The sequence below is a fragment of the Lactuca virosa genome, chromosome 3, assembly GCF_052849685.1.
Source record: "Lactuca virosa cultivar CGN04683 chromosome 3, Lactuca_virosa_CGN04683_v6, whole genome shotgun sequence".
Taxonomy (NCBI): domain Eukaryota; kingdom Viridiplantae; phylum Streptophyta; class Magnoliopsida; order Asterales; family Asteraceae; genus Lactuca; species Lactuca virosa.
The window spans coordinates 296282661-296426839 of record NC_136428.1 but is presented as its reverse complement, the minus strand read 5'-3'; the positions used below and the strand labels follow the sequence as shown (position 1 = coordinate 296426839).

The following is a 144179-nucleotide window of genomic DNA, read 5'->3' as shown; positions in this document are numbered from 1 at the left end:
CCTTTCGTGTTATAGGCATATCAAAATATGAGTCCCTCGTATTCTCACAATCAAACGAAGTTACAGGTTCCAGCCAGTACACGCTTGGAAACTCTATCGCTTCTTTGATGAGTGTTTTCCTAGTCCAAGGAGGAAACAAATGCCTTTTTGCAATTTAAGGCATCTTGCTCTTCCTTGTTCTTTCGCTCCCTCTCTTCTGCTTCCTTTTCAACTCGAAGGGTTTCATCTAAGTCCTTATCCCCTTTCTTCCGTTTCAGGGCATCAACAATAGTTTCTTCATCACTATCATCAGCAAGTCCTTTCTTCTTTTCTTGATTCCCAGAACCCGAAGCTTCATTACCATTCGGTTCTGTTTTGACAGTGACCTTCGGTTGAGTTTTCTGAGCACCTTCTCCCCCTTGTTTTGGAGGCACGAATCGCTCCGAAACACCCATCATCTCATGTAGAAGTTCAAGGGCAGGAACAAGCTTGGAGGTCAGGTGAGTCCGGATGGTCAGCGTAAGAATCGGATCATGAGCACTAAGAACATTGTTTAGCATTTTCTGAACATCACCAGCACAACTCCGAAAAACAGCACGCTCAGTTTTCAACAAGGAAATCTCCCGCTCAGCTTGAGCCAATTGAACCTTCTGAACTTCAATGGTAGAGGTTTCTCGTGCAAGATCCTCCCTTAATGCGCTCTCCTTTGCTAAATCAGCATGGAGTGTTTCAAGGCGAGAATTCACTAAGCTAAGAAGAGAAGTGTTCTTAGCTTGAATTGAAGAACGAACAGTCTCGAATTTGGCTTGCTCCTCTTGAAGGGACTTTGATAGAGAGTCAACTGAAGCGTTCACTTTAGCTGCATTCGAATCAGCATGACCCTTGAGGGATTCAAGAAAAATCTTGGAACTGTGAATAAGTTCTGCAACTTCAGTTGTAGCCTTTTGGCAAGGATGTTGATGCTTCCACTGCCTTCGTTGATTGTCAATGGCCCCTGTATACTGCTCAAAAGCGGTGTCCAGAAAAGCCTTGAGCACAACATCATTATACGTCGTAGTAGAGGCGAGCAATTGATCAAGCTTTTCATCAAGACTTTGCACTTGTTGTGTGGTGACGGGAGCCTCTTCATCTTCATCAGTGGGAAGTCGATAAGGACTGTAATAGTTTGAGTCAAACTCAAGATTGTCACCACCGAGAGTATCACCAGAATCAGTTGAGGGTGAGGGTGAAAGGGGTTTGAATGTAACAGGAGGTCCGGTTGTAGTGGTGGTTGTTGTTTGTGAAAAGATTGGAGGTGGTAAAGGAGTGGTAGAGATTGGTATGGTACTAACTGGTGGTGGTGGTGGAATTGGAGCAATCGAAACTGGAACAGTAGTCTTCGGTGGAGATAGAGGAGGAGTTGGAATTTCGTCATTGAGTGGTTCAGTGGGATTTGGAGAACGAGGAGGTGTATTACCTCTTGGTGAACCGTGATGCTGAACCTCTTCTTCCCCATCAGCCGATTTCTCCTCAGCATGATCTGAACTTGAAGGAGAAGGACTCTTTGATTTTCTAGCCATCTTCTTAACTTTCTTTGGAGCTGAAGAATCAGCCTTTTCAGCCTTTCGCTTTTTGGACTTGACATGCTTAGAAGAAGGACCTTCGGTTTCCACCTTTTTGGGATCTGGCCTCTTCCCTTGCTTTGCTGGCTTTTCCACAACATCTAAAGCAGCTTGCTGTTCAGGAGTCAGTTCTCTTGGTCCTTTGGGAGTAAGCTTTTGGTAGTCAGCCATCACTTTACTTTTGCTTGACACACACATGTACATCGTTTCAGGTATTGAACCATTGTGAGAGAACTTGGTGGCATCTAAGAAGATGATCTTTTTCGTATGAAAAGTAACCACAGAGGAGACCAATGCATCCTTCATGACTGGAGTCTGTAAGGTGTCAATGGCCCGTCGGGTGACGATGGTCCAGAAACGACTATAGGAAATCTCTGAATATATAGTGGAGGTGTTGAGACTTTGCACTAGTTGCAACCAAATAATCGAGCCATAATCCAGATTGATACCATTGTAGAGACCATAGAAATTGGTCAGAAAACCATTACTCGTACCATCTGACTCAGCTACTCGTTCTGCTAAACCTTTGTTGATAAGAGTAAGTAACCCATTCCATTGTGGCGGCAAACACGACTTCTTAAACTTCGTCACTGTGGTAAGAACATCAGTATACCCCATCTCATAAAGCATTGTAAACAGCTGGGTTGTGGTGATGAAATCAGGAGGGATAACAGAAGCATCGACGACAAGCTTTAACAGGGAACAAATTCGCCCTTTCGAAATTGATGCCTTGTGAGAGAAGATTTGAAAATAGATCCTCTCCTTGTTCTTGTCATAGGATGCAGTAGAATAGACTTGGGATAGTATAGACATTGGAACAGATTCCATCTGCGTGAGTGTGATAACCAGAGGAGAGTACTTGAGACATTCAACAACGTGGAGCATGTACGAATCATACAAAAAGGGGTTCAGTTGAATGATCAAGTTCTGATTAGGTTTGATCACAAGCAATGATGATGAAGCAGTTTGATCTTGAACAGATGATGATTCCGCCATTGTTGATATAAGGAAGAAGATGAACAGTTACAGATCGCCTTGTGTATTTAAGAGAGTTTGAAGAAGGTAAGAAGGTACAATTGGTGCGAGAAACCCTTTATATACCGTTGCCAGGAGAGAGAAAGTATCTTCGTGATGATGATACGATCAATGAAACGTCGCCTGAAAAAGCGTGATTTGACAGCTTGGTTTCCCCAGATAGACGTCATCAAGCGTGGGTTTAGGAGCCGTTTCAAATTCACGCGCCCAAAATGAATGATTATCCGATGACGTGATGCAAAATCTTATCCTCATATCGTCTTTTCAAATTCACTTTCACTCCATATGTCAAAATAACCACTCTCGCTCCAAAAAAAACTTTAAAAGGGCCATAAAGAACATCAACCAGAATTTTGGAAAATCACAAAGAATTTTCGTGTAAGGGTGTGCCAAAAAATAAAGAAATAAAGCAAAATATGTATAGGATGTGAGTGATGTTTGTAATAAGACATGAAGCAGATGATTCCGGGCAAGAATCTCTTCCTTCAAAGTCAAGAGAGACTTGAAGTGTTTGTGTGGTTCCCCGAGAAAATACGATTGAGTGTTTGTAAAGAAAAACTGAAAGGATTCATTTTAAATAATAGGTTTAAAGGGTGGCTTATCTTCAACCGAACATCGATACTTAACATAAGACCGAAAGTTGGATGAAGTACTTGTGAGACCTATGTGGTATGTTGAACAAGTAGGTAGGATATAATTTGTTGTGACTAATGATGTTATAAAAATCTCAAAAACAAAAAACAAACTGGATCTTTTTGGGAAGAAATGCCTTGGTGTTAGACAATTTCATAAAAGACCACTCAAAAAATAAAATGAGATTTCGTTAGGTAACAAGTGAGATCTTGAATATTAAAATTCACCGTCAATTCATTATTGGTGTTGAATTTTGGGTCTCACTTAGCACATGGTGTATGCATCTAAGATCATCAACGCAGATTTTGTGTAACCATAAATCTCAGTGGTAATATCTGAGAGTCTCAAGGGTTACCTTGGTGAACCGAAAGTTGATGGAGAAGGTAGAGGAGATGGCTAATGAACCGAAAGTACCCCTGCTATATATAAAATTGACAAAGCAGAAAACTCTTAACTCATTTGAGAAGAGTAAGGTAGCTCATGACTTGAGTGAATTTAGCAGCCTGATTGGGAAGAAACGATAGGTATAGATCGAATCATTAAGGCCTTACCCATAGTCTTAGAGGCTTCGGTCTACATGTAGCAGCATGCTTCTAGGGACACTTAACTAGTTCAAAGTAAAAATGGTCGTACCTTCCCCAGCTTCAATGTATGTAACAACGATGTACTTGGTACCTAGTAAAGAGAATGAGCAAGCAAACAAACCACACAAACAAAACAAACAAAAAAGATAATTAAGAGAAAAATAAAAGATAAAATCTTTTGAAAATTTGAATTTTCTGAAAAATAAAAATAAAAAAAAAACAAAATATTTTTGGATTTTTGATGTTTTCTTAAAAATAATAAAAACAGAAATAATATTTTTGAATTTTGAAGTTTTCTGAAAAAATAATAAAAACAACAAAAGAAACAAGAATAAACGAAATTAATGTTTAATAAAACTCTAGGAATAAAGATAAAACATAGCAAGAAAAAGATTTAAAAGAGAGTTTACAAAGTATACAACCGAAATCAAACCTTAAAAGGAATGAAGCGAAATAAGTCGAGCGATCGGTTCATTTCGGTTCCTAAAATTCCAGAGCCGAAATAGACCGAGCGTTCGGTTCATTTCGGTTCCCGAATATTATGGAGCCGAAATAGACCGAGCATTTGGTTCATTTCGATTCCCGAAAAATCCGGAACCGAAATAGACCGAGCGTTCGCTCTATTTCGCTTGTCTAATTTTTAGAAAGAGGTTTGAGGGTTCGGTACCGACTCTGCTTCCATCATTCCCAAACCTTGTAGAATTTTATTGAAGCTTGCTTCTGGTAAGGCTTTAGTGAAGATGTCAGCCAGTTGATCAGAGGACCGAACGAAATGTACTTCCATGTTTCCATCTTCAACATGGTCCTTGATGAAATGGTATCTTAGTGCAATATGCTTTGTCTTTGAGTGTTGCACTGGATTGTGACATATTCTTATCACGCTTTCAGAGTCACAGTATAGAGGTATTTTCTTCATACTCAGTCCGTAGTCTCTTAGTTGGCTTTGTATCCATATCACTTGTGAGGTACAGGATGTTGCAGCTATATACTCGGCTTCGGCTGTTAAAAGAGACACACAGGTTTGCTTCTTGGACTGCCAGCTAACAAGTTTACCGTCAAGGAATTAGCATTCTCCAGTTGTGCTCTTTCGGTCCAGACTGCATCCTCCAAGATCAGCGTCAGAAAAGGCTTGAACAAAGAATCTGGATCTAGCAGGGTACCAAAGACCGAGAGAAGAGGTTCGCTTCAGATAACGGAAAATATTTTTCACTACCACCATGTGAGGTTCTCTTGGATTTGCTTGAAACCTGGCACAATAACAAACAGAAAACATAATGTCTGGTCTACTAGTTGTTAGATACATAAGAGACCTATCATTTGACGATAGAGTGTTACGTCAACGGCAGGTTTTTCCAGAGATGGTGTTAACTTTGTGCCAAACGCCATGGGAACCTTCACCTTCGAATCTCCCGTCATACCGAATTTCGCCAGCAAGTTCTTCGTGTAGGCCTCCTGGTTGATAAAAATTCCTTCTGGACCCTGTCTTATATTCAAACCAAGGAAAAAATTAATCGGACCCATTGCGCTCATTTCAAATTTAGTCTCCATCAACTTCCTGAATTCAGCCGTTAAGCTACGATTCGTGGAGCCGAAGATGATATCATCGACATAAATCTGAACTATCATTAGATGTTCGCCTTCCTTCTTTCGGAAGAAGGTTGGGTCAACCAAACCTTGCTTGAATTTCGAAATTTTAAGAAAGTGAATTAAAGTTTCAAACCAGGCCCTTGGTGCTTGCTTCAGACCATATACAACTTTATCCAACACATAGCAGTGATCAGGGTATTTCTCGTTCACGAACCCAGGTGGTTGCTCAACATACACCGTTTCTTCTAGTTCTCCATTTAAGAAAGCACATTTCACGTCCATTTGGAAAGCTTCAAAGTTTTTATGAGCAACATATGCCAGAAAGATTCTAACTGATTCCAACCTTGCTACAGGAGCGAAGGTTTCCTCATAGTCTATCCCCTCTTCTTGGCAATATCCCTTCACCACCAGCCGAGCCTTATTGTGAATGACGTTGCCCTCTTTATCCAACTTATTCTCGAAGACCCATTTTAAGCCAACCACAGAAGCATCCTTTGGAGTGGGAATCAGTCTCCAAATTCGATTACGTTCAAACTCATGGAGTTCATCTTGCATTGCTTGTACCCAATCAGCGTGATCAAGTGCAGCATTCACCGTCTTCGGTTCGATTTTCGAGACAAACGAATTAAACATGCAGAATTCAACATGAGAGAATAAGGCAGTTTGTTTCTCTTTCAATTGAGAACGTGTGAAAACTCGCTCGGATGATTCACCAATTATTTGTGTTTTGGGATGATCCTTGGTCCATTTCATTAGAGGAGGGTAATTTGGGTCAAAGACAAGATCGAACTCTACATTTACCTCTTCTTCAAATTCTGATTGATCGCCTTCGTCATTTGTATTTTCATTCTCCCCCTCAAATGGCGAAGCGTATCCTATCTTAGGTTCAGGATTTTCACCATCGGTTGGAGTTGGATTCTCCCCCTCGATTGGACTATTATGGGTTGGGGTTGGAGTTGGATTCTCCCCCTCGCAAGACAAATCGGTTGTTTTGGGTACTGATGAACCCTCCCCCTTGAACGTTGAGCTGTTGTTTGGAGGGTCAGTTGAGGGTTGACCACCAGTCGGTTTAGGATGAGCACTTTCCATATCTTTTGCAGCTTCACGATGATCTTTTTCAGATTGTCAATTTTGTTGTCTGTCGCTTTCGCTTCTGAGTGTATGGCCTTTTCTGGTTCATCAAATAGCCTTATATACTCTTCAAACAAGTTGGAAATGGGAACCGAGACTTGTCCTGATTCAGGAAATATTTCCTCCAAGGCACTTTCGCTTCTTTGAACTTTCTTCATGTAGCTGTCATCAAAGGTTACATAGTATGTTTCTTCAATACGTTTGGAGCGTTTGTTCAAAACTCTGTATGCCTTTGAAGTGAGTGAATAACCAAGAAAAATTTCCTCATCAGCTTTGACGTCGAACATGTTTCGGTTCTCTTTAGAATTGAAGATGAAGCATCTTGAACCAAACACGTGGAAGAACTTAACGTTGGGCTTTCCATTGTTCAGAATCTCATACGGAGTGATGGAGAATCGTTTGTTAAGTAAGGATTGGTTCTGAGTATAGCACGCGGTTACAACTGCATCGGCCCAAAAGTATAGCGGAAGATAAGCAAAACTTAGCATGGTTCGGGATGCCTCACATAAGGAACGGTTTCGTCTCTCAACAATTCCATTTGTTGTGGTGTATAGGGGGCCGAGAAGTTGTGAGATATCCCCTTTTCAGCCAGAAAATCTTGAAAATCTTTATTCTTGAATTCAAGCCCATTGTCGCTTCTAATATTCCTCACCAGCTTTCGCAGCTGCAGTTCCACTTGCTTGATAAACACCTTCAACTTGGGAGTTGCTTCTGATTTCTGTTTAAGAAACAAAACCCAGGTGAAGCGTCAAAAATCATCTACTATGACAAGAATGAACATACTACCACCGATGTTTTCGATAGCCGAAGGTCCACATAAGTCAATATGCAAAAGTTCAAGAGCTTCAACAATCTTTGTATTGATATGTGTAGGATGGCTCTTTCTACTTTGTTTGCCCATCTCGCACGCTGCACATAGGTGTTCCTTATCAAACTTGAGAAGAGGAAGGCCTCGAACATGATCACCAAGCACCAACTTATTAATGTCTTTGAAGTTCAAGTGTCATAGGCGTCGATGCCATAACCAGCTTTCATCAGTGTTCGCCTTTGACACCAGGCATATTGCTAGTTTTCCTCGAATTGGGTTGAGATTTAAAGGATACATCTCTCCCTTGCATTCAGACTTCAACAGAACTCTTTTGGATTGCTTCTCAATTATTTCTGATCCCTCATCATCGAATGAAACCTTCAAACCAGTTCCGACAATCAATTGAGATACACTGATGAGGTTGTGCTGCAACCCTTCCACGTAAGCCACTTTTCGAATCGTGAAGTCTCGTTGGTTATCATTCCATATCCTTTGATTGTGCCAAATGATTTATTTCCATACTTCACACATCCACCATCCTTAAGGGACCGAAACTCCCTCAGCTCTTCCCTCCTTCCTGTCATCTGACGAGAGCAGCCACTGTCAATGTACCATTCGTCATCGAACTGCTCGTCACTTATAACCTGCAAATTCAAGCAGATTTACGAACCCAAAGTCTCTTGGGCCCTGGTGAGTCTTTCACAGAAACATGAATAACAACAGAAAGATCAACCAAATAAGTTCTTTTTATTAGAGTGGTTTCGTCTTTTCTTTTGATGGTATACACCTTGATTTTGTTTTTATCTTGTTTAAATTGTGGTGTATCAGATGATGCGTTGTTAGATGGTTTTGTAATCTTCTTTTGAATCCTAGGGTTAGCTGACTTTTTCTTATTATTGATATCAAAATTCGAATCAAGCTTTCCCTTTCCTTTGATGTCCTTCATTAAATTCGGCTTTTGTTGGTAGCAGGAAGGACCGAAACTGGATGTTCGGTTCTGAGATCTGGTATTGTAACCGAAACTGGTGTTGGAACCGAAACTGGATGTTCTATTCTGAGCTTTGGTGTTGGAACCGAAACTGGATGTTCGGTTCTGAGCTTTGGAATAATAGGAGCTTGGACTAAAACTTTCCTTTCGGTTTGGCTTATCATTTTCTTTGACGTTTAACTCTTTCTTGGAAGGAACGTAGTTAGGGTTTTGAGACTGCCAAAACCATTTTCACTCATTCAGATTCTTCATGTATCTCTGATTTCTTTGGCGTTTCTGTTCAGCCAGCTGTTTTTGAGATTTATGAATATTGAAGCTTGATTTTGGCTTCTCCTTTTGAGTTTCGGTTGTCTTGGAAGATACATTGGATACTTTCTTTAGTTCTTTTGGTATCTCTTTTTTTCACTCGTGCTTGGTTTATCAAAACTTGAGGGCTTGTTGATGGGTTCAGCAACGTATCTACCTTTTACCCTCCACGAGGTTCGCTCCGATATGCCGATGGTTTCTTCTGCATTATCGATAAGGGCAGACCAGAAGTAATCGTCGCATCCTTCAGCATTGTCTGTGTCGACCAAGATTTTCAATTCTGCTGTTTGTTTATTAGTGACCCCAATAACAGTATATACTTGATTTGGCACTGTTTGAACTTTATGATAGACCATTGCTTTCTCTTTAAGTTTCAGCGGGTTGTCCTTTGACAGACGAGCATATTCAACCGTGTTCTCAGATATGAGTGGTTTTCATTCTCGGTTTCGCTCTTCATAAATTCAGAGCAATCAACTACATCTTCCACGGAGATTTCGCTCATCTCACTTTCCTCATCAAATTCAGACGTGTTTTCTATGTTCATTTTATGTTCTGAAATTAATTTGGCGTTAGATGAGTCAAATGTTTGAATGGTCTCGAACTTAATTTTCAACCTATCATTTTCATCTAAAAGATTTTTGAGCATACATTTACGTTCCTTAGAGTCAATAAAGGTCTCTATCTTGTCCAGTCCGATTTTATAAGTAATGGAAGTCTCTTCTGAGGATATTATGGACTCACACTCAGCGATGACCTCATCCTCCTTAAATTCAAGGAACGGTAAGGTCATCTTATGAATCTTTTTCCCTATTTCACAATTTAAGTGCAAATGAGAAATATTTGTATATAAGCGTTTAGCAATCAAGCAAAAAACATTCCGTTGTTTTAAAAACTTTAAATTGTCTCGTTGCAAATAAATAATCTCATCCCTAGCCCTATTTAACTCCGTCTCCTTCAGCTCAATCCACATCCTTCTCTCCTCACTCTTCGAAGACACCCTGCTGAGTTGGTCAGTTAGCTTAGAGTTCGCTAAGCGAGTTTTCATGAGACTACCACTTAAGTTAGAGAATTTAAATTTTAGTTCATTTAATTCTTCTTCATAATTTGTTACAGGAACTTTAAGTGATTCAAGGATGGATTGTACCTTTTTGATCAGCCGATCACAGTCGTTGATCTTCTCACTCACGGGCTTGGCTGCAAAGCACTTGTCCTCAGTCAGGTTCGGCTCCTTAAGCTCACCTTCAGTTGGTTTTCCAGCAGTAACCATCAAACATTTTCCAGCCAAACCAGTATCTCTCGCCACGTAAGCTCTTCCATGTGTGGATTTTCTCACTTCTTCATCCTCAGAATCGGTTGACCAGACTTCAACGCCACCGAACTCATCTTCATCCATATTTTCCTGCACAATCAAGGCATTCATTGAACTATTAGTTGCATTCTTTTTCTTTATTTCTTCCAACTTTCGCATGTAATACGCCTCATCATCTTCACCGTCCCTTTTCTCAGACATCTTCCTCAACATGCAATATTTGGCAAAGTGGTTCTTGCCATGACAGTAATTGCAGTCGAATCCAGAGTCTCCCGCAAGCTTGCTTTCTTTCTTGTCGTCATCCTTTTGAGAGGTGTTCTTCGTTTCTTCTTTCACCTTCTCAGAGCTGTAACTTCCTTGCCAGTTTCTGTTCTTATTGACAGGGAACTTCTTTCGTGCAAAATTCTTTGGGTTGGTGACCATCGTTGCATATTCTTCGCCTGTAAGGTCACACTCAGACATATCTGAATCCTCCTCTTCTTCTGCAACAATTTTGCCTTTTGAGACAAGGGCCAGCGATCCCACACCTGAAACTATCTTTGCCTCCTTGGTTACCACGCTTTCATGGGATTTAAGAATACCCACCAGTTTCGCTAACGAGTATGATTTAAATTGTTCATGAGCTTTCACTGTTGAAACTACTGCCATCCATTCTGGTCTTAAACCATTCATGAAGGTCACCTTCTGCTCAATCAATTTTCTTTCAATACCATGCTTGATCATCTTGCTAAGGAGATGATTGAAGCGATCAAAGGTTTGTATCAGTTTCTCTTCAGGTTTTTGTTCGAAAACTCCAAATTCTGAGAGCAACAAGGTTTGGATCGAGTGTTCTAGATCTTCATCGGTTGAGTACAGTTCTTTTAACCTATCCCAGATTTCTTTAGCCGTCATGCATGAACCGACTAAACGAAAAGTGTCAGATTGCAATGCGAATCTGATCATTTTCATGGCTTTCACATTACATAGCACCTTGTCCTTTTCATCCTGTGGCATCTTATCTACCTCCGCCACAAGCTGATTATATTCTTTTTGAGTCTTCACTGTCCTGTTCGTACCAGAGTGAACAAACGGCCCAATCGTGATAGCTTCCCAGATGAGATAACCATTATCTTCAGATCCAACTACGTAATCTTCAAAGTGATGCGCCCACACTTCATAATCTTGAGTGTAAAGAATGGGAACCCTTGTAGTGGATCCAATGCTGTTGGAGATGTTGATGGGATTAGTTTGTGAATCGTCGAAGGGAAGAAGACGGCTTCTTTATATTCGATAAAAGCGGAAACCCTTAAGAATTCTTTAAACAGAAGGAATGTGTGTTGATTACACAGTCTCCTGCTCTGATACCAATTGTTAGAACAATGTTCTAGTAGGATCGATTGATTCGAAACAGAAAAGCAATAAAATACGTAATAAAGAACACATGGATGGTTTAACTCATGTCGGATGATTAAGCTTTAACACCTCAGAAGAGCTCGATTAAGAACTTCGACTGTAGAGGTGTTTAGGGTTACAAAGCAATAATGATAATAATCACGACAGTATCTAAGGCATACATGCATGCACTATTTATAGCTTAACCCTAATAAATAATCACGGATGGACATGCCCAATCCGGATATACAAAACTAAGCCCATGACGCAACATAAAATATCCAACAACATCACTAAGGTCCTTGCTGGTTGAACCGAATATGATGTTGTCGACGTAGATTTGCATAAAGATCAGATGGTTGTTGTGGATTTTCTTAAAGAGAGTGGGATCAATAGAACATCTTTGAAATTTGGAATCTTCCAAGAACTTGGATAATGTTCTATACCATGCTCTTGTAGCTTGCTTCAATCCATAGACAACCTTTAGAACCTTATAACAATGGTTAGAGAACTTTGGATCTTTGAATTCAGGAGGTTGTTGAACATAGATATCCCTATCGATTTCGCCATTCAAGAATGCACACTGCACATCCATTTGGTAAACCCTAAACTTCTTGTGTGCAACAAACGCCAAGAAAATTCTAATGGCTTCTATTTTTGCAACAGGTGCAAAGGTTTCATTGTAGTTTATGCCTTCTTGTTGCGAGTAGCCTTTGACAACCAGTCTGGCATTGTTTCTGATGATGACTCCATCTTCATCACTTTTGTTCCTATATACCCATCTTGAACTAACAACTGATACTCCTTCTGGTGTTGGCACTAAGTCCCAGACGTTGTTCCGTTTAAATTCAGCTAACTCTTGTTGCATTGTTTTTACCCAATATGCATCTTCTAGAGCCTCTTTGATTCCTTTGGGCTCTATCATGGATAGAAATCTTGCGTATATACATTCATTCTTTGGCTCTATCACCTATGATTTGTTCAGCTGGATGATCCTTTGTCCATTTTGTGAGACGAGTTTCCTTAAGATTTTTAGGAGTGCAAACTGTCTCATATTGTTCTTTTAGAGGAGGTGGGTAGTCAGAAGTGAATGTTCCTTCAAAAAGATTGTCTTGAAAGAGTCTGAAACTACCTGAAATAGGTGGTTCCCACTCAACTGTTGCATGCTTGAATTCAACAGATGGAGAGGATGTGAAGGAACTTGAAGGACTGGAACTAGTCGAGTGGGGTTCCCCATGAAACCATGGACTGGATGGTTGGGAGGACAGAAAGGTACCTTTAAGATTGGAACCATCCAAAGGTGGTTCCCCCTCAAACGATGCAGCGAATGGTGTTATGACTGGTCCAGACTAATGATAGGAGGTTGGGGTAAATGGTTCAGAAGATTCTAAAGGGCTTTTAGGAATGGAATCATTCATAGATGCTTCCCCTTCAACCTGAGCTTTGTTGGAATTGGAGTCCTTTGATGGTTGATGAGGTTGAGAGACATCAGGAGATGTTGTTTTTTGTAAGCTTTTCCGATTCTAGGGCATAGGGTTGAGTTGGAAAGAGGAATTCAAAATCTACTTCAATAGCATAGACAAGAGTAGAAGCATTAGCAGGTGATGGCTAGTTCATTTTATCAAAAGGTACTACCATTTGAGCACCAAAGTGGTTTCGATCCAGAACCCTCACATAGCTTTCGTCCAATGTGACATCACTGCTTTCCTCTATCACCCTGGTTCACTTATTTAGAACTCTATAGACTGCAACATGAAGGCAATATCCAAGAAAGATACCTTCATCAGCCTTGGGTATGAATTTCCCTAGTTGATCCCTATTGTTCTTGATGTATCAACTATAACCAAATATGTGAAAGAATTTGAAGTTGGGCTTCCTTTTGTTCATTGCTTCATAAGGAGTGACTTCAAGCATGTAGTTCATTAGGGATCTATTTTAAGTAAAACAGGCAGCTGTAGTGGCTTCGGCCTAGAAGTATTGCGGTAGGTTTGCGAAGATCAACATGGATCGAGCAGCTTCACATATTGTCCTGTTTTTTCTTTCAACTACAACATTATGTTGTGGAGTGTAGGGTGCAGAAAAGTTATGCTTGATGCCTTTGGATACTTGAAAGCTATCTTAGGCATTGTTCTTGAATTCGACACCATTGTTACTTCTCAGCCTTCTAGGTGGCTTGCCTACCCTTACTTATATGTAGCAAATGAAGTTAATTAGCTCATTGGTGGTCTCAGATTTGTTTCGCAGAAAGTACACCCAAGTGAATTTGGTATGGTCATCCACAATAACAAGAATGTATTTCTGACCACTTAACCTAGGAACTATAGTGGGACCAGACATGTCGATATGTATAAGCTGAAGAGGTTCAGATACATTGTGTTCTGTTATACTTTTGTGTGGAGATTTGGAAAATTTTCCTTTCTTATAGGCAACACAAAGTATATCATTGTTACGTTTTAACAATGGTTGTCCTCTCACAAGATCCTTTCCAATGAGTTTGTTGATATAACCAAAGTTGAGGTGAGAGAGTCTTCTATGCCACAACCAATTGATGTTAGAAGCAGCTTTAGAATGAAGATAAATAGCTAGGGTTCCCTCAATTAGTTCAATATCAAAAGGATACATGTTCCCATTTCGTGGGGAATCAACAAGGATGTGCTTATTGGTAGCCATAATCAAACTCTTGGTTTTGGTGAACAAAACCTCATGATCATTGTCACTCATTTGTGCAAAACTGATAAGGTTATGTTTAAGACCATCTACATATGCTACACGATTAATGGTAAAATTCTCGGTTGATATGTTTCCATGTCCCATAACTTCTCCCTTCATGTTGTTTCCGAAAGTAACATACTAACCTGGCATTGTGATTTTGAAATCTCTGAGGTAACCTTTGTGCCCGGTCATGTGCCTGGAGCATCCACTGTTAATGTACCATGTATCGTCGTGTGGTACCCCGGCACAAAAAGCATGCATTTAGAGAGAAGGTTTAGGTACCCAATTTTGTTTGGTTCCTTGGGTGTTATCTTTCTTCGGGCTTGTTGGAGTTGGCACAGTCTTTTCTTGTTTTGCATCAACCACTTTGGGTTTTGCTTGGTTTTTAGACACCTTGTGTTTGGCTTTCTTAGTGGTCTTCTTTTGAGGTTTCGTCTGTGGGAAAGATGGAGAGTTGGTGAACTGAGTAGGAATTCCTAGAGAGGGAAATCCAAAGTTCATAGGCATTCCAAACTTATCAAACATGGGAAACAGGGTATTTCCCAAAAACTAATTGATCACTGGAAACCCAGAGTTTCCCCCAAACATGTGGTTCCCTCCCATGGATGGATTAAAACCAAAATATGCACCAAGAATAGAATTTATAGGGTAATTACTATTCTGATACATGAATGGGTTGGTTAGAACAGGTCTTGGTCTCATCATTTCAGACAAATATGGAAAATTGTTAAGTCCAAAACTATTATCATAGTTGATTCCAGTGTGGTTTGGAAATCTAGAATTTGATAAACCATGTTTTGAAGGAGAGGTTCTTTGGATTTTTGAAGTTTTGGGAGGACTGGTTTGTCTGGTCTTCCCTTGGCTTGGCTTAGCCTTTGGTACTCTATTGGCCTTTCTATCCTTGTCATTATTTGTAGTCTTAACCACTTTAGGTTTTGAAGGATGGACTATTGTTGGACCTTTTTTATTAGAGACATAAATTTTCTCTTTTCCCTTATCATTAGAGACATTAGTTGGATTTACAATTGTCTCTTGTTTTTTAGGACTTGGTGAAGTAATTTTTATTGGAACGAAAGGTCTCTTGAGTATTTCAACAACATTTTTCTCATTACTCACAGTCTTCAAGGTTTCATCCTTGCTGACTTGAATTGGAGACTTCCCAGTCTGATGTTTCTTAGAATATTTACATCCTAAGTCCTTTGTTCCAGAGAATGAAGCATTAGGAGATGGAAATGTTTCTTGACTGAGGAATTCAATGGGTTTAGTAATGGAATATCCTACCGGATTATATGATTTGGGTTGTTTATCACTATATTTTGAGCCACAGATATTTGATTTTTCAGAAGTGGCATCTTCAAGATAAAATTCAACTAGAGAGTCAGACTTAATGTCCAAGTCTGGAAGATCATTGGATGATGTCTAAGTCTGTGACTATATTTGGTATGTACTTGACCCGACCCGGCATGGTCCATTTGGGTTGCACTTCACTGAAACAATTTGGATGGATAATCTTTTGAGAATGGTATATTTATCATTTATTAATATATTATAGGTCATAATATATTAATATGAAATCATATTATTTAATTAGTATTCATCAAGAATTAATTTGGAATTAATTTAGTGATCAAAAAGAGACTAATTAAATATGGACTCTTATATATATATATATATATATATATATATATATATATATATATATATATATATATATATATATATATATATAGAATGGGCCACCGTTCATTTAGGATGGGCTAAGCTTGCATGGGTAGTCCATGGAGTTTTTAACCCATGCATCCTATGGAAACGAAAGGTCATGGGTATTAGGGTTTACATGGATGTAACCCTAATCCACCATACTATATAAAGAGGTCTTTGGCACATGTAACGGCACTAGTGTGTGAGTGAACAAGAGTGGGCCGATTTCTCTAGTGCATACAATTCTCTCAAACTTTCCATGTTGGTTTGGTGATTTGTAATTCCACTTGAGGCATCCATATTATTGGTGCTAAGCTCTCAAGACTCCAAGCAATCAACTACAAGAAAATGTATGTTATTCTACTAAGGTTTTTATATTACAAGTACCCTATTACATGCTAGTTAGGTTGAGAACTTTGGAAAATCAAATTTACATGTATAATAGAGAAAACATAGATCCAAGGTTTCTAGGGTAGCATGTACACCATAGGAGTGTTAGAATGCTCAAAACCCATCAGTGGTATCAGAGCCTAGGCTTGTTTTCATTATACTTGATGAAAAATGCTTGAAAAAGTCGAAAAAATGTTTACTGTTCAGTGGACTCGCCGAGTCCATGGGAGGACTCGACGAGTCCAAGTGTAAACTCATCCTACTCGTCGAGTAGGTTCTTGCACTCGGTGAGTAGGAGGCCCTGTGTGCAGATTTTTGAGTTTTTCTGCTGGAAATGGACTAGAATCATTACCCTAAACTTTTTTGGACTTATAAAACCTATTTTTGGTGTGGTCATGATTATGCTAATCCATTTTCAATGGTTATTATCAAATTTTTCAGTTTTATATATGTTTATATGATTCTTGAAATTGTTGATATGAATGTTCACACTTATGTGTTTTAGTAGATCATAGGAATTATTTGCAAATTGTTTGTTAGTGTAATTCTTGATCTAAATGCCAATTAATGGACTCCATAACTTGTCCTCAAGTTATGGAATTCCAAAGGTTTTTATTTAAAACCATTAAAACTCATAAGTTATAGAAATGAAAAGTTTTTTAAAAGTTTCAAAACTTGCCCTCAAGTTTTGGAATTTGTAAAGTCTCACACACACTTTAATTCCAAACCCTAGAGTTTTAAAAGTTAAAATTCAACCCTTATACTTTATAGTATTATAAGTTAATAATATATATATATATATATATATATATATATATATATATATATATATATATATATGTATAAGAGCAAGTCAATCTTACCGTTAGTAGGCCTCATTCACGAAGCCGGTCCATAAGGGGGGTATAAGGGTGTTGCCTATAAAATGGCAGCTTAATGGGTGTCCACTCTCACCCACCGCTTCCTTGACTGGTGGAGGGTCGTTAGCCGAACGGGTAGGACAAGGACTATAATTCTCATTAAAAGTATAATGTTAAATATAACGTAACTAAACCTTTTATAAATTCCCAATGTTAGTTACTTTAGTAAAATGTGAAATTAGTGCTAACCCATGAAATTAGATTTTGTACCATACCAAGTTGTTGGTGGAGCGTGTGTGGGTAACCGACACACTAACATGGACTAGTAAGAGTGGAAAAGGGTGACTTAATGTTTAGCATAGATCGGTGGAGCGCGTGTGGCTAACCGGCACATTGATTAGGTGATAAAGATTAAGGGTACCAAGTTAATTTGCAGGGTTATTCACACCTTGTTTGTGATCCTCGGCATCCCAGTCACAAACTTGAGAGGGAACAATCGAGATTTAAACATGCCATTGAAAAGTTCAATGAATCTCAGAAGATCTAGGAGTTTCAATCAAATAATTTATTTCGTTTTTCATGGTGAAAATTAGTGAATCGTCATTCACCTACCTTCAAATATTTTATAGCTTGGATTACGGCATCCCTCTTCCAAGTTATAAAGTATTGTGTTGGGTCCTAGCCTTAATATTACATTTGGATGTCTTATTAACGATTCTATATCTGATCTAAACTTGTCTTTCTTCTTTTCAGATGTCTTCCAACAATGCTGCTTCTGGATCAAACCCAACAGGCTCCTTCTCTCTCATGAACCTTTGTGGGAGAGTCATCTTTGATGGTTCAAACTTTAATGATTGGATCAGGAACACCAGGATGGTCACGCGTTACGAGGATAAGGAATATGTCCTTGGAAAGGAGCTGAAAGAAATTGATGAGTCAACTGCTACTCCACATGAGATCGCTGACATTAGGAGTTATGAGAGAGATGCCACCAAGGTGGCATGTATCATGTCGGCCACAATGACAGCTGAACTTCAGAAGTCCTATGAGGACTTTTACCCTTTTGAGATGCACATGGACCTCATGGACAGATACCATCAGAGTGCTCGTCAAGAGAGGTATGAAATCATCTCTTCCATGATAACAACCCGACTGAAGGATGGCGAACCCATCACTGGCCAAATGCAGAAAATGCAAAGGTTTGTGGACCGTTTGCTGAGGTTAAATGTGAACTTCCCCGAGGAGTTGGCTATTAATATCATACTGCACTCCTTACCTACTTGTTATGATCAGTTCCGAATGACCTATCACGAGAACAAGGAGGAGGTCACACTCAGCAAGCTTCAAGGACTTTTGAAGACCGCCGAAAGGGGTCTCAAAGGTAAATCGGTTGTTACTACTCCTACTCTTAACACCGCCCCTGTTCTGGCAATCGGGCAAAGTAGAGGGAGGAAGAGGAAGACCCCTTCGAAGGGTACCAAGGGAAAGTCGCTTCATGGCTCGTCTTCGAGTGGAACCAAAGGTGGTTCTGTCACTCCTTCCTCCAACCGAAAGGAAGTTGAATGCTTCTATTGTCATGATATGGGGCACTAGAAATGAAACAGCCCCAAGTACTTGCAAGACGTTAAGGATGGGAAGGTGAAACCTACCCATGCAGGTATTTACACTATATTGTCTAATAACTCACCGCATACTAATTCTTGGGTCCTTTATATAGGTTTTGGTATTCATATATCTTCTGATTTGCAGGGCCTAAGAAGAAGTAAGGATGTGGAGCACGGAAGGATAAACTTGATCATGGAGAATAGACTAGCTTCACATGTCACCAAGATTGGAGTTTATTCTTTGTTGCTAAGTAGTGGGTTAGTGTTAGATTTGAATAAGTGTTCTTACTCGTCTGAAATGGCGAGAAATATTATTTCTTTTCACGGTTCGTACAAACAAGGATTTACTTTTTCATTTGATAATGAATGTGGTGGTATTAATGCTTTTTATAATAATGTTCTTTATTTTAAAGCATTACCTTATGATGGTGTATATGAAACTGTTTCAGTTGTAGACAACTTAGGAAATAATGTGTTACATATCGATTCTTCCACTAGTTTGGACAAATCATCCTTGTGGCATTGTCATCCTGTACATGTCAACAAGAAGCGCATAGGCAAACTCCAAAAGGCTGGAGTCTTGGAGAAATTTGACTTAAAGTCGGATGATAATTGCGAGTCTTGTTTACTTGGAAAAATGACAAAGTCACCCTTCACTGGTACTTGTGCTAGGGGTGAAGGTTTGTTGGACCTAATACACACAGATGTGTGTGGACCCTTCAGAACCTCCACAAGGGATGCTAACCGCTTCTATGTGACTTTTAGTGATGATTACAGTAGATATGGTTATGTCGACTTCATCAAGCATAAGTCGGAAACCTTTGAAAAGTTCAAGGAGTTTAAACAGGAAGTGGAGAATCAGTTGGGCAGGAAAATTAAGATGCTTCGATCCGATCGAGGAGGAGAGTATCTTAGTACAGAGTTCCATGACTATCTTAAGGAATGTGGAATTGTTTCACAATTGACTCCTCCCAGAACACCACAGCTTAATGGTGTGGCTGAGAGGCGCAATCGAACCTTGTTGGACATGGTTCGTTCCATGACGAGTCGAACTTCGTTACCAATCTCATTCTGGGGGTATGCCTTAGAGACTGCCGCCCATATCCTTAATCTAGTCCCTACCAAGAAGGTTGCTAAAACACCTCACGAGATGTGGACTGGGAAAGTTCCCAATTTAGACAACATCAAGATTTGGGGTTGTGAGGCTTTCGTGAGACGTGAGACTCAGGACAAGCTCGAACCTCGTAGTGAGCGGTGTATTTTCATCAGCTACCCACAGAAATCCTTTGGTTACCTTTTCTACAGACCCAATGAGAATGTGGTCTTTGTGGCAAGGAGAGGGGTCTTTCAAGAGAGAGAATTTATAAGCCAAGGAAATAGTGGGAGGCAAATTGACCTTGAAGAGCTTCAAGAGTTATGTGGTGAAGGAACCTCAAACCCTAGCAATCAACCTGAGGATGAAACTCCTGTTGAACCAACTGACGAGTCTGTACCTCTGAGGCGTTCCACTAGAGTTAGGAATCCACCTGAGCATTACTATGGTTTCCATATTACTGCGGAAGGTGACACATTTATCAGTGATAGTACACTGGTAATTTTGGATGAACCTAACAGCTATAGGGAAGCCATGGCAGGCCCTGAGTCTGCTAAATGGAAAGAGGCTATGGACAGCGAGATTCAGTCCATGTATGACAATCAAGTTTGGAACTTGGTTGACAATGTACCTGGTCGTAAGACGGTTGGGTGCAAATGGATCTTCAAGAAGAAGGCTGACATGGATGGGAAAGTGCATACCTATAAGGCACGATTGGTTGCGCAGGGCTTCACTCAAACTCAGGGAGTTGACTATGATGAAACCTTCTCACCAGTAGCGAAAATTAAGTCTATTAGGGTTATGCTAGCCATTGTTGCATTTCATGATTATGAAATATGGAAAATGGATGTCAAAACCACTTTCCTTAATGGAAAGTTGGCTGAAGATGTTTACATGAGTTAGCCAGAGGGTTTTGTCAATACAGAGTACCCTGATAGAGTGTGCAAGCTTGAGAAATCCATTTATGGATTGAAACAAGCATCTCGCAGCTGGAATCTTTGTTTTGACGAGAAAGTCAAAGAGTTTGGTTTTTCGAGAAACAAAGATGAGTCCTGTATATATGTCAGAGCTAGTGGGAGTATAGTTAGCTTTTTGGTATTGTATATGGATGACATACTACTCATAGGAAATGACATCCCAACTTTGAAGGAGGTTAAGTCCTGGCTTGGGAAGTGTTTTGCTATAGAGGACCTTGGAGATGCTGCCTATATCCTAGGGATAACGATATTGAGAGAAATGAGTAAAAGACTAATTGGACTTAGTCAGAGCACCTATGTGGACAAAGTGTTGAAAAGGTTCAACATGCATAATTCCAAGAAAGGTGACTTACCGATCCAGCATAACGCCCGACTGAGCAAGGCTTAGTGTCCGCGTATAGAGGCTAAGATAGCTGAGATTAGTCGATTACCATATGATTCCGCTATTGGCTCGATCATATATGTTATGACTTGTACCCACCCTGATGTGGCCTTTACTTTGAGCATGGTCAGCAGATATCAGGGGAATCCTCGCAAGGCTCACTGGACTGCGGTGAAGAACATTCTCAAGTACCTGCGGAGGACTAAGGACTGGGTCCTTACCCTTGATGGGAGTGATGACTTAAGAGTAGTGGGGTATAGTGATGCTAGCTTTCAGACTGATAGGGATAATTTCTGCTCTCAGTCGGGCTGGGTCTGTACCATGAATGAGAGAGCAATTACGTGGAAAAGTTCCAAGCAGGAGACGGTAGCTGATTCGGCATGTGAATCAGAGTACATAGTAGCGAGTGAAGCGGCGAAGGAGGCGATATGGCTGAGGAACTTCATCGGAGACCTTGGAGTTGTTCCAGCTATAAAGGAGCCTATGGAGATTTTTTGTGACAAAAATAGTGCGGTTGCCTTAGCCAAGGAACCGAGAGATCATGGCAAATCCCGACACATTGACAGAAAATATCACTTCATAAGACATACGATAGAAGAATGACTCCTCGTGGAAAAGAGGGTATCGTCAGAAGAAAACCCAGCAGATCCCCTTACGAAGGGACTGACCAGGGTTAAGCATTTGCAGCATGCGAGGCGCATCGGGCTGAAGGACGATATTAGTTTTACAGATTAGATAGCTATTTCAGAAACATGTAAATTGTAATTGACATTTGATGATTAAATAAAAGTAGTTGTTTATTTATAAGTAAGGTGTTGCTATCTTGTATCAATCCTTTACTATTGTTTCAACTTTGCATGTTTTGACTTCCAGAATAATTACTTTATTCAAACTCTCCACAGTTAGTTATATGTTGGAAGTAGGTATGAATCAAGATTGTCATGAATTTGGCTTGTAGATGTCTAATGTGTTGGACATAGCAAAGAGTTGCTACAACATTCATGAGAGCTCATAAGTTCTGAGTATTGGATTAAACCCACGCTCACTTGTATCACTTCATGGAATTTATCTCGAGTGATCGTGAGACAGTAATATCATATAAGTCCTCAAACCTAGAGATATGAGTTCTTTCCTATTAGTTGGTTGTGCATTGATTGTACGAAAACACATCATTAACTTGATGTCATAAAACATGATTTTGTGTATGATTCAACAAGTATTAGAACAAGCATATGAGTCGAAGTTTATCTGTTCCTTTCATTCCTTGGAGGATTAAACGTGATATCTGGGCCCCTCGATGATTTTGTTTTGACCTATGTGTCGGGCCCAGTCAGAACCAAATTGATGTGTTTAGTTTAGTTCAATGTCAAACAAATCAGAAATCGGGAAACAAACTGTTGGACAATAAGTACGACATTGTTCCATGTTTTTGTCTGGCTGATATCTAGAACGGAGGATTATATGATCACTTATCTAAAATGGTACTTCATAGTTCAACAGAGTTTTAAGAGCTATGATTGTTGGTCGGTTCCTGAAGTCATATTTGCAACTATAGTTATCAGACTTATCCAAGTGGGAGACTGTTGGATAAGGTGTCTATTTTGTATGTACTTGACCCGACCCGGCATGGTCCATTTGGGTTCCACTTCACCGAAACAATTTGGATGGATAATCTTTTGAGAATGGTATATTTATGATTTACTAATATATTATAAGTCCTAATATATTAATATGAAATCATATTATTTAATTAGTATTGATCCAAAATTAATTTGGAATTAATTTAGTGATCAAAAAGAGACTAATTAAATATGGACTCTTATATATATATAGAATGGGCCAATGTTCATTTAGGATGGGATAAGCTTGCATGGATAGTCCATGGAGTTTTTAACCCATGGATCCTATGGAAATGAAAGGTCATGGGTATTAGGGTTTACATGGATGTAACCCTAATCCACCATACTATATAAAGAGGTCTTTGGCACATGAAATGGCACTAGTGTGTGAGTGAACAAGAGTGGGCCGATTTCTCTAGTGCATACTATTCTCTCAAGCTTTCCAAGTTGGTTTGGTGTTTTTTGATTCCACTTGAGGCATCCACATTATTGGTGCTAAGCTCCCAAGACTCCAAGCAATCAACTATAAGAAAAGGTATGTTATTCTACTAAGGTTTTTATATTACAAGTACCCTATAAGATGCTAGTTAGATTGAGAACCTAGGAAAATCAAATTTGTATGTATAATAGAGAAAACATAGATCCAAGGTTTCTAGGGTTGAATGTACACCATAGGAGTGTTAGAATGCTCAAACCCATCATATGTGACTTCCAATGGGATGCTTGAGGATGAAGTGGTAATTACATCGACAGTGCAAGTTACCACCTCTTCTTGATCCTCATTATCTCCAGTGAAGAAACTTGGATCATATGGTAACAACTCTGGTTTAGTATTGGGACCCATGATTTGCTTGTTCATTTCATGATAACCAAGACCATATTTGATCCATGATGGTTTTGGTCCATTGAGAATTGCATGTGAGTTTTGTTCAAGAAGGGTTTTAAATGCCTTATAACTATGTTGATTTGGGTGTACATCTCACGATTGTCTTTTGTAATAATGTGATGTTGATTCAATACAATTTCATATTGTTCAACTGACGTAAGATGTGCATCGGCTTTAATTGCAAGGTCATTCTCTAACTTAGCCATATCACATCTCAATTCTTCAAATCTGAACTGAGTGGTGGTCGGTTCTTCTTTGTAGTGACTGACATGATATTCAACATTGGTGACATATTCTTTGATTATTTCAGAAATGTAGGCAATGTCATCTAGAAAAGGATCAACAGTTAAATTATTATCACGAAGCATGAAGTGTACCTTGTCAACAACTTGTTGATGGAGAGGAGAAGTCTCTTTGTCATCATCAGCTATGAACCAGAAGTAGTTTTTGTAGGCTTCCGTTTATTCTGCTTGATCCACTTCGTCATCTGTTTCCCATACTTCCACATTTGGAGTTTTGACAACCATGAAAGCTTTGTCTTTTTACTACTTCTTGATATGCTCTGCCTTTTGAAGGTAGTATGCTTCATCTTTAACCTTCTTGTTCTTCATTTTACAATCCTTGGCAAATTGATTTTCACCTTGACAACTATGGCACCTTATTACTTCATTATCATCATAGGACTTCGACTTGTTATCTTGAACCCTTGTGTTTGTCCTCTAAGATTTGTAACTTTTAGAATTTGAATTCTGAGAGTTGAAGCTTTGTTGATTGTTGTTTCCTCCTTGGAAGTTTCCAGAGTTCTGATGATAGTGTTGGGGTTGCTGATAAATTTGTGCTCTGAAGTTCCCACTTGGCTTGTTCACAAACTTCTTGAAGTTTGGATTTAACTTGGTCAGGAGTGCCATGCATTCTTCATACTCATTTTCCTCATTGATTTGAGGATATTCCATTGTGGTTCCAATGAAAGCTTGATGATTTTCCATGTACCCATTTTTTATTGGAAGAGTTTGTAGAGTTGGCATGTAAGGATTCTGATTGTACTGTTGAGCCATACTCGAACTTTGATAAGGATAAGCTCCATATCCTTGGTTGGCAAACTGATCAACAAAGTGGTTTAGGATTGGGTTATGATGGGCAATCAAGTTTCGAGAATGATTTGCCATAAGTGCTGAATTTCCCAAGGCAAGTCCTTGATTATCAAAGGGATTTACTTGAGCTAGCTTGTTGACTTTTGGCTCATGTTGTTGCAGTTCAGCATACAAAGCAAACAAAGACATGGTGTTTAAATTGGTTGTAGTTTTCAGTATGATCATATGCACTATATCCCATTTAGGAGATAAAATGTTCAAAAATTTCAGATTGAAATCCTCTTGGGATCTTTCACATTTGAGCTTCTTCACCCTATTGACAACAATGTTGTACCTAGAGCATGCATCAAAGAGAGTTTGATGAGGAAACATTTTGAAGTTGTCCATATCTATCAATGCGGCTTTCTTCCTATTTGCAAGAATCTTGCTAGTTCCCTCGAATTGTTTCTTGAGTGCATTCCAGACGTTGAAGGGTGAACTCTTATCTTCATCAGGAAGTTGCTCACAGATGTCATGAAGAATTCCAGATAAGAGCTTTTTAATTTCCTTAGCCTCAAACTTCTTGATTTTCCTCTCACGAACTTGAGCAGCAGTAGAAACAGATCCATAAATAACTTTGGAGGTTTCAGGAGAGACATCGGCTTCAGGAACTTTGATATCCTTCAGAAATTCTGCAGTATGTTTCCCCGTGGAAATGAAGGTCCAGATGTCAGAGTCATGACCTTCCAGGTAGTACTTGATGCGATATGCGCATGAAGTTTATTCACTTGGTACAAGGATAGGTGCACGATTTTCTGCTCCAAGACTGTTTGCAACTGAAACTGAATAGAGAACATTTTGGTTTTGATTCACACTTGCCATTGAGAACAAGTGATACTCGTTTTAAACTTTTAAAAAAAATTATGAAAAAAAAATTCTAAGTCTCAAAGTCGATCACACGAGCTCTGATACCAATTGATGAAATGATAAAATTCAGTGAACTTAGACTTGAAGAGTCTAAGTGTTGAAAATAGTGAAACAGAGTTTCAGAATCGTCAAGTGGCAAGTAATGCAAAAAGTAAAGAGTTGTGAGTCAACCAAGTTAATGATAAAAACTTTTTTAATGCCTAGGATCAATGATTCAAAAGTGTCTCATATTCATTCGTATTCAGTTACAAGCGTTTGAATGGTAAACACACTAAAACACTCAAATGGCTCTCTGAAAACTAGTCTAAACAACAATTGAGCAGAATGAGCAGGGAATAAGTAGAATGATCAGAATTGAGAAACTTTATAATGGAGGCCAAGGGGCCTATTTTTAGGCATTGGAGAAGCTCATGAAATGGCTTGACCAATCAGGTGTTGACACGTCATGATGACTTAGTCATCAGTTGACACCTTTGCTCTACTTAACGGAGAAGAGATGGAATATTCCAATTAGGGTTCCATCCAAGTTATGAGCCTTCATATTTCTTGAGCCTTCTTGATCAACATTAAATGTGTGATGAATAACATGAGCATCATGTTGCTCCGTTGTCTTCTAAGATGTCATCAACTTCCAGAAGCGTCATTGATCAAGTTGAGTGGTCTCTTGAATGTTGGAATGTGTGTTGAACTTGAAGATGTACAACCACGTGTTCAAGATGGATCATGGACTAAATTCATGTGCCATTGAGTATTTGGACGTGTCATCATTGTACACGATGTGACATGAGCAATCTTGTTGAGTCATCGATGTTATCATGCCGATCCATTGACTTGAGTTGAGCCACCAAGTATTCATGTTGATCCATCAACGTCTTGATGTTCCACATATGATCTAGATGTGCCATCTGATATCATGATGGTCCAAATTGCGTTCTTCATGTTCTCCATGTTCAGTAAGTGCTCCATGTCAACAATAAGTGCTCCATGTTCAACAAGTGATCCATGTTCAGCAAGTGCTCCATGTCAACAGCAAGTGCTCCATGTTCATTTCAAGTGCTCCACCATATGATTCTTCAAACACTTGTTGAATCTTCAGGATCTTTCCAACCTGAAACATTCTGATAATGTTTGTTAGAGAGATATAGATATAGACTCAACTTATTTCAAGTGACAATCACATACAAATATTTTCCAACACCATCCTTGCCACGTCGTGGTCTTCAAACGACAAGACAGTCGCGATATCCCCCAGACGCCATGTTGTGGCGACCTAATGATCCATAAAAGTTGCAAGTCCTAGATCCAAAAGGCTAAAAATGGAAATGACTCAACCATTAAGCACTTAATCCCAAAAGTCCTTAGCCCATTTTTTCCAGAATGTTTCTAAGACTCCTAATGATCCATAAAAACCTAACTTTATGGACATGCATGACCCACACATGTCCTTCTTCAAACTAGGTCAAAAGTGAACAAAATGACCCAAAATCCATGCACGGTTCCCATCTTTCTACAAAAGTCCAGATATATGAGATATGATATTCAAGGGACATAGAGAAACCATAAAGTTGCAAACTTTATATCTTAATATCATCCAAACCATTTCAAAAAGGACCAATATGTAGGTTTGTATCGACCAGATACACTTCAAGTATAAAGACTAAAAAGAAACTTAAACAACGAAAATAAAGAATATAATTTAAAAGACACAAAGAGTTCTCCAAATTGTTTCTTTCACCAAGAAAGAGGTTTTTCATCACCAAGAAGACGGGTTTGTCACAAATACGATTGACACAAAGCCATGATCATGACATTACGGTTTGCCCTAATGTTGTATATATACTAATCTATTCATGTATATCCCATGATTCAAGGGATTGCATCTAATCTATACTAAGAAACGATCTTATCACAAAGATACCAGATCTATGATCTATTCTATATTATCTATATCATTACCTAATATACAAAAGATTACAATCGGATAATTGTACTATAAGCTGACATTGATAAGCTTGATACGCTAGCGTTGTAGATGTAATAGACCCTGAATCTGGTCTATCAGTGTGTCGTGTGTTTGACTCATCAGATCATAAAAGGTGTGACCTTACACAATCATGCTCCAAAACCTTGATCTATGAAGTATAATACAAAAATGTAGAAGCTTGAGTAGATACAAGGAGTCCAGAATATGCACACCTATGAAGGAAAGGATCACTTGAAGAACCAAGCACTAATTCTTCTTCTCCTTCCTTTAAAACCACCACAAATTCACTAAAATGAGCACAAGAGCACCAAAGTTAGGGTTAGCGTTTCTAGGTTTGAGAGTGATGGAGGCTGAAGATGGGCAACCCAAGCCTCCCCACTTCCCTTTAAATACCCAAAAACTAGGGTTATCACGACACAGGGTCTCTACGACGTGGCCAAGGGATGCCCCGTCGTGGTGACCATTAAATGATTCGTGAATCTTCCACTATTGCCACGTCGTGGGATGCCTTCACCACGACGTGGTCACTTCCAAAATATATATTAAAATTAAAATTAAATACCTCTAGGAATACGGATGTTACATTTACTTTCCTTATCAACCAAAGAGACTTTGAGAAGCCCTAGAAAGGGACTCCATAACCGTCCCTTCCTAAGGAGGTTCTAGAATGCTTCCTTGTTCAACTTTTGAACAATTTCACTTTAAGCCTTATACCCATTAATTAATTCTAATTAATCAATAACAATTAAATAAATTAACGCTGATTAGTTATTAGTTAATCATTTCCAATTCTTATTATTATATTAATTCTATAATACACTAATAAATTATATATCTCTCTCAATATCAATCTAGGCCATTTCATTGTTATGAGGGCAACCCAAAAATAAGCTTACTATTATTCACAAAACATACTAATTTAGTTAAAACATTCGACACCCTAATCCAACATGGCTATCATCTCTTACTGTTGTTTTAGGATGATTCGCAGGAAAGGTGACAGGATTCAAACCTACACTCTTCATCTCAAGAACCTGATTAGTTGATTAATTCCTCTACCCGCTTCTTTTTTGTAAGAAAAACTAAACTTAAATGTGTTAAGCAAATAGTTTAAGTAGAAATATTTCCCTTATTAGCACACTAAAATTAATACATATAGGCATGCCAATCACATATATCTGAGATTAGTCGATTACCATATGCTTCCGCTATTGGCTCGATCATGTATGTTATGACTTATACCCGCCCTGATGTGGCCTTTACTTTGAGCATGGTCAGCAGATATAAGGGGAATCCTGGCAAGGCTCACTGGACTGCGGTTAAGAACATTCTCAAGTACCTGCGGAGGACTAAGGACTGGGTCCTTACCCTTGATGGGAGTGATGACTTGAGAGTAGTAGGGTATAGTGATGCTAGCTTTCAGACTGATAGGGATAATTTCTGCTCTCGGTAGGGGTGGGTCTTTACCATGAATGGAGGAGCAATTACGTGGAAAAGTTCCAAGCAGGAGACGGTAGCTGATTCGACATGTGAATCAGAGTACATAGTATCGAGTGAAGCGGCGAAGGAGGCGATATGGCTGAGGAACTTCATCGGAGACCTTGGAGTTGTTCCAGCTATAAAGGATCCTATGGAGATTTTTTGTGACAAAAATAGTGCGGTTGCCTTAGCTAAGGAACCGAGAGATCATGGCAAATCCAGACACATTGACAGAAAATATCACTTCATAAGACATACGATAGAAGAAGGACTCCTCGTGGAAAAGAAGGTATCGTCAGAAGAAAACCCAACAGATCCCCTTACGAAGGGACTGACCAGGGTTAAGCATTTGCAGCATGCGAGGCGCATCGGGCTGAAGGACGATATTAGTTTTACAGATTAGATAGCTATTTCAGAAACTTGTAAATTGTAATTGACATTTGATGATTAAATAAAAGTAGTTGTTTATTTATAAGTAAGGTGTTGCTATCTTGTGTCAATCGTTTACTATTGTTTCAACTTTGCATGTTTTGACTTCCAGAATAATTACTTTATTCAAACTCTCCATAGTTAGTTATATGTTGGAAGTAGGTATGAATCAAGATTGTCATGAATTTGGCTTGTAGATGTCCAATGTGTTGGACATAGCAAAGAGTTGCTACAACATTCATGAGAGCTCATAAGTTCTGAGTATTGGATTAAACCCACGCTCACTTGTATCACTTCATGGAATTTATCTCGAGTGATCGTGAGACGGTAATATCATATAAGTCTTCAAACCTAGAGATATGAGTTCTTGCCTATTAGTTGGTTGTGCATTGAATGTACGAAAACGCATCAGTAACTTGATGTCATAAAACGTGCTTTTGTGTATGATTCAACAAGTATTAGAACAAGCATATGAGTCGAAGTTTATTTGTTCCTTTCAGTCCTTGGAGGATTAAACGTGATATCTGGGCCCCTCGATGATTTTATTTTGACCTATGTGTCGGGCCCAGTCAGAACCAAATTGATGTGTTTAGTTTAGTTCTTTGTCAAACAAATCAGAAATCGGGAAACAAACTGTTGGACAATAAGTACGACATTGTTCCATGTTTTTGTCTGGCTGATATCTAGAACAGATGATTATATGATCCCTTATCTAAAATGGCACTTCATAGTTCAACAAAGTTTTAAGAGCTATGATTGTTGGTCGGTTCCTGAAGTCATACTTGCAACTATAGTTATCAGACTTATCCAAGTGGGAGACTGTTGGATAAGGTGTCTAAGTCCGTAACTATATTTTGTATGTACTTGACCCGACCCGGCATGGTCCATTTGGGTTACACTTCACCGAAACAATTTGGATGGATAATCTTTTGAGAATGGTATATTTATGATTTACTAATATATTATAAGTCCTAATATATTAATATGAAATCATATTATTTAATTAGTATTGATCAAGAATTAATTTGGAATTAATTTAGTGATCAAAAAGAGACTAATTAAATACGGACTCTTATATATATAGAATGGGCCAATGTTCATTTAGGATGGGCTAAGCTTGCATGGATAGTCCATGGAGTTTTTAACCCATGGATCCTATGGAAATGAAAGGTCATGGGTATTAGGGTTTACATGGATGTAACCCTAATCCACCATACTATATAAAGAGGTCTTTGGCACATGAAATGCCACTAGTGTGTGAGTGAACAAGAGTGGGCCGATTTCTCTAGTGCATACTATTCTCTCAAGCTTTCCAAGTTGGTTTGGTGATTTTTGATTCCACTTGAGGCATCCACATTATTGGTGCTAAGCTCCCAAGACTCCAAGCAATCAACTATAAGAAAAGGTATGTTATTCTACTAAGGTTTTTATATTACAAGTACCCTATAAGATGCTAGTTAGATTGAGAACCTAGGAAAATCAAATTTGTATGTATAATAGAGAAAACATAGATCCAAGGTTTCTAGGGTTGAATGTACACCATAGGAGTGTTAGAATGCTCAAACCCATCATATGTGACTTCCAATGGGATGCTTGAGGATGAAGTGGTAATTACATCAACAGTGCAAGTTACCACCTCTTCTTGATCCTCATTATCTCCAGTGAAGAAACTTGGATCATATGGTAACAACTCTGGTTTAGTATTGGGACCCATGATTTGCTTGTTCATTTCATGATAACCAAGACCATATTTGATCCATGATGGTTTTGGTCCATTGAGAATTGCATGTGAGTTCTGTTCAAGAAGGGTTTTAAATGCCTTATAACTATGTTGATTTGGGTGTACATCTCACGATTGTCTTTTGTAATAATGTGATGTTGATTCAATACAATTTCATATTGTTCAACTGACGTAAGATGTGCATCGGCTTTAATTGCAAGGTCATTCTCTAACTTAGCCATATCACATCTCAATTCTTCAAATCTGAACTGAGTGGTGGTCGGTTCTTCTTTGTAGTGACTGACATGATATTCAACATTGGTGACATATTCTTTGATTATTTCAGAAATGTAGGCAATGTCATCTAGAAAAGGATCAACAGTTAAATTATTATCACGAAGCATGAAGTGTACCTTGTCAACAACTTGTTGATGGAGAGGAGAAGTCTCTTTGTCATCATCAGCTATGAACCAGAAGTAGTTTTTGTAGGCTTCCGTTTATTCTGCTTGATCCACTTCGTCATCTGTTTCCCATACTTCCACATTTGGAGTTTTGACAACCATGAAAGCTTTGTCTTTTGACTGCTTCTTGATATGCTCCGCCTTTTGAAGGTAGTATGCTTCATCTTTAACCTTCTTGGTCTTCATTTTACAATCCTTGGCAAATTGATTTTCACCTTGACAACTGTGGCACCTTATTACTTCATTATCATCATAGGACTTCGACTTGTTATCTTGAACCCTTGTGTTTGTCCTCTAAGAGTTGTAACTTTTAGAATTTGAATTCTGAGAGTTGAAGCTTTGTTGATTGTTGTTTCCTCCTTGGAAGTTTCCAGAGTTCTGATGATAGTGTTGGGGTTGCTGATAAATTTGTGCTCTGAAGTTCCCACTTGGCTTGTTCACAAACTTCTTGAAGTTTGGATTTAACTTGGTCAGGAGTGCCATGCATTCTTCATACTCATTTTCCTCATTGATTTGAGGATATTCCATTGTGGTTCCAATGAAAGCTTGATGATTTTCCATGTACCCATTTTCTATTTGAATAGTTTGTAGAGTTGGCATGTAAGGATTCTGATTGTACTGTTGAGCCATACTCGAACTTTGATAAGGATACGCTCCATATCCTTGGTTGGCAAACTGATCAACAAAGTGGTTTAGGATTGGGTTATTATGGGCAATCAAGTTTTGAGAATGATTTGCCGTAAGTGCTGAATTTCCCAAGGCAAGTCCTTGATTATCAAAGGGAGTTACTTGAGCTAGCTTGTTAACTTTTGGCTCATGTTGTTGCAGTTCAGCATACAATGCAAACAAATACATGGTGTTTAAATTGGTTGTAGTTTTCAGTATGATCATATGCACTATATCCCATTTAGGAGATAAAGTGTTCAAAAATTTCAGATTGAAATCCTCTTGGGATCTTTCACATTTGAGCTTCTTCACCCTATTGACAACAATGTTGTACCTAGAGCATGCATCAAAGAGAGTTTGATGAGGAAACATTTTGAAGTTGTCCATATCTATCAATGCGGCTTTCTTCCTATTTGCAAGAATCTTGCTAGTTCCCTCGAATTGTTTTTTAAGTGCATTCCAGACGTTGAAGGGTGACCTCTTATCTTCATCAGGAAGTTGCTCACAGATGTCATGAAGAATTCCATATAAGAGCTTTTTAATTTCCTTAGCCTCAAACTTCTTGATTTTCCTCTCACGAACTTGAGCAGCAGTAGAAACAGATCCATAAATAACTTTGGAGGTTTCAGGAGAGACATCGGCTTCAGGAACTTTGATATCCTTCAGAAATTATGCAGTATGTTTCCCCGTGGAAATGAAGGTCCAGATGTCAGAGTCATGACCTTCCAGGTAGTACTTGATGCGATATGCGCATGAAGTTTATTCACTTGGTACAAGGATAGGTGCACGATTTTCTGCTCCAAGACTGTTTGCAACTGAAACTGAATAGAGAACATTTTGGTTTTGATTCACACTTGCCATTGAGAACAAGTGATACTCGTTTTAAACTTTTAAAAAAAATTATGAAAAAAAAATTCTAAGTGTCAAAGTCGATCACACGAGCTCTGATACCAATTGATGAAATGATAAAATTCAGTGAACTTAGACTTGAAGAGTCTAAGTGTTGAAAATAGTGAAACAAAGTTTCAGAATCGTCAAGTGGCAAGTAATGCAAAAAGTAAAGAGTTGTAAGTCAACCAAGTTAATGATAAAAACTTTTTTAATGCCTAGGATCAATGATTCAAAAGTGTCTCATATTCATTCGTATTCAGTTACAAGCGTTTGAATAGTAAACACACTAAAACACTCAAATGGCTCTCTGAAAACTAGTCTAAACAACAATTGAGCAGAATGAGCAGGGAATAAGTAGAATGATCAGAATTGAGCAACTTTATAATGGAGGCCAAGGGGCCTATTTTTAGGCATTGGAGAAGCTCATGAAATGGCTTGACCAATCAGGTGTTGACACGTCATGATGACTTAGTCATCAGTTGACACCTTTGCTCTACTTAACGGAGAAGAGATGGAATATTCCAATTAGGGTTCCATCCAAGTTATGAGCCTTCATATTTCTTGAGCCTTCTTGATCAACATTAAATGTGTGATGAATAACATGAGCATCATGTTGCTCCGTTGTCTTCTAAGATGTCATCAACTTCCAGAAGCGTCATTGATCAAGTTGAGTTGTCTCTTGAATGTTGGAATGTGTGTTGAACTTGAAGATGTACAACCACATGTTCAAGATGGATCATGGACTAAATTCATGTGCCATTGAGTATTTGGACGTGTCATCATTGTACACGATGTGACATGAGCAATCTTGTTGAGTCATCGATGTGATCATGCCGATCCATTGACTTGAGTTGAGCCACCAAGTATTCATGTTGATCCATCAACGTCTTGATGTTCCACATATGATCTAGATGTGCCATTTGATATCATGATGGTCCAAATTGCTTTCTTCATGTTCTCCATGTTCAGTAAGTGCTCCATGTCAACAATAAGTGCTCCATGTTCAGCAAGTGATCCATGTTCAGCAAGTGCTCCATGTCAACAGCAAGTGCTCCATGTTCATTTCAAGTGCTCCACCATATGATTCTTCAAACACTTGTTGAATCTTCAGGATCTTTCCAACCTGAAACATTCTGATAATGTTTGTTAGAGAGATATAGATATAGACTCAACTTATTTCAAGTGACAATCACTACAAATATTTTCCAACACCATCCTTGCCACGTCGTGGTCTTCAAACGACAAGACAGTTGCGATATCCCCCAGACGCCATGTTGTGGCGACCTAATGATCCATAAAAGTTGCAAGTCCTAGATCCAAAAGGCTAAAAATGGAAATGACTCAACCATTAAGCACTTAATCCCAAAATTCCTTAGCCCATTTTTTCCAGAATGTTTCTAAGACTCCTAATGATCCATAAAAATCCTAACTTTATGGACATGCATGACCCACACATGTCCTTCTTCAAACTAGGTCAAAAGTGAACAAAATGACCCAAAATCCATGCACGGTTCCCATCTTTCTACAAAAGTCCAGATATATGAGATATGATATTCAAGGGACATAGAGAAACCATAAAGTTGCAAACTTTATATCTTAATATCATCCAAACCATTTCAAAAAGGACCAATATGTAGGTTTGTATCGACCAGATACACTTCAAGTATAAAGACTAAAAAGAAACTTAAACAACGAAAATAAAGAATATAATTTAAAAGACACAAAGAGTTCTCCAAATTGTTTCTTTCACCAAGAAAGAGGTTTTTTCATCACCAAGAAGACGGGTTTGTCACAAATACGATTGACACAAAGCCACGATCATGACATTACGGTTTGCCCTAATGTTGTATATATACTAATCTATACATGTATATCCCATGATTCAAGGGATTGCATCTAATCTATACTAAGAAACGATCTTATCACAAAGATACGAGATCTGTGATCGATTCTATATTATCTATATCATTACCTAATATACAAAAGATTACAATCGGATAATTGTACTATAAGCTGACATTGATAAGCTTGATACGCTAGCGTTGTAGATGTAATAGACCCTGAATCTGGTCTATCAGTGTGTCGTGTGTTTGACTCATCAGATCATAAAAGGTGTGACCTTACACAATCATGCTCCAAAACCTTGATCTATGAAGCATAATACAAAAATGTAGAAGCTTGAGTAGATACAAGGAGTCCAGAATATGCACACCTATGAAGGAAAGGATCACTTGAAGAACCAAGCACTAATTCTTCTTCTCCTTCCTTTAAAACCACCACAAATTCACTAAAATGAGCACAAGAGCACCAAAGTTAGGGTTAGCGTTTCTAGGTTTGAGAGTGATGGAGGCTGAAGATGGGCAACCCAAGCCTCCCCACTTCCCTTTAAATACCCAAAAATTAGGGTTATCATGACACAAGGTCTCTATGACGTGGCCAAGGGATGCCCCGTCATGGTGACCATTAAATGATTCGTGAATCTTCCAGTATTGCCACGTCGTGGGATGCCTTCACCGCGACGTAGTCACTTCCAAAATATATATTAAAATTATAATTAAATACCTCTAGGAATCCAGATGTTACATGCACTTTCCTTATCGACCAAAGAGACTTTGAGAAGCCCTAGAAAGGGACTCCATAACCGTCCCTTCCTAAGGAGGTTCTAGAATGCTTCCTTGTTCAACTTTTGAACAATTTCACTTTAAGACTTATACCCATTAATTAATTCTAATTAATCAAGAACAATTAAATAAATTAACGCTGATTAATTATTAGTTAATCATTTCCAATTCTTATTATTATATTAATCCTATAATACACTAATAAATTATATATCTCTCTCAATATCAATCTAGGACATTTCATTGTTATGAGGGCAACCCAAAAATGAGCTTACTATTATTCACAAAACATACTAATTTAGTTAAAACATTTAACACCCTAATCCAACATGGCTATCATCTCTTACTGTTGTTTTAGGATGATTCGCAGGAAAGGTGACAGGATTCAAACCTACACTCTTCATCTCATGAACCTGATTAGTTGATTAATTCCTCTACCTGCTTCTTTTTTGTAAGAAAAACTAAACTTAAATGTGTTAAGCAAATAGTTTAAGTAGAAATATTTCCCTTATTAGCACGCTAAAATTAATACATATAGGCATGCCAATCACATATATCAATTGTAAGTTGTAGAAAGTTGCAAGATTGCATTAAAAAAAAACTATATACTCACAAAGGCTATTGAAGTAGCTTTTAATTTAGAAGGTTTTTTGTTTAAAATAAAAAGTAAAAGATTATACCGTTGAACGAATTGTTTTTTAATTTAATTTTTTTTTCTTAAGCTAAAAGTTAGTTGTCAGATAGACCTTATAATATTTCCATCAAAACATAACATCATGCGAGCGAATGAGTTGAAACTTATATATATATATATATATATATATATATATATATATATATATATATATATATATATATATATATATATATATATATATATAATAAAATAAAAAATAAAAAAACCATACACTACCGGGCCATAAAAAATTGGTTTGCATGTTTACAAATGCATTAAAACAATTTTGTAGAAAAAGGATGAAAACATGTGGTTTTCACTTAAAAGAGATCATGATCAAATCCATTCTTTGATAGAAAGTAAACATAAAATCCCTATGAATTTTATGCATACCAAAAACAATATAAAAACATGTTATTTTGTCGTATCATTGTAATAAATAAAACATAAAATCTCCAAAGATAACTTTTCCTTACGGAAGAATTAGAACTTAAGAAAGGCTAATGGCAAGAAAGTCACGTCGGAAAAATATTTACGTTTCACATGTTTTTATAAAAAAACATCTAGATAGAAAAAACAAACTTTTACAAAAAAGTAAATTGAGATTTTTAAGTTTTTTCCAATAAATTTTAACAAATTTAACCATCTAATATATATATATATATATATATATATATATATATATATATATATATATATATATATATATATATATATATATATATATATATATATATATGATAAATGATAAAAACGACTTTTATTTTAGGTTTTATGTCACACCCCAAAACCGGAACGGTGGAAACGTTCTGGGATGGAGGACGTCATGTACAGTATCATAACAATGCATAATAATAAAGACAAGGAACAACATCCATTGCATTAATATAATAATTGTAATACAAGCGTGTTCTGTATAGTTTGTAAGACACCAAAATGTATAATCAAAATAAAGATGAGTCTTGTATGTGCTCCATCTTCTCAAAAGCTTCATCTGTACCTGTCTACTGATGACCTGATAATACAAGTTATTTTGAAAGAGTTTATCAGCATAAAACTAGTGAGTTCATAAGTATTTAGTGTCATTGCTTGTATAAAAATGTTTGTAACAACTTAAGGTAGTAACTGATTTCAAATGTTTGTAAATAGTATACTCCCTAGAAAAATCCTATATTTTCCAGTAAAAATGTAGTCTTCTACCAAGACCCGATTGTTTGTGTATTTGTTCCTTAGAGTAAGAGTTTTTCCTTAGTGAAACTATCATTATAAAAATATAGTTTATTTAAACGTGTATGTGACAAAATCACAGTGTAATGAAATACAGTCTCCAGGTAGTACTAAATGTACAGTACACCTCGGGGAGTCTAAAGTAGTAACATGTAGACTCCAGGTGGTATTAAATGAACAATACGCCTCGAAAAGTCTATTTTTGCCTTTAATTCTTAATTGGTTAATTAAAGGTTTGAATGTGAACTCGTATGTAACCATGTTGATCGACGGCTGAATAACTGATGACCCTCCAGGTCATATGTAGTGAAGTAACATTTTGTCATCCCTTGGCCTTTCGGCTGGGACTGTAGCTAGCAGTCGGGATGTGGGAGTGTCTGTCCCGTATAGATCTATACACATAATGCCCGCTCTCCCTCCAGGAGACTCTGGTTACAAGGTGATAGCACAATAAAGTGTCCTATCGAGAAGTAGTATGTCACATTCTGTATATAGTATTCAAATGTTTATGTAGTATGTCATAGTGTAGTAATGTTTTCTCTATACTAGTGTATAGTATTTTCTCTTATATAGTGTATAGCGTGTAGTGACTCATAACTGTACTGGCTCTTGTAGATGTCGTTGTAATAGTAGTAGTGAGTAGTAAAACCTTAACTATACCTATTATAGTTAAATAGTAAGGTTGTAGGTATGCCTTTGCTACACAAAGGTACTGAACTGAAGTGAAAGCTTTTATATCCAACACACACACACACACACACACATATATATATATATATATATATATATATATATATATATATATATATATATATATATATATGATATATAACTAAGAATTCAATGACATTCGGACAAATAACAGGATACCCTAAGTCCACAACCAAACAAGGAACAGGAAATAAGGTGAGCTATCAGTCCTAAGTCCTTCAAGTCTTACTTATATAAATATATTAGTGTAAATATGAGTTTGAAAACAACGCAAGTTTAAAAGAGTTTGGAAACAGTTTTAGTATCTAAAAGTTTAATAAAAGGTTTTGAAACGCTTGAAAACCATAATTTTGATAGTAACTTGAAAGTAGTAGTAAATCTTTCTGGTTGTTCTAGTCATTAATCACATGTGATTAAAGCAATAACTAGAATATTTCAACTTGTATTCCCCCCCCCATAAAAGCATTTAAAATCATTTCAAAGGTTGATTAAGGGGGTATGAACTCACCTGCAGTGAGTAAGTCGTATGAAAGGTTGATATAGGATCACGGGGTGTCAATTGATGTCTTGAGCACAAACGAATCCTATTTTCATGTAATAACACATATATGAATACATTAATGTATATAACCACTCATGGTGATAGGGACATGCCTTAAGGACATAAAAACACTTAAAATTAAGTGTTACCAACTCATATGGTTGCATATAAGGGGTGTATGGCCCTATATTGGAGTGTAAGGCCACAAAAGCATGGGTTTTGTGTGTGTGCGGCCAGAGTGTGCGGCCGTACACTCACTATGAAGTGTGTCAAAAACGTGTTTCCAAGCCTTAGGAATGTTCTAGTGAAGGTGTTTTGACCATTTCTTAGCCGGAATGGGAGTTTGTTGCCAGTTTGGACCCTTAAAAGGGTGTGTGCCGTTGCACATTGTGTGTGCGGCCAGGGGTGTGCGACCAGGCCTGTGTGCGGCCGTACACTCCCATAGAAATGTGTCCAAATCGATTTTCCAAGGTTTTGTCACGATCCTAAGAAGGTGTATTGGCCGATGCTATGCTTAGATGAGTGTTTAAGTCCATTGTAGGGCCAAAAGATGTGTGTGCGGTCACACATGATGTGTGTGCGGCCGTACACTCATGAAGATCATCTAGAACGATGATTTCATGGATCAAACTCGAGGAAAAGGCTTTCTAATGTGTTGTAGTAATGATCTAAGGATGTTTACTTACTTGTATTGCCGATTGGAGAAGAAAACTTGAAGGACCCTTAAGAGAAAATGTTCCAGCTTTGAAGGAGTGGGAAAAGGGTGTAAGGTTGACTTAAGGTCCTTTATATAGGTTGGAGTGTGAGGCTAGGAGGGTGTGCGGTCGGCAGTGTGCGGCTGGCTGGCCGCACACTCGGGTGTGCGGCCGCACACACCTTGCTGGGTGTGTTTGGCCCGATTTAGTGATGCTATACACATTCTCACCCTTCCTATGACTCATATCAAGGTTATATTAAGCCTAAAACATCCATAAAGACCCAAAACTTCATTACAAAATAGAAAAAACGAGGCTAACTTTGATAAAAATGAAGAATGTACAAGTTAGAAATTTCGGGTTGTCACATCATCCCCCTGTTAGAGGGAATTTCGTCCTGAAATTAGAGTTCAAGCAACTAAGTTATTACAAATAACTAAGTAAAAAGATGAGGATATTTAAGCTTCATTTGATCCTCGCGCACCCAAGTGAATTCCGGTCCTCACTTGGCGTTCCAGCGAACCTTCACGATCGGGATACGACTTTGTTTGGTTCGTTTGACCTCTCGGTCCATGATCTCTACTGGTTCTTCCACGAGGTTGAGGCTCTCGTTGATCTCGATCTCATCGAGTGGGATCACAAGAGTCTCATCGGATAAGCACTTTTTCAAGTTCGAAACGCGGAAGGTTGGATGTACGTTACTAAGCTCATGGGGAAGGTTGAGTTTGTAAGCTACAGGGCCGATTCTGGCGAGAATCTCGAAAGGCCCTATGTATCTTGGATTTAGCTTTTCACGATTCCCGAAGCGTATCAAGCCCTTCCAGGGTGAGACTTTCAAAAGGACTCGGTCTCCCACCTGGAATTCCAAAGGTTTCCTTCGTTTGTCAGCGTAGCTTTTCTGTCGGTCTCTAGAGGCTTTCAATCGTTCACAAATCTGAACGATCTTCTCTGTCGTTTCCCGAATGATCTCCGGACATGTGAGAGTGATGTCAGGTACTCGTCCTCTAGCTAACTGGGTGTCACCCACCTCGGCCCAGCACAGAGGGGATCTGCATTTCCGGCCATAGAGGGCTTCAAAGGGAGCAGCCATTATGCTCGTGTGATAACTGTTGTTGTAGGAAAACTCGACAAGGGGTAAATGAGCATCCCATGCCTTTCCAAAGTCGATCACACAGGCTCGCAACATGTCCTCCAAGGTTTCGATAGTTCTCTCACTTTGTCCGTCGGTCTATGGATGGTAGGCTGTGCTCATATCCAGCCTCGTTCCTATGGAGTCTTGTAGTGACTGGCAGAACCTTGAAGTGAATCTACTATCTCTGTCGGAGATAATGGATATAGGGACACCATGCAGTCGTACTATTTCCCTAATGTATATTCTTGTGAGCTTCTCCATCTTATCGGTCTCTTTGATGCGTAGGAAGTGTGCGGACTTGGTCAATCTGTCGACGATGACCCAAATGGTATCAAGCCCACCCGTTGTCTTGGGTAGCTTGGTTATGAAGTCCATAACGATCCGCTCCCACTTCCACTCAGGTATCTCCGGTTGCTGAAGTAAACCTGATGGTTTCTGGTATTCGACCTTGACCTTGGCACAAGTAAGGCATTTACTTACGAAGGTAGCGATCTCCGCTTTCATGTTAGGCCACCAGTATAACTTTTTAAGATCCAGATACATCTTATCTGAACCTGGGTGGACTGAATATCGAGTGTTGTGTGCTTCCTTCATGACCAAGTCTCTGAAGCCACCATGTCTCGGTGTCCAGATCCGGTCCATGAGATATAAGGCTCCGTCTTCCTTGACTTCCAAGTTCTTATCCATTCCACGCAGGGATTCTCCCGCCACATTTTCAGGTTTTAAGGCTTCGAGCTGAGCCTCCTTAATCTGTGCGGAAAGATACGAATGGATAGTCATAGTTAATGATTTGACTCTTCGACCAGAATATTCTTTCCGACTTAGGGCGTCTGCTACTACGTTGGCTTTACCCGGATGATAACGAATTTCGCATTCGTAGTCATTAAGTAGTTCGACCCACCGTCGTTGTCTCATATTGAGCTCCTTCTGGTTGAATATGTGTTGTAGGCTTTTGTAGTCTGTGAAGATAGTGCTCTTCGTACCATACAGGTAGTGTCTCCAGATCTTCAGGGCGAACACAACTGCTCCTAATTCGAGATCGTGTGTGGTGTAGTTGACCTCGTGTGTTTTCAGCTGTCTTGAGGCGTAGGCGATGACCTTACCTCGTTGCATCATAACACAGCCGAGCCCCTGGTTGGATGCATCGCAGTATACCACGGAGTCTTCTATCCCTTCGGGGAGGGATAGTATCGGTGCGGTGCATAAGGCTCGCTTCAGCGTTTGAAACGCCTTCTCTTGTTTCTCTTCCCAGTCAAAGGCCACGCCTTTCTGGGTCAATGTAGTAAGGGGTTACGTAATTTGAGAGAAGTTCTGAATGAACTTGCGGTAGTAGCGAGCGAGGCCTAGAAATTGACGAATTTTCGTAGGCGTCTTCAGTGCTGACCAGTTCTCGATGGCTTTAATTTTGGAAGGGTCCACGTGGATTCCTTCTTCGCTGACTACGTGCCCTAAGAATTCGACTCTTCGGATCCAAAATTCGCATTTAGAGAACTTCGCATAGAGCTTTTCCGATCGTAGGGTTCCCAGGACTTGTCGCAGATGATCACTATGCTCTTCCTCACTTCGAGAGTAGATAAGTATATCATCGATAAAGACGATGACGAACTGATCCAAGTAACGACGGCATACCCTATTCATCAAGTCCATGAATACTGCGGGGGCATTGGTCAACCCGAATGGCATTACTACGAACTCGTAGTGTCCGTAACGAGTTCTAAAAGCTGTTTTCAGAACATCCTCCTCAAGCACCCGTAAGTGGTAATACCCGGATCTCAGGTCAATCTTGGAGAAGTAGCTCGCCCCTTGCAGCTGGTCGAATAAATCGTCTATGCGAGGTATGGGGTAACGATTCTTGACTGTAAGCTCGTTGAGTTCCCTATAGTCGATGCACATACGGAACGATCCGTCTTTCTTCTTGACGAACAGGACCGGAGCTCCCCAGGGTGAGAAGCTTGGTCTTATGAAGCCCTTGCTGAGCAATTCGTTAACATGACCAGATAGTTCCTGCATCTCGGCTGGTGCTAGACGATAGGGCGCCTTGGCTACGGGGGTAGCTCATGGCACTAAGTCGATTCTGAACTCGACCTGACACTGCGGGGGTAATCCTGGTAGTTGTTCCGGAAAGATGTCTGGAAATTCGCGCACTACGGGGAGGTCTTTCAGGTCGTCGGTTTTCTGGCTCGCATCGACTACGTGTGCAAGGAACGCACGATATTCCTTACACAAGTACTTTTGGGCTTGAATACTTGAGATGATACGAAGGCTCGTACTGGGTTTGTCTCCGTAGATCAATAAATTTCGTTATTCGGCAGGTTCAGGCGGACTGCTTTTTCGAAGCACGGAATATCGGCACGATGGAGACTTAACCAGTCCATGCCCACAATGACATCGAAACTCTTGATCGATACGGGTATGAGGTCGATCGGGAATGAATAGTTATCTAGCGTAAGGGTACAACCTATGTAAATCTCGTTAGAACTCTCTGTATTGCCGTTAGCCATTTCTACGACGAAGGTTTCTTTTAGTGTTTGCGGTGATTGTTTAAGTAAGTCTTTAAATTTTTGGTTTACGAAGCTCCTTTCTGCCCCACTATCGAATAGGATACAAGCATAAGACTTATCGAGAAGGAACGTACCCGTGACTACTGTGGGGTCTGCCACAGCTTCATTGTGGCCAATAGCAAGTAGTCTTCCTGCTCCTCCCGCATTCCCAGCTTTTGGACAGTTTCTTTTGAAGTACCTTGTCTCGCCGCACCCGTAGCAGGCCTGGCTTACTCCTGCACCGGGAACCTGGGTGATGGGTTTGGGTGGTGTTCTACAAAACCGAGCGGTATGGCCCTTCCGGTCGCAATTAACACGGTGCATTTCCTGGCAGGGGCCGTTATGTTGGAAATTGCACTTGGTGCACTTGGGTAGGCTCCCTGCATAAGGTTTGGCTGGTACAGGGGCAGTAGGAGTAGTGGCAGCATGGACAGCCACCGTCTATTGGTTCTTGGAAGAGGGTTGAGCTGACTTGCCCTTCTTTCGGTCCCAACGCTTGCTCTTGTTGTCAGCTGTTTTGGTTGATGCGGGGGCAGTCGTTGTAGTTGTTGTTGGAGTAGAAGGAACCTCATGATCGATGAGCCTTTGGGCCAATTCCTTGGCACTATCAAAGGTCGCAGGGTGTGATGCTAGAACGTTCCCTCGATATGGGGGTACCAGATCCCAGATGTATCTTTCAATTTTCTTGCTTTCGGTGGGGACCATGTTGGGACATAGGGTCACCAGGTCGCAGAACCTGGCTGTATAAGCCACTATGTCGGAACCCTTCATTTTGAGGTTCCACAGTTCCTCCTCGAGCTTCTGAATTTCGCCCCTCGGGCAGTACTCCCTTGTCATAAGGTCCTTCAGTGTATCCCAGCCCATGGCGTTAGCTGCTACCAATGAGAGTGATTTGACATGGCCATTCCACCATGTCAGGGCCCTTTCGGTGAAGGTGCAAGCCGTGAACTTTATCTTGCTTCCTTCAGGGCATGAGCACATCTCGAAGATTGCTTCTGTTCTCTCGATCCATTGGGACAGTGCAATGATCCCTCCGGTTCCATTGAAGTATGTAGGTTTACAGCTGATGAAGTCTTTATAGGTGCAATCCCGTGCACGTGGATGGATTTCACCATGGCTGGAGTTTGTGCCAGTCCCCGTTCCACTAACACCACCAGAGTTTACTTTGGCCATGGCGGCGGTCACCGCTACGGTCACAGCTGCCTGAAACATCACCGCATCGAACTGCGGAGGGGGTGGTGGTGGTGGAGTTTGATTTGCAGGTCTGCCCCTGGTCGGACGAGGACGAGGAGGCATCTTTTACTGAATGTGGATGGAGATGATGATAATAGTAATAATCAATTGTAAGTATGATGAGAGTGTTTCATAGACTAAATCACCATATTCTAACTATCAGATAGAGGCATAACAATAGAGTAGGGAATCCCAAAGGTAAAGACTTTCCCATAGATTAGATAACTGCCAATATTACTGGTGTTAATGATGTAAAGTGAGTTCGGGGAAAAAAATTACCTAACAGTAGGTCTTACATCAAACCATAAAGGAAAATGTTGGCAGCTTAGAAATCTAGTTGGAGTACTTTCAAAGTTAGAAATGTTTACAGACAAGTGCACCATAGAGCACAGAGAAGAAAGGCTATTCCTTAACCAAAAGAGAAAGATGAGTCGACATCTTCTACCGGTGACGGGTATCCCTCGGGCGAATCCTCAAATCTGCCAGTTGACGTACAACTTCCTGAAGATGTCGCTCATGCGCCCTCTGACGCACTCGGAGCTCCATGACTTCGGCTCGGGATGCAGCTAACTGTTGCTGCAGAGTCTCATTGGTTCTCCTGGTCCTATCCATAGCCTCTTCGAGTTGGCGAATGCGGACTGTTTTAAGGCCAGAGTTTGCGTCAACTTCCATTACTCGGTCGATGGCTGCATGATCTTGCTCGACATTCTGAGCAATCCTGCGGACCACAATGGGCAGGACTCGGTCAGCTGGGCCTCCTTCACTTATGTTGTAAAAGCTTCGGTCTCCGTTGAAAGGTAAGGGATGACCCTGATCATCACTCCATCGGTTCAAGGTTGTTGCCCACAAGCGAGTGGGACCTTGAAATGTCGGACGGGGGTTAAGGTTTGGGATTGGGACTTCTTGGGGCAAGTTGATGACCTCCGGTTCGGAGTCAGAGCCATCCGAATAAGCCTTCTGCGAGGTGATCATCCATAGGGATTGGGTGATCATCTTCTGGTTCATCATCAAGCCATCCACCAATGCCTTGGTTGGGATAATACGGATAGCCGGGGAGATGGAAGCCAGCCATGTTATCTACGCGAGAATGGGGAAAAGAATAGTTAACAGGCGTACTAATGAAGATCCTTTTTAGTTGGCACATAGGTAATTATAGTGACACAAAGTACTCCTATAGTATTTTAGGTTTAAGTTATGTTCTAATGTTCTTGTTGTAGTACTGTTGGTAAGTTTTTAGACTTGTTGCAACACCACAATCATTCTTAGGCACATGCTAGTCATTCCTCGGAAAATATAGTTGATCAGGCTATATCCCCCCAGATTTGACTATATGTCTCTAAGCCTAATCGTGTTGTTCAACAATCATAATACTTTTGTCCTGTTCTAGTATGATACTGACCCTGGCATGAATAGATGTATATATACTTAGTTAAATATTTTATTATTTAAAAGTATATATTCTTGGTCAGAGTATTCTAATCCCGTTGTGTTTATAGTTTGTATATCTTTTATGGGTTGATATACTCGATTCACTATAAACAATGCTCTGATACCAATCTGTCACACCCCAAAACCTGAATGGCGGAAACGTTCTGGGGTGGAGGACGTCATGTACAGTATCATAACAATGCATAATAGTAAAGACAAGCAACAACATCCACTGCATTAATATAATAATTGTAATACAAGAGTGTTCTGTATAGTTTGTAAGACACCAAAATGTATAATCAAAATAAAGATGAGTCTTGTATGTGCTCCATCTTCTCAAAAGCTTCATCTGTACCTGTCTACTGATGACCTGAGAATACAAGTTATTTTGAAAGAGTTTATCAGCATAAAGCTGGTGAGTTCATAAGTATTTAGTGTCATTGCTTGTATAAAAATGTTTGTAACAACTTAAGGTAGTAACTGATTTCAAATGTTTGTAAATAGTATACTCCCTAGAAAATCCTATATTTTCCAGTAAAAATGTAGTCTTCTACCAAGACCCGATTGTTTGTGTATTTGTTCCTTATGTAGAGTAAGAGTTTTTCCTCAGTGAAACTATCATTATAAAAATATAGTTTATTTAAACGTGTATGTGACAAAATCACATTGTAATGAAATACAGTCTCCAGGTAGTACTAAATGTACAGTACACCTCGGGGAGTCTAAAGTAGTAACATGTAGACTCCAGGTGGTATTAAATGAACAATATGCCTCGAAAAGTCTATTTTTGCCTTTAATTCTTAATTGGTTAATTAAAGGTTTGAATGTGAACTCGTATGTAACCATGCTGATCGACGGCTGAATAACTGATGACCCTCCAGGTCATATGTAGTGAAGTAACATTTTGTCGTCCCTTGGCCATTCGGCTGGGACTGTAGCAAGCAGTCGGGATGTGGGAGTGTCTGTCTCGTATAGATCTATACACATAATGCCCGCTCTCCCTCCAGGAGACTCTGGTTACAAGGTTATAGCACAATAAAGTGTCGTATCGAGAACTAGTATGTCACATTCTGTTTATAGTATTCAAATGTTTATGTAGTATGTCATAGTGTAGTACTGTTTTCTCTGTACTAGTGTATAGTATGTTCTCTTGTATAGTGTATAGTGTGTATTGACTCATAACTGTACTGGCTCTTGTAGATGCCGTTGTAATAGTAGTAGTGAGTAGTAAAACCTTAACTATACCTATTATAGTTAAATAGTAAGGTTGTAGGTATGCCTTTGCTACACAAAGGTACTGAACTGAAGTGAAAGCTTTTATATCCAACACACACACACACACACACACATATATATATATATATATATATATATATATATATATATATATATATATATATATGATATATAACTAAGAATTCAACTACATTCGGACAAATAACAGGATACCCTAAGTCTACAACCAAACAAGGAACAGGAAATAAGGTCAGCTATCAGTCCTAAGTCCTTCAAGTCTTACTTATATAAATATATTAGTGTAGATATGAGTGTGAAAACAACGCAAGTTTAAAAGAGTTTGGAAACAGTTTTAGTATCTTAAAGTTTAATAAAAGGTTTTGAAATGCTTGAAAACCATAATTTTGATAGTAACTTGAAAGTAGTAGTAAATCTTTACGTTTGTTCTAGTCATTAATCACATGTGATTAAAGCAATAACTAGAATATTTCAACTTGTATTCCCCCCCCCCCATAAAAGCATTTAAAATCATTTCAAAGGTTGATTAAGGGGGTATGAACTCACCTGCAGTGAGTAACTCGTATGAAAGGTCGATATAGAATCACCGGGTGTCAATTGATGTCTTGAGCACAAACGAATCCTATTTTCATGTAAGAACACATATATGAATACATTAATGTATATAACCACTAATGATGATAGGGACATGCCTTAAGGACATAAAAACACTTAAAATTAAGTGTTACCAACTCATATGCTTGCACAAAAGGGGTGTATGGCCCTATATCGGAGTGTAAGGCCACAAAAGCATGGGTTTTGTGTGTGTGCGGCCAGAGTGTGCGGCCAAGCCTGTGTGCGGCCGTACACTCACTATGAAGTGTGTCAAAAACGTGTTTCCAAGCCTTAGGAATGTTCTAGTGAAGGTGTTTTCACCATTTCTTAGCCGGAATGGGAGTTTGTTGCCAGTTTGGACCCTTAAAAGGGTGTGTGAGGTTGCACATTGTGTGTGTGGCCAGGGGTGTGCGGCCAGGACTGTGTGCGGCCGTACACTCCCATAGAAATGTGTCCAAATCGATTTTCCAAGGTTTTGTGACGATCCTAAGAAGGTGTTTTGGCCGATGTTATGCTTAGATGAGTGTTTAAGTCCATTTTAGGGCCAAAAGATGTGTGTACAGTCACACATGATGTGTGTGCGGCCGTACACACATGAAGATCATCTAGAACGATGATTTCATGGATCAAACTCGAGGAAAAGGCTTTCTAATGTGTTGTAGTAATGATCTAAGGATGTTTACTTACTTGTATTGCCGATTGGAAAAGAAAACTTGAAGGACCCTTAAGAGAAAATGTTCCAGCTTTGAAGGAGTTGGAAAAGGGTGTAAGGTTGACTTAGGGTCCTTTATATAGGCTGGAGTGTGAGTCTAGGAGGGTGTGCGGTCGGCTGTGTGCGGCTGGCTGGCCGCACACTCGGGTGTGCGGCCGCACACACCTTGATGGGTGTGTTTGGCCCGATTTAGTGATGCTACACACATTCTCACCCTTCCTATGACTCATATCAAGGTTATATTAAGCCTAAAACATCCATAAAGACCCAAAACTTCATTACAAAATAGCAAAAACGAGGCTAACTTTGATAAAAATGAAGAATGTACAAGTTAGAAATTTCGGGTTGTCACATTTTATTACATAAAAATAAAATGGCTGAGTATTAGACTACATAAAATACTTAGGATAAATAATAAAATAACTCTTATGTTTTAGGCCTAGTGATACAAGTGTTTTGGTCAAAAATCAACTAAGTAGAATCTAACCAAACTGTATGAGAGGTTGTGATGTTCGTGGTAAATCACGTAAGGAATGTTAATCAAAGTGACACAAATGAGTTACTAGGAAAGCCCTTGATCCATGATTGGATCTCCGACATAAAACATTGGGAGGTGATAAGGATCACCTACCTTGATGATTTTATTAATGTAAAATGTTGAATACAGAGATGAATGTGTAAATGCAAGTATAAGTATCGTGCATGAGCTTAAGTATGTCCCTGGTGTGCTAGTTACATGTGTTATTTATAATCTAATTCTAATAACAAGAAGTCCGATAATTTCGGGATCCTCCAGAATCAGCATATGAACGTTATTTGACTTGGTATTCTGGGTCTTTTGCCTGCTTGAGATGACTCTCCGTTGAGAATGGGTCTTGCGTTGACTCGTTCTGCACATGTGAGAAACATAAAGAGTACATAGCTGTTAGAAGTGTTAGAAATATTAGTGGTAATAGTCAGGATCCCGAAATATGTTTAAGGATTCTGAGGCTTCAGAAATATTTGAGGATCCTGAATATGAGTCAATGATCCTACCCCTAACAATTGCCCCCAAATTATACCTGTGAAATATCGGGGTTAGGTTTCCGTATTATGTCACACCCCAAAACCGGAACGGCGGAAACGTTCGGGGGTGGAGGACGTCATGTTCAATATCACAACAATGCAAAGTAGTAAACAAGCAACAACATCATCCATTTCATTAATAATATAATTTCATACAAGTGTGTTATGTCAAGTTATATAGACACCAAAAATATACATCAAAATAAAAGATGGGTCTTGAACGAGCTCCATCTTCTCAAAACCTGGCACCGGTACCTGTCTACTGGTGACCTGAGAATACAAGTTATTTTGAAAGAGTTTATCAGCTTTAAAGCTGGTGAGATCATAAGTATATTAATGTCTATGTTTGTATGAAAGTGTTTGTAAGTCTGTAATGTATAAGTTTTGTAAAAGTTTGTAATTGTTTGAACTCTCCTAGAAAACCCTATGTTTCCTACTAAAAGTAGCCTTCTACTAAGGCATCTAGTATCTTTGTGTGTGTCTCTTGTAAGAGTGTGTATTTTCCCAAATCTGACTATCATTAACCAAAAATATAGTTTTTACATTATTGTTTATTGTGTGAATATCACAAAGTAAATGTAAAGGGAAAATGAAATAGTACTGTAGTGTTGTATTAAGTAACTACTACTGTACTAATTACTTTAAACTATTTGTTATTTAAAGTACCATGTGATCGGCCTGTATCCTGCTACCGACTCTATAGTAAAACGACGATGTAAGACGTCGTAAGAAATGACATTTGGCACCCGTAGACTTGCAAGTCCCACTGTAGCGAGCAGCAAGGTGTAGGATAGTCAATCCAGTATAGATCTATACACAAACTCATACGCTCTCCACTTAAGGAGATTCTGGATACAAAACGGGTCATGACAGGTAGTGCCATGCCCCCGTTAAGTGGCTCACATAACTGTATGTAATGTATATGTATATGTATATGTATATGTATGTGCTAGCTGTATTGTGTGTTCTTTCTCTGTCTAGCATGTATGTTTTGTTTCTCATCACTGTGTATTATGTTTGTTTCTCATCACTATGTATTATGTTTGTTTCTCATCACTATGTATTATGTTTGTTTCTCATCACTATGTATTATGTTTGTTTCTCATCACTATGTATTACTCATGAATGAACTGACTCATTGTATGTTTCATTGTTCTAGTAATAGTATCTTCCTAAACTATACCTATTATAGTTTACTAGTAATGTTGTTTGTGTATATGAACATGTTTGTATACCTTTGCTACCCAAAGGCATTGAACTGAACGAAAGAAGTAACCTTTTATATCTACACACATATACATGATATATAACTAGGATTCAAACGACCTTCGGAGAAATAACCTGAATACCCTAAGTCCACAACCAAACAAGGAACAGGAAGTAAGGTGAGCTATCAGTCCTAAGTCCTTTCAATCCTACTTATATAACTATATCTATATAGATACACAGAATATAAGTTAAAAGAGTTTAAGTAAAAGTAATTAATCATGTAAAAGAGTTTGATAAAAGCATTTGGTATGTAAAAGAGTTTGTAAGACAGTTTGAAGTAAAACAGTTTAGTAACACAGTTTGAAAAGTAAGAAATCCACTTGTTTGGTAGTTATTAATCACATGTGATTGATATAATAACTATAATTTTTCAACTTGTACCCCCCCCCATAAAAGCATTTAAAAACATTTAAAAGGTTAATTAAGGGGTATGAACTCACTTGTAGTGAGTGGTTTGGATGAACTGATGATATAGGATTCCTAGGTGTCAAGTGAATACTGATGATATACGGGGGTAGCTCATGGCACTAAATCGATTCGGAACTCGACTTGACGCTGCTGGGGTAATCCTGTTAGTTGTTCCGGAAAGATGTCTGTAAATTCGCGCACTACGGGGAGGTCTTTCAGGTCGTCGGTTTTCGGGCTCGCATCGACTACGTGTGCAAGGAACGCACGATATTCCTTACACAAGTACTTTTGGGCTTGACTACTTGAGATGATACGAAGGCTCGTACTGGGTTTGTCTCTGTAGATTAACAAGGTTTCGTTATTCCGCAGGTTCAGGCGGACTGCTTTTTCGAAGCACAGAATATCGGCATGATGGAGACTTAACCAGTCCATGCCCACAATGACATCGAAACTCTTGATCGATACGGGTATGAGGTCGATCGGGAATGAATAGTTATCTAGCGTAAGGGTACAACCTATGTAAATCTCGTTAGAACTCTCTGTATTGCCGTTAGCCATTTCTACGACGAAGGTTTCTTTTAGTGTTTGCGGTGATTGTTTAAGTAAGTGTTTAAATTTTTGGTTTACGAAGCTCCTTTCTGCCCCACTATGGAATAGGATACAAGAATAAGAGTTATCGAGAAGGAACGTACCCGTGACTACTGTGGGGTCTGCCACAGCTTCATTTTGGCCAATAGCAAGTAGTCTTCCTGCTCCTCCCGCATTCCCAGCTTTTGGACAGTTTCTTTTGAAGTACCCTGTCTCGCCGCACCCGTAGCAGGCCTGGCTTACTCCTGCACCGGGAACCTGGGTGATGGGTTTGGGTGGTGTTCTACAAAACCGAGCGGTATGGCCCTTCCGGTCGCAATTAACACGGTGGATTTCCCTGTAGGGGCCGTTATGATGGAAATTGCACTTGGTGCACTTGGGTAGGCTCCCTGCATAAGGTTTGGCTGGTACAGGGGCAGTAGGAGTAGTGGCAGCATGGACAGCCACCGTCTGTTGGTTCTTGGAAGAGTGTTGAGCTGACTTGCCCTTCTTTCGGTCCCAACGCTTCCTCTTGTTATCAGCTGTTTTGGTTGATGCGGGGGCAGTCGTTGTAGTTGTTGTTGGAGTAGAAGGAACCTCATGATCGATGAGCCTTTGGGCCAATTCCTTGGCACTATCAAAGGTCGCAGGGTGTGATGCTAGAACGTTCCCTCGATATGGGGGTACCAGATCCCAGATGTATCTTTCAATTTTCTTGCTTTCGGTGGGGACCATGTTGGGACATAGGGTCACCAGGTCGCATAACCTGGCTGTATAAGCCACTATGTCGGAACCCTTCATTTTGAGGTTCCACAGTTCCTCCTCGAGCTTCTGAATTTCGCCCCTCGGGCAGTACTCCCTTGTCATAAGGTCCTTCAGTGTATCCCAGCCCATGGCGTTAGCTGCTACCAATGAGAGTGATTTGACATGGCCATTCCACCATGTCAGGGCCCTTTCGGTGAAGGTGCAAGCCGTGAACTTTATCTTGCTTCCTTCAGGGCATGAGCACATCTCGAAGATTGCTTCTGTTCTCTCGATCCATTGGGACAGTGCAATGATCCCTCCGGTTCCATTGAAGTATGTAGGTTTACAGCTGATGAAGTCTTTATAGGTGCAATCCCGTGCACGTGGATGGATTTCACCATGGCTGGAGTTTGTGCCAGTCCCCGTTCCACTAACACCACCAGAGTTTACTTGGGCCATGGCGGCGGTCACCGCTGCGGTCACAGCTGCCTGAAACATCACCACATCGAACTGCGGAGGTGGTGGTGGTGGTGGAGTTTGATTTGCAGGTCTGCCCCTAGTCGGACGAGGACGAGGCGGCATCTTTTACTGAATGTGGATGTAGATGATGATAATAGTAATAATCAATTGTAAGTATGATGAGAGTGTTTCATAGACTAAATCACCATAGTCTAACTATCAGATAGAGGCATAACAATAGAGTAGGGAATCACAAAGGTAAAGACTTTCCCATAGATTAGATAAGTGCCAATACTACTGGTGTTAATGATGTAAAGTGAGTTCGGGGAAAAAAATGACCTAACAGTAGGTCTTACATCAAACCATAAAGGAAAATGTTGGCAGCTTAGAAATCTAGTTGGAGTACTTTCAAAGTTAGAAATGTTTACAGACAAGTGCACCATAGAGCACAGAGAAGAAAGGCTATTCCTTAACCAAAAGAGAAAGATGAGTCGACATCTTCTACCGGTGACGGGTATCCCTCGGGCAAATCCTCAAATCTGCCAGTTGACGTACAACTTCCTGAAGATGTCGCTCATACGCCCTCTGACGCACTCGGAGCTCCATGACTTCGGCTCGGGATGCAGCTAACTGTTGCTGCAGAGTCTCATTGGTTCTCCTTGTCCTATCCATAGCCTCTTCGAGTTGGAGAATGCTGACTGTGTTAAGGCCAGAGTTTGCGTCAACTTCCATTACTCGGTCGATGGCTGCATGACTTTGCTCGACATTCCGAGCAATCCTACGGACCACAATAGGCAGGACTCGGTCAGCTGGGCCTCCCTCACTTATGTTGTAAAAGCTTCGGTCTTCGTTGAAAGGTAAGGGATGACCCTGCTCATCACTCCATCGGTTCAAGGTGGTTGCCCACAAGGGAGTGGGACCTTGAAATGTCGGACGGGGGTTAAGGTTTGGGATTGGGACTTCTGGGGCAAGTTGTTGACCTCTGGTTCGGAGTCAGAGCCATCCGAAAAGCCTTCTGCGAGGTGATCATCCAAAGGGATTGGGTGATCATCTTCTGGTTCATCATCAAGCCATCCACCAATGCCTTGGTTGGGATAACACGGATTGCCGGGGAGATGGAAGCCAACCATGTTATCTACGCGAGAATGGGGAAAAGAAGAGTTAACAGACGTACTAATGAAGATCCTTTTTAGTTGGCACATAGGTAATTATAGTAACACAAAGTACTCCTATAGTATTTTAGGTTTAAGTTCTGTTCTAATGTTCTTGTTGTAGTACTGTTGGTAAGTTTTTAGACTTGTTGCAACACCACAATCATTCTTAGGCACATGCTAGTCATTCCTCGGAAAATATAGTTGATCAGGCTATATCCCCCCAGATTTGACTATATGTCTCTAAGCCTAATCGTGTTGTTCAACAATCATAATACTTTTGTCCTGTTCTAGTATGATACTGACCCTGGCATGAATAGATGTATATATACTTAGTTAAATATTTTATTATTTAAAAGTATATATTCTTGGTCAGAGTATTCTAATCCCGTTGTGTTTATAGTTTGTATATCTTTTATGGGTTGATATACTCGATTCACTATAAACAATGCTCTGATACCAATCTGTCACACCCCAAAACCTGAATGGCGGAAACGTTCTGGGGTGGAGGACGTCATGTACAGTATCATAACAATGCATAATAGTAAAGACAAGCAACAACATCCATTGCATTAATATAATAATTGTAATACAAGAGTGTTCTGTATAGTTTGTAAGACACCAAAATGTATAATCAAAATAAAGATGAGTCTTGTATGTGCTCCATCTTCTCAAAAGCTTCATCTGTACCTGTCTACTGATGACCTGAGAATACAAGTTATTTTGAAAGAGTTTATCAGCATAAAGCTGGTGAGTTCATAAGTATTTAGTGTCATTGCTTGTATAAAAATGTTTGTAACAACTTAAGGTAGTAACTGATTTCAAATGTTTGTAACTAGTATACTCCCTAGAAAATCCTATATTTTCCAGTAAAAATGTAGTCTTCTACCAAGACCCGATTGTTTGTGTATTTGTTCCTTATGTAGAGTAAGAGTTTTTCCTCAGTGAAACTATCATTATAAAAATATAGTTTATTTAAACGTGTATGTGACAAAATCACAGTGTAATGAAATACAGTCTCCAGGTAGTACTAAATGTACAGTACACCTCGGGGAGTCTAAAGTAGTAACATGTAGACTCCAGGTGGTATTAAATGAACAATACGCCTCGAAAAGTCTATTTTTGCCTTTAATTCTTAATTGGTTAATTAAAGGTTTGAATGTGAACTCGTATGTAACCATGCTGATCGACGACTGAATAACTGATGACCCTCCAGGTCATATGTAGTGAAGTAACATTTCGTCATCCCTTGGCCATTCGGCGGGGACTGTAGCTAGCAGTCGGGATGTGGGAGTGTCTGTCCCGTATAGATCTATACACATAATGCCCGCTCTCCCTCCAGGAGACTCTGGTTACAAGGTGATAGCACAATAAAGTGTCGTATCGAGAACTAGTATGTCACATTCTGTTTATAGTATTCAAATGTTTATGTAGTATGTCATAGTGTAGTAATGTTTTCTCCGTACTAGTGTATAGTATGTTCTCTTGTATAGTGTATAGCGTGTATTGACTCATAACTGTACTGGCTCTTGTAGATGCCGTTGTAATAGTAGTAGTGAGTAGTAAAACCTTAACTATACCTATTATAGTTAAATAGGAAGGTTGTAGGTATGCCTTTGCTACACAAAGGTACTGAACTGAAGTGAAAGCTTTTATATCCAACACACACACACACACACACACACACACACACATATATATATATATATATATATATATATATATATATATATATATATATATATATATAACTAAGAATTCAACTACATTCGGACAAATAACAGGATACCCTAACTCTACAACCAAACAAGGAACAGGAAATAAGGTGAGCTATCAGTCCTAACTCCTTCAAGTCTTACTTATATAAATATATTAGTGTAGATATGAGTTTGTAAACAACGCAAGTTTAAAAGAGTTTGAAAACAGTTTTAGTATCTAAAAGTTTAATAAAAGGTTTTGAAACGCTTGAAAACCATAATTTTGATAGTAACTTGAAAGTAGTAGTAAATCTTTCTGTTTGTTCTAGTCATTAATCACATGTGATTAAAGCAATAACTAGAATATTTCAACTTGTATTCCCCCCCCCCCATAAAAGCATTTAAAATCATTTCAAAGGATGATTAAAGGGGTATGAACTCACCTGCAGTGAGTAACTCGTATGAAAGGTCGATATAGAATCACCGGGTGTCAATTGATGTCTTGAGCACAAACGAATCCTATTTTCATGTAAGAACACATATATGAATACATTAATGTATATAACCACTAATGATGATAGGGACATGACTTAAGGACATAAAAACACTTAAAATTAATTGTTACCAACTCATATGCTTGCACATAAGGGGTGTATGGCCCTATATTGGAGTGTAAGACCACAAAAGCATGGGTTTTGTGTGTGTGCCGCCAGAGTGTGCGGCCAAGTCTGTGTGCGGCCGTACACTCACTATGAAGTGTGTCAAAAACATGTTTCCAAGCCTTAGGAATGTTCTAGTGAAGGTGTTTTCACCATTTCTTAGCCGGAATGGGAGTTTGTTGCCAGTTTGGACCCTTAAAAGGGTGTGTGCGGTTGCACATTGTGTGTGCAGCCAGGGGTGTGCGGCCAGGCCTGTGTGCGGCCATACACTCCCATAGAAATGTGTCCAAATCGATTTTCTAAGGTTTGTATATATATATATATATCTGTATAGTTTGTAAGACACCAAAATGTATAATCAAAATAAAGATGAGTCTTGTATGTGCTCCATCTTCTCAAAAGCTTCATCTGTACCTGTCTACTGATGACCTGAGAATACAAGTTATTTTGAAAGAGTTTATCAGCATAAAGCTGGTGAGTTCATAAGTATTTAGTGTCATTGCTTGTATAAAAATGTTTGTAACAACTTAAGGTAGTAACTGATTTCAAATGTTTGTAACTAGTATACTCCCTAGAAAATCCTATATTTTCCAGTAAAAATGTAGTCTTCTACCAAGACCCGATTGTTTGTGTATTTGTTCCTTATGTAGAGTAAGAGTTTTTCCTCAGTGAAACTATCATTATAAAAATATAGTTTATTTAAACGTGTATGTGACAAAATCACAGTGTAATGAAATACAGTCTCCAGGTAGTACTAAATGTACAGTACACCTCGGGGAGTCTAAAGTAGTAACATGTAGACTCCAGGTGGTATTAAATGAACAATACGCCTCGAAAAGTCTATTTTTGCCTTTAATTCTTAATTGGTTAATTAAAGGTTTGAATGTGAACTCGTATGTAACCATGCTGATCGACGACTGAATAACTGATGACCCTCCAGGTCATATGTAGTGAAGTAACATTTCGTCATCCCTTGGCCATTCGGCGGGGACTGTAGCTAGCAGTCGGGATGTGGGAGTGTCTGTCCCGTATAGATCTATACACATAATGCCCGCTCTCCCTCCAGGAGACTCTGGTTACAAGGTGATAGCACAATAAAGTGTCGTATCGAGAACTAGTATGTCACATTCTGTTTATAGTATTCAAATGTTTATGTAGTATGTCATAGTGTAGTAATGTTTTCTCCGTACTAGTGTATAGTATGTTCTCTTGTATAGTGTATAGCGTGTATTGACTCATAACTGTACTGGCTCTTGTAGATGCCGTTGTAATAGTAGTAGTGAGTAGTAAAACCTTAACTATACCTATTATAGTTAAATAGGAAGGTTGTAGGTATGCCTTTGCTACACAAAGGTACTGAACTGAAGTGAAAGCTTTTATATCCAACACACACACACACACACACACACACACACACACACATATATATATATATATATATATATATATATATATATATATATATATATATATATATATATATAACTAAGAATTCAACTACATTCGGACAAATAACAGGATACCCTAACTCTACAACCAAACAAGGAACAGGAAATAAGGTGAGCTATCAGTCCTAACTCCTTCAAGTCTTACTTATATAAATATATTAGTGTAGATATGAGTTTGTAAACAACGCAAGTTTAAAAGAGTTTGAAAACAGTTTTAGTATCTAAAAGTTTAATAAAAGGTTTTGAAACGCTTGAAAACCATAATTTTGATAGTAACTTGAAAGTAGTAGTAAATCTTTCTGTTTGTTCTAGTCATTAATCACATGTGATTAAAGCAATAACTAGAATATTTCAACTTGTATTCCCCCCCCCCCATAAAAGCATTTAAAATCATTTCAAAGGATGATTAAGGGGGTATGAACTCACCTGCAGTGAGTAACTCGTATGAAAGGTCGATATAGAATCACCGGGTGTCAATTGATGTCTTGAGCACAAACGAATCCTATTTTCATGTAAGAACACATATATGAATACATTAATGTATATAACCACTAATGATGATAGGGACATGACTTAAGGACATAAAAACACTTAAAATTAATTGTTACCAACTCATATGCTTGCACATAAGGGGTGTATGGCCCTATATTGGAGTGTAAGACCACAAAAGCATGGGTTTTGTGTGTGTGCCGCCAGAGTGTGCAGCCAAGTCTGTGTGCGGCCGTACACTCACTATGAAGTGTGTCAAAAACATGTTTCCAAGCCTTAGGAATGTTCTAGTGAAGGTGTTTTCACCATTTCTTAGCCGGAATGGGAGTTTGTTGCCAGTTTGGACCCTTAAAAGGGTGTGTGCGGTTGCACATTGTGTGTGCAGCCAGGGGTGTGCGGCCAGGCCTGTGTGCGGCCATACACTCCCATAGAAATGTGTCCAAATCGATTTTCTAAGGTTTTGTGAAGATCCTAAGAAGGTGTTTTGGCCGATGCAATGCTTAGATGAGTGTTTAAGTCCATTTTAGGGCCAAAAGATGTGTGTGCAGTCACACATGATGTGTGTGCGGCCATACACACATGAAGATCATCTAGAACGATGATTTCATGGATCAAACTCGAGGAAAAGGCTTTCTAATGTGTTGTAGTAATGATTTAAGGATGTTTACTTACTTGTATTGCCGATTGGAGAAGAAAACTTGAAGGACCCTTAAGAGAAAATGTTCCAGCTTTGAAGGAGTGGGAAAAGGGTGTAAGGTTGACTTAAGGTCCTTTATATAGGCTGGAGTGTGAGGCTAGGAGGGTGTGCGGTCGGCTGTGTGCGGCTGGCTGGCCGCACACTCGGGTGTGCGGCCGCACACACCTTGCTGGGTGTGTTTGGCCCGATTTAGTGATGCTACACACATTCTCACCCTTCCTATGACTCATATCAAGGTTATATTAAGCCTAAAACATCCATAAAGACCCAAAACTTCATTACAAAATAGCAAAAACGAGGCTAACTTTGATAAAAATGAAGAATGTACAAGTTAGAAATTTCGGGTTGTCACATTTTATTACATAAAAATAAAATGGCTGAGTATTAAACTACATAAAATACTTAGGATAAATAATAAAATAACTCTTATGTTTTAGGCCTAGTGATACAAGTGTTTTGGTCAAAAATCAACTAAGTAGAATCTAACCAAACTGTATGAGAGGTTGTGATGTTCGTGGTAAATCACGTAAGGAATGTTAATCAAAGTGACACAAATGAGTTACTAGGAAAGCCCTTGATCCATGATTGGATCTCCGACATAAAACATTGGGAGGTGATAAGGATCACCTACCTTGATGATTTTATTAATGTAAAATGTTGAATACATAGATGAATGTGTAAATGCAAGTATAAGTATCGTGCATGAGCTTAAGTATGTCCCTAGTGTGCTAGTTACATGTGTTATTTATAATCTAATTCTAATAACAAGAAGTCCGATAATTTCGGGATCCTCCAGAATCAGCATATGAACGTTATTTGACTTGGTATTCTGGGTCTTTTGCCTGCTTGAGATGACTCTCCGTTGAGAATGGGTCTTGCGTTGACTCGTTCTGCACATGTGAGAAACATAAAGAGTACATAGCTGTTAGAAGTGTTAGAAATATTAGTGGTAATAGTCAGGATCCCGAAATATGTTTAAGGATTCTGAGGCTTCAGAAATATTTGAGGATCCTGAATATGAGTCAATGATCCTACCCCTAACAATTGCCCCCAAATTATACCTGTGAAATATCGGGGTTAGGTTTCCGTATTATGTCACACCCTAAAACCGGAACGGCGGAAACGTTCCGGGGTGCAGGACGTCATGTTCAGTATCACAACAATGCAAAGTAGTAAACAAGCAACAACATCATCCATTGCATTAATAATATAATTTCATACAAGTGTGTTCTGTCAAGTTACATAGACACCAAAAATATACATCAAAATAAAAGATGGGTCTTGAACGAGCTCCATTTTCTCAAAACCTGGCATCGGTACCTGTCTACTGGTGACCTGAGAATACAAGTTATTTTGAAAGAGTTTATCAGCTTTAAAGCTGGTGAGATCATAAGTATATTAATGTCTATGTTTGTATGAAAGTGTTTGTAAGTCTGTAATGTATAAGTTTTGTAAAAGTTTGTAATTGTTTGAACTCTCCTAGAAAACCCTATGTTTCCTACTAAAAGTAGTCTTCTACCAAGGCATCTAGTATCTTTGTGCGTGTCTCTTGTAAGAGTGTGTATTTTCCCAAATCTGACTATCATTAACCAAAAATATAGTTTTTACATTATTGTTTATTGTGTGAATATCACAAAGTAAATGTAAAGGGAAAATGAAATAGTACTGTAGTGTTGTATTAAGTAACTACTGCTGTACTAATTACTTTAAACTATTTGTTATTTAAAGTACCATGTGATCGGCCTGTATCCTGCTACCGACTCTATAGTAAAACGACGATGTAAGACGTCGTAAGAAATGACGTTTGGCACCCGTAGACTTGCAAGTCCCACTGTAGCGAGCAGCAAGGTGTAGGATAGTCAATCCAGTATAGATCTATACACAAACTCATACGCTCTCCACTTAAGGAGATTCTGGATACAAAACGGGTCATGACAGGTAGTGCCATGCCCCCGTTAAGTGGCTCACATAACTGTATGTAATGTATATGTATATGTATATGTATGTGCTAGCTGTATTGTGTGTTCTTTCTCTGTCTAGCCTGTATGTTTTGTTTCTCATCACTGTGTATTATGTTTGTTTCTCATCACTATGTATTATGTTTGTTTCTCATCACTATGTATTATGTTTGTTTCTCATCACTATGTATTACTCATGAATGAACTGACTCATTGTATGTTTCATTGTTCTAGTAATAGTATCTTCCTAAACTATACCTATTATAGTTTACTAGTAATGTTGTTTGTGTATATGAACATGTTTGTATACCTTTGCTACCCAAAGGCATTGAACTAAACGAAAGAAGTAACATTTTATATCTACACACATATACATGAAATATAACTAGGATTCAAACGACCTTCGGACAAATAACCTGAATACCCTAAGTCCACAACCAAACAAGGAACATGAAGTAAGGTGAGCTATCAGTCCTAAGTCCTTTCAATCCTACTTATATAACTATATCTATATAGATACACAGAATATAAGTTAAAAGAGTTTAAGTAAAAGTAATTAATCATGTAAAAGAGTTTGATAAAAGCATTTGGTATGTAAAAGAGTTTGTAAGACAGTTTGAAGTAAAACAGTTTAGTAACACAGTTTGAAAAGTAAGAAATCCACTTGTTTGGTAGTTATTAATCACATGTGATTGATATAATAACTATAATTGTTCAACTTGTACCCCCCCCCCCCCCCCATAAAAGCATTTATAAACATTTAAAAGGTTAATTAAGGGGTATGAACTCACCTGTAGTGAGTGGTTTGGATGAACTAATGATATAGGATTGCTAGGTGTCAAGTGAAGACTTGTACACACACAAATCCTAGTTAACATATAATAACACATATATGTATCCAATTAGTCTTTAAACAACTAATTAACAAAATTAAGACATCCTAGGACATTTAAAACACCTTATATAAGTGCTATAAGTCCTAAGGATTGCATCTAAGTGTTGTAGGACATTGCTATTGAGTTTAGGGTTCAAGGGGACCCTTCATTTGAGTTTACGGTTTTGTGACCATAACTCATTGAGTTTACGGTCGTAAACCCATGAGTTTACGGCCGTAAAGTCATGTTTCTTTGACCATCTTGTGTTTTGAAGCCTTAAAGATCACAAGAAGCATTCCTACTTCATATATAAGCCTTAGGAAGAGGTTACGGCACCATTTCACTCCTTTTAGGAGTTTACGGTCCTTGGACCATTTCCCTTTAGGTTTACGGCCGTAAACCCAAATGGTTTATGGTTTTATGATGTTTTCAAGTACTAAGCACATCAAGGAAGGGATCTAGGCTAGTTTCCAAGGCTTAGAAGGGACTAGGGCACACTTTGGCACCCTTTTTAGGGTTTACGGTCCAAGAACATCTTGGACCATAAACACCTTTGATCCTTGGTTTCTTGGGTGTTTTCTTGATGTTTAGAAGTGTAACAAGCTCTATAATACTCTAGGATAGAAGTACTTACTGGGTAGAAGCTTGAAAAATTTGCTAAAAGTCCAAGTACACTAGTGTGTGTTCTTGGTGTTCTTGGTGAAACTTGAAGATCTACACTTTTGGAATGATTTCACGGATGGAATCATGTTAGATCACTAGATTAAGTAAGATATCAACTTTTTAGGGCTAGAAACACTTACAATGTTGAAGATCAAGAAGAAAAGTCGATGATACTTAAGAGAGAATTGAGATTTGGATCTTGAAAATGTGAAAAGTGATAAATAATGACTAAGTGTCATATTTATACCCTCTTTTAGGGTTTACGGCCGTAAACACCTTTCTTTAGGTCGTAAACTCCAAACTCTTGGAGTTTTGGAATAATATTGTTGCACAATAAACCCTAGGGCATCCTCTCTCCTGATATCTCCTGAAGTACTAACTTAAAAACACTAAAACTTATTCCAAAAAGCTTGAAAGTTAGCAGAAACTGTTTTGACTCCTATTGAAGTGAATGGTTGTACAGAATAGAAATTTCGGGTTGTCACATATTAAAGTTATAATTTATAAATAATAAACGAAAGAGATAAAATATTTTGAATTTTAAACCTTAATCGGATAGAGTTTATCTGCCCAAGGTCAATCATCACGCGGTCAAATTGTACCCTCTTTCTTCTGCCATTGGGTTAAATAGGGTAATCCTCTTAACTCTTTTTACCTTTCCCAATACGTCTCCAGCTACCTTCTCAGGTAATTTCTTCCCCTTATTCTTGTTGGATTTAGTGTCTAAGGCCATAACTATAACTGGGATGTACTTGACCCGATTATAGCATGGTCCTTTTGGGTTGCCTTCATCGGTGCAATTTGATACGATGGACTTTTGAGAATAAGGTTATTTATGATTTATTAATATATTACAAGTATAATATATTAATATGATATCATATTATTTAATTAGTATTGATCCAGAATTAATTTATTAATTTTGTGATCAAAAAAGACTAATTAAAGTTATGGGGATTGATTGTGTAAATTAATTATTCTAATACTGTGGGCTAATGATCCATGATTATTTAGGATGGGCAAAACAAATGAGATAATCCATGGATAGTCCATGGAGGTTAACCCATGGAGCCTAAGTATATGAAAGGTCATTAGGGTTTACGAAGTGCAACCCTAGCATTTTCCACACTATAAAAGAAACACCTCATGGCCAAAATCGGTTTCAACACTGTGCCCCATCATTCCAAGAGAGTGATACATGATTTTGAGCTTGCTAACCTATTCTCTCAAGCCTCCACTTTCAAATGGTGTTTTTGAACCATTAGAGGCATCACACTTTAGGTGTTCAAGCTTTCAAAGGTCAAGAACTACAAGTCCTTCTAGAAGGTAAGTCGTCTAACTAGTTGTATTGTTCATTTGACAATTTGTATGCTAGTTAGGACAATGCTTTGGAAAAATGAATATATGCATGTATAATTAGAGAAAACATAGATCCAAAGCATTTAGGGTTGCATGTGCACCATAGGAGTGTTATAGTGCTCAAAACCCAACAGTGGTATCAGAGCCTAGGATTGTTTTCTATTATATTTGATGCTTACAAGTTTTTCAAAGCTGAAAAATTCAAAATTTTGGCCTCTGACTGGTGAACTCGCCGAGTCCATGAACAGACTCGACGAGTACACTCAGTAACAGAAGCAACTCGGTGAGTCAGTTCATGCACTCGACGAGTTGAAGGCTCTGTTTGCAGAATTTTGAGTTTTTTGGCCTGGATTGGATTAGGAACACTACCGTAAACTGTTTTGGATCATTGGAAATTTTTTTATGATGTGGTAGTGCTTGTACTCATCCAACCACAAGATAATTGTCCAAGTTTTAAAATAATTGTTGTTTTATATGATAAACAAAATTGCTTGTAAATTGTTGACTTGAAATTATCTTGTTTATGAATTTAGTTAGATCATGAATTATGTGATAATTTTAGTTGTTAGAAAATTGATCTAAATGAATTTTAATGACCACCATAACTTGTCCTCAAGTTATGGAAAATGAAAAGTCTCATACATTAAATGGCATTAAACTCATATGTTATGAAAATGGAAGGACAATTGTCAAATATTAAGATAATAGGTTAATTATTTGTATTATTTGATATGAATAGCCTTGCTACATGAGTTAGATTAGACCAATAGAATATTATATGATAATTTTTCCTTGTTAGAATTGATCTAAATATTCTTTAATGAGTTCCATAACTTGTCCTCAAGTTATGGAACATGAAAAATCTTTTCATAAATGTTTTTAATGAACTCCATAACTTGTCCTCAAGTTATGGATTATCAAGAGTCTTTACATAAAACACACATTAAACTCATAAGTTATGGATATGAAGAGTTTTGACAAGCTTCAAAACTTGCCCTCAAGTTTTGGAATTTGTAAAGTCTCACTTTTGAAACATTAAAATTCCAAACCTTAGAATTTTAAAAGTTTAAAGTTCAACCCTTATACTTTATAATATTAAAAGTTAATACTTATATATATGTATAAGACAAGTCAGTTTTACCGTTAGTAGGCCTCATTCACGAAGCCGGTCTATAAGGGGGGTATACGGTTACTGCCTATAAAATGGCAGTTTAATGGGTGTCCACTCTCACCCACCGTTTCCTTGACTGGTGGTGGGTCGTTACCCGAACGGGTAGGATAGGACATTAATTCTCCCTCATTAAAAGTATAATGATAAATATAAAATAACTAAACTTTTATTAAATTCCTAATCTTAGTTACTTTAGGAAAATGTGAAAATGGTGCTAATCCATGAAATTGCACTTTGCACCCTGTTAAGTGGTTAGCGTGTGTAGTTAACCGACACACTAATCTGGGACTGACAGTGCGTGGCAAAGGGTAGCTTGATGTTAATCATAGATCAATGGAGCGTGTGTGGTTAACTGGCACATTGATTAGGTGATTTGTAACATTGGGTGTACCAAGCTAATTTGCATAGTTATTCACACCTTGTTTGTGATCCTCGGCATCCCAGTCACAAACTTAAAGGGCACAATCGAGATTTAAACATGCCTTTGAAAAGTTCAATGAATCTCAAAGATCCTGGAATTTCAAACCAATTAAAACTTAATAATTGATTTCGTTTTTCATGGTGGAAATTGGTAAATCGTCATTTACCCACCTTCAAATATTTTACAACTGGATTACGGCATCCCTCTTCGCAATTGTAAAAAATATTGTGTTGGGTCCTAGCCTTAATATTTCGTTTTGGGTGTTATATTAAGGACTTAAATCAACTAACTTGAATTTCTCCCTTGTAGATGTCTAGTTCAGACAACTATGGTCTTCCCAAATCTTTTGGAAAAAGCTTTCCACATGAAGATGATATTCCACAATATCATACTTCACTTCCTCCACCTCCTCCTATAATTCTCCCTGACCCACATGTTCGAAGACTTGAAAAGTTCAAGGTCACTCAAGCCATATTGGCTAGCAAACACCAAGATGGAAGGTTTGTGTGTGCACATGTCTTGGAGATGAAGTCACACATTGACAGGCTGGGAATGTTAGGAGTCGTTGTGTCGAGGAAGTTGGCTATTGACTTGGTTCTTCATTCACTTCCCGAGTCGTATAGTAAGTTTGTTAAAGACTACTATTTGACAGACCGCGACATGACCCTTATCGATCTTACATATTTGCTAATTACTGCTGAATCAGCAGTGATTTGGCGTACTGGTAATGCAAATTTGATTGGAAGATCTACTTCCCAAACTTCCATAGACATTGACAATGCAAACATTGGAAGTCCAGAAATGATTTATGTTTCCGAGAGAAAGGGAAAGGCTAAGTATGAGATTGTCCCGTGTACCATTCCCAAATAGTCCATTTGTTTCTATTGCCAAGAGAAGGGACATTGGTTGCGAAGCTGCCGTATCTACTTGAAGGACCATAAGGATGGTAAATTCAAAAAGTTTGACCCTGCTTCAGGTAAGTCCACTATCTAACTCTATTAAGTTCCTATTTGGAGATTCTTAATACATGATTTGACAGGGTCGCATTTTGATGTATTGTAGGATCAAAGAAAATAAAGGAAGCTTAAAAGAAGAGTGAGCTGAATCTTATCGTGAAAAGATGGATTTTGGTCCCCTGATTCGATGATCGGATTTTTGAGCTATTGCTTAGGAGTTATGATATATTTCTTGGAAATTTGTAATAGCATAGTTTTCATATGTAATTGCATTGTAAGGAAAAGTTTTTCCACACCTTTTATAAATAAATAAAATTTTGACTTTTATCTTATTTGTATTTCCTTGCAATGGCATTTTTGAAAATTGATGCTTGTATGTTTCTATTTTAGCAATATGGATTTGATTCTTTCGTTTGTGGTAGTGTCTAAATTTACCAAATAAGGAAGCATTCTCATCACCCAAGTTTCAGTTGGATAGAAACTTGGAATCATGCAACTTGTATTGTATGATGAATGAGAACCTTCATATTTTGGAAATTGAGACTAATTCCTTGTTCGCATGTATATGTGAGTCAAGTAAAGGACTAGGAGATCAGGAACACTTGGTTGTGCATTGGTCAGGTCCACCACAAGGAACGATAAGACTATTCATCATGATTTACTAATGTTTAGTAAATATGGTTATGCTTAAAAGTTTAAGTATAATTCTGAATCATTGAAAAACTTTAAATGTATAGGAGGACGAATAAGAAGACTCAAATTAGGCAGAAAGATATAACTTTCTCCAATCTGAAAGGATGGGAGAGTACTTGAGTATCGTGTTTTATGATCATCTTTATGATTATGAAACCATATCACAATTGATCCTCTAAGGACATCTTAGTATATTTGTATGGCTAAGAAGAGGAATCGGAAATTGTTTAAATGGTTAAATCAATTAAGATGAATCATACTTCGTTCAAAAATAAGTCTTAGAGTTATACTCCAAGATTGTATATTGAGTGATATATCAGAAAATGTAGAGTAAAATGTAATCTATTCTTGTACATTTGAAATTGGTAAGTTGTAATGTTTTGAATAAAACAAAGACCAACTAAGAGCAATTGTGTGAAGTGTTTGTCTTGATAAGAAATCGCACTAACTCTTGAATATTTGTTTGTCAAGTAATGTTTCTTGACAAAGAGAGTCTTATATGTCAAGAGGTGAGTGGAAGTCTTAGAGATCTTGAGAATCTTCAAGAACTAATCAAGAATATACCTATTGTTCATCACTAGCGCACGACTTGAGGTTTGTAACCTATCATGTTGACATATTCTTGTTTCTGTGCCCATTCCAGTTAAAGTTGACTATGCATGTGAGTTCTATAAGTTCTCAATTGTTTGCATAACAACTTGGAAGACATGGTAGGCCCTTGTGCTACCGATTGCCAAGGAATTAATATTAGATAGGTTCAGTCCATATGATTTTGGATTTGTCACTAACCTTGTCTTAAGATTTTGGTTATGACAAATTCACACGGATAGGAACACATACACCATAAAAAATCTAAGTGTCATAAGGTTTCTCTCCAATTCATGAAAATGATTGTGAGGAAATGCTTTCACTAAATAAACTTTCAAGGAGATAACATTTGTGATATTTGCATTCTCAAATTCGATTATGATTACGACATCCCTCTTCATAGTTCGAATTGTGAGAAATGGAAAAAGGTCTAAACATTTGAGACTTATTGTTGTAAGTTCTAAAATTGTTTAAGACATACATGTGAGCTATCTAAGGAAAGGTGTGTGAGTTTGAGAAGCTTAGATAAAGGCTTATGGAAGCATCTCATGACCGAAATATGAACTTTGGTAAGGAAGTCAATAAAGTATTGATTTCTAGAAGTCCACCTGATTTTGGATACATGTCAAAGCTAGTGGGAGCATAAGTGTTATGTCAGTAAGATAATAATTATTATGCTAGTGCGAGCATAATTATTATGGTAAGTGTTGCAATTAGCAATGTTATCTATAGAAAACAAAGTTTTCAATTTGCAAAGTTGCAGGGTTGAAAAGTTGTTTTGCTATAATTAAGGGAGAGGAACTTATACTTCATTTCAATTCTAAAAGTTTAGATTGAGATTTTAATCAAATTTAGTCAAAGACATATATGAATGTTATGTTGAAAAGATTCGACATAAGGAAATTCTATATATGGAAATGTTAATTGCATTCTTAAATTACGATTATGATTACGGCATCCCTCTTCATAGTTCGAATTGCGAGAACATGGCAAATAGAAGTATTATAGCAAAAGACTGATCAAGTATCATGTCTTTATGTAAGACATTATGAATCGTGTCCTATATGCTTCAGATATAGGGTCGATTGCATATGCTATAATATTCATGTGTACTAATTTTCCAAATGCCTAGGGCATTAAGAGGGTAAAAGGACTAGAACTAAATATGACTAAAGTGGTTAAACAACTGTCAAGGACAATCTAAGATTCACTAAGGATTGGTTGCTTATGGATAGTTGGAAGTATAGTAATGAATGGACCATATTGATATAATTCTGAATAGATAGGATCCCGTTAAGAATGGATATTCATATGGCAATTATGGAAAAGTTTCCATAATGGGAGTTGGATATCAAGAATATATGAGTAAGTTAGAAACTTTTATGCAAAGAAGGATGTTCAAAGGAATGTACTTTGAATTTGAGACTTCATCTCCATGGAATTGTCTTGTAACAATCTCCAAAGGAATACTTTGTAATATCGTTGGTCAAGTCTCTGTGACTTTTGGTACCTAGACATTACAAAGGGAATCTTTACATAATAGATTAGAACTAACACATTCTAATGGTGGCAAGAATTTGGTATTCTTACACTTAAGTATTTGGAATTGTGAAATGGGTTTAATTGGAAATCAAATTGATTTATTTCACAAAGTAAGGACCATAGGTAAACATAGTGTGCATGCTTGAAGCATGGGATAACTATTGTTTTAATTCAAGTATTAAGTTGATCAATCGAAACATTATACAATGAATAATGAGTAATCAATATGGTGATTAAATAAAATGTGTTTTATTTACGCTCAAAAGTTTTGTGGCCATATAGGACTAGTATTATTCTTGTGTTTCACTTTGTATGTTTTGACTTCCAGAATAATAAGATTTATTCAAACTATCCACAGTCGATCATACGTTGGAAGTAAGTATGAAAGAAGACTGTCATGAAGTGGCTTGTAGATTGTATAAGGCGTTAGACATAGTAAGAGTTTGCTACACCATTCATGACTGCTCTTGAAATAAGATTCGAATATTGGATTCAACCTACGCTCACTTGAATCACTTCATGGAATTTATCATGAGTGATCATGAGACGATAATATCATATAGTCTTCAAACTAAGATATATGAGTTGTTGACTACGATTTGGTTGTGCATTGATGATACGAAAACGCATCAGTAACTTGATGTGATAAAACGTATCGTTGTGCATGATTTAATGAGTAATTAGTACAAGCATATAATGTTGAAGTTTATCTGTTCCTTTTATCCTAAGAGGATTAAAAGCGATATCTTGAGCCCCTCGATGATTTTGTTTTGACTTATGTGCCGAGCCCGGTCAGAACTAAATTGATGTGTTCAGTTAAGTTCTATGTCAAAGAAATCGGAAATCGCGAAACAAACTGTTAGACAATAAGTATGACATTGTTCCATGTAATTCTCCGGCTGATATCTTGAGAATAGAGGAATATATATTCCCTTATCTAAAGGACGAGTCACTGACTAGGTCAGAGTTCGACAGCAGCTTTTGAAAGCTTACGATTGCTAAGTCGGATCCTAGAGTTACATTAGCAGTTATAGTTATTAGACTTATCCAAGTGGGAGACTGTTGGATTTAGTGTCTAAGCCCATAACTATAACTGGGATGTACTTGACCCGATTGTAGCATGGTCCTTTTGGTTTGCCTTCATCAGTGCAATTTGATAGGATGGACTTTTGAGAATAAGGTTATTTATGATTTATTAATATATTACAAGTATAATATATTAATATGAAATCATATTACTTAATTAGTATTGATCAAGAATTAATTTATTAATTTTGTGATCAAAAGAGACTAATTAAATATATGGGGATTGATTGTGTAAATCAATGATTCTAACAGTTTGGACTAATGATCCATGATTATTTAGGATGGGCTAAACCAATGAGATAATCCATGGAGGTTAACCCATGGATCCTAAGTATATGAAAGGTCATTAGGGTTTACGAAGTGTAACCCTACCATTTTCCACACTATAAAAGAAACCCCTCGTGGCCAAAATTGGTTACAACATTGTGCCCCATCATTCCAAGAGAGTGATACACGATTTTGAGCTTGCTAACCTATTCTCTCAAGCCTCATCTTGCATATGGTGTTTGTGAACCATTAGAGGCATCACACTTGAGCTGCTCAAGCTTTCAAAGGTCAAGAACTACAAGTCCTTTTTAAAGGTAAGTCATCTAACTAGTTGTATTGTTCATTTGACAATTTGTATGCTAGTTAGGACAATGCTTTGGAAAAATGAATATATTCATGTATAATTAGAGAAAACATAGATCCAAAGCATTTAGGGTTGCATGTGCACCATAGGAGTGTTAAAGTGCTCAAAACCCAACAATTCTTCCTTTCTGCGATCATGGGCAAGAAGATAGACAGTTCTCGTGCTAGCATTACTGCTCCTCCAAAGAATGACTTTGTCGATCAGGGGCTTTTGGCCCATGATGAGGTTTGCTCTTTCAATGATGAGGACATGCAGTTCCTTATGGCCAATGGAGCTTTTCCCTCTGATTCAATCTTCAGGTACGTTGATCCTTCTATTTAGCTTGATTTCGTTTCTCCTTCTTGGATATGGTTTCCTAAATATCCCTTTTTCTCTAGGCCTCAAATATCCTTTTCCGGGTATTATTTTTTATTTCTTTCAAGCCACCAAGCTTTCCTATGTCCAAGCAATGCCAATTATCTGGAGGATTTTGTACTGGATTGAGCGAGTGAATCATTCCCACAATCTAGACATTGGTCTTACTGAGTTAGCTTCCGTTTATGATCTTTCTACTTTTGGGAGTTCTTGTTTTCTGTTTAGGGTTAAAAGAAATAAATCTCCTATTGTCTTCAAAACCAAACATAACGATGGAGCCTTGAAGGAAAAGTTCTTTTTTGTGAGGCGAGATTCTATTGATGGTGGGGATCTTTTGCCTAAAGATTGGCTTGAAAAGGGTAGGATCTTATTTATCAATCTTGAGGATCCAAGGTTTTATGTTTCTTATTTTGTTCATTTTGATGTAGGTTACAAGTTTGGTGAAGCTTTTTCTGCTACTGAGGATACTGAAGACAAGGTGAGGCATTTTCTTGCATTACCTCTAGATATCAGATCATTCAAACTCGAGTCTCCTAGTCTTCAATAGGGTTCTTCTACCACAGCTTCGATGGCCACTGGTAAGGATCCTTCTAGGTGTTTTTATCTATTTTATCATAAGAATCCTGAACTTATGGGGATCCTTCTCAACGTGTAGGATCCAAAAACACACTCTAGTGCCCGATTTGTATTGTCTGAACTTGAAGACGACATGTCTAGTGGTTTGCTCATGATAAAGAAGGAAAAGATCCCTCCTTTGCTTGCTCCCAAGAAGATTCATCTCGAGCTCACTGTAAAGACCCTGGCATCTCGCAAGAGAAAACCATCTGATGCTTGGGATATTGAGAACATCGGGACAGAGGAGGCGTTAAAAAAGTTGATCTCCTTCTCCCAATCTGTGAGCATTCCAGTGTTCTTTTTCTTTCAGTTTCATTATCTATTTACCGTAGTTCCTCTTAGGTTGTTCATCACGTCTCTCGCTCCAGTGAGGATCTCAAAGCCAAACTCCTTCAAACAGAGCATGCTTTGAAGGAGCAGGAGGGATTCAATAAGGAGCTCCAATAGAGAGTGGAGAAGCTTTCCAAGGAGAATGCAAAAAAGGAAAAGGAACATGTGGCTGAGATGGACGACGTGATTGCTGAAGTGAGGATGAGTGCGGTTGTTGCTGTCTAGGAAGCAAAGATCAAGCTTGCGGAGGATCTCGAGAACGCGGGATCCTGGAATGTAGCAGGATGGCGTGAAGCTTTAGCAAAACTAACTGGTAAGCCTATTAGTACCAATCAGGATCCTAAAGGGCAACAGAAGGCGGGTAATGGGGAGAACATTCCAGGCGATGATAACCAATCCATGGTTTTGCCCTGTTTAGATAAACATATTTTAAATGCTTTTCGCTTGAAAATGTAAGACAATTAAGAACTTTTGTTTTTGTAGGGTTGGTGTACAGTCCTTTTAATGATATGGTTGTTTTATATTTCTATCTGCGTGGTTGACTTATATGCTGGTTATGATTGTAGATCTTCTGAGGATCCTTACGTAATAGGATCCTAAAGAGTAAGAACTCTTAAGATCTGAATACCCTAAAATGGTTCATAATCAACTTGGGATCTTAAAATAGTTAAGATCTTAATCATTATGTAGGAAAAAACAATTTTAAAGGATAGATAGAATCTGACTATCCTTAGGCTTTGTGACCTTTAGACTTAGGAGAAGTCCTTTAGTATGATACGGGAAGATCCTTGATTTAATAGTTCTTCTGGGAGGATCCTTGATTGACCCTAACTTAGTGAACTTGGGAAGGATCCCTCCTTAGGAATCAATTGGAAATAACTTCAACTTAGAAAATACCTAATAAAAACTCTTGTCTTGCAATGTGATAATGTTGTAAACCTTGCATATTTTTTGGGGAACTTCCTAACTTTAGACAACACGTTGGTGTCATAACTTCTTAGAAAATCTAAGTAGAAAATCCCAAACTGAGATAACACGTCAGTGTTACAATCTTTAGTAAATTTTTCGGGAAATCCCAATTCAAGGTAACACGTTAATGTTAAAAATCTCGATAAATTACGAGGGAAAATCCCAGTTTATATGATAACATGTCAATGTTATAAACCATAGGAAATTTTCTGGGGGAGATCCCAACTTGAGATAATATTTCAATCTTATAAACCTTAGGAAATTTTTTGGGGGAGATCCCAACTTGAGATAACATGTAAATGTTAGAAACCTTACATGTTTTCTGGGGAAGATCCCAACTTGAGATAACATGTCAATGTTATTAACCTTAGATTCAAACCTTAGGATCTTAACTAATGTTAAGAAATAATAGGGTTGCCAAAGTCACTGCAGCGTGAAATGATCCCCTTATTCACATCTCATAGTTAGATATTATGCATCCAAGCAAGGTGTAGAAACCTTAACTTGTATGAAAGAGGTAATTAACTCTTTCAACCTTAGATGGGATTGAGTACCCTTATTCGTAGGAGAGATGATCAGTCTATATTCGTAGTTACTATGTCATTCGCGTATTGTAATGGTGAAGATCTTAGAATTTTTTAACCATTGGGATCCTTGAATGTTAGGATCCTTGGATTCCTTCACGTAGCAAACATTTGCTTGGGGTGGGAGTTAGTCTTGCTAACGCCCCTCCGATGCTTAAGTTAGTAATGGTTTTTGGGAGAGTAAATAATGAAAATAAAGGGTAAAAGGTAAATAGTATGTGTACCTTAAGTTTATTGTAAAATGACTAATCTCATTTACATGAAATAAGCTTTAAGATGTATATCATTCCAGGATCTTGGCAAGACAATACCAATGAGGGTAGCTAGCAATATCCCCCTTTCCTGCTTTAGACAACACGTTGGTGTCATAACTTCTTAGAAAATCTAAGGAGAAAATCCCAAACTGAGATAACACGTCAGTGTTACAATCTTTAGTAAATTTTTGGGGAAATCCCAATTCAAGGTAACACGTTAATGTTAAAAATCTCGATAAATTACGGGGGAAAATCCCAGTTTATATGATAACATGTCAATGTTATAAACCATAGGAAATTTTCTGGGGGAGATCCCAACTTGAGATAATATTTCAATCTTATAAACCTTAGGAAATTTTTTGGGGGAGATCCCAACTTGAGATAACATGTCAATGTTAGAAACCTTACGTGTTTTCTGGGGAAGATCCCAACTTGAGATAACATGTCAATGTTATTAACCTTAGATTCAAACCTTAGGATCTTAACTAATGTTAAGAAATAATAGGGTTGCCAAAGTCACTGCAGCGTGAAATGATCCCCTTATTCACATCTCATAGTTAGGTATTGTGCGTCCAAGCAAGGTGTAGAAACCTTAACTTGTATGAAAGAGGTAATTAACTCTTTCAACCTTAGATGGGATTGAGTACTCTTATTCGTAGGAGATATGATCAGTCTATATTCGTAGTTACTATGTCATTCGCATATTGTAATGGTGAAGATCTTAGAATTTTTTAACCATTGGGATCCTTGAATGTTAGGATCCTTGGATTCCTACACGCAGCAAACATTTGCTTGGGGTGGGAGTTAGTCTTGTTAACGCCCCTCCAATGCTTAAGTTAGTAATGGTTTTTGGGAGAGTAAATAATGAAAATAAAGGGTAAAAGGTAAATAGTATGTGTACCTTAAGTTTATTGTAAAATGACTAATCTCATTTACATGAAATAAGCTTTAAGATGTATATCATTCCAGGATCTTGGCAAGACAATACCAATGAGGGTAGCTAGCAATATCCCCCTTTCCTGCTTTAACATCTATGAGATACGGTCCTTCCCATTTAGCCGCCAATTTTCCTGCACTAGGATCCTTAGTATTTTGGAATGCTTTCCTTAAGACCAAGTCTCCTGTATGGAATCTTCTGACTTTGATATTCTTGTTGTATGCTTTGGTGATCCTTTCTTGATGGGCAGCGATGCAGATCTTGGCAAGATCCCTGAGTTCATCGATAGTATCAAGATCCTGGGCTAGGATCTTATCGTTGTTCTCTTGATCCTGAGATAGATATCTTGTCGTTAGTATCACCACTTTAGTGGGGATCATCGCTTCTGCTCCGAACACCAAAGAGTACGGAATTTGGCTTACGGCTACTTTGGAAGTGGTCATATCTACCCATAAGACGAAAGGAAGTTCTTCTGCCCATCTTCCTTTCTTTTCATCTAGCTTTTTCTTTAAGTTGTTGACTATGATTTTATTCTTAGATTGTGCTTCACCGTTGGCTTGAACGTGAACAGGGGTGGACATTATCATTTTGATTCCCCAACTTGTGTAAAAGTCTCTAGTCCTCTTGCTTATGTATTGGGATCCATTGTCACATATAATTTCGGCAGGGATCCCGAACCTGGTCAGGATATTACGTTTGATAAACAACACCACCTCCTTATGTCTTACTTGAACAAAAGCCTCAGCCTCGATCCACTTTGAGAAACAGTCTGTCATTACTAGCATGAAGACTTTTCCTCCTGGTGCCTTAGGTCATTTTCCTACTATATCCATCCCCCACTTCATGAACGGAAAAAGGGAGATGGTAGGATGTAAAGGTCCCGTTGGTCGGTATAGGATGTTGCTATGTCTTTGACAAGCATCACATATTTGAGCATACAAGAAGGAATCTTTCTTCCTGTTGGCCAGTAGTATCTCGTCCTCAACACCTTGGAGCACAAGGATATACCCCCAGTGTGGTTACCATAATACCCTTCATATATGTCTTTTAGAACTTTTGCAGCCTCGTGGTCTTCTATGCATCTAAGGTATGGACCTGCCATGGATTTCCTATATAGCTTACCTTGTATCATCACAAAATGAGAGACCCTCGTTTTGAATAACTTGTTACTCTTTTCTTCTTTCGAGATGGTACCATTTTGGAGATATTCAACAATGGGTTGAATCCAGGATCTTGAGGTTGAGTAAGGATCCTTGATCCTAGGATCCTGATGAGGAAGTTGAGGATTAGGATCTTCAATTGTTGCGATGTTGGTTGTTACCTCGTCATCGTCAGGATCCTTCAGTCTTTTGGAAGGATCCTCGATTGTTGGGATCATCATGTGGGTTATTGGGATCCTCGTTTCTGGTGGGATCCTAAGAGAAGATCCTAGATTGGCTAAAGCATCCGCTTCAGCATTTTCTTCTCTAGGAACTTGGTTTAGGCAGAATGCTTCGAATTCATAGGCTAAATTGTTCAGGATCTGGAGATATAGTGTTAGTCTTTCTCCTTTTACTGCATAGGATCCATTAAAATGGTTAGTTATTAATAAGGATTCGACATATACCTGAAGATCCTTGGCTAGATGTATTCCCATGATTAGTGCCTCATATTCAGCTTTGTTATTGGTTGCATCGAACTCACAACTGATTGCATGGTGTAGAATGTCCCCCTGTTGCGACATTAGTATGATCCTTAGTCCAGTTCCTATTTGGTTTGATGCTCCATCTATGAATAGTGTCATCTTCCTATGTTTTCTTCTTCTAGGAATTGTTTAGTTTCTATCTCTACTTCATCTTGTAGATCATTATTGAAGTCGGCCACAAAGTTCGCCAGTGCTTGGGATTTTATCAGGGATCTTGGCTCATATTTGATGTCATATGTGCTTAGCTTCACGAACCACATTGTCATCCTTTCTGAAATTTCTGGTTTTATCATAACATTCTTAATGGGATAATTAGTTCTTACATTTATAGGATGTGTTTCAAAGTAGTGTCTTAATTTCCTGGAAGCAGTTACTAGTGCAAGTATAAGTTTTTCAAGGTGAGAGTACCTGGTCTCAGGATCCAAGAGACTTTTACTTACATAGTAGATGGGATGTTGGTCCCCATTAAGATCCTTACCTATGACTTCCCTCAACGCGTTTGAGGACACTGAAAGGTAGAGAAGAAGTGGTTCCCCATCTAATGGTTTTACCAATAGGGTGTTGAACTTAGGTATCTTTTAAGTTCCCGGAAAGCATCTTTGTGCTCCTTAGTCCACTCGAACCTTTTTATTTTTCTCCAGGATGTCGTAGAAAAGTTTGTATCTTTCTGAGGATCTTGATATGAATCTGTTTAAGGTTGTCACTCTTCATGTTAGTCATTGAATATCCTTTGCCGAGGATGGGGATCGTAGATCAATAGGACTTGCTTCAATTCCTCTTATGGTCACCATGTACCCAAGGAACTTGCCTGATCTCATTCCAAAGTGACACGTGGAGGGATTCAGCTTCATGTTATACTGGTCCAGTATGTCGAAGGCTTCTTCAAGATCCTTTAGATGGTCTTCAGCTTTCTTTGACTTGACCACCATATCATCAATGTAAAGTTCCATGGTGTTCCCCAGTTTCTGTTTGAACATCTTGTTGAATAGCCTTTTATATGCTGCACCTGCATTTTTAAGACCAAATGGCATGGCAGTATAACAATATATACTTGTTAGGGTTATGAATGTTGTATACTCTTTGTCAGATACTTCCATTTGGATTTCTTGGAATCCTGTTGATGCATCCATGAATCTTAGTAACTCATGACTAGATGTGACGTCTATCATGGAGTCTATGTGTGGTAGAGGGAAAGGATCATTGGGACAAGCCTTGTTGAGATCCGTATAATCCACACATACTCTCCATTTTCCATTCTTCTTTTGTACTACGATGTCACAACTGGGAAGTTTTAGACCCAGCAAAGTCTAAACCCTAACCTAGTACAAGTGGAACCACATCGCAATCCTTGATGCATTGTATCATCCATAGCCATTAGAACATGCTTATAAGCTTGAGACTAAGCATAGACTTAAACCTAAGTTAATTTAGGGTAGCATAAATCAACACTTGACAAAAGGTTAAGGTTTAAATCATAAAGTAATACTTAGATTTCGGTCCTAGGATTCTAGAACAAAGTGATTTCGGCCAAGAGAATCTTAAGCAAAAGTGTTTACGGTCTGGGAACCTTACCAATGTGGAGTTTTCGGCCAATGTCTCAAGCAGAAAAGAGTTTTCGGTCTTGTGTGACCGAAAACACAACCAAAAGTCCACTAAGGGACCGAAAACCCAAGGCGTAAGGCCTATTATGAACCATAAACTACTCCTATATATTTAGTTTCAACCATGAACCCAATTCATTTCTCAGTTTCTCAACCGTGAACACTTACCATTTTGCTCTCAGTATCATCCATAAACAACATATATTCATAAGATTCTAGCCCAGATCTTCTTATTTTCACCATGAACACCAAGAACAATCTTCAAATCTTCAGGCATCCACTGAAAACTCCAACCGAAAACACTCAACACATCGAAAACATCTAGAATAATTCCAAATAATTTTTTTAAGTATTCCTTACATAATTGAAGTGTTGTCTAACACTTTAATTATTATTTAAATCATTATTTAAATCATTATTTAAAACATTATTTAAATTAATGTCTTATTAATTTAAATACGACGTCGGATATAATTATTTTTAGGATAACGTTATTCGCATGTACGCTAGCCCGAGGATCGTCTCTACAGTTTTGCTATCTGAACGCGAACACGCACTAGAGGTGAGTTCAAACCCCCATATTTTTCCAATCTTTTTCCAATGTTTTAAGGGGGGATACAAGTAAAACACAATAAATCTTGTGTTAAGCTTTTTAATTATTTCAAACTGCTTCAAACTATTTCAAGCTATTTTAAATTATTTTTGTTCTTGTTTATCTTAAAAATATATGTTTATATATATATATATATATATATATATATATATATATATATATATATATATATATATATAATTAAGATTCAATAGGCTTAGAACTGGTGTTTCTGCCTTAACTCCTGTTCCTTGTCTGGTTGTGGGCTTAAGGAAGAATCACTTGTTCGACTGCCTTTTTAATCTAACTTATATTTGATCTAATATATATATATATATATATATATATATATATATATATATATAAGTTTAAAACTCGTTTTAATAAAACTGTAGCCCTTTTGTAACATGCCGAGCAAAAGGGGTATCTTTCTTAAATATTCTACTACTGTCATATAAACTATAATAGGTATAGTTTAGGGAACTTATATACCATTTTTACTAAGCTGGATAACAATACCAAAACAAACATATAAATTATAATAGTTATAATTTATGAGTCTTTTCACCATATTTAACATGCCGAGCAAAAGGGGTATCTTTCTTAAATATTCTACTACTGTCATATAAACTATAATAGGTATAGTTTAGGGAACTTATATACCATTTTTACTAAGCTGGATAACAATACCAAAACAAACATATAAATTATAATAGGTATAATTTATGAGTCTTTTCACCATATTTGTCATCGTAGACCTTTGTAGGGAAAAGTTACATGTTATTTACTAAAAGGTTTTTCACTGTATTAATCGTAAATTCGTTGAAGCAATTTGTGAGACACCTTCATGTACTTACCTAAGTACCAACCAAGTCTTGACTTAATAACCAGAGTCTCCTGGAGGGAGAACGTGAGTTTGTGTATAGATCTATACGGGACTGACAATCCCGCGCCCTGACTCTTAGCTACAGTTGGAACGGAATTTCTGTGGTGACAAAAGTCATTAACGATTCCGACGCCTAAAGAACGTCGTATCAGGCCATCCGTCATATTAGTATGGTTATAAGAACTCACATGGAGAAAACAACGACACACCTACGTAGTAATATAATTTTTAAACAGTCTTAAGGGGTAGTAACTCAGTGATCACTTAACACATACATCAGGGTTATATAAAATTAATGTATGGTAGACAGTGGAATGTGTTATTTCCGCCTTATCTCATGTTCCTTGTTTGGTTGTGGGCTCAGAGCAGATTTACCCATTCGACTATCTGTTTGATCTCGATTATATACGACTCGTATGTACTAAGTATTCATAGGACGGTATTAACATCACATCTAGTTTACAGGGCAAACTCATCTTCAGCTAGTTTTACTTATAAATAAAACTAGGTATCATCAAACTAAGTATGGAAACTATACTTGTACTTTTCAGTCTTGGAACATTTAGACTACAATTCGGTTTTATGTAAAATATAGGATTTTCCAGGTTAAACATAACTAATTTACAAGCAAATAGTTTACAATTCAATTTTCTATAAACAAATATGATTACTTACTGAAAACAATACTTTACAGTAGAGCGTGTGGAACTAGGAATACATTTACAAAAGGTTCAACACTTATTTACAAACTAGCATAATATAAAGGACCCCTAATTGTTAAGTCTATGGTTCCTTATTTTATACATCAGAGTTATATGTAAATAATATCCGATAGGCAGTGGAATGTGTGATTTCCGCCTTACTTCCTGTTCCTTGTTTGGTTGTGGGCTTAGGGCAGATCCACACATTCAACTGTCCGTTCAATATTAGTTTATATATAGCTAGTATAATCTAAGTGATCATAGAAGGAACTGTTATGGTCACATTTGTTACTAAGAAAATATAGGATTTTCTGGTGGAACACACGAACATTTTCAAAGAACAAAGAATATACTTTCTATAAGAAAAATGCTTATGAACTCACCAACTTAAATGTTGATACACTTTCAAAATCACTTGTATTCTCAAGAAACTAGTAGACAGGTACACGTACAGGTTTCGAGAATACAGAGCATGGTAGCTTCAAGTCTTTGTTTTGTTATTTAATTTTGGAATCAATCATATGTGATTCGAATACAACGTAAACACTATATTATTAATACAATTGTTGTTGTTTCTTTGATTTCTTCTATACAATTGTTGTGATACTGTACATGACGTCATCCACCCCTGAACGTTTCCTTCGTCTCGATTTTGGGGGTGTGACATACGAACATGTTGGCTATCCACATTAGAAACATCACTTCCTTGATCATTACTGTTTTAAGAAGTTTTTCTACTTCTTCTAGTATGATTTGGTTTCTCTCTGGTGCGAACTTCCTTCTTTTTTGGTGTATTGGTCTGAAAGAAGGATCAATATTAAGTTTATGGGTTATTATATTTTTATCTATACCTGTCATGTCCTCGTGCTTCCATGCAAATGTCTTGCTTCTAGCTCTGAGGAACTTTATTAGTTCTTATTCGCTTGGTTCTATTATTGAGGATCCTATGATAACTTTGGCATCAAGATCTTCAAGGTTCATGGGCACTTGCTGTACATCTGCTCTCTTGTTCCTAGCACATCTTGTGCCCCCTACTGTAATTGTTATGCTTGTCTTGGTATTGTTGAAGATTTCATCGAGGTCTTGTAGCACTCTTTGGATTCCTATTAATTACTTGTGATCTTCACTGTCCTATTAATTACTTGTGATCTTCACTCTTTGGATTCCTATTAATTACTTGTGATCTTCACTCTTTGGATTCCTATTAATTACATGAGGTGGGCATCTTCACACATTGATGATATGTTGATGGGACTGCCTTCATTTCGTGGATCCATGGTCTACCTAGTACAACATTATAAGAAGATAGTGTATTTATTACACAAAAACGTTGCATAGAGTTTACCCCCTCAATGTTGATAGGTAGTTTTATTTCACCGACCGTGTGTTTTGTTTCGCCACTGAATCCTATCAATACTGAGGATCTTTTGATTATTTTGGACTGTGGGATGTTCATTCCTTTTAGAGCATCCAAGAGTATAATGCTTATTGACGATCCTCCGTCGACAAGGATCCTTCTGACGAAATTGTTGGCGATGTAAAGAGTAATCACTAATCCCTCGTGGTGATGATCTTGGATGTCTTGTCTGACGAAATTGTTGGTGATGTAAAGAGTAATCACTAATCCGTCGTTCTGATGATCCTAGATGTCTTGTCTATCTGCTTCGTCGAAGGTGATCTCTTTCTCGTTTTTGACTGTCGTATTCTACCGTTACATTTATTCTTGTTCTGTTTGTGACACTTTGGCATGCCTTTTTGCTGCAGAGTAAGAGGTACCACAAATTTCAGATCCTCCAGAGATCACATTGATTACCTTGGCGTCAACAGGACAAACCTTGCTTATTGAGTATCTTTTGAGGATCCTAATCTTTCTCTTTGGATCATTCATTTCTTCTTCGAAGGATTTCTTTGAGGTATCCTTTGCCTAAGAGGTAGCTGGTCTCCTTCCTGAGAGTTATACAATCCTATGTGATATGACCGAAGTCTTCATGGTATGCACACCATTTAGAAAGGAGAGTCCTTTTTAAGCCCATTTTAAAGGCTTCAATTGAAATCGTCATATCAATCTTGGGGATACTCAAAGCTTCCCCGCCACACTTGTTCACAAAAGTCATAAGGGATTCCTTAGGATCCTGAAACAACCGATAAAGATCACCAGTGATCTTCTCGAAAGTTCATCTACAAGAAAATTGATTATGAAACAATTTAACCAAGTGAGCAAATGAAGTAATAGAGTAAGGAGGAACGTTAAGAAGCCATTTTAAGGCTGATCCTATGAGGGTCGAACGAAATCCATTATACAGGTAAGCTTCCTTCAAGTGTGTGGTAATGGGGATGATCTCCATTCTTTCCCTATACTGTGTGACATGCTCCTCAGGATCCGTGGTCCCGTCATAAGGCTTCATGATGGGCGTTTGGAAGCGATTTGGGACCTCAGTTTCAGCGATTACAGGACGAATCTCGAGATCTTGTGGCTTGTGGGGGATACCTCTGGTATAGGTTGAACTAATCAAGGTACACTTGAGATCATCTGTCGTAGCCGTTGAAGTTCTTTGTCCATGTGCGGGCTCATTCCTGCATCAATATCCATAGAGTTAGTAGTAAAGATATTATTATCGACTAAGTTACCAGGATCCTTGTTAATAGGAGTAACGAAGGTTTCTCTAGGATCTTGGGTCATGTGGGCTTGGTCCCTTGGAGTTGTTCCCCAAGAGGAAACAGAGGTCGGTATTGAGGATCCTATATGGCAGTGATTTGCTGAGGATCCTGTGTTACAAAAGTTCAGGATCTTGGGCTGCAAGATCGAGGGTGCTGCTTCTTGAGGCTTGTGGATTTTTGCCCTCATTCTCTCCACTTCCTTGGGTATTGTCCTATTATCCTCCTTCTATTGAGTGAATTTTCGTTCCAGTCTCTTCATCATAGCGAAGATCTCATTATTAGAAATCAGCAAAGGAGGATCCTGAAGTCCTTGGGTAGCGACCGGAGAGGTGTTTTTCTTCGGTGCCTCGGAGGCTTTCTTGGGAGCTCCCCCTCGAGGTGGAGCAAGGTTTTTAAAGGAAATGGGAGGAATGGAGGAGGAAGATATGGTCGGTTGTGTATACATGATTTTCCGAAAGGTTTTGAACACCACGGCCCCACAGTGGGCGCCAAATTATTTTGGTCAAAAATCAACTAAGTAGAATCTAACCAAATTGTATAAGAGGTTGTGATATTCGTGGTAAATCAAGTAAGTAATGTTAATCAAAGTGATACAAGTGAGTTACAAGGAAATCCCATGATCCTTGATAGGATCTCCGACATAAAACCTTGGGAAGTGATAATGATCATCTGCCTTGATGATTTTATTGATGTAAAATGTTGAATACAAAGATGAATGTGTAAATGTAAGTACAAGTATCGTGCATGAGCTTAAACGTGTCCATAGTGTACTAGTTACATGATCTATTTATAGTCTAATGCTAATAACAAGAAGTATGATAATTTCGGGATCCTCCAGAATCAGCATATGAACGTTATTTGACTTGGTATTTCGACTCTTTTTCCTGGTTGAGATGACTCTTCGTTGATAATGGGTCTTGTGCTGACTCGTTCTGCGCATGTGAGAAAAATAAAGAGAATACAGCCTTAACAAGTGTTATAAATATTAGTGGTAATAGTCAGGATCCCAGAATATGTTTAAGGATTCTGAGGCTTCAGAAGTATTTGAGGATCCTGAATATGAGTCAAGGATCTTGCCCCTAACAACAAGTAATTGTGTTTATTATTCTACAATAGTAAAACAACATGAAGGTGGAAGGGACACTTAGGCTAGAGAGAGTGGTAACGCTCTTAGCATCTTGGCACATCACCTTTTCGAGTGTCACATCATTTTTCTCTCTTAGCACCTAATTCGCAGCATTTGGTTGGGAGTGCCAACACTCCTAACTCATTTTTTTCTTATTATTAAATTTAATTAAATAATATTTTTTTTTAAAACACAAACAATTAATATTAAATAAATTTTATTTTTTTAAACCGCAAACAATTAATATCAAATCAATTATATTTTTTAAAACATAAGCATTTCATATAGAATTTTAGATTATACAATAAATTAAAACTTAAAATACCTAGAAACATGAGTTAGTAATTCAAACCATGACAAACATGACTTAATACAGACAAACATAACTAAATACCTCGAAACACGACTAAATACATAAAAAGACACTTCATAACTAAAACACAATTCATAAAAAAACATACTACAGCAACGGGTCTTTCTCATAAAACTGGTCTTCCAATTCGTCTTCCGGTGACATATTTAGATCAAGATTATGCATCGTCCAAAGATGATTAGTCAAATGGAGGCGAAGATCGGTATGGATTACTGCCTTGTTTACTATCCTCATTCTATGTATCCATTCTTGACCACCATATTCAAGTGGTTGTGTCTCAGGGATGACTTTTTTCTCGTCGTACACACATATCACGTTTCCTTCATGTTCTGGTATCATATTATGCAATATGATACACGTATACATCACCTTTGACATAGTAGAAACATCAGGAAACATAGATGCTTTGGCAACTATCTGCCAACGCTTTTTAAGTGCTCCAAATGCTCGGTCGATATATTTTCTCGCTTTTTTTTACTCTCTTGAATATGGACCTTTGAGGGGTTATCCGGACATGAAATCTTTTAACGAAAACAGAATAGTTAGGATAGATCTCATCCACAAGATAGTACCCAAATTTGTATGTAGTTCCTCGGAGTACAAATGGTGAATATGGGGAAGTACCATTATATACCTTGTTGAATATTAATGAGATATTGAGAATATTAACATCATTAATCGAACCGGGACTACCAAAATAGGCATTCCAGAACCACAAATCCTGTGAGGCTGCAGCTTCAAGTACGACCGTAGGGTAAGGATAATTGCCCTTTGTGTATTGTCCATGATATGCATTTGGGAAAAAATTTCATCTCCAATGCATGCAATCTAAACTTTTGAACATCCCAGGTAAACCATGCACATTAGCATGACTAACATACAACTTTTTTATATCACTAGAAGTAGGATGATGAAAATATCGTGGAACGTACAAAGACATGACGGATATGCAAAATTTGTGAAGACTTTCTCAGGTGGTACGTGTAGACATCTAAAACTCCCGCCTAGTGCATCAGGGGGTGGCATATGCTAACATACGAAATACAGCAGTACACTTTTCAGTTGGATTAAAGCCTAACGTACCTCTTGCATCCGGGCATTACCGTATATACTCATACACTTAAATCTCACCTTCTTCAATACATATAAACAAACCTTATGCATCCGGAACCATCGGAGGAAATAATATCCTTCAAAGAGAGCATTCTCTTCAAAATAATCATGCATAGGACGTCGGTGGGCTTCTTCATGCTGTCTTTGGATATATCTTCTTCGTTTACATTGCGTATTGCTCGATTCAATGTTGTTAAGATGTTGTTCTCGCCTATTACGTATGGAGACGATCGACTATATCAAGTTATCAAACAAATCATCCAACGAAGATGACGACGAGGACAAAGACAACATATTTTTATATAGGAAAGACCCAAGCTACAGAAACGAGATTAGGGTTTTGAGGAGGTTGGAGGCTGATAATGGTGGCCAGAAATGAGGCCATCATGTTCTTTAAATAGGGACACAAGAAGATATTAGGGTTTAGTTCTGAGCCTAGTACGCCCAGCGTACCCTCTGGCACACCCAACGTACTAGGTGGCCTCCGCGATCATGCAAAGTGCATGAGTATGCTGCGTGTACACATGCGTACACCCCGCGAATGCCACCTTTTCGACAATAAGGACTAGTCTTGACATATACCTCTTTTTAGGATGTTACAATTCTCCCCCACTGGAATCAGACTTCGCCCTCGAAGTCATCCTCCGGAAACAACTCTGGATACTGCTCACGCATCTCGTACTCCAGCTCCCAAGTCTACTTCGAACCTCTACGGTGCTGCCACTGAACCTTGACCAAGTTCACTGCCTTGTTCCTCAAGGTCTTCACTCTCTTATCGAATATCGCCACTGGCCTCTAAATATAATTCTGGCGATCATCAACCTGATGTCCTCCAAAGGGACCACAACCATATCTTCGGCTACACACTTCCTCAGCTGGGATACATGGAAGGTGTCGTGAACATGAGTCAACTCTTCAGGCAGCTCTAATCGATAAGCTACCTTTCCCACTCGAGTAACCACCCTGAAAGGTCCAATGAATCTGGGACCCAACTTGCCCCGCTTCCGGAATCGAATCACACCCTTCCATGGTGATACCTTCAAGAGAACAAATTCACCGACCTGAAATTCCAACTCAGAACGTCCCCGGTCTGCGTAACTTTTCTGATGACTCTGGGCCGTTAACAACCTCTGTCTAACCTGCTGGATAAGCTCTGTCGTCTTGAGCACTACCTCAGTGCTCCCCATAACCCTCTGTCCGACCTCCCCCCAAAAGATAGGAGTTTGTCACCTCCTCTCATACAAAGGCTCAAATTGAGGAATCCCAATGTTGGAGTGGTGGCTGTTGTTGTAAGAAAGCTCAGCGAAGGGAAGGTAGGTGTCCCAACTCCCACCAAAATCCATAACGCAAGCGCGTATCATATCCTCTAGCGTCTACATCGTGCGCTCACTCTGCCCGTCCGTCTACGGATGGTACACGATGCTAAAATGCAGTCGGGTACCCAACTCCTCATGAAATTTCTTCCAGAATATGGAAGTAAAGCGCACATCTTGTTCAGACACTATAGATGTCGGAACTCCGTGTCGAGTCACTACCTCTCGAACATAGAACTCGGCCAGCCTCTCCGCGGAAGAGTTCTCACTTATAGCCAAGAAGTGAGCACTCTTTGTCAACCGGTCCACTATCACCCAGATAGTGTCCACACCCCTCGCAATGTTCAGCAATTTGGTAATGAAATCCATAGAAATATGTTCCCACTTCCATAGGGGAACCTCCAGAGGCGGCAACTTGCCATGAGAGTGATGGTGCTCCGCCTTGACCTTTCGACAAGTCAGACATCTGTCTACAAACCATGCCACATGTCTCTTCATTTAGGGCCACCAATAATTATGCTTCAGATCAAGATACATCTTTGTGCCCCCCGGGTATTAGAAAAACTCAACTTATGGGCCTCCTCCATCAAAATCTGTCGGGCTCCACCCGTATATGGCACCCATACTTGCCCATGAAGAGTTAAGACCTGATCACCCGCTCACTCTTATGGTTTTCTTCTTTTATGGCCTCCGTTTGTGCCTCCTTGATGACATATAAAACCGGATTCATCACCGTCATCCTCATACATACACTTTGTATCGGGGCACTCACTGCTCTGCGGCTCAGTGCATCGACCACCATATTAGCCTTCCCTGGATGATACAAGATATCACAATCGTAGTCCTTCATTATGTCCAACCGCCTCCTTTTCCTCATATTCAAGTTGGGCTGGTCCATAAGGTATCTTAGGCTCTTATGGTCCGTGTATATGGTGCACCGGACACCATGGAGATAATAACGCCAGATCTTGAGGGCGAAAACCATCGCCCCCAGCTCCAAATCATGGGTGGGATATCTCGTCTCGTGAGGCTTCAGTTACCTAGACGCATATGCTATCACATGCCCTCTCTGCGTCAACAGAATACCCAACCCAGCTATGGATGCATCACAATAGAGTATGAAGTCCTCCACTCCCTCCAGTGGGCTAGCACTGGAGCCTCACACAACTTTTATCGAAGGGTCTCAAATGATGTCTGCTGCTCAGACCCCCATATAAAAACAACATCCTTCTTGGTCAACTTGGTGAGAGGAACAACACTCTTGGAGAGATCCCTGATAAATCTCTGATACTAACCTGCCAGACCAAGGAATCTCTTAATCTCGGATGGACATCTCGGCACCTCCCACCGCATAACCAGCTCAATTTTGGCTGGATCAACCAAAATACTGCTCTGATTAATGAGGTGTCCCAAGAACTGGACCTCTCGTAACCAGAAATCGCACTTAGAGAATTTGGCATAAAGCCTCTCCATCCTCAACACCCCAAGAATCTCCCGAAGATGATCCTCATGTTGTTCCCTAGACTTCGAATATACCAAAATATCGTCAATGAAAACGATAACCGATCGATCCAAAATGGACCTACACACTCGGTTCATGAGGTTCATGAATGCTGCCGGTGCATTGGTGAGCCCGAAAGGCATCACCACGAACTCCTAATGCCTATAACAAGTCTGAAAGGTAGTCTTCTGAATATCCTCCTCATGAACCCTCATCTGATGATATCCAGTTCTGAAATCGATCTTGGAAAACCAAGACGCCCCCTGTAACTGGTCAAATAGGTCTTCGATCATCAGCAACGGATAACGGTTCTTAACCGTCAACTTGTTCAACTCTCGGTAATCGGTGCACATCCGGTGTGAACCATCCTTCTTCTTGACAAAAAGGATTAGTGCTCCCCACGGCGTACTACTCGGTTGTATGAATCCCTTCCCCAATAGCTCCTGAAGTTGCAAGGATAACTCCTACATCTCGGGCGGCACAAGACGATACAGTGCCTTGGAGATAGGCGCCGCCCCCGGAACTAGATCGATTCGGAACTCCATCGGCCTCTCAGGAGGCACACCCGATAACTTCTGGGTAAAAACATCAGGAACGTCACATACCACCAGAACATCGGAAACATAAATCGACCCCTCTTTCACAACCCGCGTATCCACCACATAAGTCAGGAAACCCATACACCCATGTTGCAAACTCTGTCTTTCCCTGGCAGCAGAACAGAAAGCTGATCCGAATCTAGTACCCTCGCCATAAATGGTAAGCACTCCACCACTTGAGTACCGAACCGTCACCAGCTGTCACTCACAATCAATCAAAGCCCCAAATCGCCTCAACCAATCCATGCCCACTATAACACAGACATCCCCCATCGCTATCGGCACCAGATCAATCGGAAACTCGACACCAAAAATCTCCAGAACACAACCACGAAAAACATCGGTAGCAAAAACCGCATGCTTATCAGCTATGGAAACCCTCAATGGCCGACTCAAGTCCTCTCTCCTGGTGCTAAAACAACGACTAAAGGATAAGGACACAAAGGATCGACTCGCACCCGAGTCAAATAACACTAAAGCAGGCACAGAATTCACAAGGAAAGTACCTAACAAGAAACACAACATAAGCATAACCAATTCAAAACAACAACAAAATAAAGAGATACATACCAGCAACAACATCAGGCGCTATGCAAACCTCCTCCGCAGTCATCTGAAAAGCTCTCCCACGAGCTCTCGGAGCCTCGGCTTTCACTGGCCGACCCTCATAAATAAGCAAAGTAGCAGGAGCAGGGGTCTGCGCCGAACCCTTAGTGAGGTGTGGACACTCAGCCTTCCTGTGGCCAGTTTGGTTGCACTGAAAGCAAATCAAAAATCCCTTGGGGCAATCCTTTGTCATGTTCCCCTCCTTTCCGCATTTGAAACAAATCCCTGATCGGAAAGATCCCTCATGACTCTTACTTCACTTGCCACAAGTGTGGCCCTTTTCGCCTCCTGCTCTAGAATCAGCGAGCTTAGGCCGCTTAGTCACCAGATGCAACTTCACTAGCCTCCTATCTCTCTCCTGAGACTCTCTCTCTCTCCTCTCTCGTCTGGATCTCCATCTCGATTTCCCTCCTCCTGGCAAATTATCTGCAACTCAGCCAATATCCGATATGATGAGTTCACCACGAACTCCCGAATATCCCTCCTCAAAATGATCAAGTACCGGCTCACACATGTCTGCTCTGTAAACACGTGCTCAGAGCAAAATAATGCCCTCTCGTGGAACATCCTTGTGATCTCCGTCACCATCTCTGTCTTCTGCTTGAGAGACATAAACTCCTGGGCCAACCGCTCCCTCTCCACCTAGGGAACGAACTCATCTCGAAACAGTTGGGTAAACCTTTCTTAATTCACTGCAGCATGCTCTGCAGGAGAATAATCATTCATCACAAACTTTCACCAGTCCTTCGCCCCCAAGCGAAACTGGTTCAGCGCAAATCGAACCTTCAAGTTCTCCGGGCATGAACATATATAGAAACATCCCTCAACATCATAGATCCATCTCATCGTAGCAATCGGGTCTTGGGTCCCGTCAAACTCTAGTGGCTTTGTGTTGCTGCAAGGGTTGCGGTGGCTGTGGCAGCGGCAACCTCAGTGATGGAAGCATAGCGCTCGTCAAAAGTCTTGATAAACGTAGTCTTAATAGACCCGAACATCTCTGGGATGGCATCCATGATAGTTACGGCCACCTCCTCAGTAATGATCATGCGGATCTCCGCATCACTAACACTCGGACTCTTGGGGTCACTGGAGCCTAAACCTCGGGTAACCACCATACTCTCTCTGAAACAAAAACACGGAATTCATCAGAGATAGGCTAAATCGCACACACCCAACACTTGTACACTCATGCAAGCTCCTTAGCATCCTAAGATTCCTTCTTGAGTGGTGTATGGATCTGGTGCTTTCAGTAGTACGGGCCCAATACTACCTTCCACACCAATCCGTATTTGTCCTAAGTCGTCCTCTTAAGACCCTAAGTCACAAGTTCTCTATCCTACATGGATATCTAGCTATTCACTCTGCAGAATTCTTAAACTAACATCTAGGCACTCATCATATACTTCTCAAGTAAAGAAACAACTCCCTAGGCTAAGGCATCACAAATCAGGAAACTCTAGCTCATACATCCTGAAGATACCTAGCCTATCATCTAGCATGCGGTTCTAACGGTTCAAATAACAACTCATCTCATAATTAAAATCAATTAAGGGTATTTTAGGAAATCACCGTTCGAGCTATGGCTGATTGTACACATTGCTCCTACCTGCTCTTCTCTTAAAGTCCTTTACTCTTTTGGAAAAACCTTTTTAAGAAATCATTTCTTTTAAAAAATTTATCAACTCCTTACTTTGAGTCCAGACATACCCGAGGGCGTGCCCGAATCCCTCAAACCAAGGTTTTGATACCAACTTGTAACAACTCAAATTTTCAAAGTAATTTTTCATTTTTAAATTTCCTAAAAACATAATTCATCGCATCAACCCATGCCAAAATACAATTGTCGAATACATAATATCATAAAACAAAGTTAGAGTATCCCAGAATCCACATAAACTCTAATCATCAGGTTGGTGCATACAATCATGCCGGCGCCTTCCCGCGATCCTGAGATCTACCTGAAACACATTAATCAACACTGAAGCATGTAGCTTAGAGATTTCCCCAAAATACCACATACACAAATAGTTAGCCTCTCATGGATAAATCTCGATAAGGACCCTTCGGTCATGTGTCTTAGTGAAGACCCTCATGTCTCATGCCTCGGGATGGACCCTCTGGTCATAACTCTCTCTCTCTCTCTCTCTCTCTCTATATATATATATATATATATATATATATATATATATATATATATATATACACACACACACAGAGAATAATAGAACACCATAAGTCACCAAAACAGAATGCATAATAACACACATATAAGCAATTAAGACCCTCCGGTCAATAACATGAATAAGACCCTCTGGTCACACATAAATCTCCACACATGTAAGTATAGTTAGAAGACTCACCTCGCGTAGAAAAGCAAATAAACCTCGCACCCGAACTGCCGGTCTAGGCTCCGCCTAAATATGCCACATTTAACTCTAAATAATAATTAATTTTAATAACCCCAAAATGCTAGACCAGGCCACTCTACTAAATCTCAGGAGGCTAAAAGACCATTTTTCCCCTCCTTGGCCAAAAGTCAACAACTTGACCAAAAACCCAAAAGTCAACGAAAGTCAACGCCCACGAGTATGCTGGGCGTACAACCCTCTACGTTGGGCGTACTACTGGCTAAGCATGTGACAGGTATTCTCAGCGCTACGCTGCGTGTAGCTGGGAGTACACACGACGTACTCCTCAGACTCCCTTTTTCCACTTCACTTGGTCTTAATCCGTTAAGACAATCATTCTAACTATAGATCTAAGCTAAATAAGGCCTCTTGATCAATAAAGTTGTTGACTTTAAGACTTTGCATGGCTAGTCAAGACCCAATCTCAAAAACTCCAACTTCTCAACACAAAAGACCATACAACTCATGCATGAAGTTATTAAGACGTCCAAGCACACATTTTTATGGATTAGAACACTCTAATACACCTAAAAGGACAGAAGAATAGCTTTGGAGTTCACCAAACTCACAACGTTCCAAACTTGGGATGTAAAACCCTAAAAAGGACCCAAAACAAGAACTAGAACAAACAATGAACAAGTTTTGAACTTGATACCTCTGGAAGATATACCAACTGAAGTAGAACTCAGATCCAAGAGCTAGAAGCACAAGCTATCCTTCCTTCACGACTTCTTCTCCACCAAAAGCTTCACAAGAACACTCAAATAAGCCACAAACTCTCACACAAGCTAGAGAAACGAGATTAGGGTTTTGAGGAGGTTGGAGGCTGATAATGGTGGCCAGAAATGAGGCCATCATGTTCTTTAAATAGGGACACAATAAGATATTAGGGTTCCATTATGAGCCTAGTACGCCCAACGTACCCTCTGGTACGCCCAGCGTACTAGGTGGCCTCTACGATCATGCAAAGTGCACGAGTACGCTGTGCGTACACATGCGTACGCCCCGCATACTCATATGCCACCTTTTCCATAATAAGGACTAGTCTTGACATATACATAAAAGATTAAGGTCATAAATGATATACCTCTTTTGGGATGTTGCAGATGAACTTTGTGCTCCTTTCAACTTTCTTTTTGCTTTGTTTCGTCCCATAGGACGAGTTGGAACTTCATATGGATCGTCATTGTTGAGATCAATCCCCCCGGTACGCGCATCAAAAGATTGATTGTGGGTTGAATCAGAAGTTTTGCTTCTTTTGGACATGTTCGCGTAATCATCAGCACTTTTTAGATTAAGTCATTTTGGTTTGTCCCTCACAACTCCCCAAAACGTCTCATTGCCAAAAGCTTTTCCGACTTTCTCCATGTAAATCTGACGAACTTTTTCTAGCACATCTACCTCATTTGCACCGCTTTGGGGGTTGCGGCTGGCATTCATGCATATGTAATTAAACTCCATTCAGGCTTTGTTAGCGGTCCTCCAGTTCAAGTAAAGTTGATCAGGATTGTGGTACTGCTTTTTCATTTTGTGACAAAAACTATGCCAAACTCTAGCTTTGAAGGTTTTCGAATCTTGGTCGTCGCTTATCGTTGGATCCTCCGAAACATCTAGCCATGCTTGCACTAGTGCCCTCCCTTCATCATCTGTGCACCCTTTGCATGGAGCGTTCATGTCACACCCCCGGCCGAGGCGGCAGAATACACAAGGCTATGCGACTTAGTTCATGGATCATAAGCAAATTGAATATACATCACAAGTTACAACATTAACAACATAACAGTTACATTACAATTTAAGGTTTGAATACAAGGTTCATAATAATAAATTCATAAATTTTCCTTAACAGATAGGCCGATATAACAAAAGCTAGATAAAATTAGGTCGCTTGAAATCCATGACTAATCTTCTGACTGAAAGCTCGTTTGGTAATACCCTAAGAATACATGAAATTTTGAGGGTCAACACAAGGTTGGTGAGAGTTCACAGGTTTTCTGCTAACCGCAGTAATGATACTTTAAAAGATTAAAAGGTATTCCATTTATAGTTTAAACGATGTTTGAAAATGTTTGATAAAAGAGAAATTTATAAGTAAATTCATACTTAAGGTAATTGATAGACAGAGAAATTGTGAGTAAAGTTCATACTTAAAATGTTTGATAATAGAGAAATCATGAGTAAATCCATGTCCAAAATGTTTAGTAATCAAATAAACCGTGAGTTAATCCATACTTAAAATGTTTCGTACTCAAAGTACCGTGAGTAAATCCAAACTCAAAATGTTTAGTAATCAGAGAACCATGAGTAAATTCATACTCAAAAGGTTTGATAATCAGGGAAACCGGATCCGTGGTTTCTAGATTATGAGATCTAGTTAATGCTTATAGTGAGTCCTATAACCGAGCTATGTGACTGTACCTACCCCTACGATGCTTCATTGGACGTCGTAAAATTGTTTTAGATATTTATCACTCGCTTCGATTGATCGGTCGAGGTTGTAGCTAGCAACCACGGGTGGGGGTGTCAACCCGTATAGATCTATACATACGTATCTCAGCTCCGAAGATTAACGGTTATAGTGGTGTGAGTCTTCTAAGTGTTTGTTTTCACTTAGGGTAATGAATAATGTCTCACTCATAAGGCCCTTAACTAGAGTTTGTCATGAAAAGCCGATTATACTCGATAAGAAAATCCATAAAAATGTGTAATGCTCGTTCAAATAAGTGGTAAATCTCATGGTAGTGTACACAGTACGTAAATGATTTCAAGACAAGAGTTTGATAACTCCTATGTGTATGTTTGATATGCGCTTGAAATACTACAAATGTGGTAAATTTTTACGACATAAGTTTTATAACATATTTTGTCATAAAATCATGATATTTTGTATGCAGAAATCATTTGTTATCTCGACTAGTTTTATTATTTAAAAGCAACTGTAACATATTTACATCAAACATATTTATCACTAGTTTATTTGTATATGAAGTATTATTTAATAAAATAATATTTATAAACTAGTTTTGAAATCGGTAAGTGTTTGTCAAGATCAATAAATATATATAGCACATGTATTCTCCCCCAAAGCGTAAAAATATTAAAAAGGGGCCGTAAACACTCACTTTCGTAGCGTGAACGAGGCTCGAGGTGTGAATCTTGTCGTAAGATTTGTTACGTAACGTTCCTCGTTGTTAAAACGAATCACCGGGTATACTTATATTTCCTAATAAACCAACGAGTAGTTTTGGTATTAATTAATAAGTATAGGGTGGTCTTTGTTAAAATAAATAAACTATAGGGGTTGACTTTGCCAAAATCATAATCTGGGGACTGATTTTGCAAAATATTTTCATGGCAAGGACTTCAAGTGTGAATCCTCAACCTAATTTACGATTTCGGACTCATATTGTTAATATTCTTCGGACCAGGGGCTAAAATTGTACATCTGAAACTGATTTCGGGATTTAGGACTTAACTTGTTAGGGTTTATGGTGGAGGGGCCAATTCTGTTTAACTTAAATGTAGATTTGACTTACATTGAACTTATTTCACATGGGGGAGTAGAGTCGTAAAAGCAGCATATTTCAGGGTTACATTTAAATAAAACACGTTAGTGTTTGAACGTTCCCTGGTCTTCTTCCTGGTCGCGATTACAGGGACGAAAAAATCCATAAACCAAGAACAACGGAATCGGTTCTGGTTTCTAATTGAACGGACGGGGTATACAAAGAAAGTCACGAGGGTGGAGACAACGACTTATAGCGTGACTGGAGGGCAAAGGCGACCGCAAACAGTGTCGGCGAGTGGCGGCTGTGGGCGGTCAATGGCAGCGTCGCTGCCTCCGTTCTTCTCTTTTTCTACCGAGCTCAACAAGAGGGAGGGCAGAGAGACTGGCGATGGAAGGAGTTTCAAGAAAAGGGCGGGTCACGGTGGTGATTTTGATCACAATTGGGGGTGGTTGCTTCCGTTGGTGGTGGTGACGAGGTGGGTTTTGGTGGTGGTGGTGGGTGACGAGGGTGACGATTGGCAGCTCTGCTGCTTCGTGTCTTTTCCGTTTCGGCGAGCACGAAGGGAGGGGATGAGGAAAGGGAGTGAGAAATACGAGAGGATGTGTTCTGGTGGTGCAATGGTGTTTTTATAGTGGTGCAACACGGTGGTTCGAGACCACCGGTGCTGGTTCTTGATGGAGGTGACAACGGTTCTCGGCCACCTTCAGTGGTGGTGCCATCTTGTTTTTTTTTCTTTGACAGTGAAACCAAAACGAAGACAGTAGGGGTGATTGGAGGGTGGGTTTGATTGAACACTAGATGGGTGGCTGGGTTGTGGTGGTGGAGGGAGGAGCTCCTGCAGCGGCAGTGGGGTGGGGATGGCGATTTGTAGCAGGGAGAAAGGGCTGGGACTCGACTGAACAGTGAGGGTAGTGTGGTGGTTCTTGGTGGTGAAGATCCAATGCCGACAATTTCCTCTTAATAGCCTTAAATCCGGGATTTCCAATCAAAAGGATTTGAAAGAGACTCATCAATTTAGTCAAAGGCTCACCTTTGAGGAATTTGGACCACTTCCTTTCCAAGATTCGTTTTTGTATCAGTTCTAATGGGGAAGAAGAGAACAAACGAGACCTGCACCTGGTGATAGGGAAGAAGACACAGTCTTTCCAATTTTGGAACAAATGGTCCCTGCTATTTGGCACACTAACTAACTCCACCCTAATTTCATATATTGTGACTAAATTAGTTTCAGGAAATTGCAAATCTGCCCCTAGACTAATATGCATTCATTTAAGATGAGTAGATTTAATTAAATGAAAAATCCCACTATTACTTTAATTTTATTTTCATTTATTTATTTATATTTGTTATGTTTATTTAGTTTCTTTTATTTATTTAATCAATTAAAGGAGTACTTGACGAACAATAGTTTTAAGTTCAGCGGTTTCAAAGGGAATCCAAACATATTGATTTTTCGATTTGTAGAACTCTAGGAATCCGTGTTTGAAGTTTCACGTCTAATTGATCTGGAACGTCTGATTTTTCTGACTTTTACAAATATTTTTACTATAATATGTATTAAAATTCGATCGATCGAGATAAAAAAAGGTTCGCGGTGATCTGACCCTTTACAGATTAAGCCCTAAATTCCAGGATGTCACATTACCTCCCCGTTAAAGGAATTTTGTCCCGAAATTACCTCGTTCCTACAACTTTTTCGTTCCACTAGTGGACGGATCACCGTTGAACGGTTGTGGGTACTTCTGTTTCATTTCGTCTTCGCGTTCCTAAGTAATTTCGGCCCTCTACGAGAGTTCCATTGGACTTTTACTATAGGTGTGTGGCCTTTAACCTTTCCTTGATCTGAACGATCTTTTGTGTGATTTCCTGAGTGACCTCGAGGCCAATACATAAAGTATCTCCAACATGCTTTCTAGCTTGTTGGATATCTCCAACTTTTGCCTAGCATGGCGGAAAGCGACATTTGCATCCATACAAAGCCTTGAATGGGGGAGCTTGTATGCTGGTGTGATAACTATTGTGGTATGAAAACTCGACTAGCGGTAAATGAATATCCTATGTCGTACCGAAATCTATTACACGGGCATGGAGCATGACTTCCAGAGTTTGTATCGCCTTTTCTCTATGTCCATCTATTTGAGGATGATATGCAATACTCACATCTGGTTTGGTTCCTAGATATCTCTGCAACGATTGCCAAAACCTAAAAGCAAATCTGCTATCTCGGTCCTGAGATAATAGATGTTGGTACTCCGTGCAGTCTGACTACTTACTTGATGTAGGTCCTGGTGAGTTTCTCCGTCTTGTCAGTTTCATTAATGGCTAGGAAATGGGCGGACTTAGTCAAGTGGTCAACCATAACCCAAATGGTGTCATAACCGCTCAAAGTCTTTGGCAAATTTGTTATGAAGTCCTTGGCTATCTGCTCCCATTTCTATTCCGGAATCGATGGTTGTTGTAGTAGTCACGTTGGCTTTTGATACTCTGTGTTGACTTAACGCAAGTCAAGCATTGACCGACATATGAGGCAATCTCTGCCATCATGTTGGGCCACCAATAAAGCTTCTTAATATCTAGATACATCTTGTCAGATCCCGAGATTTATCGATATCTCAACATAGGAGCTTAATTTAAAACTAGGTTCCTGACTTCACCAACCCTCGGGGTCCAAATTCGGTTCATCAAATATTGTGTTCCGTCTTTCGTGGTTTCGAACTGCTTATTCATTCCCTGCAGGTTCTCTCACACAATATTTTCGGATTTGAGGGCTTCCAGTTGGACGACTCGAATTTGGGTGGTGAAACTAGAGGGGATTGTTAGGGTTGGAGCCTTTACGCGAAGTGGTTTTGCTCGTTCTTTCCTGTTCAGAGAATCTGCTGCAACATTTTCTTTACCAGATGACGATGAATTTCGCATTCGTAATCATTTAGCAATTTTACCCAACTTTGTTGTCTCATGTTGTGCTCTTTCTGATCGAAGGTGCGTTGGAGGCTTTTTGTGATTGGTGAACACGACACACTTTGTTCCGTATAGGTAGTGCCTCAAAATATTTAAGGCAAACACTACCGCTTCTGACTCTAAGTCGTGGGTACTGTAGTTTACCTCGTTTGGATGGAGTTGCATGGGTGCGTATGCAATGACTTTATTCCTTTTCATCAGCATTCATCCTAATCCTTGGCGTGAGGCATCGCAGAATACTACCAAGTCTTCTGTTCCCTCTGGGGAAAGGCAGGATCGGTGCACTGCACGACGATTGTTTCAATCTCTGGAAGGCAGGCCCTTGACTGTCTCCCCAATCGGATTCCTTTTCTTTCTGGGTTAGAGAAGTTGGAGGCTTGGCTATTTTAGAGAAATTCTCAATGAATCTCTGGTAATAGCCCATAAGCCTTAATAATTAGCATACTTCGGTTGGTGTCGTTGGTGCTTTCTAATCCGTATTTTCTTCAATCCTTGCAGGTTCACTATGAATTCCTTTGCTATTGACCACATGATCAAGGAAACGCTCCTCGTTGATCCATAATTCATATTCTGAGAACCTTGCATAAGGTTTCTCCTTCCTTAGTAGTTCTAGAATCAAACGCAAGTGCTGGCCATATTATTCCTTGGTTTGTGAGTCTGTTATAATATCATCGATAAAGACGATCTCGAACTTGTACAAATGGGGTTTGCACACTCGGTTCATAATATCCATGAATATTTTCGGTGCATGTGTCAACCCGAAGGGCATAAACAAGAACTCGTAGTGACCGTACTAGGTCCTGAATGTCGTATTGGGAGTGTCTTCTTCTTGAACTCTGAGTTGATGAATATCAGATCTTAGTTTGATCTTCGAGTGGTAGTCGGGTCCTTGCAACTGGTTGAACATCCTTGCAACTGGTTGAACAGGTCATCGATCCTCGGGAGTAGGTATTTGTTCAACTCTCGATAGTCGATGCATATCCTGAACGGTCCATGCTTCTCTTTGATAAGCAACACCGGAGCTCCTAAGGTGAAAAGCTTGGCTGGATAAAGCCTTTGTCAATTAGTTATTGGAGTTGACCGGATAGTTCTTACATTTCCGATGGTGCCAGGTGATAAGGAGATCTTGCCACTAGCGCTACACCCGGGATTTAATCGATTTAGAATTCCACCTACTTGACTGGGGGTAGTCCAGGTAGATCCTTTGAGAATACGTCCGGGCAATCGCACACTTGTGGAATATCTTTGATTTCCTTACCCTTGCCTTGCATATCCATCACGTGGGCCAAGAAAGCGAACCATCTTTTTTGTAAGCGCTTTCTTGCCTTCATGCAAGAAATGGCTCTTAGGTTCTTCCCTCATTTATCTCCATAAATAACAAGAGTTTCTTCGTTGGGTATGGGTAATCGGACGGATTTCTCATAGCATATAACTTTGGCTCAGAGAGGTGATAATCAGTCCATTCCGATAATCTCATCGAAACTTCAAATGGTCATGGGTATTAGGTTGATGTGAGAGACGTGGTTGCTCAAGGTGTGGGGGAAATTGGTAAGTATCTCTAAGATGCCTTCTACTTGGCCGTTGCAGGGTTTATGGTTTAGCATGCTTCTAAACTTATGGTCAATGAAGCTTTTATTGATACTATAATCAAATAGCACAGATGAATGAAGTTTGCTAACAGGAAATGTACCGATAACAATTTAGTTATAAACGAGCACGGATGAGTCGTATTATATGATATTGTATTAGTGTGACTTGTTCCTAAAATTCTACGGATTTCCAAATGATAGAGAGAGGACTGTTAATATATATGGCCTTTAAAACAACCCGATAGCGTAAACATGTGTATTCCGATTACATATTGTTATACCCAGTTTCTAAACATGAGCAGGGTTAGTAATGGAAAAGCTTCATCCATTGAGAGACATACCAAGGATAAAATTTTTCGTATAATATCTTCTCCCATGATTTCTAACCTTAACCTAAGGGTACTACTCTCCTTAGGTGAGCTTGTTAGCGATTTAGAATGTCCGATTAGCATATTGGCTGGCTCCTCGAGCTGGTTAGGAGTTTCACGCACCCTTTAATTTGTTACAATCATTTGATACCTAGTCTACTTTAGGTCAGTTATACTCTGTGTCTATAGTATATATTTTGTGGCCATAGGTAGTAACCTTTCTTTGGTTAATTGTCATGACGACATAGTATGTGGGCAGTGCCTTTTTCATCATGTTGTTCTTTCTTGTGCTCTCTAACTCATTGACTGAGAGTGCAAGTGGCATATTCTACTATATTCATGTTGTCTATCATAGATTCAATTTGTTGTCTTATTTCGAACACTATGTTCAATTAGGAGAAGCGCAACTTTATTGTTAGGCTTGTCGATAAGCAAAACGGACTTGGGGAGTGATGACTTGTCATTCTTGTTCCTCGAGGCTATTAGTTCTCTCTGAGAGTGTATTCAAATCTTCTCGACTCTTGTGATGAAATTTGCTTCCTTTAGGTGGAAGTACCACGTTGGGAATGAGGTGGAATCCTCTTCTTTTATGTTTTCTCCAACTGGTCTCTCATCTTTGATCGTTCCCTTCTCTTCTTCAGATTCCTCCCCTTTCGTAGGTTCTTTATGTGGTTCATATTTGGACGGATCTTTTTCGTCTTTGGAAGATAGGGGAGATAGAAGTTTGGAGACTATCAAACGATCGACTAGGAACTATAGGTTTATTCGCTACGAATGTAATAGAGCTACTGGTTCTTTGTTCTTTTTCGGATTTAGTTAAATCAGGAAAATCTGGACGTTATCCCAGACTTTTAAGTATTTTATGATTTTTAAGATGTATATGTTGTCTGGGAGTTGATATATGTATTCAAGGTACTAGGTATCTGCATCGAGTCTTCAGAACATCCTTCAATCTATAAAACTATCAACCATTGTAGTCTGCCAAACTCGTCGCTCAAGGTTGGTTATTCACCAGCTCGACCATAAATAACATAGGCGCGCGTTCCTAGTTTATTTATGGTATGGCCTATGTACGATACTAACCTGAGTTGAGGCTTTTGACCTAAAGGGTTGAGTTGGTAGCTTTAGTTGCAGGTATGTCAGAATTTTTATTAAGTGTTCTCATCGCGGGTCAGAGTATACATATATAACTCTTATATATTATTGTTGATGAGGTTTGTAGTATTATTAAATTTTTGGTTTGTACTCCAAGACTACTAAGCACATATGAGGGTCAGACAGGAAACATCGGGGGCCAGGACCATTGTGACAATTAAGCCGTTTTGAAGTCCAGTAACCCTAGCGGCTTTTCAAACCAGCTGCCTCTCCCGTGAGCAGTCGAGAAGTAGTATATTTATTAATAATACTTTTATTAGGAGCCTGTAGCTATAGTTGTATTTCCTCTTTCGAGGATACGAGTTCTCTATAGCCAATTTAGCTCTGATACCAATCTGTCACACCCCTGGCCGAGGCGGTGGAATACGCTGGGCTGTGCGACTTAGTTCATGGATCACAAGCAAATTGAATATACATCACAAGTTACAACATTAACAACATAGCAGTTACATTACAATTTAAGGTTTGAATACAAGGTTCATAATAATAAATTCATAAATTTGCTTTAACAGATAGGCCGATATAACAAAAGCTAGATAAAATTAGGTCACTTGAAATCCATGACTAATCTTCTGACTGAAAGCTCGTTTGGTAATACCCTAAGAATACATGAAATTTTGAGGGTCAACACAAGGTTGGTGAGAGTTCACAGGTTTTCTGCTAACCGCAGTAATGATACTTTAAAAGATTAAAAAGTTTCCCATTTATAGTTTAAACCATGTTTGAAAATGTTTGATAAAATAGAAATTTATAAGTAAATTCATACTTAAGGTATTTGATAGACAGAGAAATCGTGAGAAAAGTTCATACTTAAAATGTTTGATAATAGAGAAATCATGAGTAAATCCATGCCCAAAATGTTTAGTAATCAGATAAACCGTGAGTTAATCCATACTTAAAATGTTTGGTACTCAAAGAACCATGAGTAAATCCATACTCAAAATGTTTAGTAAGCAGGGAAACCGGATCTGTGGTTTATAGATTATGAGATCTAGTTAATGCTTATAGTGAGTCCTATAACCGAGTTATGTGACTGTACCTACCCCTACGACGCTTCATTGGACGTCGTAAAATTTTTTTAGATATTTATCACCCACTTCGATTGATCGGTCGAGGTTGTAGCTAGCAACCACGGGTGGGGGTGTCAACCCGTACAGATCTATACATACGTATCTCAGCTCCGAAAATTAACGATTATAGTGGTGTGAGTCTTCTAAGTGTTTGTTTTCACTTAGGGTAATGAATAATGTCTCACTCATAAGGCCCTTAACTAGAGTTTGTCATGAAAAGCCGGTTATACTCGATAAGAAAATCCATAAAAATGTGTAATGCTCGTTCAAATAAGTAGTAAATCTCATGGTAGTGTACATAGTACATAAATCATTTCAAGACAAGAGGTTGATAACTCATATGTTTATGTTTGATATGCGCTTGAAAGACTACAAATATAGTAACTTTTTACGAAATAAGTTTTATAACATATTTTGTCATAAAATCATGATATTTTGTATGCAGAAATCATTTGTTATCTCGACTAGTTGTATTATTTAAAAGCAACTGTAACATATTTGCATCAAACATATTTATCACTAGTTTATTTGTATATGAAGTATTATATAATAAAATAATATTTATAAATTAGTTTTGAAATTGGTAAGTGTTTGTCAAGATCAATAAATATATATAGCACATGTATTCTCCCCCAAAGCGTAAAAATATTAAAAAGGGGCGGTAAACACTCACTTTCGTAGTGTGAACGAGGCTCGACGTGTGAATCTTGTCGTAAGATTTGTTACGTAACGTTCCTCGTCGTTAAAACGAATCACCGGGTATACTTATATTTCCTAATAAACCAACGAGTAGTTTTGGTATTAATTAATAAGTATAGGGTGGTCTTTCTTAAAATAAATAAACTATAGGGTTGGCTTTGCCAAAATCATAATCTGGGGACTGATTTTGCAAAATATTTTCATGGCAAGGACTTGAAGTGTGCATCCTCAGCCTAATTTACGATTTCGGACTCATATTATTAATATTCTCCGGACCAGGGGCTAAAATTGTACATCTGAAACTGATTTCGGGATTTAGGACTTAACTTGTTAGGTTTTATGGTGGAGGGGCCAATTCTGTTTAACTTAAATGTAGATTTGACTTACATTGAAGTTATTTCACATGGGGGACTAGAGTAGTAAAAGCAGCATATTTCAGGGTTACATTTAAATAAAACAAGTTAGTGTTTGAACGTTCCCTGGTCTTCATCCTGGTCGCGATTACAGGAACGAAAAAATCCATAAACCAAGAACAACGGAATCGGTTCTGGTTTCTAATTGAAGGGACACGGTATACAAACAAAGTCACGAGGGCGGAGACAGCGACTTACAGCGTGACTGGAGGGCAAAGGCGACCGCAAACAGTGTCGGCGAGTGGCGGCTGTGGGCGGTCAATGGCAGCGCCGCTGCCTCCGTTCTTCTCTTTTTCTGCCGAGCTCAACAAGAGGGATGGCAGAGAGACTGGAGATGGAAGTGTTTCAAGAAAAGGGAGGGTCACGGTGGTGATTTTGATCACAATTGGGGGTGGTTGCTTCCGTTGGTGGTGGTGACGAGGTGGGTTTTGGTGGTGGTGGTGGGTGACGAGGGTGACGATTGGCAGCTCTGCTGCTTCGTGTCTTTTCCGTTTCGGCGAGCACGAAGGGAGGGGATGAGGAAAGGGAGTGAGAAATACGAGAGGATGTGTTCTGGTGGTGCAATGGTGTTTTTATAGTGGTGCAACATGGTGGTTCGAGACCACCGGTGCTGGTTCTTGATGGAGGTGACAACGGTTCTCGGCCACCTTCAGTGGTGGTGCCATCTTGTTTTTTTTTTCTTTGACAGTGAAACCAAAACGAAGACAGTAGGGGTGATTGGAGGGTGGGTTTGATTGAACACTAGATGGGTGGCTGGGTTGTGGTGGTGGAGGGAGGAACTCCTGCAGCGGTAGTGGGATGGGGATGGCGATTTCTAGCAGGGAGAAAGGGGTGGGACTCGACTGAACAGTGAGGGTAGTGTGGTGGTTCTTGGTGGTGAAGATCCAATGCCGATAATTTCCTCTTAATAGCCTTAAATCTGGGATTTCCAGTCAAAAGGATTTGAAAGAGACTCATCAATTTAGTCAAAGGCTCACCTTTGAGGAATTTGGACCACTTCCTTTCCAAGATTCGTTTTTGTATCAGTTCTAATGGGGAAGAAGAGAACAAACGAGACCTGCACCTGGTGATAGGGAAGAAGACACAGTCTTTCCAATTTTGGAACAAATGGTCCCTGCTATTTGGCACACTAACTAACTCCACCCTAATTTCATATATTGTGACTAAATTAGTTTCAGGAAATTGCAAATCTGCCAATAGACTAATATGCATTAATTTAAGATGAGTAGATTTAATTAAATGAAAAATCCCACTGTTACTTTAATTTTATTTTCATTTATTTATTTATATTTGTTATGTTTATTTAGTTTTTTTTTATTTATTTAATCAATTAAAGGAGTACTTGACGAACAATAGTTTTAAGTTCAACGGTTTCAAAGGTGAAGGGTCTATATTATGGTTTGGGCTAGGCTTGGATGTATAGGTCATTTAGTATTGTAATAGAAGTGTTTTGGTATGTTTACGGCCGAAGGTATGTTTACGACCGTAAACAGGTTTACGGTCGTAAACCTGTTTACGGCCTTGTCTACTTTACGGTCAAGTCCTCTTTCCTATATATAGGACCAGTCTGTGTCTGTTAGTGGTTGTTGATTCATTGTGTTTACGGCCAGTCAGAGTTATACCAGACGTTTTCTTAATACAAACGTGTGTAAGCTTTGATTCATTCTTCTTCTACTCAATTCTCATCTTGTTTGATTGTTAGATTGCTTGATCATTAGTTGAGATCCTGTTTCTAGGACTTTACAATTGGTATTAGAGCAAGTCTAGTGTCAAAACATCTTTCAATCACGTTTTCGGTCAAAGGAGTTCAGTTTCATCGTTTTTCAAGATTGCATTTGGTGGTTTCGTGACATAAGGGGATTAGATCTGCTTGCAATGCAAATTTTCATCAAATTATGGGTGTTTACGGTCAACAGTTTACGACCGTATACAGTCAATCTTTATTGACCGTAAACAATCAATCTTCATTGACCGTAAATCCCTCTTAGACCGTAAACTCAATCCAACCGTAAATCTCTCTTAGACCGTAAACTCAACCGTGAACCTTCAACCGTAAACTCAACCGTGAACCTTCAATCGTAAACTCCAAGCTGTGAACGTTGACCGTAAACTCGTGTTTACGGCCGTAATTGTTTGACCTCAAACTATCTTTTTGGAAGTTTAGTTAATTTTTCCAAGTCATTTTCAATTAAAAAAAATCTCTAAAAAAATGGATTCTCAAGGTCAAGTACTTCATCATGAACTGGATTCCATCATGGGAACAACCACTCGTATTCCCCGTCTGTTATCTGCAGAAGGGTTCCCAGAATGGAAATACAGAATCGAAAAATACATCAAAATGAAAGATTTCAAGGTTTGGAGAAGCATCCTAAAAGGGCCAATCAGAATAACTACGAATCTTCCAGTTGGACAAGTAATTGACAAACCATACGCTGATTACATCGATGAGGATTTCGAAAAGATTGAAGAACAAGAAAGAGCACTGGCTACTTTGACTATGGCTCTATCTCCTGATATTGCGCAATGCTTCAGAGAATACACTTCAGCCAAAGTACTGTGGGAAGCTTTGATAGAGGTTTACAAGGGAAATGAAGATATGAAGGAAAGCCGTCAGGATATGTTAAGGAAAAATTTCAACATGTTCAATTATGTCATTAGAGAGACACTGGAAGCTCAGTTGCAGCGATTTACTGCACTTACTACTGAGATGAGTACAACTGGGATTTACTTGACTAAGTCAGAGATAAACAAGAAATTGCTGAACTCACTTCCAAAGTCATGGGACATGAATGTGGCTGTTATCAAAAAGACAAAAGATTTAAATCGTCTTATTCTTGCTGAAACAATGGCAATCATCAAAGCATGTGATCTTGATGACAAGCAACGAGAGATGAACCATGTGAATTCTTACTCAACTGCGAATCTTGGAATTTCCTCAAATAATGCTTTTTCATCTTATATCTCTTCATCAAGTCAAGCTTTTGTTGTTCAACAGCCTCAGAATCAAAAATTTATCACTCCATCAATTACACCATATGTTGCTCCAGCATCTGTTTCTCATCAACAAAGTCAATCTTTCGGTGTTCCTCAAGCTGTTTCCTCCTCAAGTGCACCAGCTATGGCTCCAGCTCCCCATTCCAAAGAAACTGATGAGAACTTAGCTCTTGCTACTGGACTCATAAATTTCTACAATGCTTTTGTAGCTGGAGAACTCCCACCTCAACTCTCATTTGCTGACCTAGATCAAATTCATCCAGAGGATGTGGAGGAAATGGACATCACTTGGCAAATTGCTATGGCTGTGTTCAGGGCTAAGCAATTTGCTAAGAAAACAGGAAAGAATAACTGGGGAATGAATGCGGATAAGAAAGTAGGGTTTAACAAGGGAAAGTTGCGCTGCTACAACTGCCACGAGCCAGGTCATTTTGCTCGTGTGTCCCAAACCAGATAGAAGAGTAAATAGTGATCGAACAATGGTTCCAGTGGGAAATGGTCGCAGAAATGCTGCCGTCAACAGTGAGACTGCTAACTTAGCAGTGGTTGCTCAGTCCTTTGACTGGGAAGACCAGATTCAGGCACTAAATATTTCAGGACCTGAAAATGCTCACTTGGCTCAAATCAATGATACTCTTGTGGAAGAAGCTGAAGTTGATCCTGAAGAAGAAATGATGGAGTTGCAGTTTGCTTTCATGGTATCCTCCATTTCAGAACCTGAAAAGAATGAGGTAAGTCAGTCTTGTTGTTCTCAAACTTGCATTGATAAAGTTAACAATCTTCTTGAGCATATAGAATTATTACGGAAAGAGAACGAGGACTTGAGATATGAAGGGTATCAACTTAGAAAAGGACAGAAACCCCTGAAGACTCAATTAGAAACAAAAACCAAGGATTTTAGAAAGCTTCAGGAAGAGTATAGTATTAAAAGTACACATTATAGATATGTAACTGAACAACTCGCTGAGGCAACTGCTGAGCTTGACACATTAAAGAACAAATTTGAAAATGCATATTTTACTTTTAGAAAATTTGATGTGTCAAGTGAAGTAGTTGCATCAATGATAGAAACTAATTTGAAATTTAAACAAAATCAGTCCAAGGGCTTAGGTTATGACAAAGTTCCTCCCCCTTTTAATCATACGTATACTAATGTCCCTTTGTCAAAAGTGGAAATGGATAGAAAGCCATTTCTTAAATATGGATGTGTGTCGGGAGGTAGTATTAATGTCGAAACTACTAACGTTTCTACTTCCCATGCAGATCAATTTTTAAGTCACTCAAAGCAAGAAGCTGCAGGATCTGTTTCTCGAAAATAAACATGTTTCTGAACCTGATGTTTCTATTTCAAAAAATGACTCTTTTGTTTCTGATGTTTATGTCCATGATACATCTTGTGATACTTCTGCATTGAATCATGTTGATTTAAATTTCTTTGACATATTTGATGATTTGTTTGATAATTCTGATGTTCCTGAACTTGATGTTCCTGTTTCAAGCACATCCACTTCACCAATCACACAACCGGATTCACCCCCACCTATCACACAATCTGATACTTGCACATGTTCTTATGGTAAAAGTAAGTGTGTCAATAAAGAGAGAAAATCAGACAAACGCAGTACCAGTTACAATAATAATAAGCAGATTTGTTTTAACTGTGGTACTGTCGGTCACATCGCTAGGAATTGTCCTAATAGGGCATTTGTGCATTTTTTTTGTCTCAAAGAGGAGAGAACGAGTCTCGAGGAAGGTCTTTAACTAGAAAGTCTTCGAGATCTCGTCCACGAGATGATGATTGGAGGGCTAATAAAAACAAGAAAATGGTAGTTTTTCAAAAGAACAAACAGGTTTTCAATAACAAAGTCACAAAACAGTTTGCCAAAATCGAACTCGGCTAAGCCAAGGTCGTTTTCGTCAAAGAGTGAATCTGAATCTTCAACCACTTCTGGTAGAAAATCCAAATGCTCAAAGCAAACTGAAAAGAAAAGTGTTTCAAAATCACCCGTGAATGTTAAGAAACCTAAATGTCAGTGGGTGCCCAAATTATCTTCCAACCAATCATCATCATCCTCTGAAAATGTTTTACATGATGATTCAAAATCAAAAGGATTAAAAGATAAATATGTGATCGTAAAGGGTCCACCCAGGAAAGAAATGACCTGGGTCCCCAAATCTAAATGATCCTGTTCATTTTGCAGGGACAGTTGCGAAGGAATGTCGTCAGACCATGGTATGTCGACAACGGTTGTTCCCGGCATATGACAGGAGACATCTCCCAATTGAACGACATTCAGACCTTTAACGGGGGATTCGTTTCCTTTGCGGGCGGTGATGGCGGAAAAATCACTTAGAGAGGAACTATAACAAACGGAGTGCTGAGTTTTGAGAACGTCAACTATGCTCCCGAGTTAAAGCATAGCTTGTTAAGTGTCTCTCAGATTTACGACAAGGGTTATTCAACGCATTTTACTGATAAAGAGTGTCTGATCTTAAAGCCAGGCATTGTCATCCCGGATGAGTGGATTCTTGTCAAATCGAAGCGGGATGGAAATGCTTACATTATAGATATGAATAGCAACATACCTGAGCAAGTCACCTGCCTCTTTTCAAAAGTCTCAGAACAAAAAGCTATCATGTGGCACCGACGACTCGGCATTGCTAACGCTAAGAATCTGAATCATCTTGCTAAAAACAAAATGGTGTGTGGCCTGCCTGTCAGAGACTTTATTACATTTCAAAAGTGTATGTCATGTGCCCAAGGAAAGCATCACAGGAAACCACACCTGCCAAAGCAAATCAACTCAATCAGCCAGGTGCTCCAATTGTTGCACATGGATTTATTTGGTCCGGTCAATGTCCTAAGCATCAATAGAAACTCATACTGTCTAGTTGTGATTGATGACTTCTCGCGTTTCACGTGGGTTTTGTTCTTGAACAACAAAGCTGGGGTATCTGATCTGATCAAGAAATTCATCGTAATGATTGAGAACCAAACAAATAACCGGGTGAAGGTGCTTGGAACTGATAATGGTACAAAATTCAAGAATGCAGTTGTTGATCATTTTTGCGCAGAAAAGGGAATTATGCGACAATACAGTTATGTTCGCACACCTCAACAAAACGGTGTAGCTGAATGGAGAAATCGAACGCTGCAAGACGCTGCAAGGACGGTGCTGTGTGACTCAAAGTTACCAGTTTTCTTTTGGGCTGAGGCGATCAACACTGCTTGCTATGTTCAGAATCATGTTTTGATCAACAAAGCCCAGATGAAGACTCCATACGAAATTCTATACGGTCACAAACCATCTGTTAGCCATTTCCGTGTATTTGGCTGCCCTTGTACCCTTCTTCACCTGGAGTCCAACCCAAAGTTTAATGCCAAAGCTGATGACTGCTATTTCGTGGGGTATGCTGCTCGCACTGCATACAGGGTTTACAACAAAAGAACAAAGCAAATTGTAGAATCCTTTGATGTGCGCTGGCTGGAGGAGAATGAAACAAATGCTAGAGTGGGTCCTGATTGGCTGTTTGATTACACATCGTTGTTCAAATCGTTCAATATGTGTTCTGATAGTTTATCTGGTTCCACTTCGGGTTCGAAGTTTGTACCTAAAGATGAAGACGAAGACGTTATTTACAGACCGTTGATAGTTTCTTCTGCGATTCCTTCGGTGGAGTCATCTGTTCCAATTCCTAGTCCAGAATCTCCAAGTCAACAACAAACTCCAGATGTTGATGCCACTCCTCTTACTCCTGATGAAAGAGAGTTCATGTCACGAGATGCTTCCGTTGTTACTCAAAATTTTATGGAACTTCTCTTTCCTAAGCAAATTGCAAATGAGTTTGTGGCAGATCCTACTAATGAGACTGGTTCTTCTGATGTGGATCCTTCGGCAGATGATGGAGTTGTTAACGTTCACAATCTTCCTGTTTCACTCAATGACATCAGCCAGGAGATACCTTCACGCATTCCACAAGATCATCTGATCGAGAATGTCATCGGCCAGCTGGGTGACGGTGTTAAAACGAGAAGCCAGAGTGGAGATGTCAATACATGTCTTTATTCTTGCTTTATCTCTCAAATAGAGCCAAAGAACGTTGAAATGGATTTGAATGAGCCCAGATGGGTAGATGCTATGCATGAAGAGCTAAATCAATTTGAAAAACTTGGGGTTTGGCAGCTGGTTGAACTTCCTAAAGGCAAAAAGTCTCTTGACAATCGCTGGGTATACCGCAATAAGCAAGACGATTCTGGAGTCATTGTGCGTAATAAAGCAAGATTGGTGGTTCGTGGGTTTAGACAGATCGAGGGTCTTGACTACACTGAGGTTTATGCTTCGGTGGCTCGCTTGGAGGCTATTCGTATCTTCCTTGCATACGCTTCTTACATGAACTTCACTGTTTATTAGATGGATGTCAAGACAGCCTTCTTGTATGGAAAAGTGAAGGAAGAAATCTACGTTGATCAACCTCCTGGGTTTGTTAACTAGAAGCTTCCCAATCATGTCTACAAGTTGGACAAGGCGCTGTATAGGTTACATCAAGCTCCACGAGCGTGGTATGCAACTATCATAAAGCACTTGCTCGAACATGGATATTCTCGCGGCACTATCGATCAAACTTTGTTCATCAAGCATGTGGGTAATGATCAGATTCTAGTCCAGATCTATGTTGACGACATTATCTTCGGGTCTACCAGTCCACAGCTGTGCAAAGAGATCGAAGGAGTGATGAAAAAAAGGTTCAAGATGAGCTCATTAGGCGAAATGACCATGTTTTTGGGGCTTCAGGTCCAACAAAGATCAACCGGAATCCTGATTCATCAAGCAAAATATGTGGTCGATATACTTGAGAAGTTCGGGTTTCAAGACGCAAAACCTGCCTTGACGCCAATGGCCGAAAGACCCCTGCTGACTCCAGATACTGATGGCAAATCCGTAGATCAAACTCATTACAGATCAATGATCGGTTCGTTGATGTATCTAACTACAAGTCGACCAGACATCATGTTTGCAGTTTGTCAATGCGCACATTATCAGGCTAATCCTAAACTTTCACGTCTTATTGCTGTCAAAAGAATCTTTCGGTACCTCAAAGCCACCCCAAAATTGGGTCTTTGGTATCCGAAAAATTCTGAATTTGATTTATATGCATTTGCTGACAGTAATTATGGAGTCTGTGAGCTTGACAGGAAATCTACATCTGGGGGTGTCAATTCCTTGGTGACCGGATGGTGTCTTGGCAGTGCAAGAAACAGCATACATTCTCAACCTCAATAGCAGAAGCGGAATATGTTGCTACCTCTGCCTGTTGCTCTCAAGTTATATGGATCCAACATCAGCTGTTGGATTACGGTTTGAATTATTTAAAAACCCCTATATTCTGTGATAATTAGGCTACAAATCAGATTGCTAAAAATCCAGTCCAGCACTCGAAAACCAAGCACATTGACATCAAAATTCTTTTCATCAGAGATTGTTATGAGCGTTCGCTCATTCGGCTGGAACAGGTTCCCACTGCTAATAATGTGGCGGATCTGTTCACAAAGCCGTTTAACAAAGCTCAATTCGATGTGCGTGTGAGCTTTTTGAAAATGAAACGTTTTGAGGACTAATTTTTGTTTTAGGTTAGTTTAAATTTGCGCATTTTAATTTCATTCTCACCCATGCACAAATTTAGGGGGAGAAATAAACAAAAACCAAACAAAAATTTAAAAATTTAAAAATCCAAAAACATTAGAAAAACAAATTATCAAAAATATGTTTCTAATTGTTCTCGTTTGTAGGTGATGTGAAGGGAAGTGATATAATCAAGTGATAACGAGCAGCCTGAATCTGTGTAAGGTGCCAAAGTCGAATTGTCTGTGCTCTGTGTTCGATGCGCAGGTAGGCACGAAGGGTTTCTTAAATGGACTTGACTAGGATCAGATATACATGGGAATCTGCGGATACATTAAATGATCTGTATCTAGAACTGTGGATTAACTTTTCCTCGATGTGCGGACTTTGTCCTTAATTCCGGTATTGATGGGGCGACTAGGGAATTCCGATAAATTAGGTCTGTAGAAAGTTATTTTCTTTCTTTCTTACTGTCAGTCATATGTTACCTCCTCTGTGTGATCGAAAGATCTAACCTGGACTGTAACATATGCAATTCTGTCTCTCTGCATCTTCTTCTATGATATTCTTCCTATCTGTTAGCCATATGTTGTCTCCTTTGCGTGATTTACAATCCGACCTGGTACACAGCATATGCAACATTCTTCTTCTCAATCCATCTAAACTCTAGTTAGTCATATGTTTCACTCTCTGTGTGATTGGTAGAGATTCTACCTGAGTGTATAACATATGCATTCTAAATCTAATTTCTTCCTTAATAATTGTCTGCTCATCTGATGTAAGGAGTATTCTTGAAGAACTTGATTATTGGGGCATATCAGGAAGCGGGAAACACGTTCTAATACAACTAAAATTGAACACTTATAGGTTGTCTGTAGATTTCGCTGCTCAATTTAGGTGGACAACAATATTCTTGGTCGTCGTCAGTTGAATGGTCTTTTAGGAAATTTATCTAAGTTCATAGGATCTAATGTCTTGTCACTTATAGTTTATCCTAAATTTGTCACAACCTTTCGTGTTTAAGTGGACCACAATACCAACGATCGACTAGACATAGACATGAAGATAGAAGTACCGACAAGCGGAGTAAGACTGTCTAATAACTTTGATCCCAATATCACAAAATCTTATCAGCGTTTGTTAAAGTGGAAGTAGTTTAAAATTCCTGTTAATTTTTAATTTCTGAAATTAGTTTAGTTTAAAAAAAAATTATTCACAAATTTTATTTAAAGTTTAGTTTTGGGAATTAGTTTTATTTTATTTTATTTTATTATTTTATTATTTTTATTTTCATTAATTTTTTAATTTTTGTCCTCAAAATGTTTTATTTTTTATAAATTTTTTTGGGTATTGGACTTTATCATTGTGGATTGAGGCCCATGAAATTTTTGGTCTGGGTATATAAAGAAAAGGAGACAGCCGAAAACCCTCTATTCCTCATTTTCTTCATCCTGGCCGCAAACTCTCCAGTTTCTCTCTCTCTCTCTCTCTCTAAAATTGTTTCATGAGTTTTGGTAAAATTGATCCGATAGCTTCAAAGGTATGCTAAAACCGACCAGGAATATGATAATCTCGCATCAAATCGACACCTTTTTAAGGTTTAATCGAAGAAAAACTAACTGTCAGCGTTTACGGCCAAGACAGTTTACGGCCAAGGCAGTTCATGGCCAATGCAGTTCACGGCCAGGCAGTTTACGGTCATGCTGTTTACGGCCGTGAATTCCCTTTTGGTCAATAAATTTGATATTTCTTCGTGTGTCTCACTTAAAAGCCAAATTAAAACTGCAAATTTGAGTGAAACATAAATTTTAAATGTTTATATATTTTGTTTTCTCATTTGGTTTGTTTGTGTGCAGATTGAAATGGCAGAGCTCAAGTTTGCTGACAGTCACAATCTAGCCATCATCTTGACTGATCCTCCGGCTGCTCACGGAGAATTCAAGTCCATGATGCATGGATTACGAGAGTGTTGCTTGTCTACGGCTTTGACTGTCAATCCAGATATTTATCAAGGATGGATTAAGGATTTCTGGAAGTCTGCATCGGTGAAGAAAGGAAGTGTTGGAGCTGTTTCTGTTGAAGCAACGGTCAAAAACTGCAAAATTACCATCAATGAGCAGTTCATCAGAAGCACTATCAAAATTAACGATCAATCAACCTTCTCTCCTGAGCTCGAGATTTCCCAAATTGAAGAATATCTTGTCAAAATGGGATATGAAGGTGTTTTCCCTCCAACCATGAAGAAGCTGCTGCCACCGTTTTGGAGATTTCTAGCTCATGTCTTCGTGAGCTGCATTTCTAGAAGAAAGTCTGGCGCGGATGAGATCTCCCTAAGAAACACTGGTGCCATCATCTCTCTGGCTGCGTGATTGGACTACAACCTCTCCAAGTTCATTCTCGAAGAATTAATTGAAAACATCAAAGGGAAGACTAGGGACAGGTTCTTGTTGTACCCTAGGTTCATTCAAGTCTTCATTGATGAAAAATTTCCTGAAATGGCCAAAGATGGAGAAATCCTCGACATGAAGTCCTTAGGGCCACACACCGTCGGATTAATAAAGCAAAACCGAAAGGGTAAAATAATTTTTCAAGGAAAATTCCCCTTAATGAAGTTTGGCTTGTTTGTCGATTCAAGTGAGGCATCTGAGTCTCATGTTTCATCTGATCGTGTGACCTCTGAAGATCATATTTTTTCTGAAGACGACGTCATTCCAGTTTCTGATCACGAAGATGATGATGCTACTCCTGCTGCTATGGTAGCTGAAGAACATGATCTACACTCTGTGAATGTCGAGAGTGATTTTAACAAGGGGACTTCAGAGGATGCGACAGAGAATGATGAAAATGATTCTTTTGAAGATTTGGATCTTTCGGGCTTTGACAAGGATGATATTCCTTTAAATCTTGGAGTACATGCAAACCTTTTGTCAAATGAAGATCTTGACTCTTTCTTTGACACTATCCATGATGTTGCTCATACAGCAACGGAGATAAGGGAGTCAGACGACGTTCTTGAAGCTACACCTCCATCTCCAACTTAACTGGCTGAAACCTCAACTCCTATGGAGATATCTTCGGAGATTCCTCCCTCTGAGAATGTCACTCCTACCATTGAGCCAATAGTAAGTGAACCTCTGACAACTCAGACCTCCTCGCCTTCATTGAAGAGGAGAAGACTAGATCCTAGACCAGGTGTATTCGTGCCTGAACTATCTCATGACCTGTCAACTCCACCAATTACTACTTCCTTTGCTACTTCACCTATGCCATCCAATGAAGGTCCAAGCACATTTTATGAAGCTGGTGGTTCGTCTGTTCCTTCAAGATCCTCTCCTATTAGGCCTTATCACGACATTGCCTCTGAGAGACTTGCTCTATGTTTGGACCATGAACAAAGCTCAGTGCCTTCCTCCCGAGATAAGGGGATATTTATTGAGTAAGGCCACTCAAAAGAGGATGATCCCACCATACATGGACTTCAAAAGGAAATCAGCGTACTCAATCAGAAAAATATTGAGCTTGATATCCGGGTGGCTGATCTTGAAGCTGAAAAGGCCCAACCCAAAATTCAGGTTGCAGATTTTGAGGCAGATAAAACTTTAAAAACTCAACAAATTTCGGATCTGCAAACTCATCTGGGATCCTTGACAGCAAGCTACTTTGACCTTAAGAAGACGCTGGCAGAAGAATTTGATGACAAATTCAAGTCTTCAGTTCAACATCTCAATGCCAGCCAGCCTTCTGCTCAACAAGTTGACGACCCCCCTGTTGACCAGCCCACTTAAAGAAGAACAAGAATTGTCGATCGATTTGATAAGGAACCAGCTCAGGCGCCAAGCGTTGTTGCACTTAAACGTGCCAAGTTAGCAGCTTCTGACAAGAAAAAGCAACTTCTCTTCAAGAAATCTTCTGATCAGAATGCTCCTGGAAATAAACCCACTATCACTGTCACTGATCTTAAACAGAATAAATTTGGTCACAAGTACGGCGATAGATTGGGAATTATCTCGTGGGGTTTCCAGGACAGGTCATGTGGATCGTAAAGTGCAAAAGCAAAAATGTGGAGTTCTACTACGACTTCCATGATTTCCATTCATGGACAAGAGTTGATCTCTCAGAATTATCAAGTGCTCCTTTTGTCAATCCATCAGGTGATCCAAAGGCTTCGCATTTCAAGCTATTCTTGGAGGATCAAGTAAAGAAGGGATTCCCTGGCATGAAGACTGTTGAGTCTTTCATCAAAAGTTTCCCTAAAGTGCTGGATCCCAAGACCAATAAGCCCTTTCAGGCTGTCATGTAGTCGCCAACCAATCAAGTCAGACAAGTTCCAGTGTTGCAGACCTTTAATGGCAATCCGTGTTTGAAGTTTCACGTCTAATTGATCCGGAACGTCTGATTTTTCTGACTTTTACATATATTTTTACTATAATATGTATTAAAATTCAATCGATCGAGATACGAAAAGGTTCACGGTGATCTGCCCCTTTACAGATTAAGCCCTAAATTCCAGGATGTCACACTTCATTTTTCCTTTATAACGAAGAAGTTATGACCTGTCGAAGTTCGCGACAAAATCGGCATGACACCGGGAATCGTAAAAAGTGAGTTTATGATAGAGTACTTTTTAGCCTTAGTGATCTAAACAAAAGTTGTAGAGTACGTCTCCACCTACGGGTGGATATAAGAACGTCAAAAATGGAGTTCGTATGCAAAATTTATGACCTTCCGAAGATATAGTTGTCTGAGGGCATGACACGTGGCAGAAACCCTAGCCGCCTTAAGTCCACGATGTGAAATGAGTCAAGGACACTAATTGAGGCTAGAAAAACACATGCTAATTCTACAGGAGTGATGTGTTAAGATTCCACGACATGGACATAAAGTTCATGACATGGAAATGTCATTCGGACACCTTTCGACGTAGAACGCAGATGACAAGCCTATGAAGTGATTCAGCCATGCGCCATGACGTGAACTTGTCATGTCCACGACATGGACTTGCCCATAACACCCTATAAATAGCAAGTTCAACCCTAACCATTCTTACACCAAATTCTTTTCTCTCTCTCTCTCTCTCTCTCGTTTGCTGAATGCATTTCGCGTCCCAAGCCCGACGATCACGAACCGCTGACCATTTCTAGTTAGATTCTATAAACTCGCGCTAAAAAGGTGAGTACATAGTTACTTTCATCTTACACATAGATATGAAGTATTTAATATAAATTACGTGTTGTGTGTGCATATTATTTGTGTTCCTGATATCTATGTTGGATGAATGATTTATACATGTTTTAAATGATTTAAAATTGTATATGTATTTTATATCTACGAATATGTTGGGTAGAACATGGGCAGATAAATAATGAGGGATGAAAGATGATATAGATGAATATTGGCAGCTGCGCCATATCCCGTAGGTGTTTTTGATTTATGTGTTCGCCAGATGTACTCTAAAAATCCAAGCAGCTGCGCCTAAAGGATAATATTGGTATTTGTGCCTAATAGAGAACATCATATTCTGGCAGCTGCGCCTAAATGATAATATTGGCAGTTGTGCCTAATAGATAACATTGGTAGTTGTGCCATAGGCAACGATGGACTTTGTGCCTATTCCTTAGGATAATCCTTAGGAATGAATGAATGAAGGATAGTTGATTCTTAGGGTAGATCCTTAAGAATAAAGAAGATAATGGGGATAGGTAATTGGGTTGATTGTTTGATGATTAAACATAATAATTATATTATTATGGGTTGAAAACCTTATGTACTCGCCATGTTTCCCAACCTGACCCACTCAGTTTATTTGTATCACAGGTGTCGATACGAAACCACATTACCCTGAGAGATTAAAGGATATGTAAATCACTAGTATAAATGAATGTAAGGTTTGTTTATGCTTATGTTTCTGTATTGACGATGACATCCCAAGGTTTTAATATAAACAAAATACATTTATTCGGAAATGCTTTGATAATATCTTTATCATGTTTTCTAGGAACAAATTCTGCAACATATTTCTTTAAAAATATACTCTGATTTTGAAATAAAGCATAAACAAATCGGTCTTTTCTGGCCGTGAAATTGGGGATGTCACAGTTGGTATCAGAGCATTAGTTTAAGCGAACTAGGAATTTGTAGGATTTCTAGACTTAAACTTAGAATGCTAAGCGATGATTGTGAGATGAGTGTCTGCTATATTTAGGAAGTATGCATGAATAGACACGAGCACTAGCTTATTTTAGGAAAGATGCCTAAATTTCTATTATGTGCTAATAGATTTATGCTATAGCTATAAAGATGCATTATATGCTATTATTTGATTGGATCAATGGTCTGTTGCCGACTGGATCTGGAAATTTTATGTGCTCAGGGTTCTAAACGTTTAATTACGATATTAGAACTGGCACATAACGTTTTGGAGTGATAAGGAGATTTATATGTCTATCGTAAATAAAGTTCCTATCTTAATTCTCGTCACTGCACACCGAACGTCTGATTTGGTGTATAGATCGACATGGCAAGTACCTGAAGCGGATTCGAAAATGCCAATGTAAATACTAATGGCAATCAACAGCCTCAACCCCAAGTGATTGAGCGTGCACCAGAAGTAGCAGCTGCACCTGAGCCAATCACGATGGAAGGAGTGCAAGCCATGATTCGGGCTATGATGGCCGAACAGAGGGAAGAGATGAGGCAGATGTTGCACGACAATAGGGATAAACCTATTGTGCCCATTGTGCAACCTGAGCTGATCGCCAAACAGTCAGAGGAAGGAAATTACAGTAGAACCGTTAGTCAAGCTCAACCGCCAGTGGTTAGGGGGAACAACCAAGATGAAGGAATCGAGAGGAACATATGCAAGTATAAGGACTTTACGACTTGTAAGCCGTCGACTTTCACTGGGAAGGAGGATCCAATCAGAGTTATGGACTGGATCTCGGAGATGAAGTTAGCCTTCATAACATGTGGTTGCAAGGGCAAGCTACAAACCACATATGCAGTACGTCAGTTCAGAGGTGGCGCTGTTCGTTGGTGGAACACTTTGGGAAAGATCATGAGCCCCAATGAGCCACTACAACTGACAAGGGCAAAATTCTTAGTCCACTTCAAACGCAAGTTCTGCTCAGCCCAAAACCTGCTAGAGCTAGAGAACCAATTTATGACGTTGAAAAAGGCCAGCATGTCCATTGATGAATATACCAATGCTTTCATGAACAAGATGGAGTTTTCTTTGCGCATCGTCCCTGACGAACTAACAAAAGTCGATAAGTTTACGAAGGGACTACCATGGGAATATGATGTGCAAGTACGCCAAGCACCTACTCTTGAGGCGACAATTTGGGCTGCTAAGTCTGTTGAAGAGATGATCAAGAGTAGAGCCTCCAACAAGGACGAAGTTGGCGAGAAGAGAAAATTTGAAGGATCTTTAAGGTCCAACGAGAAGAGAAATTTCTCGAAGTCTGGTTCGAAGAAGTTCGAAGGAGGAGGAGGTGAAGCAAGATGGTGCGATAAGTACAAGAAGAAACACTTTCGAAAATGTGGCGAGGAAGTGACATGTTTCAAGTGTGGAAAGTCTGAGCATTACATCAATGCATGTACATTCAATAAAAGGGTATGTTAAGAATGTAACGAAGAAGGGCACTTCAAGCAAGACTGCCCAAAGAAGGAAGGAGCTACAAAACCAAATACACCACCAAGGCTAATGGAAAGAGCATTCCAGATGATCCTCGATGAAGCATATGACAATGCAAGAGATCGGGAGTGAAGATCTATATGTCCTAAGATCAGGATAAGAAGTAGCCATATAAATAGAATCATGTCGTGTAGCCTATTATAAAAGGCCTAGTGTCCATTGATGAATATACCAATGCTTTCACAGACAAGATGGAGTTTTCTTTGCGCATCGTCCCTGACGAACTAATGAAAGTCGATAAGTATACGAAGGGAATACCATGGGAATATGTTGTGCCAGTACGCCAAGCACCTACTCTTGAGGCGGTTATTTGGTCTGCTAAGTCTGTTGAATAGATGATTAAGAGTAGAGCCGCCAACAAGGTCGAAGTTGGCGAGAAGAGAAAATTTAAGGGATCTTCAAGGTCCAACGAGAAGAGAAAATTCTCGAAGTCTGGTTCGAATAAGTTAGAAGGAGGATGAGGTGAAGCAAGATGGTGCGATAAGTGCAAGAAGAAACACTTTGGAAAATATGGCGAGGAAGTGACATGTTTCAAGTGTGGAAAGTCTGGGCATTACGCCAATGAGTGTACATTCAATAAAAGGGTGTGTTACGAATGTAACGAAGAAGGGTACTTCAAGCAAGATTGCCCAAAGAGGTAAGGAGCTACAAAACCAAATGCACCACCAAGGCCAAAGTCAAGAGTATTCCAGATGATCCTCGACGAAGCAGGTGACAATGCAATAGATCGGGAGTGAACATCTATATGTCCTAAGATCAGGATAAGAAGTAGCCATATAAATAGAATCATGTGGTGTAGCCTATTATAAGAGGCCTAGTGTAGGGTGAACTTGAACATCCATGTAATCGTTTTAAGAAATAATATAAACCTTGGTTATGTTATCTGATGTGTTAAGTTGTTATATGATTTTCTAGTATGGTGACTTGGAGAACTGCGAGACAATACTTGGGACGAGTATGAGTAGGTGTGAATGGTAGTAGAGGCCTATACTACCAGAAGCACAGGACTCACACTTGGATCAGGGAAAGTCACAAGGTTAGCAAGGCGCTAGTAATTGATTCTGTTTTCTTCATGTCTGTCGTTACCATCGTTTCGGTAATGACTAAGAAGATGATTGTTATTCCGACCTTAGTGGTCATATCAAATCGACTCCGACTAAGATGAGTGTGTTATGTGGTTCAGAGAACCAAGTTCGATGTAGTATCCAACTTAAGCCAGAAGATTGAAAGGAAAGATAATCGAAACGATCAATAGAAGTATCGCGATCGTTATAAGAGCTTGTAGCTAGAAGTGCTACATGCTAATATGTGATTATATCACATTAGAACAGGAAGGAAGTTGTCTTCAATTCTAGAATTTGACTCTAAAAGACCTGAGTCTAAGCGTTGCATCATACGATGAGAGGTCATTAGAACACGACCCATCGGTCTGTCACGATGATCAAGAAAAGAACTTCTCTTAGGTTAAGTATGTTAAAGAAGAAGCAGGAATCACAGATAAAGAGGGATTTTGTAACTCGAAGGTTACAATTGAAAGTCCAACGCAAGATAGAGAACGAGTGCAAGATTGAGCACCGCCTGCAGTCAAAAAGTCCAAGAATTAGATACTTATTCGAAGGAACATAGAAGTTACGGTTATTACCTAGGATGAAGAGATAATGTATGGAGTCATTATACAAGCCCTGTTTTGTTGATGATTCGGGGATGTAATCATCCTAAGAGGGAGATAATTGTAGCGCCCGCAGATTCGGGCTAGTCAGTTTAGAGACGATAAGCGTCAAAAATGACTTTTTGATAGAGGGTTATTTAGAATAAATAATCTTAACTAATTTGTAGTATATGTCACAAGGTTTCCGTACATATAAAGAATGCTGAAATCCGAGTTATAACGAAGAAGTTATGACATGTCGAAGTTTCGCGACAAAACTGACATGACACCGGAAATCGTAAACAGTGAGTTTATGATAAATTACTTTTTAGTGTGACACCCAAAATTTTCAAACAGATTTTTCATTTCAAAATCGCATACTTTTCATAACATATTGTATAGAAATCTCGTTTATTCAAAATACAAGCACAACTCCATTAATAATCCAGGATCCTCAAAAATACAACTCTTTCTCTAGTGTGTACAATCAAGCCGGTGCCGTCCCGCGATCCTGAGAAAACCTGAAACACATAACACATAACACTGTAAGCACAAAGCTTAGTGAGTTCCCCAAAATACCACATATAACACATATACCACTGGCCCTAACTCTGTGGACCCTCTGGTCCTAACTCTGTGGACCTTCCGGTCCTAGCTCTGTAAACTCTGGAATACACACAGCATAAATCACATAGAAATAATGCAGTGCAACACATCACATACATAGCATACGAGATACTCTGTCACATAACTCTATTTACCACTCAAGGTAAGGTATAGTGAGAAGACTCACCTCGCATGATGCTGAATACCCTCTCGTGCTCGATAACCCGACCTAGCCTCCTCCTATCAAAACGATAACATCTCAAATAAAAATCCTCTCATGTTCTCATCCCTATAAATCGATAGAAGACCATTCTACCCCTCTCTGACCTCTCTTGAATCAGCTTGACCAAAACCCCAAGGTCAACTGAAGTCAACTCTAGTCAACGGTCAAACTTTTGACCAGACTCGTCGAGTGCACATGGGTGACTCGGCGAGTCCAAGCGTGTCCTCTGAATCCTCCTATGGCCTCTCTCGGCTCGTCGAGTTAACCCTTCACTCGACGGGTTACCACGGGTCACAGTCGCGGGGTAACCCGACTCGACTCGTCGAGTCCCATTATGGACTCGGCGAGTTTCCCCCATGGCAACACTCAAAAGACCTTCTAAGGTCAGATCTGTTTCTCTAACCTATAGATCTGACTTCCCAATGCTCAATAATCACGTAAAGGTCCAATCTTTACACTCATGCAACACACATAAGGCTTTTGTTGTTGAAATAGCTTCTAAAATGGCAACCTAGGTTCATATCTCCAAAGGAACAGCATAAAGCCGAATGATTGTGACTCTCTGGACCTCTTAAGGTCCAGATCTAAGACTTTCTCCACATTGGGACCTCATATGCATCATATACTATCCAAGAAAGGGTAAAGAAAACCCTAGATTCAAGGATTTACACAAAAACAGAAGGAAGGGGCGAAATACTACCTCAAAATGGAGATCCTTGCTTAGATGTCTCAGAATAACAAACTCCTTTGGTCCTTCAAACTGGATCCCTTCACTTCATTTGAAAAACCACACCAAAATTACTTGATTTCATCACAAGAACTCTTCATTGGCTCCAATAGCGATTTAGGGTTTCTCACAAGAGATATGAGGCGCACCCAAGGTCATAAGTTCCTTTAAATAGGGTCCAACACCGGAACTTAGGGTTTTCTCTGCCCAGTACCTACTCGGCGAGTCCATCCTCGGACTCGTCGAGTCCGCTCATTAAATCCACGCGGCAATCTCGACTCGACTAGGCGAGTTGATCCCTCAACTCGTCGAGTCCCTCCTCAAATCTCAAGATTAACATACACAAACATGTCCCTGGAAATCCGGTTGTTACATTTCTCCCCCACTTGAATTATATTTCGCCCTCGAAATCGCTCCTCCACCACATATAGATCCAATTCATTAACCAAACAGCACCATCGAAAGGGTCTCATACTACACCACTTTCTTCCTCTCTGGACACCTGAATCCAAAATAGGAATTCCTCCCTGGAAAAGGACAGACCCATCTGCCACTATGCTACCCCTTCTGACTCTCAAGAATCTGGAACTCTAGTAGCCTGACACACAGCCAGACCGCCCTCTCCAGATGTCACCACGTTATTCGCTCCTCGAATAACAAACCCCGATAGCTCACTGCCCCTCTGATTCTCTAGTGGGAACCGATAAAACAAATCCATGCCCAAAACTGGCTACCGATCACTCGACCCAGACATGATAAACAATCCAGATCATATGCCAAGGAGTGGAAAGATCACATCACACTAGGGGCTTATCCACTGTACTGCAATCACAACCCTTCTGAACAACGAACCCTCAACACCCTGTCCTCAGACACGAACAATGACATGCTTGTTCAGAAGCGTCCCCCGACATCTAACAAACATAAACCTCAGCTCCCTTCTCAATATCCCTTTCAAGACTGAGCACCAGGTCATCTCCCGACCCAGCAATTGAACCTCAAAGGGTTACCCATTGCATATCTCAACATGTCTCACTGACTTCCTTCCCACACTAGCTATCTCGGCCCGGCGTGACACACACAAGTCACGAAGTTCGCTTTTCCCCAAGCAAATACGTAATTCATTCACCCTCGACCTCTGTCGTCTACTATTCATTAGTTCCATGCGTTTCACGATTTTCTCATACCCACAAATTGACCCACTCAGGTCTAAGACACCAGATGGAACAAATACCCCCTTCCAAAGGAAATTCATTTCTGAACACGGAATCTCATTTTTTTTACCCAACGCACCACCAGAGTCAAACTTAGACTTGAGAGTTTGGTCTGACCCAGAGTCGGAACCACTCGACTCGATGAAGCACTCAACTCATGACTCATGACCCGCAACCCGTGCGTAAACCGCTTCTCCAATTCCCTTGGGTTGCGACAACCACTACTCAATTCAGAGTACAACATTTCCCGACAAATATAGAGACCTCCGTCTCTTTCTTGATCTGGCCCCCAGGCTCCTGAATACTCAACCCAAATAAGTCTACTCAAGCCTAAGAACTCTCCTGCGTCATGCTCTGATCGACAAATAACACGGCTCCCTGCCGCACCGTGACACCCTCTTACTGACTAGTGGGTACTACGGCTCCCCGCAGTATCACAACACCCTCTCGCTGACTAGTGAGTACTACGGCTTCCCGCAGTATCACAACACCCTCTCGCTGACTAGTGAGTACTACGGCTTCCCGCAGTATCACAACATCCTCTCGCTGACTAGTGAGTACTACGGCTCCCCGCAGTATCACAACACCCTCTCGCTGACTAGTGAGTACTACGGCTCCCCGCAATATCACAACACCCTCTCGCTGACTAGTGAGTACTACGGCTCCCCGCAGTATCACAACACCCTCTCGCTGACTAGTGAGTACTACGGCTCCCCGCAGTATCACAACACCCTCTTACTGACTAGTGAGTACTACGGCTCCCCGCAGTATCACAACAACCTCTCACTGAATAGTGAGTCCTACGGCTCTCCGTAGCATCACCACACCTCTCTGCACTGACTCATTGAAATTACAGCTCCCCGCAGCCTTACCGCACTTACTCTTACCACTCCACAATCTCATCCTCATGTTGACACCATGCTGCGATCATTAACTCATGCTCCGCGGCCCAGCATAGATAGGTACACACACACCCATCCGGGCTAAGCATCACTACTTCGGACGACCACCGTCGTGACAAAACCTCTTTTTCTCGCTGCGATTCGCGTTCTCAAATAAATCCATTTGATGCCAATTGGCTGAAGGGCCCCCACCGGAACCATAGACATTTGATACACCACTCGTCATCTCAAACTCAAACTCAAAATAATCCGAGATTTTTGGACATTAAACTCGGATACCCCGGAATATCATCACAACGCCTCGCAGTGTCTTGACTCCACCACTGATCTCCTACTCATGGCATCATATTCAGATACTGTATTGCTTCCTCGGAACCTCGCAACCGGTCTTTCTCTCGTGCCACTTATAACCCCGGAATACTCCATCTCCCAATTTAAAACACGGAGAAATTGCCAACGACTCAGAACACGAAGACGACAATCCGAAACTTCCTCCTCTATTGCTCAAATCTCATGCAAGAATACTCTTAACGACCCTGAAGTTGGTTGCCCAAACAACTTCTTCCCTTCCCATACTGCATATAATAGCCCATACTCTGATCCAGAAATTCTCAACCGTCGAACTACCCTCACAAGCCAACCACCTCGAATTCACCATTTAACCTTGAAGGATTCCTAACCATCATAAGGTCTCCGACCAACGGCCACTTGCCGTAGAGACACTCATCCTTTCTCAAACACGTACCACATGCACTATCTCACTCTGCACCTCTCATTGACCACCAATAACCCTGGTCTCAGGAATCCGTACCGCAGGCCTCTCTATCCAGTTCTCTAACCGCTCTTGAACAAATCTCTTATCTCCTCAAAAAGTACCCGGTTCTCCCCCACTCAGGGTTCGAACCATCACCAATTGGTTCGCCAACAATCTAACCCACAGACTGTTTTTTACCAATAACATCACACTTACTCTTGGAAGGTGATATGCAATGCTCGATGATCTCCCCGATGGAGGTCAAGCAATTCCAAATACCCCGAATCTACGATGAAATCCTCAGAAACTTCTCATCATGACTACCTCTAGTCCTTCAGAATCTCGCACCATCCCACTACCGGACATCTCGACTGTCCAGTCGTAGCCCTGACTCTCAGTCTGAAAATAACGAACTATCATATTCCTCATCCTCGACTCTTCAACCAACGTTCCATCACGTGGGTTGTAATAAGAGTGGAGTTCTCATTACCACACTCGATACTCATCATAGACAATAAGAGCCACCGCCCCAATATCCTCTTCTTGATCGTCTGCCGCTGCAGCTAATACATGCCCTACTATGCTCAAATAGGGTGTATCCTTGTCCTTAACCATCTCAGTCCCCGCTGACAACCTGCTCATGCTCTAACATTACCTCTCGGCAGACATACTGCCCAGATACTCTGATGAAAGATCATAACCAAAGCTACCCCACAGGGCTCACCCCCAACCCTGGGAAACCGAAAATATCAATACCCCTCCTGTTTTCCACAGGAACAGAAATAACACCGCTCAGGTCACAGAAAATGACTTCCCCACCATCGGCTGATTGCTCAACTCATGCCGTAATCCTCCATAACCGCCATCTCTACTTGTTCTTGAGTCTTGCGACTCCAATTGGCATCTCACCATCAATCCCTCAGAGCTAACTCGATTTCCCTTTTAAGGGATGCTTCACTAAAACTCGTTCATCATGGCCCTCTGGCCCAATACTCTTTCACCTCTGATCTCGGTCTAACCAATCACCGCGGAATAACTGGTAGAACCAATAACACTAACTACCACAGGTCATGGTACCTGAACCATGTGGCCACCTCTCGATCTGCTATGAATCATGGTACCCGAGCCATGTTATCTCTTCTTAATCCGCTACGAATCATGGTACTCGAACCATGACATCACCTCTCGATCTGCTACAAATCATGGTGCACGAACCATGAAATCTCCTCTCGGTCTGCTACTTATCATGGTACACGAACCATGAAATCACCTCTCGATCTACTGCAAATCATGGTACACGAACCATGGAATCACCTCTCGATCTGCTGCAAATCATGGTACACGAACCATGAAATCACCTCTCGATCTGCTGCAAATCATGGTACACGAACCATGAAATCACCTCTCGATCTGCTACTTAAAACCTCCAGAATGTTCCCTGTATTGAGTATGGGTCCTCTGCTTTCAGTAGTACGGGCCCATACTACCTGCCACATCTACCCATACTTTCCACACGGACCATCCCCGAGTTCCTAAGTAGCTGCTCGACCTTCTCAATCACCAACCCCGTCATGCGTGTTCGCTCCCCCGCGAAATATCCTACTCTGTCAGCGTACTCATCTGACTAGGGTCACCCTTTTCTAGGCTCTTCCTAGGTTCTCACACTTCTCCGACATCAGCTGCTGATGAACTCCTTGTGATGCCAGCCATCTACCTCCTGAATATCGTCATATTCACTTAGTAGCTGACTCTTATCATCAAGAGTTCCACAAAGCACGAAGCAAGCAGCATTCGGGCATCGAATAATCTCTACCAACATACAAAACCACTCTAGGTCATTACCCACTTGCTCTCCTCATACTCAAAGGATACCACCGAACCCAAGCGACTATACCTCATGCGGGCATCTGACTACTCCCTCAGTAGACTCCTCAAATGCTTATCTAGGTATCTCTCCTAGATTACTACTCTACTCAAATCCCTCTCTAGGGGATTCCTGCTGGATACTCTTACTCGGCTCATCACAGATAATAGTAACTCCTAGGCTAAGGCATCACAAATCAGGCCACTCTAGTCCTAACATATCAAATACCTAGCCTATCTCTAGCATGCATAATATCTCATAGCATATCTCATAATACAAACGTAAGGGTATTTTGGGAAATCACCGTTCGGGCTCTGGCTGATTGTACACACTGTTCCAACTCGTATTCTTTTAGAAACTCTTGCTTGCTTTAGAAAAATCATTTCTTTGAAAATTTTTCTCAAATCCTCAGTTTGAGTCCAGATTTACCCGAAGGCGCATCCGAATCCCTCAAACCAAGGCTCTGATACCAACTTGTAACACCCAAAATTTTCAAACAGATTTTTCATTTCAAAATCGCATACTTTTCATAACATATTGTATAGAAATCTCGTTTATTCAAAATACAAGCACAACTCCATTAATAATCCGAGATCCTCAAAAATACAACTCTTTCTCTAGTGTGTACAATCAAGCCGGTGCCATCCCGCGATCCTGAGAAAACCTGAAACACATAACACATAACATTGTAAGCACAAAGCTTAGTGAGTTCCCCAAAATACCACATATAACACATATACCACTGGCCCTAACTCTGTGGACCCTTTGGTCCTAACTCTGTGGACCTTCCGGTCCTAGCTCTGTAAACTCTGGAATACACACAGCATAAATCACATAGAAATAATGCAGTGCAACACATCACATACATAGCATACGAGATACTCTGTCACATAACTCTATTTACCACTCGAGGTAAAGTATAGTGAGAAGACTCACCTCGCATGATGCTAGATACCCTCTCGTGCTCGATAACCCGACCTAGCCTCCTCCTATCAAAACGATAACATCTCAAATAAAAATCCTCTCATGTTCTCATCCCTATAAATCGGTAGAAGACCATTCTACCCCTCTCTGACCTCTCTTGAATCAGCTTGACCAAAACCCCAAGGTCAACTGAAGTCAACTCTAGTCAACGGTCAAACTTTTGACCAGACTCGTCGAGTGCACATGGGTGACTCGGCGAGTCCAAGAGTGTCCTCTGAATCCTCCTATGGCCTCTCTCGGCTCGTCGAGTTAACCCTTCACTCGACGGGTTACCACGGGTCACAGTCGCGGGGTAACCCGACTCGACTCGTCGAGTCCCATTATGGACTCGGCGAGTTTCCCCCATGGCAACACTCAAAAGACCTTCTAAGGTCAGATATGTTTCTCTAACCTATAGATCTGACTTCCCAATGCTCAATAATCACGTAAAGGTCCAATCTTTACACTCATGCAACACACATAAGGCTTCTTTTGTTGAAATAGCTTCTAAAATGGCAACCTAGGTTCATATCTCCAAAGGAACAGCATAAAGCCGAATGATTGTGACTCTCTGGACCTCTTAAGGTCCAGATCTAAGACTTTCTCCACATTGGGACCTCATATGCATCATATACTATCCAAGAAAGGGTAAAGAAAACCCTAGATTCAAGGATTTACACAAAAACAGAAGGAAGGGGCGAAATATTACCTCAAAATGGAGATCCTTGCTTAAATGTCTCAGAATAACAACCTCCTTTGGTCCTTCAAACTGGATCCCTTCACTTCATTTGAAAAACCACACCAAAATTACTTGATTTCATCACAAGAACTCTTCATTGGCTCCAATAGCGATTTAGGGTTTCTCACAGGAGATATGAGGCGCACCCAAGGTCATAAGTTCCTTTAAATAGGCTCCAACCCTGGAACTTAGGGTTTTCTCTGCCCAGTACCTACTCGGCGAGTCCATCCTCGGACTCGTCGAGTCCGCTCATTAAATCCACACGGCAATCTCGACTCGACTCGGCGAGTTGGTCCCTCAACTCGTCGAGTCCCTCCTCAAATCTCAAGATTAACATACACAAACATGTCCCTGGAAATCCGGTTGTTACATTTAGCCTTAGTGATCTAAAAAGAGGTTTTAGAGTACGTCTCCACCTACGCGTGGATATAAAGAACGTCAAAAATGGAGTTCGTATGCAAAATTTATGACCTTCTGAAGATATAGCTGCCTGAGAGGATGACACATGGCAGAAACCCTAGCGGTCTTAAGTCCATAACGTGAACATTAAGTCCACGACGTGAAATTAGTCAAGGACACTAAGTGAGGCTAGAAAAACATGTGCTAAGTCTACTGGAGTGATGTGTTAAGATTCCACGACGTGGACATAAAGGTCACGACGTGGAAATGTCATTCGGACACCTTTCGACGCTAGAAAGTAGATGGCAACCCTACGAAGTGATTCAACTATGCGCCACGACGTGAACATGTCATGTCCATGACGTGGACTTTCCCAGAACACCCTATAAATAGCAAGTTCAACCCTAACCATTCTTACACCAAATTCTTTTCTCTCTCTCTCTCTCTCTATCTCTCTCTCTCTCTCTCTCTCGTTTGCTGAATGCATTCCGCGTCCCAAGCCCGACGATCACGAACTGCTGACCGTTTCTATTTAGATTCTATAAACTCACGCTACTAAGATGAGTGCATAGTTACTTTCATCTTACACATAGATATGAAGTATTTAATATAAATTACGTGTTGTGTGTGCATATTATTTGTGTTCCTGATATCTTTGTTGGATGAATGATTTATACATGTTTTAAATGATTTAAAATTGTTTATGTATTTTATATCTACGAATATGTTTGGTAGAACATGGGCAGATAAATAATGAGGGATGAAAGATGATATAGATGATGTCACACCCCCAAACCAAGGATGGCGGAAACGTCCGGGGGTGGAGGACTTCATGTATAGTATCATAACAGCAATTGTAATAGTAATTCAAGCAAACACAACCAACATATATATGAAAAAATTACATCATTGTATGAATTACATGTTTACGAATCAATCACAATATGTTGATAAAATATGAAATAGTAGACGCCTTAGCGTCCCATCCTCAAAAGCACTTGATTACCTGTTTAATGATTTCCTGAGAATACAAGTTGTTTGAAAAAGTGTCAACACAAAGGTTGGTGAGTTCATAAGCTTCTGTTTGGTATTATTAAAAGCCTTTCGTTTGTAAAAGTAGTATTTGTGTTAGAAAAATCCAATATTTTCCTTAATGTGTAAATGTAGTCTTAAAACCCAAAGACCGAAATGTACAAGTAATTTGTCATATTTATAGTAAAACAATGCAAGTTTAAATCGACATAAACTCGTTAAATTTTAATGAAATTCCCGTAAATTCCAATGTTTGTTAATACTTTATGTGAGTTTATTATAACCATACTATGACCAAGGTTGCCTAAAACGACGTTCTTCAGACGTCGGAAATGTTATGACATTTGTCACCCCAGACCTATCGGTCTAACTGTTGCATGCAGTTTAGGTGTGGGTTTGTCAAACCCAATATAGATCTATACACAAGTATCACGCTCTCCCTCAAGGAGACTCTGGTTACAATACAGGACTTAATGGTAATTTGAAGTAAATGTCTCACAAAGTCATTAACGGAATTACGTGTTATGAAAACTTGGTACCGTATGGCCGTACCTTGCTTAATGAAAATATCCTTTGTATAAATGTACCCTTTTTAAATGTATGTGTTATGTAATGTATCCTAAACTATACCTATTATAGTTTATCAACCAAGGGTAGTACGTGGTAATGTATGCAAACTATATTCAAAATAGTTTATTTAATGTTTGAATGTATCGATTGTACTTTGATTATAATCACTTGTTATTCTTTATATTTTATATGACCAAATCCATTTGTAACTGATGTGTGTCTAAATATTAAGATAAAATGTCATATATTGCAGTAACATATAGTCACATAAAGATATACACCTTGCTCAACATGTTACAAGGTGAAATGAAATTAACAGCAACTTTTCGTTAAAAACAGTTTCTGTTACCGTTCTTATAAAATTTATAGAAAAATCATCACAGCTCTAAATCCAAATCCGCAAATTTTGAGAGTTTGGAATATGAGTCTAGTTTGTTCGTAAATTTTATCATGATTTTTAGTGATCTCTAACAGAGGTGAAAATGTTCATAATCACAGACTGGTCCGGGTTTGCCTCTGAAATGACAGGCAGTTTTGTAAAAATCACCATTAATTGTAGAAAAATCATTTGGAGATGTGCAAGTAGCCATTTTAAAGCTAAGAGTTTGAACTACTTGCACCTGAAACAGTTTTGAAAACTAAAATATTTAAGTTGACCAAAACAGTCCGTGATTAACGTCCATCTTTTCTGATGTAATCTGTTAGAAAAAGTTTAATTGTGTTCTTGATGATTTTACTTGTATTCTCCCCTTAAAACTTAAGAAAAACATGTAAATGTATGGGTATGAACTCACCTTATGTGGTTTCAGTAGATGAAAGTGAGAGAGAGGAAGTGTTCAACTCAAGAACACTAAGAAGATGTCTTGATGATTCGAGAATCTAACACCGAATAAGATGGAACTTGTGTAAGACATCAATGATTTGAGTAGAATGGAGTTTAATAATTATGTGAATGATGAAGATACTTACTAATTGAAGCAAGAAATCCCTGGAGAAAGCCTTGAAGTTCTTGAAGTTGAGAGAAAAGATGAGAGAATTTTGGAGAGTGTTCTTGGTTGCTAAGTGTAGAATGAAAGAGTTTTATGGAGAATGAGGAGAGAGGATCAATCCTCCAGCTCTTAGAACAGGGGAAGAGCTGGAGATTGGCTGTAAAGGTCCACTAAGGAGACAAGGGGTAGTGGGAAAGAGTGGCTGATCATAGAGTGAGGTGGTAGTGGGTTGCTTTTGCCATAAATTAAGGAAAAGCAAATATTCCCTCAATAATTAGTTCAATCACCAATTCTTTTAATATATTTTATAAAAACCCTGGAGATTTATATATTTTGGGGCCTTAGTTTATAAAATAAAGTTTTGGGTGAAAATCCCACGTTAAAATAATGAAAAACGGAGTTAAAACGAAGTCGTAGTCGAAAAACCGGTAAAAAGGGCCTGACTTCGGACCTTCGGACCTTCGGACTTCGGACCTCCGGACTTCGGACCTTCGGACTTCGGACCTCCGGACTTCGGACCTTCGGACTTCGGACCCTGGCTTCGGACACGGGCTTCGGACACTGGCTTCGGACACGGCTTCGGACACGGACTTCGGACCTTCGGACTTTGGTTTCGGATCCTTAAAGCTATTTTACTCGTTTTTATCCCGTTTCAAGCGATTTTTGACCCGGTTAAGGGTCGAGATGACCCAAATGATTACAAAAAGTTAAGGTAACTTTTGAGAGAGATTTGGGAGAGATTTGGGAGAGATTTGGGAGAGATTTCAATTAGAAAGAGATAGAGTGAAAACGATTTAGAGAGGTTTCGTTTGTGATTAATTTGAGTGTCCGGCTTCACAACGCAAGGTTCGTAAACCCCATTAAACCGTGTTTTAGTGTCGTACATAATCCCGATGATTGTGCAATAGTGTTTTATCGCTTTGGTTCGTTGTTTAGAACTGTTAAGGCTAAGGAAAATCAAACACATGAACTTTCCAAATGAGGATTTCTCATTAAAATAGCGAATTGTATAGTGATTACATAACGTAAACCCTAGCATACAAGGGTTATTGGAGTTGACCGGTTTGACTTGTTGACTTTTAATTGACCGAAATTTGACGGTTGTCACATCATCCCCCCGTTAGAAGGAATTTCGTCCCGAAATTTTCATTTTGACTGGGATTTCAAGAGTTTGGGAAGAGATGTGGATACTTTTTTTTCATCTGATCCTCGCGTTCCCAGGTGAATTCGGGTCCTCGTTTAGCGTTCCAACGTACTTTCACGATGGGAATACGACTTTGTTTCGTTCGTTTGATTTCCCGATCCATGATTTCGACTGGTTCCTCCACGAAGTGGAGATTTTCGTTAACTTTGATTTCGTCGAGTGGTATTACGAGTGTCTCATCAGACAAACACTTCTTTAGGTTCGACACGTGAAACGTGGGATGTACTTTGTCGAGTTCCTGAGGTAATCGAAGTTTGTATGCTACTGGCCCAATCCTAGCAAGGATTTCGAATGGCCCGATGTACCTTGGATTTAGTTTCCCGCGTTTGCCGAATCGTATCATTCCTTTCCAAGGGGAAACTTTTAGTAGTACTCGATCACCCACCTGGAATTCCAAGGGTTTGCGTCGTTTGTCTGCGTAACTCTTTTGCCGATCGCGAGACGCTTTCAGTCTCTCTCGAATTTGAACGATCTTTTCTGTGGTTTCCCTTATGATTTCAGGGCCAGTGAGGGTGCTATTAGAGACTTGCCCTCTAGCTAGCTGTGTATCCCCCACCTCAGCCCAACACAGGGGTGATCTGTATTTGCGACCGTAAAGAGCTTCGAATGGAGCGACTTTGATGCTAGTATGATAGCTGTTATTGTAGGAGAATTCGATAAGCGGTAGATGGGTATCCCATGCTTTACCGAAGTCTATCACACAAGCTCTTAACATGTCTTCCAACGTTTGAATGGTTCGTTCGCTCTGTCCGTCGGTTTGTGGGTGGTAGGCCGTACTCATGTCAAGCCTAGTTCCCAATGATTTTTGTAGAGACTGCCAAAACCGTGAGGTAAATCTACTATCTCTATCGGAGATAATGGATATCGGCACACCATGGAGTCGTACAATCTCTCTGATGTACGTTCTAGTCAGCTTCTCCATCTTGTCAGTTTCTTTTATTGGTAGAAAGTGTGCTGATTTGGTCAATCTGTCTACAATTACCCATATTGTGTCAAGACCGCCCGATGTCTTAGGCAGCTTGGTTATGAAGTCCATTGTTATTCGTTCCCACTTCCACTCAGGTATACCCGGCTGTTGTAATAGCCCGGATGGTTTCTGGTATTCGGTTTTGACCTTAGCGCAAGTCAGGCACTTGCTCACATAGGTAGCAATCTCAGCTTTCATGTTCGGCCACCAGTATAATTTCTTGAGGTCCAGATACATCTTATCCGACCCGGGATGGATGGAGTATCGAGTCTTGTGTGCTTCATTCATGACGACATCTCGGAGTCCACCGAACTTCGGTGTCCAAATCCGGTTCATGATATAACGTGCTCCATCATCCTTGACTTCTAAGTTTTTATCCATTCCCCTTAATGTCTCTCCTGCCACCTTTTCTGGTTTCAAAGCTTCCAGTTGAGCTTCCTTGATTTGTATGGTCAGGTGGGAATGGATTGTCATTGTTAAGGATTTTACTCGGCGGCCCGAGTACTCCTTCCTGCTTAGAGCATCGGCCACTACATTGGCCTTGCCCGGATGATAACAAATTTCGCACTCGTAGTCATTCAGCAACTCCACCCATCTCCTCTGTCGCATGTTGAGCTCTTTCTGATTGAGGATATGCTGAAGACTTTTGTGATCAGTGAAGATAGTGCATTTCGTGCCGTAGAGGTAGTGTCTCCAGATCTTCAAAGCGAATACCACTGCTCCTAATTCCAGGTCGTGCGTAGTATAATTAACCTCGTGCGTCTTAAGCTGTCTTGATGCATACGCGATAACCTTCCCTCTCTGCATGAGCACACATCCGAGGCCTTGATTCGAAGCATCACAGTACACTACGAAGTCCTCGGTTCCCTCTGGGAGAGACAAGATCGGTGCGCTGCATAGGGCTTGTTTTAACGTTTGGAAAGCAGTTTCTTGTTTATTTTCCCACTTGAATATCACACCTTTCTGCGTCAATGTGGTGAGTGGTTTCGCAATCTTGGAGAAGTTTTGTATAAATCTTCGGTAGTAGCCAGCAAGCCCAAGGAATTGTCGAATTTCGGTTGGCGTCTTGGGTGCTGACCAATTCTCGATTGCCTTGATCTTGGAGGGGTCCACATGTATGCCTTTCTCACTTACCACATGTCCAAGGAAATCCACTTCTCTAATCCAGAATTCACACTTAGAGAACTTAGCATAAAGCTTCTCCGCTCTTAGCGTCTCTAGCACTTGGCGTAGATGTAGGCGATGCTCTTCTTCGCTTCGCGAGTAGATCAAGATATCGTCGATGAATACGATTACAAACTTGTCTAGGTAGGGTCGACACACTCTATTCATTAGGTCCATGAATACCGCAGGTGCGTTTGTTAAACCGAAGGACATCACCACAAACTCGTAGTGCCCATAGCGAGTTCTGAATGCAGTTTTGGGAATATCTTCTTCTTGAACTCGTAGCTGATGGTAGCCTGACCTTAGGTCGATCTTTGAGAAGAAATTTGCTCCTTGGAGTTGGTCGAAAAGGTCGTCGATTCGGGGCAGAGGATATCGGTTTTTGATGGTGAGCTTGTTTAGTTCCCGATAGTCGATGCACATGCGAAAGGATCCATCCTTCTTCTTTACAAAAAGGACTGGTGCTCCCCAAGGTGAGAAGCTTGGTCTGATGAACCCTTTGTTCAAAAGCTCGGTCAACTGACTGGACAACTCCTGCATTTCTGATGGTGCGAGGCGGTATGGAGCTCTGGCTACGGGGGTAGCTCCGGGTATTAAGTCAATTCTGAAATCGACTTGTCGTGCGAGTGGTACACCAGGAAGATCTTCTGGGAACACATCCGGGAAGTTACACACTTCGGGGATGTCTTTGATGTCTTTCACGTCTTGTTTCTTGTCTACTACATGGGCTAAGAAGGCGTGGTACTCCTTCCGGAGATACTTTTGGGCTTTGATGCATGAGATGATTTGTAAATTCGCACTAGGTTTGTCACCATAGATGAGAAGGGTTTCGTCATTTGGTAGATTGAGGCGAACGGCCCTTTCGTAACATAGAATGTCGGCACGGTGAGGAACTAACCAATCCATCCCGATGATTACGTCGAAGCTTTTTATGGTGACCGGCATCAGGTCAATTTTAAATGTATGGTTGTCTAGAGTGAGAGTACATTCTGAGTATATATCGCTAGTGCGTTCTACTTTCCCATTTGCCATTTCTACTACATAAGTATCCTTTAGTGATTGGGGATTTTGTTCAAGTAAATGTTTATATTGGTGGCTCACGAAACTCCTCTCCGCTCCACTATCGAATAGTACGCATGCATAAGAGTTATTGAGGAGAAACGTACCGGTAACCACCGTGGGATCCTCGACTGCTTCCCCATGTCCTATTGCCAGGACTCTTCCTACTCCACCAGCATTAGGGGCTTGTGCTTTGGGGCAGTCTCTTTTGAAGTGACCTGCGTCTCCACAGTTGTAGCAGGTCCGGGTTGCCCCCGTACTGGCGACTTGGTTGATTGGTTGAGCCGGCGCTTTACAGAAACGAGCAGTGTGCCCCTTCCTGTCGCAGTTGTTACAGTGCATCTCCCTACAAGCACCATTGTGGTGAAAGTTGCACTTGTTGCACTTAGGTAGTTTTCCCGCATATGGCTTCGGTGGTGCTGGAGTGGTAGCAGTAGTGGCAGCATTAGTGGCAGCATGGACAGCAACAATTTGTTGCTTCTTAGCGGGGTCCTGTGCTGGTTGGCTCTTCTTTTCATTCCAGAACTTCCTTTTGTTGTTTCCCCCTTTTGATTTATCAGTGGTGGTGGTTGTAGTATTATGACCGGCTCGGTGGTCAACAAGTTGTTGTGCCAGCTCCCTGGCACTGTCAAAAGTAGTTGGCCTTGAAGCCAGGACACTACTTTGCACGTGGAGAGACAGTCCCCAAAGGTATCGCTCCACCTTTTTCTCCTCCGGAGTAACCATTGTTGGGCAGAGGAGAGCCGATTCATTGAATCGGGTGGTGTAGGTTTCAAGGTCAGAGCCCGTCATCCTGAGGTTCCAGAGTTCTTGTTCCAGCTTTTGAATTTCACCTCTCGGGCAGTACTCCTTCATCATCAACGTTTTTAGTTCTGCCCAGGTTATGGAGCTAGCCACTTCGAGAGTAAGTGACTTAACCCGGCAGTTCCACCAAGTAAGGGCCCGGCCGGTGAAGGTTAAGGTTGCGAACTTAACTTTGCTCGCTTCGGGGCAGGAGCACACCTGAAAGACTACTTCGGTCTTTTCAAACCATTGCATCAACGTGATGACTCCCCCGCTTCCATTGAAGTTGTCGGGTTTGCCATTTGTGAAGTCTTTGTATGAACACTCTTTTGCACGCCACGTACTGTCTCCGTGGTTAGAGTGTGTAGCTCCCGATCCCGAACCACCAGCTCCGTTGGTCCCTATCTGCGACATTGCGGCCGCTACGGCTGCTGTTACTGCAGCCTGGAACATCGCGGGATCAAACTGTGGAGGCGGCGGCGGAGGAGGTGTTGTTGTGTTGCTGGAAGGTCTTGGTCTTCTTCTTGGCGGCATGGTTCTGTCATAAGTCGTAAACCAATGTACTTTTAGTAAAAGTGTATTTATAGGGAGAGAAATCTTTTATACATAAAGTATATTATTACGTTGTTTTCCGGTATGTTTACGATACATACGATTTTATACTTTTTATTGACCCAATACATTGGGTTATGAGGTAAAATGAAAGTATAAAATATTTTTATTATAGTAACACAAAATACTCCTATAGTATTTGTAAATGTTTAGTTTTGAGTTCTTAAAGTATCCTTTGTAGTATGTTATTAGGTTTGTTAGATTTGTTGTCCATCCTGACCATCCCCCGGTATATGCAAGTCAATTCCCGGATAGATATAGTTGATCAGGCTATATCCTTCCCAGACTTGATTTACATATACCAAGGCATACCCATAATGTACAACTCCTCTTCTTTTATTTTATGTTCTTCTAGTTATGACACTATGTGAGCATGTATGCATGTATTTATACTTTTTAATAAAAAGAATCATTTATTTTCTAAAAGTATATTTATTTAAAAAAAATGCACAAATCAGAGACTATTAGTCCCAATTGTGTTTATAGTTTGTATATCTTATGTGGTTTGATATACTTAATTCACTATAAACTGCGCTCTGATACCAATCTGTCACACCCCCAAACCAAGGATGGCGGAAACGTCCGGGGGTGGAGGACTTCATGTATAGTATCATAACAGCAATTGTAATAGTAATTCAAACAAACACAACCAACATATATATGAAAAAATTACATCATTGTATGAATTACATGTTTACGAATCAATCACAATATGTTGATAAAATATGAAATAGTAGACGCCTTAGCGTCCCATCCTCAAAAGCACTTGATTACCTGTTTAATGATTTCCTGAGAATACAAGTTGTTTGAAAAAGTGTCAACACAAAGGTTGGTGAGTTCATAAGCTTATGTTTGGTATTATTAAAAGCCTTTCGTTTGTAAAAGTAGTATTTGTGTTAGAAAAATCCAATATTTTCCTTAATGTGTAAATGTAGTCTTAAAACCCAAAGACCGAAATATACAAGTAATTTGTCATATTTATAGTAAAACAATGCAAGTTTAAATCGACATAAACTCGTTAAATTTTAATGAAATTCCCGTAAATTCCAATGTTTGTTAATACTTTATGTGAGTTTATTATAACCATACTATGACCAAGGTTGCCTAAAACGACGTTCTTCAGGCGTCGGAAATGTTATGACATTTGTCACCCCAGACCTATCGGTCTAACTGTTGCATGCAGTTTAGGTGTGGGTTTGTCAAACCCAATATAGATCTATACACAAGTATCACGCTCTCCCTCAAGGAGACTCTGGTTACAATACAGGACTTAATGGTAATTTGAAGTAAATGTCTCACAAAGTCATTAACGGAATTACGTGTTATGAAAACTTGGTACCGTATGGCCGTACCTTGCTTAATGAAAATATCCTTTGTATAAATGTACCCTTTTTAAATGTATGTGTTATGTAATGTATCCTAAACTATACCTATTATAGTTTATCAACCAAGGGTAGTACGTGGTAATGTATGCAAACTATATTCAAAATAGTTTATTTAATGTTTGAATGTATCGATTGTACTTTGATTATAATCACTTGTTATTCTTTATATTTTATATGACCAAATCCATTTGTAACTGATGTGTGTCTAAATATTAAGATAAAATGTCATATATTGCAGTAACATATAGTCACATAAAGATATACACCTTGCTCAACATGTTACAAGGTGAAATGAAATTAACAGCAACTTTTCGTTAAAAACAGTTTCTGTTACCGTTCTTATAAAATTTATAGAAAAATCATCACAGCTCTAAATCCAAATCCGCAAATTTTGAGAGTTTGGAATATGAGTCTAGTTTGTTCGTAAATTTTATCATGATTTTTAGTGATCTCTAACAGAGGTGAAAATGTTCATAATCACAGACTGGTCCGGGTTTGCCTCTGAAATGACAGGCAGTTTTGTAAAAATCACCATTAATTGTAGAAAAATCATTTGGAGATGTGCAAGTAGCCATTTTAAAGCTAAGAGTTTGAACTACTTGCACCTGAAACAGTTTTGAAAACTAAAATATTTAAGTTGACCAAAACAGTCCGTGATTAACGTCCATCTTTTCTGATGTAATCTGTTAGAAAAAGTTTAATTGTGTTCTTGATGATTTTACTTGTATTCTCCCCTTAAAACTTAAGAAAAACATGTAAATGTATGGGTATGAACTCACCTTATGTGGTTTCAGTAGATGAAAGTGAGAGAGAGGAAGTGTTCAACTCAAGAACACTAAGAAGATGTCTTGATGATTCGAGAATCTAACACCGAATAAGATGGAACTTGTGTAAGACATCAATGATTTGAGTAGAATGGAGTTTAATAATTATGTGAATGATGAAGATACTTACTAATTGAAGCAAGAAATCCCTGGAGAAAGCCTTGAAGTTCTTGAAGTTGAGAGAAAAGATGAGAGAATTTTGGAGAGTGTTCTTGGTTGCTAAGTGTAGAATGAAAGAGTTTTATGGAGAATGAGGAGAGAGGATCAATCCTCCAGCTCTTAGAACGTGGGAAGAGCTGGAGATTGGCTGTAAAGGTCCACTAAGGAGACAAGGGGTAGTGGGAAAGAGTGGCTGATCATAGAGTGAGGTGGTAGTGGGTTGCTTTTGCCATAAATTAAGGAAAAGCAAATATTCCCTCAATAATTAGTTCAATCACCAATTCTTTTAATATATTTTATAAAAACCCTGGAGATTTATATATTTTGGGGCCTTAGTTTATAAAATAAAGTTTTGGGTGAAAATCCCACGTTAAAATAATGAAAAACGGAGTTAAAACGAAGTCGTAGTCGAAAAACCGGTAAAAAGGGCCTGACTTCGGACCTTCGGACCTCCGGACTTCGGACCTTCGGACTTCGGACCTTCGGACTTCGGACCCTGGCTTCGGACACGGGCTTCGGACACTGGCTTCGGACACGGCTTCGGACACGGACTTCGGACCTTCGGACTTTGGTTTCGGATCCTTAAAGCTATTTTACTCGTTTTTATCCCGTTTCAAGCGATTTTTGACCCGGTTAAGGGTCGAGATGACCCAAATGATTACAAAAAGTTAAAGTAACTTTTGAGAGAGATTTGGGAGAGATTTGGGAGAGATTTGGGAGAGATTTCAATTAGAAAGAGATAGAGTGAAAACGATTTAGAGAGGTTTCGTTTGTGATTAATTTGAGTGTCCGGCTTCACAACGCAAGGTTCGTAAACCCCATTAAACCGTGTTTTAGTGTCGTACACAATCCCGATGATTGTGCAATAGTGTTTTATCGCTTTGGTTCGTTGTTTAGAACTGTTAAGGCTAAGGAAAATCAAACACATGAACTTTCCAAATGAGGATTGCTCATTAAAATAGCGAATTGTATAGTGATTACATAACGTAAACCCTAGCATACAAGGGTTATTGGAGTTGACCGGTTTGACTTGTTGACTTTGAATTGACCGAAATTTGACGGTTGTCATAGATGAATATTGGCAGTTGTGCCATAACCCGTAGGTGTTTTTGATTTACGTGTTCACTAGATGTACTCTAAAAATCCTGGCAGCTGCGCCTAAAGGATAATATTGGCAGTTGTGTCTAATAGAGAACATCATAATTCTGGCAGCTGCTCCTAAATGATAATATTGGCAGCTGTGCCTAATAGATAACATTGGCAGTTGTGCCATAGGCAACGATGGACTTCGTGCCTATTCCTTAGGATAATCCTTAGGAATGAATGAATGAAGGATAGCTGATTCTTAGAGTAGATCCTTAAGAATAAAGAAGATAATGGGGATGGGTAATTGGGTTGATTATTTGATGATTAAACATAATAATTATATTATTGTGGGTTGAAAACCTTATGTACTCACCAGGTTTCCCAACCTGACGCATTCAGTTTATTTGTATCGCATGTGTCGATACGAAGCTACATTACACTGAGAGATTAAAGGAGATGTAATCACTAGTGTAAATGAATGTAAGGTCTGTTTATGCTTATGTTTCTGTATTGACGATGACATCCCAAGGTTTTAATATAAACAAAATACATTTCTTCGTAAATGCTTTGATAATATCTTTATCATGTTTTCTGGGAACATATTTCGCAACATATTTCTTTAAAAGTATACTCTGATTTTGAAATAAAGCATAAACAAATCGGTCTTTTCTGGCCGTGAAATTGGGAATGTCACAAAATTGGAGAGAAAGAAGGATTCAGTGGCGTTCCAGAGTTTATTTTTTCGAGTGATTTTGGAAGAAAGGAAAGGAAATCAGAGGTATCTTTTCTCTCCTAATCTTCCTCCCAAATTGGGGAGATTTGGAGAGAAGAGAATCATTAATAAACATAATATCCCGATGATTACCAAACTACCCTTGAACACTATACAATCACGTACAAAAGCAAAACGTAGAAAAATAAACCGCTGCTTCATCCTTGTTCGCACTGTTCACGCTTTGCAAGCTCCCAACATCAGGTTTCATTCCCTTCTTTGATTCCTTGTTTATGTTTCTTATACATGATACCATTCTTTTGAACACACAATGAATACAAAACATATTCCATTTCATCTCTTCTTCGATTTTTTCTTTATGATTCTTATCTGTTTTTAATTTGGTGCTAGTTCTGTATTTATTTGGTTGCTTTTATTGCAGAGACTATTTGATTCCTTTATTTGATGCCAATACTACTACATAGTAACACACGGAAATTTCAATTTCAAATTTGATTGCTTTTATTGCAGAGCCTATTTGATTGCTTTTATACATAAAATCCTTGATTAGATTAAGGCAGTGTATAATTTCTATGTTTTCAGTTTTCACAACATTTACTCATTACTTGTACACTTTCTAAGTATGTATATTTTATGTTATCAATGCATGGTTTGTTTATTTATGATGATATGCGGGTCATAATGATCAAGGAAGAACAAGTTAGTAAGAAAGAACAAATAAAATGGACTGATTGGATGGATTATTGTTTTATTCAAGCTATGTTGACACAACAAGAGAAGGGAAACATGATTAATGAGAATTTCATCCCACAGGCATACACCAAATGGTGGAGGAGCTTAATCAAAAGTTTGGGAAGAGTTTAACAAAAAAATCATTTAAAGAATCGTTTGAAAACTTTAAAATCGGGTTTTTCGTAATGGTATGACATGTTCCACGGAACTTCATTGAGTGGGTTCGATTGGAATTCTGACACAACTAAGTGAAGCAGGTGAGGAAGTGTGGGCCAACCTAATTAATGTAAGTTTTCATATTGCATTTTACTTAGTTCTGTATACATTTATGTTATTTTTCTAAACAATAATTATATTTGGGATTGCGTGTTACAGTCAAAACCTGAGGCAATTTCATTGAAGTCCAAAAAAAATACCAAACTACA

At 39.4% G+C, this 144179-nt stretch overlaps 1 long non-coding RNA gene across 1 annotated transcript; it reads right to left on the bottom strand.

The window, feature by feature from the left end:
- Positions 1-102162: 102162 nt before the first annotated feature.
- Positions 102163-105217, bottom strand: LOC145163008 (uncharacterized). The gene is made up of 3 exons (XR_013739502.1): positions 104307-105217; positions 103670-103770; positions 102163-102525 (listed from the first exon to the last, which is right to left on the bottom strand). It is a non-coding gene; the product is annotated as an uncharacterized LOC145163008 (long non-coding RNA).
- Between the last annotated feature and the right edge of the window lie 38962 nt (positions 105218-144179).